The sequence below is a fragment of the Gymnoscopelus braueri genome (assembly GCF_963280865.1).
Source record: "Gymnoscopelus braueri genome assembly, chromosome: 20".
In the NCBI taxonomy this organism is placed as follows: Eukaryota; Metazoa; Chordata; class Actinopteri; order Myctophiformes; family Myctophidae; genus Gymnoscopelus; species Gymnoscopelus braueri.
Window position 1 is genome coordinate 28,307,283 of NC_137622.1, and position 144,179 is coordinate 28,451,461.

At 41.8% G+C, this 144,179-nt stretch overlaps 4 protein-coding genes across 7 annotated transcripts; 1 reads left to right on the top strand and 3 right to left on the bottom strand.

Annotated features, from left to right (window-relative positions):
• Positions 1–44,760: 44,760 nt before the first annotated feature.
• On the bottom strand, positions 44,761–77,317 carry arhgef37 (Rho guanine nucleotide exchange factor (GEF) 37). Of its 3 annotated transcripts, XM_080416914.1 has the most exons (17): positions 76,868–77,317; positions 75,793–75,846; positions 73,637–73,748; positions 73,075–73,222; positions 72,329–72,838; positions 69,647–69,776; positions 66,863–67,010; positions 66,105–66,304; positions 65,522–65,652; positions 63,623–63,727; positions 61,380–61,493; positions 59,873–60,042; positions 59,476–59,623; positions 56,740–56,868; positions 54,589–54,784; positions 52,919–53,085; positions 44,761–47,967 (listed from the first exon to the last, which is right to left on the bottom strand). In XM_080416914.1, the coding sequence occupies exons 5-17, from the start codon at positions 72,824–72,826 to the stop codon at positions 47,725–47,727; spliced, it is 2,379 nt and encodes a 792-aa protein (XP_080273040.1). In that variant the 5' UTR covers positions 72,827–72,838; positions 73,075–73,222; positions 73,637–73,748; positions 75,793–75,846; positions 76,868–77,317; the 3' UTR covers positions 44,761–47,724. The 3 variants fall into 3 exon arrangements, with proteins under 3 accessions (XP_080273040.1, XP_080273039.1, XP_080273041.1); XM_080416913.1 differs by lacking the exon at positions 73,075–73,222 and having other exon boundaries at positions 72,329–72,840; positions 76,868–77,316; XM_080416915.1 differs by lacking the exons at positions 73,075–73,222; positions 75,793–75,846; positions 76,868–77,317 and having other exon boundaries at positions 73,637–73,924.
• Positions 77,318–80,681: 3,364 nt separating this feature from the next.
• Positions 80,682–82,691, top strand: LOC308075640 (E3 ubiquitin-protein ligase ZNF598-like; the record flags this gene model as incomplete). Its single annotated transcript, XM_080415588.1, has 1 exon — positions 80,682–82,691. One exon carries the CDS (start codon positions 80,682–80,684, stop codon positions 82,689–82,691), a length of 2,010 nt encoding a protein of 669 aa, XP_080271714.1.
• A 3,252-nt stretch (positions 82,692–85,943) lies between these two features.
• Positions 85,944–104,860, bottom strand: LOC308075474 (putative carboxypeptidase X1). Of its 2 annotated transcripts, XM_080415380.1 has the most exons (15): positions 104,472–104,860; positions 102,899–103,072; positions 99,577–99,686; positions 99,133–99,272; positions 98,807–98,891; positions 98,526–98,691; positions 98,160–98,251; positions 97,157–97,280; positions 92,934–93,130; positions 92,064–92,243; positions 91,414–91,611; positions 90,533–90,629; positions 88,589–88,728; positions 88,014–88,116; positions 85,944–87,181 (listed from the first exon to the last, which is right to left on the bottom strand). In XM_080415380.1, exons 1-15 carry the CDS (start codon positions 104,854–104,856, stop codon positions 86,880–86,882), a joined length of 2,493 nt encoding a protein of 830 aa, XP_080271506.1. In that variant the 5' UTR covers positions 104,857–104,860; the 3' UTR covers positions 85,944–86,879. The 2 variants fall into 2 exon arrangements, with proteins under 2 accessions (XP_080271506.1, XP_080271507.1); XM_080415381.1 differs by lacking the exon at positions 102,899–103,072.
• Positions 104,861–105,711: 851 nt separating this feature from the next.
• smu1a (SMU1 DNA replication regulator and spliceosomal factor a) lies at positions 105,712–120,047 on the bottom strand. The gene is made up of 12 exons (XM_080415401.1): positions 119,939–120,047; positions 118,371–118,581; positions 117,225–117,377; positions 116,357–116,467; positions 114,000–114,128; positions 113,637–113,756; positions 113,036–113,152; positions 108,955–109,082; positions 108,231–108,357; positions 107,576–107,743; positions 107,165–107,317; positions 105,712–106,306 (listed from the first exon to the last, which is right to left on the bottom strand). Exons 1-12 carry the CDS (start codon positions 119,962–119,964, stop codon positions 106,208–106,210), a joined length of 1,542 nt encoding a protein of 513 aa, XP_080271527.1. The 5' UTR covers positions 119,965–120,047; the 3' UTR covers positions 105,712–106,207.
• Positions 120,048–144,179: the final 24,132 nt, after the last annotated feature.

Genomic DNA, 144,179 nt, shown 5'->3' on the forward strand with positions numbered 1-144,179 from the left:
CCCCTCTCTCTCTCTCTCTCTCTCTGTCAGTATTATGTTGACAGCTTTGTTGTGCTAGCTGGGGATTAAACCAGTGGAGTCACGTGTGCAGTATGTATACAGTATATTTCTGCAACGGATCCACAGCTATGGATCACAAGGTGAATTACACTCCAGATGTGCTGCGTCCTGTCTCACACATGCACACACGCATGCACACACTCATACACACACACACACACACAAGATGATTAAGATTCAAATCCAGTCAGTCATTTACGCAAACATTCAGTCAGTTAAAAATGTAATCTGTCAGTTAAACATTCTGTGTGTGTGTGTGTGTGTGTGTGTGTGTGTGTGTGTGTGTGTGTGTGTGTGTGTGTGTGTGTGTACACATTTGAGTGGTTTTATTGATGCATTGATTGATTTGTACTTGTTTGATTTGTTAATTGACCTATTTGTTTGTTTATTTTTATAAATATCTCAGGCAACACTGTTTATGAAACAGTCAGGGAGGGTAATGAGAGGGGGAAAAGAGAGATGAGAGGAAAGGAGGGAGGGGAGAGGAGAGAGAGAAATGGTAGCAATAGCAAGAGTGAGAGAGATGGAGAGAGAGGAGGGAGGGAGAGGGAGAGAGAGGAGCGTAAAAGAGTGAAAAGAGCACAAGAGTGTGTGTGTGTGCGCGCACATGCATGCGTGCGTGTGTGTGCATAAATGTGTGTGTGAGTGCATGTGTGTGTATGTATGTACGTACGTGCATGTGTGAGCGTGTGTGTGTGTTTGGGGGGGGGGGGGCGATCATGCAGGATGAGAGAGAGAAAAGAGAACAGAGGAAGGATAGCATGCAGATGAGAGGAGAGAAAGAGAGTGTGAGAGAGAGATAAGGAGGAAAACACTGAGGGGGTGTGTGTGACCGTGGATTCACCCAGTGTGTGTGTGTGTGTGTGTGTGTGTGTGTGTGTGTGTGTGTGTGTGTGTGTGTGTGTTGGCGTGCGCAAGTGTGTGCGTCTGTGAGTGTGTGTAGCAGGCCATTGGGATCCCATTACTAGGCAATGCTAATGTAGGTACATGATCTTATGACCTTGCTTTCAGCACGGAAATGAGAAAAATGAACGAGGGAGGCAGAGATTGAGATAGAGGAGGAGAGGTAGAAAGGGATGGATGCGGAGAGAGAAAGAGAGAGTTGCCACTCTGGTGAGGGAGAGATATAACTTGTCTGTCAAAGTTCGCGGGGAAGCCCGTTTTGCAAAAAATGCCGCAAATCATGAAAGCAGCATCCGATTGCCATTAAACGCACACTCCCAGTAGGCAAAGGAAGATCCGCCACCCCAACATTTTCAAATCAGCGTCATGGTGGTGCCACACCAGCCCCACTGCACCTTTTGGCCTATAACACTTGAACTATATTGTACAATCAAAAAGACATTTCACATATAGAGGCCCCGCCCATTTGTGCCTGACCACATTTTCCACCCTTTTGCATTTTCTTCAAAATACACTTTTTGCTGCTATACTCCCACAGATATTTCATTCCAATTGGCTACGATTGGTTTCCAAAGTTGCATGGCGGGCTCTGGGTAGGCAACCTGGCGGAAACCTTTTCTAGTTCTGAGATTACGACTATTAGCTATAGAATAAAAGCAATACACACCAAATGTGAAGTTGGTTCTTGAGATTATGTGAAGGACAGTCTCTCACACACACACACACACACACACACACATTTATACATTTTTTGTAACTTGTAAATCCTGTGAGCATTTGAGCCATTCTATAACTGATAGGAGCAGTTGGCATTGTGTAGTCATCTACTGGGATTGTAAACCATCCCGGTCGTGTGAATTCACATTATCATGCGTCTTCTGCAGACCAGTCTGGCCCCAAACACTGGGTGGGTGGAAGTGCCAATATAGCGTCTGCGCTCAGGGCCCTGTGATTGACAGACTCTGATTGGCTCTTCCACTTTTTGGTTTCTGCAAAATGCCCACCCAGTGCCATGGGGCCAGACCAGTCTGCAGAAGACGCATGATAATGTGAATTCACGCGACCGGGATGGTTTAGCAGGCTACTGTATGTGCCCTCAGGAGGCAATTAGGGGTTCAGCATCTTGCTCAAGGATACTTTATGACACAAAGCCAGGAGGAGCTGGGGATTAAACCGAGACCTTGCGGTTCCCAGATGGCCCCTCTACCTACTGCCTTCTACCTACTGTACTGTTGGCCATTATTTCAGTACGATCAATGTGGTGGTGACACACATATCCATATAATTCTTGACATTTCTGGACTGTTGGGAGGAGGGCATAAGCCAAAGTTCATTGTATCAGTCGGTGAACATGTTGTATTTTTTTATCGAGGTCATCAGCTGTGATTGCATCAGTTGAAGTGCTGTGGTTTATGAGGTGAGGAAGTAATAAATCACTTAGACTTTGTCTTTGCCCACCACGGATATCGTTTGATGTTGAAATGACAATCAATTTACAATAACAATATGTCCTAAAGGATCATTATCAAAGCATGCACGTAACAACATGCACAACACAAGTGAACAGGTATGATTAAGGACCGACTAATGGGCACAGTACAGGCTGTGTGTGTGTGTGTGTGTGTGTGTGTGTGTGTGTGTGAGAGAGAGAAAGACAACTGGCTACAGACATTTAAGCACTGCTGTTGAGGGGATTGTGGAATGTGCAAATGAGCAGAATCTGTTTTCAACAGGTAGGCAGCCTGGGTCCTCACTCACCAATACCGGTGCCCCCATTCATACACCTATTCATACCTCTCCCTGGATCACAGATCCAGCATGTTGAAGGTTCAAGGTTGTGTACAGGTACATAAGAGTAAAACTTATTTTTGTCCGGCTTCCTTCAGACAAAGCAGCAGCATAGGTAATAATAATAACAATAATAATAATAATAATACAAATATTAAAAAAATAAAAAAAGAGCCAAAAACAAAGATCAGCGTATGTACACGTGCATATAATTTGGTATATTATATACACATCTCCTGCACCTGGGGACGGCCCAATACCTCTGATCTTTACAACCAGCTAGATGAGGTGGTGGCAACTCTCCAAGATCAGGGTGAACAACTACAGAGGACCAGACACCACCCCAGGGTGCTCAAGGCACGGGCAGGCAGCTGGCAGCAGCATTCCTCTCCCTGAGGCTGAAGAAGGTGCACCATCTCTGAAAGACCTCCTGCATCGTCCCGGTGGCCAAGAAACACCGGCCCACGGGCCTTACTTGCTACACATGCACGCTCGCACGCACTGAATACTAAAAGATCACAGGTCGACCACAATTTGAAATATGTAGTATGTGTATTTTGTGTCACAACCCATAGCCTAATAAACTATATTACAGTATGTGCTCACGTGGACACGTAATGGTCCTAAAATAGTTATTTAACCTGCCTCACCCTCATCATTCACATAATCTTCCCTCAAGGAATAAAGAGTCAACAGTTGAAAGTTAATATGTGAATCATAGCTTTCACCTGGGCTGACCTGGACATGATTGTTTCAGGGAAAGAGCAGGTATGTAATACACTGTCTATTTAGTCCAAGATGTTTCAGTTTATTTTTTAAATCTAACATCTTGTTAGTCTTGTGTAAGTGGACATACATGCAAAAGGTTTAAGGTTTTTCCATCGAGGAAGCGGAACACAACAAAGTGAAACAAACAAACAACTTGTGTGAGACTCTTTTCAAAGAATGTGGCAGCCATACAATACATCCGTCTCGTCCTTCAGAATGAGTGTGTTCAAAATGACATTTTAGAACCCACAACTTCAACCCCAAGGTCAGGTTGTCTTCTTACAAAAGCCAAAGTTACTTTCTGCCACTACGCCCTGATTACACTATTAGCAGTTCTAGATTACCTTGAACTTGGCTTCTGATAAGCTATCCGCCTCTCTAATAAAGAGGTTATTGAGGTTAAAGGTAGGGTAAGTGATATGTTTTGGTTAAAACAAAAAGTATTTTGTTAAAAGGTTAAAATACTATATTCTGATAGTAATCATTGCTATAGAGTGTTTGTTCAGTAACAGATGTCTCCCTGTCTCTCCAGCTCTTTAATAAACAGAAAATACATTTTTCGGTAGGTGTCAAAATCTCAGCCAATCAGGAGAAAGTACCCATTTTTAAGCTTAATTTGTATAGTGTTCCAGTTAAAATTTTGTCTGCTCATTTCTTAGTGTCATCACTTCCAATTTCACTTGTTTAATCTATATCCTGATTGAGTTCTCTGTCCTGGTTGGATAAAATTGGAAATGAAACTACAAAAAAAAAAAAAAAAACTACAAAATACATTTTCTGTTTTATAAAGAGCTGGAGAGACATGGAGACTCTTTATATGGACAGGACACTCTATAGTAACGAGCTCTATCAGAACATAGACCCATTTTGCAATTATTTGAATAATTGCAAATCACTTACCCTACCTTTAAATAATGTTGCAAGTTCACCCTACAAGCAATAGCATTCCTAGTGGCAGGAGTCCAAACTCTGTTTTTGATTGATTGAATATTTTATTAGGCTTTTTTTTTTAAAACAGCACAGTTACATTTAAAATACTTTGTCTAACAGGTCCGTTCATAAAAGTCCTTGCAGACTTGTTTCCAATGAGGGCCTTGGTATTCAATTCATAGGCATGAGAGTGTGAGAGTGAGGGCGTGTGTATGAGTGTCTCTCTCAGTGTGCACTGCACAAAACTAGGTTTTGACTTAGGATTCTTATTGTTCACCCTGTTTACGTTTGGGCAGACACATGTCTGCACTTATCTTTATTGTTTATGAGATGGATCCCCATTAGCTAGCCGACACATTGGCAACTGCTAATCTTCCTGGGGTTTATAAAATACAACATAAAACGGAGTCTTCCTTACTCTCGTTACTCAATTCAATCTAACCTATAGAATACACGTCTGTATCACTAAGTGTCTACTATTGTACGTTAGAGCTGAGCCTGGTTAAACATGTTCGCATTTGTTTTGTTGCAGTTTATTGTTTATTAGATGGATCCCCATAAGCTGGCACCTTGGCGACCAGCCGCTAATCTTCCTGGGGTCCATAGAACACAACATAAAACAAAGTTGAAACAAAAGAAAACAAGACAAAACAAAAAAACAGTAAGATGCCTTCGCATGTATCAGTCCAAACAATATACAGTAGCAAAGTAGTAGCCTACTTTGTCACTGCAGAGAAATTATGATTAGTATCAGTCAAATGTTGTATCATTCCAAATAAAACACCACACACTTAGGTCATTGCATTAAATACTCAAAGCATTTTAGAGTCCAAACAATTACTACTAGCATACATTGCATTTGAAACTTCCATTGAAAGGAAAATCGGAAGACTATAAATGCAACAAAAACAAACAATTAAATAATCAGTTCATCTGCTCAGTGTCATTAAGTGTGCATTCATTTTTTTTAATGACAGTTGTATGTTGTATCTCGCAGTTGTGTATAATTGTTCTCTTTATATACTGTAATCACATAGAGTGTGTAAAACAGCTTGGTGCTTGTTCTAGGATAATTATCTTATCAGATCTTGGGACAGAATCAACCAGAGAATGAACGAACAAACGCACACTCACACACACACACACACACACACACACACACACATACAAACAACTACCGCAGTACGCTGCACTTCAAAGAGCTCGTAAAGCTATAAAAGCAGGCAGTTATTTATTTTGGAGCATTACAGGTAGTACAAGTCAACAGACTAAACAAACTAAATTGCCGCAAGAACAGAGGATATCCTATGCTGTTCATAGAAAGAGAGAGAGACAGACACAAAGACAGAGAAAGGGGAGGGGAGAGAGAGAGAGAGATCATGTACTGTATTGATTTATTAGCGCTTAGGGGATTTTAAGGCAGGCCAATTAAGAGGCATAGAAGCGTCATTAACTCAAAGTGAAAGTACACAGGGTGCATGGCTCATAAATCAACACCACGCCACAGCCTGAGTAAATAGCAACACAAACAAACACCACTCAGAGGCAATTCTCGCTCGTTTGATTTAATCTGATTGAATTTATTCCAACACAATTGGGTTTTCTTCGTCATTATTGAATTGTATTCCGTTTATTCTATTCATAAAAATAAAGCAAATGGGGAAAGTCTTCAGGACAGCGACACAGAAAGAGACCAGTTCCCAGGTGTTAGACTCTGTTCTGAGGATGACAGCACAATACATGACAGTTATTAATCCATTAACACCGGGAAAGCATCCGTGTCATAGTAAGATTTATTTGGCTATTAAAAAATAGCAGATATACAAGCTCATCGTGCCGCTCTATGAGCTTGTAGATCTGCCATTTTTGAAAAATCTTGACAATTTGAGCAAATCTTTGAATATATGTTTTAAAGCGAACATTTTTAACTCCAATATTTGCTTCTGGGGGTCCCTGGAAGTGAATATTTTGAGATGGGGGTCCGCGGCCAAATACATATAATTTTCGGGGTCCTTGACATGAAAAAGTTGGAGCACCACTGATATAGCAACCAAACAACAAAAATGATATATATTTGGCCGCCGACCCAATCAAAATATGTTGTTCCAGGCCAGGGACCCCTCAGAAGAAAAGATTTGAGTTAAAAATGTTGTTTAAAAAAATATATGTATTCAAAGATTTGCACACATTTTCAAGATTTTTCAAAAATAGCAGATCTACAAGCTCGTAGCTATGAGCTTGTATATCTGCTATTTTTGAATAGCCAAAGTATAAAATATGACTAAAATCTAAAATGACACAGATGCATTCCCGGATTGAATGGGTTAATCCCCCTCCCCAGGGGTCTGGCTATCACCTGCGGGGTGACCCGCTTTTTATCACCATCACACAACCGGAGCAGCAGTGTGGCAAATACGACAGTAAATCAGCAACATCATACAGCTGGTTAACCCTGAATGGAGACGGGGGGGAGAGGAGGGTGGAAGAGGAGAGATGGAAACACAGAGAAGGGCAAGAGAAAGCAGGGGAGGGCGAAGAGGAGTGACAGGAAGAGAGAAAAGAGAAAGCACGGAGAGGAGGATGAGGAGGGAGCAGAGAGAACAGAAGGAGGAAGATACTGGGACGTGTGGAATGAAAAAGAGCAGAGAACGGAAGCTAGACTTGAGCAGTGTCTATAATGTAGTGTTGGGGTTTAACGTCCCGCCTGGGTATGACGTAAAAGCAAAATAGCCACCATGTGAATATGGTCAATGAGACAGAAAGCCAGCAGGTGATTTCCCCAGGACTGATGTTGCTCCCTGCACTGTGAAACCCACGTAAAGTGAAAATGATTTCCCCCTCCTCTTTCTCTCTCTCTACTTTCATCTCTCCATGCACAGTAATCCCTCTAGGAGAGGAAAGGTCAAGAGGTCGGCCAGGGGGCTAGGAGTGGACAGTGAGAAAAGCACCTGTCAGCACCCGTCAGCGCACGCATGCACGCACGCACACACACACACACACACACACACACCTCTGTCGTTCAAGGACTAATGTCAGACGAAGGTCAGTTCCACATAAAGAACCTGTCATTCCAGCACTGTCCTAGTCAGCTACCCAGCATATATGTGTGTGTGCATGTGCGTGTACAATGTATGTACAGCATGAGCCAAATATGCCTCTAACCGAATATGCATTTATTTGCTTGCGTGCGTGCGTGCGTGCGTGCGTGCGTGCGTGCGTGCGTGCGTGCGTGCGTGCGTGCGTGCGTGCGTGCGTGCGTGCGTGCGTGCGTGCGTGCGTGCGTGAAGGTGGAAAGCGCATTTGTCCCTCTCTCCTCCAATCCCTATCAGTTCTGCTATGGATCAATGAGTGCTGTTACACGTGACTCTGCATGTGTGCGTGCGTGTGTGTGTGTTTATGCAATGCATGACTGTGTGTGTTGTGCATGCATGGAGTGTGTATGTGTGCTTGCTTGTAGCCTATCTGAACAGATGTGTGTGTGACGCCATGTACCTTTACTGTGTGTGTGTGTGTGTGTGTGTGTGTGTGTGTGTGTGTGTGTGTGTGTGTGTGTGTGTGTGTGTGTGTGTGTGTGTGTGTGTGTGTGTGTGTGTGTGTGTCTGCGCGCGTGTGCGAGCGAAAGAGGGCTACGGTGATAAGCCTCCATCTAATTATGTCTCTAACCAAGATCATCTCAAGGGCTTTTCCTGTGTTCCTTCCACCGCAGTCTCTCCCCTCTCGATCAATATGCGCTCCCATCAACCAGGAGGCGCTGTGGACCGGCCACTTTGGGGTGACACCTCAATGCTGTGAGTCCCCTACTGGTTAGAGGGACCACCCAGTAATGAAAATGTCCAAGGTTCCATTTGCACATCTGTCAAAGTGAGCAAGACATTAAACTTCCTACCGGCTCTGGGATTGTAAATCATGCTGAATGAGAGCGTTATTCAAATGGTATGGCCTTTACAAAGCATTTAATCCCCACTTTTGTATTTTTCAGTTTATTTAGACAGACAGTGAACTGGAGGCACAGGAGGAAGGCACTGGCGGGTTACCGAGTGCACAACACAACTTTCAAAATCCCCCTGTACCGCTGACATTACACACCGTTCTTCTTTGCAATTTGTCTCATCAAAGGAGCAGTACTGTGCACACTAAAAATCAAGTGCAGACGAGGTTCACAATGACAAGATACTTCACCAGAGGGACCCCGACAAAGTTCCAGAAACGATGAAGAGTGTAAAGCCAGCCTAACATTACTGTCAGCGAGGAAACAAAGCGAACAAAAAGGGAGGATCGTCTCGCTGGGGTTTCCTGACAGTGTGCGGAGGGAGTTGGCTAAGAAAATGGCAGATCATATTTTTGAGAGCATATATCATCTTGTTGAAGTAATATTGTTTACCGTCAATGGTGTGCACAGCGTCAGTTAATGAATTAACGAATTCAAACTGGAGTTTTCAACTAGAAACTTCCAAGTAGGCGGTGGGGAAGCCCGAGGTCCAATTCATAACAACACCAGAGACTAAAAATAATGAACGTAGTGAGTCACTGTAACTACCTCCATTGGTTCGTGGATTCACGTTTGAAACCTTGAGATCGACAAATTAACTTCTGGCGCCCATCTTGAAGACAAGGACGTTGTCATTAGTGACCATAATTGGATGAGATGGTGTAGCAGGTGAGGTACGCAAGGCTATATGCAGACATTCTTGAAGGATGCCGTTTTCTGCTCTGTGTTTTGGTTGCTTTGCAGCCGGATAAACTCCACTGTGACGTCGGCTGACGATTCTACCATACTATCTGAAGCAACGACGTTTGCGCGTATGAGTTTCATGAGGTTTGGCAAGGCGAGTTCTTGAAGTCACTCACAATGCCAGTTCTGTGAGATATGGCACTTACCTGTGCCGATTGGTTAGCTGCCGTATAAACCATAGAGAGGGCACTTCAGCTGACCGATTGGCTGTGGTGATTAGGGCCATGTGGAGGCCATAGTCTACCTCCCAGGGTTCTATGTTGACTGAGTATGCAAATGAGCAATATGGAGATATTAAACGAAGTGAAAATGTCACGATGAGGATGTAATGTAATGAGGAGACGAGATGTTTCAGGGATAGATCGTAAAGACAGGTCAGTAAATAAATTAATAAATTAAACTCCGTTATGGGCCAAAGACCATTTTTTTAAGATGATTGCCATAATGTCATTTGTGAAATCAAATATGAGGCAGAGGCAGCAAGTGGGATGCAAGGACACTTTAGGATCAAATTGGCTACCTTCTGTTACAAGACCAACCGTCCAAAACAAGCCACCCTGCTTCCAACAATGGAAAAGTTCTTGTGTCATCTCAGTAGTTTTCCTCTACCCTGAATCATTGTTCTCTCTCTTCTCATGCCCTCCCCCCCCCCCCCCCCCCCCCCCCCACACACACACACACACACACACTTTCTCTCCCACTCTCCACCCGACTACACTTCTCTCTCCTGCTCTTTCTCCCTCCGTCGAATGTTCTCCCATCTATCCCCCTCATTACGCTCCCCTTCCTCCCCGTCCTGGTCCTCTCCTCCCATTCTCCCTTTCTCATGTTCTGCCCTCCTCACTGTCTCTCCTCTACTCTCCTGCTAAAATGGTTGGTGAATGGAATGGGTCCAGTGCAGCTCTATTATGACAGTTGGTTTGGAGGAATTCAAAACAAGAAGGCCTCAGGACTTCACAGGAGGACACTCCTGCAGCACGCACATAGCAGACACACACTCATACAAACATACTGTGTAGACGCATACGCTCTCACACACACACACACACACACACACAGACACACACAGAGGACGGCCCCAAAGGCCTGTGTGTTTTCATAATTTGGCGTAAAGGTTAAGACCGGCTGTGTTTGTTTAACGTGCACACACGCTCCGGCGACATGCAGAAAAACAAAAGGCCCTCCTGCCTCTTTTAACCCCTTTGCAGGTGTGTGTGTGTGTGTGTGTGTGTGTGTGTGTGTGTGTGTGTGTGTGTGTGTGTGTGTGTGTGTGTGTGTGTGTGTGTGTGTGTGTGTGTGTGTGTGTTGGGGGAGTCTATAGGGGAAGGGCCTTGGGCCATGAGACATGCATGTAATTGGACAAAGTAAGATGTGTGGATGTACCCAAACCCCCCCCCCCCCTCTCTCTCTAATGTGTTTGATTGAATAAGATATCTATATTTCTCTCACAGTTCTTTTCCTAGAACGTATCTATTACATAATAGGCAATTGCACAATCCCAGGAATATTGCCTGGGTATTACATTATGGCTTTGACTCTTGCGCTAAATTGCATTTGCTCAGAATTTTGCTGATCTGAGAAAGAAATGTTATGAAACCGTGGCACTATGAAACAGAATCAGTAGGTGTGGGCCAGTAGAAAGAAATGTTATGGTACCATGGCACTACGAAATAGAATCAGTAGGTGTGGACCAGTAGAAAGACATGTTATGGTACCGTGGCACTACGAAACAGAATCAGTAGGTGACCACCCAGGGACCACATTTGAAAAGTTGACTTTTAAGCCCATAGCATAGATAGAGTAATGGTTAGTCACTCTTTTAGACTATAAATTAACTCAGACAGCAGCACCTGATAGCTCCCCTATCTGTCAGTCATTGTCTAGTTGAGCTACTTTTCAAAAAGAATATTATCGTCATAGAAAAACAAAAACAAAACTATTGTTTATTTTGTCGCTTGTTATTTTTTGCTTTATGGTAAAGAGACAGGAAACAGAGCAGAGAGCTGCTCTCCACCCGGAGACCATGGTCAACTATTAGTTGAAAGATAATTGTCACTATCCTTGTCATTGTCAACTGTCATTTAAGAGCTGCCAGATTAAATGTTTGTTGTATTTTAAAAGATCACAGTAAATCACCATGATGGCTTATGGTATTTGATGGTGATAAAAAGTCAAGGTCAGGTATTGACCATAATCACACTAACTTCATAGGTTTCCCACCCCCAAGTATGAACTAAGAGCAAAATGGCCAGCATGTGAATATGGTCCATACCGCTATTCTGCTCATTCCATGGCCTCATGCTGTAAAGTTGTCATTCTGATGAGTGCAATGGTATTACTGAAGCAGGCTCTTGTATTGCATCAGTGAAGTGGGTGCACAGTAGTATAGTTCATGGGGACACCAATTAAGGCTGAAAAGTAAGGACAATTCCAAGCGCCTGGGCTGAAAGGAGCCCTAAAAAATGCCATGTTTCAGTGTCATACTGTTGCGATGGGTCGTGAGCAGTGCTGGGTAACATTACTTTTAAAAGTAACTTGTTACGTTACAGGATTACCTTCTGAGAAAAGTAACTTATTTTTGCGTTACCGACGATTAAAACCCAAGTTTGGTAAACATAAAATCAAGAGTGCAGCCTACCGGAGTGACCACCAGTGTTGTGGAGCTGTGCTGGCTGGGCTTCATCATGGCTAATTTGCATTGACGTTCTCCTCTTTTCACCAATAAATGTAAAAATTGTGTGAATACTTCCACGACCGTACTTAAGCAATATTACACGAGAGGGTGTGCTTTACCATCATTATTGGCACGCCAGTGATGCGGTCAGGAACGAGGCGAAGCCGAGTTCCGCAAGCATCACTGAAGTGCCAATAATGTAAGGTAAAGCACACCCTCTCGTGTAATATTGCGATTATACAACAGTTACCAACAAAACACATCCAAATGTATTCATATTGTGGGGCAATTAATAATAAAAATGTTTCGCTATTATCAGTTTCCCTGTAAAGAGAAGAGACTGAGAGACATTAAATAGTCCCTGTAGCAGCGCTTAGAGTGTGAGGCACCGTCTCATCAACACAGCTGAGCTATCAATGCTTGCGCAGTGGAATGAATTCCAGTAGGCTATATGCTCCATCGTACGACCGTGTCACGTGGCCAAAATAACTGATCTACAAGCTGACAACGCGTCGCGATGGCGACGCGTTGTGAACTTGTAGATCGGCTATTTCCGCCGTGCGATACCTTCGTACGATAAAGTATAATATACACTGGACTGTTAACGAAATGGGAGTAATTTTACTTTAACACAGGAGGATATTTATAACCTTCTAACCATTGATCAACCGTAAGTCCACCAAATAAGTCAAAATTAACAACATAGTCCATGTTTGTTCTCCGGTGGCGGCGGTGGGTCAGGCTACTGTCTGTTTGTTTTCCTACCGTGGGACAGCGTGACTTCACAGCACAGCTGTGCCATATATGGTCTAATCAGGTGCGGACTGCAGTGCGGAGTGATTTATTAATGTGATTAGGCCCGTGCTATGATGCTGGTTTGAAGCACGGCTAGATAGCTATTTCAGCCAATCAGATTGCTTGGTCGGAACTACCTGTTGTATAATAAAGGATAACCTCTCCGTCTTCTCTCAATCTCTTCCATGTCGCACACATGCAAAAAAATTATGTAAACAAGACCAGTAATACCGTGAGCCGTGTGTCACCATTGAATACGGTAGAATGATAACGCAATCATCACAGACTGCAAGGCATTGGTTCACCAATTTCCGTGTAACACCTGGGACCGTGCGTGCACGTCTCCGTTGACAGAGACGAGCTCAGGAAAGAGTGCAAATGCGTCGGATGGATTTTCCTTTTCGGCAACAGAAAGAACAGGGAAAGATAGGTCTTAAATGTAACGAAGTAACGCCATTATTTTGGAAAAGGTAACTAAGTAACCGAGTACTCCAATTGTAAAACTAATGCGTTAGGTTATTCCGTTAACCAAAAAAGTATTCCATTACAGTAACGTTGTTATCCCCAACACTGGTCGTGAGTGTTCATGGGGATGTGAATTTCAGATTTGACTGTTCCCAGATTCCATTTCTTGTTTTTTACTCAAGATAACGGCCAGTATCTGTTCCCAGGAAGGGGTTGTTGTCCATTCTTTGGGTTATTTTTACATAGAATTTCAGTGACTTCATATAAAGTTCAAGGACCTTTTGACAGGAGATATAGTTGTAGCAATAAATCATCCTCCCTCTTTTTTGCCTTCTTCCTTGCCTTCCTTCCTCCATTCAGTCATTTTCTCCACCTGTCATAATTATTGTCCTCCTGGGTGTGTGTGTGTGTGTGTGTGTGTGTGCGTGTGCGTGTCCAACAGCAGGTGTTGGAGACAGCTGTCATGCCCCAGTTGCCTGCCACCAGGTAACACAAGCAATGTACACACACACACACACACACACACACACGTGTGTGTGACTGTAACCAAGGAGAACCAATTGAGAAAGAGAGAGGCAACACTGGCTCTTTCTCTCTCTGTGTCTCTCTCTCACACACACACACACACACACACACACACACACACACACACACACACACACACACACACACACACACACACACACACACACACACACACACACACACACACACACACACACACACACACACACACACACACACACACACACACACACACACACACACACACACACGTGTGTGTGTGTGTGTGCGCACAACCACACACACACACACACACACACCCCGTGTGGTCAATCAATTTATCCCCAGCCAGAATGGAGCCACTTGACCAGCCATTTCACACACAGACTTATAATCCCCCCCAACCCCACCCACACACACACACACACAATGTGGGCATAATGAAAAAAGAAACGTTCCTTTGAAACACACACCAAGCCCACAACAGAGCAGAAGAGAACAGCGTCACGCGCCCTCAATCATTTATGTAGAGTCACACAGGAATAGACGGCACTAAGTGTTCCGTTGATGGCACGCAGAAAACTCCACTGCATGCATGCTGAGGATATTTGTTTAAAGTTCAAACAGTGACCAGTGTGTGTGTGTGTGTGTGTGTGTGTGTGTGTGTGTGTGTGTGTGTGTAAGATCACAGTCATTTCTGCAGTTAGATGCGTGTGGCCTAAATGTGTTTGTGTGAACATCAGTGCGTGTGCATGTGTGAAGGTCAGTATGTGCGCGTGTCTATATGGCTTGTGTGTTTGTGTCTGTGTGTGTGTGTGTGGGGGGGGGGGGGGGGGGGGTATGCTATTGTGCTCATGTGATGCATTCTACAAATAGCAGCAGGTCACTAAAGCACTAAGGGCAATGAATATTGCTGCCCAGTCCCCACGGTATGATAGAAATTCAAGACACATACACTGAGCTGACTTTTAATCGGCACAGTTATTCCATGGCTGAGAACGATAACGCTACAGCTATAGAGAGAGAGAATAAGAGAGAGGTAGAGATGGTGTAGGACAAGTTGACAGGTGAGGGGGGAGGGAGAGAGGGAGAGAGAGAGAGAGAGAGAGAGAGAGAGAGAGGGAGGGACTGAAAGATGAAATGAGAGTGTGTAGCGCGTGAAAGCGAAACCTGTACAGTGGGACAGCCAGGTTAGAGACCACAATAGATTTGACCCCTGAATCATTTATCAGACGTTCTTTATACAATGCCTCTGCCATGCGCAGGGGTCCCAGGGATACCCCACTGGCTGTCACCTGACACATAAAACATAGATGAACACCATGGGGCATGTCACCACTCTGTAGTGTGGACATTTTTAAAGCACGTTATCAATAAAAAGCTGGTTTTCCTTAAGATAACCTGATGAAGGCCGAAACGTTATTCCCATTGCATTTTGAAGACGTGTGGGAGTGTGGGAGTTTTTTCTTAAAGCACATTATCACAATAGTCTTTGAATTAATAAAAATGTCATCATCAAAAAGTCACGCCACATATTGTTGGAAGAAACTGACTTAGAGTAATGTGTGTGTGTGTGTATCAAATTCTCTTCAGATGCCAGGGAATGTCAGCTGTTGCTGGTTAGGAAAGAAAATAAATGTGCAAAAGGTGAACATGAAAGCGCCTTTGACAACATAACACACACATAGACAGACACGTAAAACATGCATGACTGCTGCTCAGCTGTCGTGTTTAGTGGTGTCATGCAACATGCATGAATGACCAGAACCATGTCTGCCATTGACAAAGAGTTCCTAAGAACAGCAGTTAGCTCCACTGCGGACACAGCTGCTTCTCATTGAAGCTGTGACAGCCGTCTAATGGGGGACTAGAGATTTTGTTTAAAATAATATAAGATAAACCTTTACTGATCCCCGCAGGGACATTCAGGTGTCATTGCAGCAACAGCAACAGGGTGGAAACACAGGAGAGGTGCCGGCCAGAGTAGAAGTAAAAAAAACAACATAAAAAAGTTCACTGGTAGTAGTTAACTACCCTCTATACTTAATAAACCAATACTTAGTTGACCATACAGAACGTACTCTGCTCTTTTTCCCCCCTCTACACCAAATCTCTTTGCAGTATCTCATTGTGAGCTTGTAGATCTGCTATTCCCCTAGGAATTCTAGGGTTCAAGTGGTTATGCCAGGGGACATATAAATGGTCCCCCCATCTTTTCAATGACTATGGTAATTTGAATATTATTACACCCGAGGCCGGCTGGCCGTGTCTATTAGCGTCATTACAATAACAAACGTGAATACTTGCAGCGCACAATGCGATCTGAAGTCTGTGTCCAATCAATACGTTTATCAAATAGGCTGAGCGTATTTATACATTTATAATATAATAATAATATCCTGAAAAGACTTTAAGTGAGTGCTGGGGAGGTTTTTAAATACTAAAGACGACATGCTCCACATTTGATTAATTCATATCGTACAAAAACATATATATATAACTTCCTGTATCTCTTCAATGAATCACGTTTATCCAAGGACTTAGTTGAACTGCTGTAGTGTTTTAATTTTAAATTTTGGTAGTGTTTTAATTTTGTATCACTGGTGTCACTGCTTTCAAATGGTAGATCTCGCATATTGGAATCAAACCTGTGCATGCTGATGTTGTGAGTTTGAACCACACGTCCCTACCCTGTGTTTCTCTCTGCTGTACCGTCCAATAAATACAAACACTTAAACAACATTCCTGTCAAGAACTTAGACTGGATGCTTCTGGATGCTTGTGTCATGTCATGTGTACCTAAAACTTCCTTCAACTCCTGTCCTGTTACACACAGACACGTAAAATATACACGCAGGCACACATACACACAGTTCTGGTGTTCATTTCAAGGCCTATTAGTTACTCAGGGGATAAATCATTGTCACCTAGGACTGTGGGATGTTACACAGAGACCACATGGGGGTAACGAGAGCAAGGTCTCTGTGTGTGTGTGTGTGTGTGTGTGTGTGTGTGTGTGTGTGTGTGTGTGTGTGTGTGTGTGTGTGTGTGTGGGCAGGTGGCCAGAGAAGATCAGTATGTGTGCAGAGAGATGGGGCACAGAGAAAGGTTTACACAATAACCACGGGGGGTAGAGAGAGACAGAGAGAGGGAGAGAGACAGAGAGAGAGAGAGAGATAGAGACAGAGACAGAGAGAGAGATATAGACAGAGAGAGAGAGAGAGAGAGACAGAGAGACAGAGAGAGAGAGAGGGAGGGGAGAGTGTGTGGGGGGACAGAGGTTAAGCACCATGCTAGAGCGGCGTCTAGAGAAGGAAGAAAAGAAAAATGTCGAGAGCTGAACAAGGAGAAGGTCAGTCCTTTGGGAAGACTGGACAGTCCAGTCCAGGGCGGTTAAGCTGACTCTCAGACACTTAGCGCTTCTCACACTGTTGGAGTGTGATCGTGCTGTTCTTAGCACATCAACGTGCACAGGAGATGCACGCACACACACACACACACACACACACACACACACACACTCCAAGTCACATGAGATTTCTTGGCAGGACACTCAGAGACACCATTGAACCCATCTAGGGACCATATGACAAATCCTAGTTCACCCATCAACCCCCTTTGCCATCTGACCTTGACTCTGATTGGCTGCTTCCCAGGCATCTGTCAATCTAAAGAAAGACCACTTCCTTCTCCTTTCCTGATGACAGTGACAGCCAATAAGAACGCTCCATTGCTAAAACACCTACTGCACATCCTTTTTTTGCGAACGTGTGTGTGTGTGTGTGTGTGTGTGTGTGTGTGTGTGTGTGTGTGTGTGTGTGTTCACACACATACAGTATGCATATGTTTGCACATTTACAGTACAGTAAAGTAAAGTGTGTGTACTGCATGTGTGTTTCTGGGCCCGTATGTGTGTGCATAGACTGTATGGCTCTGTTGCTGCTTGCTTGTGTGCTTTGTGTTTACCCTTTTCTTTCTACCAATTTAGTTTTTGCCAATCCCCCAATCCCCCCCACCCCCATCTATGTAATATAGTCCTTGTCAATACCAAGCCCTTGACAACCAAGTTCCACTAATACAGTGATTCCCAAACTGGGATTCCCAAAACCGGGTCTAAAGTTACAATTTAATGACTTTTAAGACCTTTGTAATACCAAATTGGCCAAATTGTCAAATATATTACGCAAGAAAGAGGCAAACATTGTGAAAATAGCCGTTCTACAAGCTCACAACACCTCGCAGTGCCGTCCCCCACCACCACCTGCCCGCGAACACGGTCCACTGTGTTTGCTGGAGCACCCGCGGCCAAGCTGGAGGCACCATGGAGGATTCTAACCCCAGTCTCCACGGTGGTGGGCAGGACCTTGACCCCTGCTACCACCCGGGCTCCCCAACTGGACATGTGCTTCTACAGTCACAGACAAATGCTGCACATGTGCATGTGCTCTCCTGTGTGTTCTGAAACAGATACAGACACATAACTGCTATAACCACTCCACACTGTATAAGGAACTGTATCGCTACTGTCGGGCAGAAACCTTGTATCTCGGAGATACAAGGTTTCTCCATACTTCAACTTTTTATGTTTTTGTACATTAATGCCCTACTTCGTCATACTACACAGTGTCACACTACAGTAGTAAAAAAAATAGCCTATCTGCAAGCTTGTGGATCTGCAGTTTTTGAATATTTTTTTTAAAAAGTGAAAGTCTGTCTGTGGGTTTTATAAATATTGAACCAATGAAAAGTGTTAACAAGAGCTTGCGATTAAATTAAATAATAACTACATTGGATCCATCGGAACAAGTATTTTTTTCCCCCACGTCCTGGAACGTCACGGTTTTGGACATTTAAGCTTTGACTGGAGAATAAATGCAGGAAGAGAGCTTCTGCAGGAGTTACCACTGCATGTAGTCCAGATGCAGGTTTGCATGCATGGCTTCTCAGTTCAAAGCAACGAGTGAGTTCATTTCTTAGCCATTTAAGGCATGTGAGACATCCCTTGTGGTTTCAAGAAATGAGTCACACACACACACTCTCTCTTCTCCATTTCTCTTCCGTCTCTCACCTACCTTCCTCCATTCCTGTCTGTACGTCCTGTCGTAATCTAATGTATGTCTGCATCTCTCTCTCTGTCTCTCTTTGAGTTCCACTACAACTATACTGTCATTAAACAGAATTCCATTTCTCTTTTTTGTATCCTTTATGCCATCCCTGCTTCCACTCCTCTGCTGCTGCCCTCTCTCTTCCTCCCTCCCTCCCTCCCTCCGTCAATCTTTTTCCATCTTCACTCACCCTCTGCATTTCACTCCCTCTCTCCTCCACTCCCTGATTTCAATCAATCAATGCAATTGAATTCAATGTTATTATAGAGCCAAAAAAACAAGTTGTCTTAAGACACGTCATATATAGAGCAGAGACTCGACACCCCCCACGACCCTGAACACTTGAACCCCGGCATGCATATTCTGGGGGAAAGGTTAGCCAGAAATAGCCGATCTCCAAGCTCACAACGCGTATACTGAGAATGGATAAACCTCAGACAGAACCAGGCTCTAGGGTGGGTGGACAGTATCGGGGGGGGGGGGGGGGGGGGATTATTTCTCCTCCTCTGCCTTATTCTCACTCTCACTGACTAGTGTGTGTGTGTGTGTGTGTGTGTGTGTGTGTGTGTGTGTGTGTGTGTGTGTGTGTGTGTGTGTGTGTGTGTGTGTGTGTGTGTGGTGATACAGTGGTGATTCACGCTGGCCTGAACGCTGGGTGACTAATACAATGTACTGCACCTCCCTCCGCGTCCTTCCTAGCGGTTACTGCCTCACCTCTTGCTACAAAAAATAGACAGCGTCTCCCGATGGTCCCTGAATTCCCTTCATGATTCACACTGCAGACATTGTAAAAGAACACACACACACACACACACACACACACACACACACACACACACACACGTAAGTATTGTGTAAAAAAAAACAGTTCAAATTGTGCTAAATAGCACTAAAGTGGTTCTTTGGCTCATGATACCAGAACTTAAAAGGTGCTATACTAGCATCTTTGTCAAATGGTGTTATACACAGTAGCACAATTAGATGTGCCAACATTAAGAACCAGTAGAGAACCTCTAAAAGGGCCATACAGTGGATTAACAGGTTCTTTGTATATGGCAACGGTGCTATATACTATATAGCACCTCCACCACCCCAAAAGAACCCCTGAAAAACCACCTTTTTAGAGCGTCCGTTTACTTTTATCTTGTTGTCAATAACCCCCACAACACGCACATGTGCAAAGATGCATGTGCGTGCACCCCCCACACACACACACACAGCTTCTTCCCATAAGAGTGATCTGATCTATTATTGAGTCGAAAGCATGAAGGTCAGTGTGCATCAGTGACTACTAACAGCTGCATACATCCATCACACGATGACTACTCACTACTACTAAATCTCACTGTTTATTTCATATACGGTACATTTTGCTGACATCACAGCGAAATCTGTTTAAATCACACAAGTAGAATCAGAATTTATTGCCATTATACCGAGGTACAATGAAATTAAAAAGCTTTTCAAGCTAAATGTGTTTAAATTCATAGTTCACCAAAACACAAGGTAAGATATTTCTAAAAACACTGGGTCAGGAATGTATTGAGTGATGTGATGAATACCAGACAATGGACAACTTTAATAGAGGATCAACGCAACATTTACCTCTCTGCAAAACCAGTGGTGATGAATACCACGGCTTCACAGACCTCCATGAAATCACAAGACAGTAGGATTCATATGCTTGCTGAATCGATGTGGAAGTTGGAGGTAATTAATTTGGTTTATGTTCCTTTTATAGCCGCGAGATCCTGAGGTTTTTGCCGTTAATTCTCTGGACACAAAATGTACAAGCTCTTTCCATTTCATTCCTAATCTACCCTCCTTCGTTTTCCGGTTGGGTGGCGTGTGCTGGCGACTGGATCGTGCGCAGTGGTTGGATAGAGGCCAGCTGGTAATCAAAAGGTCACCGGTTCGCCCTCCAGGCCCTGGCCTACGTGTCCAAATGTCCCTGAGCAAGACACTTAACCCCTAACTGTACCCCCCACCCTCCCCCAAGCGCTCATCATGACCATCTGAGCAGCCCTCTGCTCTGTGAAGCTGAAAACTTAATTTCTCCCGCAGGATTAATAAGGCAATAAAAAAACAAAAGCTAAATCTTGGTCAGGAATTGTGTGGCCCTCCCATGCTCAAACTCCCATTTGAAGAGTTTGTTCAGCTCCACTAGGTAGCTAATAGTCAACTCTCCTTGGCTCTTTGCTTTGACTTTGATCCTTATTAAGAGAACCGAGGAGCACGGCGTGTCTTATCTCGAGGATACTTAATCTTTGACAAACTCGGTGGGAAGGGTTACAAGTGTGCGTATGTATGGCTGGTTATCTTCCACGGGGGTTCTAGCGAGCGCCGCGTGGCTGTTAATGGTGTGCCTTTGAGGAAAGTGCCGTAGTAAGCATTATCACACTGACGGCATGGGGAATGACAAGCAGCCAAAGGCGTGAAGGGCATACACAAGTACCGTGTAGAGTCACAGAGGTGAGCTCAAGACGTGTGTGTGTGTGTGTGTGTGTGTGTGTGTGTGTGTGTGTGTGTGTGTGTGTGTGTGTGTGTGTGTGTGTGTGTGTGTGTGTGTGTGTGTGTGTGTGTGTGTGTGTGTGTGTGTGTGTGTGTGTGTGTGTGTGTGTGTGTGTGTAAGAAAGATTATTCATTACACATTACACATAATTCCATGTAAAAGATTAGTATTTCGAGGAAAACTGTTATGTTTAGCTCAACTCTAGTCAAAACAGCACACACACACATGCACACGCACACACACACACACACACAGCATTAACATAATCGTGCATGTTTTATGCTAGTGTAACTGAAAGTGATTGTTTTAAATACGGTTTTGTTTTTTAATTATAGACTTAAGAGTAAGTGCTCTGCTAGTGGCCTCTAGAGGCCATGCTGCTCCTTACACATACGCACTCTCACTAGTGTGGATAAAAATGAGAGGCAAGGTCATGTGTCACTCAAGTGTTCATTCCATAGACTGTATGGGTTAATTCTCTGGAGAGCATGAATGCACCCAGCAAGTGTCATGGTAATCTTTAGATTATTTTAGACATTTTGGCCTCTAAGAGTGGTGCTATAGGAAAGACCATGGGGTCACCAAACCAGTAGGGTTAATCCTCCAGAGAGCATGAGAATGCACAGCAGATTCCATGTCAGTCCATACAATAGTTTTTTAAATATCTTGTTTGGTTGAGAAGGGGACAGTAAAGGGGAGGCACAGGAGAGAAGGCTGGTGAAGGCGGGTGGGATTTGATCTTACAGTATGGCCTGCTGAGATATACAATGTGTGGGGTTTGATCTTACATAGGCCTGCTGAGGTATACAGTATGTGGGATTTGATCTTACAGCAGGCCTGCTGAGGTATACAGTGTGTGGGGTTTGATCTTACAGCAGGCCTGCTGAGGTATACAGTATGTGGAGGTCTGGAGGTGTTTTAGACACTAGTGTATTCCCATCAACGGAAACAGTCTCTTCAATACATAACTGTTCAGTGAATCAAAAACAATTTGTATCTAAAAGAAGTATGTTTGTCAAGAATAATGGAAATATTGATTTAACAAATCCCCCTTTTTTTTGTGTACGGGTAGCTCAGTCGGTAGAGCACACGCCTATGGCACCGCCATCTCAGTGTATTAGCGTAGCGTCACGGCCTGGGTGCGGCAAGTACTGGGAGCTGAAGGAAGGTGTTGCGCTCCACCTCAACAATCCATCTCCCAGGGGTCTAGCGCATTGAAACAACTTACTGACTTAATATCCTTTTATACTGTAATTAGATCCCTTTAATATCTCGGGTAGGAGATCATGCATTTAACCCTATATAATGTGTCTGTCCACAGCTAATCTCGCATAATAGTTGGCGATCGATCAGCATCATTTTTCTTGTGCAGGTTGACTGCAGGTCAAGGACCTCAATTCTCAAATATGTTTCGAATCGGTTAATGACAACCAGCATAATAGTTTGATGTTAACTGAGCCTTTGCTATTAAATATAATCCGGTCTGTCACGATGTATTCTGTCATAAGCGTTTGACTTCCTTCTCTCCATCTGTGACAGGAAATAAACCATGCTATATGAGGGATGAGGAATGGGGCAGCTGCTGGTCTATACAATACACTGACGTTAGAGGCTATCAGGAATGTGTGTGTGTGTGTGTGTGTGTGTGTGTGTGTGTGTGTGTGTGTGTGTGTGTGTGTGTGTGTGTGTGTGTGTGTGTGTGTGTGTGTGTGTGTGTGTGTGTGTGTGTGTGTGTAGATGTGCATGCATGCACGCTTGCGTGTGTGTGTGTGTGTGTCCTGTGTGTGCGTGTCCTGTGTGCTCCACTGTGGGATTATAGCATCATCATCTGGCTTCACGCAGAAGGTTCAACTGACCACTGATGTACCCAGATTAACTGACTGGCTGACTGAATAGCGGACTGACTGGCAAACTGACTGGATGACAGACTGAAGAGCAGGCTGACTGACTGTCTGTCTGACTGAATGGTTGGGACGGCAGTGGCTCAGGAGGCAGAGCAGCTGCTTAATGGGAATAGTGAAGGTTTCCCGTTCAATCCCCGGCTCCCCCCTGGCTTTGTGTCGAAGTGCCCTTGTGCAAGACCCTGAACCCTAACTGCTCCCATTGAGCAGACTGGTGCCTTGCATGGTTGCCTTCGCCATCGGTGTGTGAGTGAACGGGTGAATGTATTGCACATTGTGAAGCTCTTTGGATAAAAGCGCTATATACATACTGTAGTGATTGGTTGACTGACGGGCTCAATGAATGCCTTGCCGAGCACCTGCAGTTCCGAGAGGCCACATGTAAATGTAAGCACAAATAAAGAGGGATTGACATCTGCATTGTAAAATCCTTGCTACATAAGCGTGGGTATTGTCTGTATTATTCCAACACCGGTGTTATATAAACACGTACAGGCTGCTTGAATTAACATGCTCATAGGCTGCGTCCTTTGTGCACGGGACTATGAAAAGAACAATTGTGTATGTCATACAGTATAGAGAAGTTTAATTTCATGCAAGATTGGAAATACTCCAATGTATTCCACCTCTGGGGGAAGGCCCCCACCAGCACGCACGCACACACGCACACTATCGCTTAAACACAGACGCATATTCATTCATATTGATGCGTGTGAGTGCATTGCATTGATAACAGCCTGCCATGAGGCAGAGGTGACCAGTCGTGTTCAGGTATTAGAGAGTGGATGAGGGGGACCAACATAGGATGTACAGCCCCGTGATGTGGTTGTAATTCACTATTGATCTTCCATTAGTAAGTAGGGCAACCTATAGTACTATAACAACCACGACCCCTGGCCTATATGCACCCATTCATCATCTGTCTGCTTACTACCAATGGGGTCAGACTGGGCGTGTGTATGCGAGTGTGTGTGTGCACGCATGTGGGTATGTGTTTGTCAGTAAAAAGGCAATGGGTTCCTCTTATAGTTTCACTATTGGCCATGAGAAGAATTTCTCAAATGCTGCTGGGAAACTCCACATCAACAACAATCTGAGAAAGCTTCCAAGAGACGAGAATAACTTTCCATTTGAGAAGTTGACCCGTGGGTTCTACTGTTTGGACAGAAGCACAAACAATGGCTTCAATATGTATTTTTATCCCATACGCTGCAATGGCTTTCTTAGATTCTTCACCAAAATATCTACTGATACTTGCACATTTTTACATTTCTTTTTAACATGAAAATGTACACCAAGTAATTGTTATAGAGTTGACAACCTGGGAGATGGTGAATACAACGGCAATCCTCCAAGTGCTGATATTTGACCACTTTCACCCTGGTGTCCCTATTTTAGGGATGCCATATTATATAGGTGGAAAAAAAAACGTTTCAAAAATAGCTAAAATATCACATCTATAAGCTATTAATAGTGCAATGCTTTCTGAGCTTGTAGATGGGCTATTTTCACTATTTGGCATATGACAAAGTATATAAGACTTGGTGTAAGTGGTTAAGTAGATCCAACAGGTGCTACACAGTTGAAGAGGGTCCCATCAAAGGGTCAGACTTCAAGCACACTAGAGCAAGGACTTAGTTAAAAGCCTTAAATTAGACGACAGGGCTACATATTAAAAACAATAAAATGCCAAAGACGCCGACCGGTTTCGACAACATGTCTTCCTCAGGGCATGGCTACAGAGGACTGTCACAGCGAGTTCATGTCCTCTTATACTCCCTGTGACCAAGGGGACCAATCATAATATGTTCAGTACATCACAATTCAAGGTTCAGTGCAATGCAATACAATATAATAAATGGCCATATTTTTTGTGAACTTTTACAATGCACGCATATACAGCCTACAAATACCATCTATGACATACAAAACAAACACAAATCTAGGTCACAATATGTTGAACCAAATAGGTGACTACAAATCACCTAATTACAAAAAGGGTTTAAAGCCAATCTCCTCATTGAGACCAGGGTACACCATATAGCATCAAATGAAAATATCCAAAATCTCTCTCACTGAAGCAACCTATTAAGTCTATTGCCACCTCCAACCTCCAATTGCTCTACTTGTTCTATTCGCTCCACTCTCAGGAGGCTGTCATTGCCATTATGACAGCTTTGGAAATGAGTGCCAATGCCATGGGATAATCCTCATTATTGGTTCTAATGGCATATTTATGCTCTGCCACTCTAGGTGCTACAGAGTGCTACAGGGATGTGTTTTTGCAGGTCAACACGGAAGTTACCAATGATGATTTCCAATGGATTTTTTACATTGGGCTTTAGATGCATTAGAAGATATACGCTCTGTTGTTAACAAAGGCTCATGATATTAACACTTTTTGTCGAAGAGATCATCTCTACAAATCAAAGACTTTAAAAAAAAGTTATATTAAGTTGTATTAAGTTAGTGTTAAAAAGCACATAACAGAGCACATCATGAGCTCAAATTAACCACAGAGCATAACTTTGGCAACATTTTAAAACTCTATGGTAATCATGAAAATAATATTTAATTGACACAAATCCTGCATTCTGCTCTTGCTCAGCAGCATCAGTTTCATTCAAATTGACAGACATTTTGGCCCCTCTGGACCTTCATCAAGAGTCTTGAGTGTCTTCTTTGCATAAACTCTATATGGTAAAAAAAAGAGAAAACTAAATGCAGGTTTTAGGTCTATGACTGTAGCACTCTATTCAGAGATGGTTCAAGTATTTCTCATTCACATTCCCTAGTCATATTCTCTCTAACCTCCCGGCTACAGCCTCAGGGCTACTGCTACGCCCATTGCAGTTTTCTGTTCTCTGAGCTAAACCCTGCAAGAACGCTGTGAACGTCTGTGAATGAGGATTCACCTTATCAGCAAAAAATACACCCTGACTGCATGCATGAATCTCACGTCCAGAAAGACCATATGCTCTTACCATTACTATCCATACAGAGCGGACCCTTTTTGGGTACATTTCTATACTTTCAGTTAAATTAAAACTCAAGATCTTACTGTGCAGTCAGACACATTTAATCTACTCATGGCCGTCTGAGCAGGGGGAAAAAACAACAACAATAAACAAAAAAAACTGTTCAGTTATGCTGGAGAAAGACATTTTGGCAGCAACATTGCCTTGTGCAGCCAGATCATTTGCAATTTCACCTTTGTGTTTTGTTTTAGTGCACAAATAAAATAACACGTAGCAGGTCAAGTGTTAACTTAGACCGTCACACTAAATCAGTGTTTCCCAAACACCGGGTCGGGACCCATTTGTGGGTCACGGACCCATTTGTATGGGTTGCGAGTAAATATCATTTTTTTAATTATTATTATTTCATTTTTTTTTACAAGCATTCCCCCCCCCCCCCAAAGAATCACCATCTATCATCGGGCTAAAATGTTTGGGAACCACTGTACTAAATTGTAAACAAACATACGTCAGAACTGCTATCAGTCTCTAAAACATAGAAAAAGTCAAGGTCATTTCTGATTACTGTCTCAACGGGGACAAATCTTTACAGTTTCCTCCTTGATAAAAGAAATACCCTGCAGTAATGACGTTACGTTAGGATTGAGAAGAAAGGAGAGAAAGGAGACATACACAGTAAAGGAGATGATGGAACAAGGAGTAGTTGAGGACACAAAGAAGTAAAAGAAGAAGATGGAGTCTACATAGATTTGGAAACACTGTGGAGGGACACTGAGCTAAGAAAATAAGGGGCACACACACACACACACACACACACGCGTGCACGCACGCACGCACGCACACACACGAGATGTTCTTTGGACTCAAGCATAGCCTATTGATTTTGGCAAAATCTCCATACATTACAGGCTGTGCAAACCTGCATACAATTGGTGGTAGGGGGTGAATACACGTGCACACACGGACGCGTGCATGTATTGCCTTGCACCCACATCACACACCACCAAACACACTCACACATAGCCCTGTGGCATTATAAGATGAATGGGCACAGGGCGTTTATCAGGGACAAACTCTCTACTCACAGTGAATACTTAAACCCCATTTATACTTTGTCGCAGGATGGTGTCGCACGCTGAAAACAGCCAATCTACAAGCTCACAAAACGTCATGTCCACGACGCATTGTGATCTTGTAGATTGGCTATTTTCAGCGTGCGACACTGTTGTACGATGGAGCATAAATTAGGCAGCAAACGACATGGACACACATACTGATCAGTCTGCTAAACCAACAGAGAGGAGGAGAGAACAGAATTTGAAACTCTGTTAGAGAAATAAACGCTATCTGCTGTAGTCATGGCGTAGATTAGACGGTAGACAATATCAGTATTGTTAGTCATATTAATCTCCATCAAATACTGATAACAGTTCAGCGCAATATCCGTCAGAGAGACCAAGAAAGACACACAGCCAGCTCACTTCCAGAGTAAGCAGTGGACCAATTAATCTGGTTTTAAGATCCTATTTAAAGAATTATCTTGAGGACTGAACATGCTGTGTGCATACTGTATAACGTGTGTGTGTGTGTGTAGATGAGCATGCATGCTTGCGTGTGTGTGCGTGTGCGTATGTGCGTGTGTACTTGCATTACTATAATTGTGAGGGTCAAATGTCCCCAAAAGCATAGTAGAATTTGAGAAAAATACATAAGCTCAGGGCTTGTAGATCGCTGCTATTTTCGCCTTTTGGGTTGGGGCAAAAAATGGCAAAAACATGTAAAAATGTCATAAATCGTGGCTTAAACTTTGATGTCCTAACAAGTATAGTAATACAAATGTGTGTGCTGTAGGTGCGTGCGTGTGCACAGAGACTGGCACATTAATGGACAGAGATACACTGCAGATTGGTATAAAGACAAACACAGAGATTCCAGAGTGCCAGTCCAAGACAGAGTCCAGATGAGACTGACACAGAGGAAGCATGGTGTGCTGCAAACAGTGCAGAGACAGAAGACCCTGCAAGTGTACCTCAACCAGTGGTGGAAGGTAACTACATTTACTATAGGCCTACTGTACTTAAGTACAATTTTGAGGTACTTTTACTTGAGTAGGCCTATATTTCCATTTTTTGATACTTTATACTTCTACTTCAATACATCTCAGAGGCAAATATTGTACCTTTTACTGCACTACAATTATTTTACATCTTTAGTTACTAGTTTATTTGCAGATTTAGATTAATACAAAACATACATTAACCAGTTGTGGAGGGTCATTTATTTTGGCAAGCTAGAAGACTTGTCTATAGGTCCAATTGTAAATTGCAGACAGGTGCTCTTTTATGGCGGTTTCTCACCCGCCATAAAACTGACCTCAACACCACCATGTTGACTGCCGTCTTATCCAACCACCTCCATACGACCCCCTAGTGGTGGCATGGGTGGTGGAAAGCAGCACATTCTCAGGGAATTGGGTGGCAACTCTCCACCTGGCAGTAACACTAAGCTTTACTCATACACACGCACACACCAAACCCCCATGGCACATGCACAAATTGGCAGGGATGAAAGTGCAAAGGCGAGCAGAAGGTCAGTCATGGAGACCAAAAGTCAGACAAACACTGAAACACACACACAGACACAGATGACTCGTAGATTGACAGATAGATACTGACAGACACAGAAAGATCTACAGGGAGATATGTTGGAGGGAAGGCTAGAATGAAGACAGAAAAACAGACTCACAGACAAACAGAACAGTGGTCTGACTAGAAAAGGAACTGGTCTCCGAACCATCAGCATTTGTCAGCTGATGCTGGACTGTTCTACTCCCTGGAAACGCCACACACAACAATGTACAGTATAGTGCATGTATGGTATGTACACACACAGAAAAAGAGAAAGGTAAGGGAGAAAGAGGGGGAGGGTACGGAGAGAGAGAGAGAGAGAGAATTGTCTACAGCATCTCTAATCCTACCAAGCAAGGAAATGTTTGTCTTTGTCTGGTTTCTAACAACGGCTGGAAGAACATGGGACCAAGCACACAGCAGCCAAATATTACCAGTATGCTGTTTCCTAAGCAACTGTTTTCCAGATGAATAACAAGACTGCATAGTTAATTTGTGCTTTCACGGTGTGTGAACAGCACACTGTATTGATATACAAATATCATACAGGACAAAGCCTCTACTACATTATTATACAATGAGACATAATATAATGTAAACACTATAGGTCATCGTAACAAGGCAATTATGAAGATAAATATAGCCGGTTCCCATCGTTTCACTTAGCTCCTGACTGTTTACATTGCTTAACTCAGTTGTGGTTTGTCAGACCTGTAATTAAGGAAATGGGGAACTAGGGAATTTGTCTTAATCCATTCACAGTTATGGCAAATCAGACTTGGGTGGTTTAAGGTATTAAACGACTATACTGGTGGTCTGGCATGTTGAGCCCCTTGGCTACAACTCACAGTGCACTACTGCACTTGACATTATAGCTGAGATTATGGTAAAGAGACCCAATGGCTTTCCACTAACCCTTTCCACTAACCCTATCACTGTGTCATACAAGGAAGGAAAGACAATCACATGATACAAAAGACAAAGACATAAAGATGAGACAACCAAAATCCCAAAGTTAATATATTATCTCTCGCCACACACTTCTTGTGTGATGATTGATATAGGGATTAGTTTTATATGGAGTCTATACACTGGTTTTCAGGAAAATCCTACTTGTTATACCTTCAAGCCAGTTTTATTCAAAACCCACTTTTTGCTACTGCTCCTACAGATTTTGTCCAAAACTCACACAAACCGTTACACATTATCTCTGGGGTCATGTGATCAAGATGTATAAGTTTGATTTTTCAGATCCCATTCCAAGTTTGCGGGTCCTGGGTAGACAATCCTGCGTGGCGGAGACCTAAGCTCCAAGGAGCACTTTTCTAGTATTTCAAATATTATAGCCTAATCAGACCAATACACCAGTGAGCATAATTCTAAAAGGCCATACGCATAGGCCATATTCTGGCATTCATCCTGCCAGAAAATAATTGCAGCTCTTACCAGGTAACCGAAAGCTTGTTTCTGCCACAAAATGACTCGATTTCATTATTGAGGGTTATATTTCAAACATTACAGCCAAATCACCAATATACCATTATTTATACCAGTAAAAGGCCATATTTGCCATAAAAAAAACAGTTTTCCTCCTGCCAGAAAGTGATTACAGCTCCTACCTGTTGACTGGAAGGTATTTTCAGAATGGCTTGGTTTCATTCTCGGGGGTTATTATTTAAAATATCATATAGTTTATCATAACCATAGCATAAACATAGCATCCCTATTCTGGGCAGGTCATAATAGGTGAAAATGGATAAACATTCAGCGAAAACAGGCAAATATCTAGCAAACATAAAACAAACATAACTTGTTATCTTATTGACTACCTAATCACTATTATGTCTAACAAAACAATGAAAAACTGACTTGCAAAATCTAGCATCATTGGTTCCCAAACCAATGCTTAGAAATCATGGGGAACAGGCTTCCTTGAAGGCATGTCATCACTAAAATAATAATGACCTCCATGCTATAATACTCTCAGCAGAAGCAGTCCGCCATGGCCTCTAGCAGTAGCTGGCTAGTTTCCAAGGAATACAACAAACCAAATGATGCAAGCTAAAATGCTAATTCACTCAACCACAAAGTAGCCTCAGGCGATGATTTTAATTATTTTTTCCCCCTCAAATTTTTTAAAAAGCTTATCAAGGCAGTAGTGCTCTGCTAGTCATGTCTATGTGATACTTCCTGTTAGTCTTGGATTTGGTTAACCCATTCAATCCGGGGGAACGCATCTCTGTCATTTTTAGATTTCTTTGGGCTATTCAAAAAATAGCAGATACACAAGCTCATAGCACGGCACCTAGTGCCGTGCTATGAGTTTGTAGATATGCTATTTTTGAAAAATCCTAAACATTTGTGCAAATCTTTGAATATATATATTTTTAAAGCGAACATTTTTAACTCAAATCTTTGCTTCTGGGGGATTCTACAACATGTCTTCTAAATCCTACAGTTTTTTGAAAAACGTATGTTTCTACATCAGTGGTTCTCAAAGTTTTTCATATCAAGGACCCCCAAAATTATATGTATTTTGCCACGGACCCCCATGTCAAAATATTTTCTGCCAGGGACCCCCCAGAAGCAAAGATTTGAGTCAAAAATGTTCCCTTAATATATTCAAATATTTTCACAAATTTTCACGACAAAAAAAAATTGCAGATCTACAAGCTCATAGCGCGGCACTCGTGCCGCGCTATGAGCTTGTAGATCTGCTATTTTTGAACAGCCCAAAGAAATCTTAAAATGACACACATGCCGTGTTCCCGCCCGGTCTAAATGGGTTAAAACAAAATGAACAGAACTAGTGTAAATTCTTAGGTCAATACATTCAGAGCTAGATTCCCATGGTTCCTAATTAGAGCTCCCTCACTGCCATCAGAAATGGGATGTTGTTTTTGGTTGGACTGATGATCCCGTATCTCTGTGGTTGGTTTGCACTGTAAACAGTTCTGTTTGGGGCCAACAGTTGGCCCTCGCTGACGGCACTGTTTACGTGTAAAAACTAATAACAGTAATAACTCACAACTTGGTGCGTGTACTCTCACATGCGTGTGAGATTATATCCTAGACAAAAATACATGAAGAAAATAAGATGGATATTATTGTGTGGACATTTTATTTATTTATTGGGGGGGCAAGGAGCCAGTCTGCAAGGAGCCAGTCACTCAGCCAAAGGAAGGAGCCTTGTCCCATAAAGCCCAGCATGAGAAGTAGGCTTATGTGTAAAAGCTGTTTCCTCTAGTCCAGGGATTAAAGTCGTACACCAACAGGTGCTTATGGCTCATAATCACAGACGAGGCACTTACACACTGGAATCCGACACATTTGAATAGAGGCAAACAGAGAGAGAGAGAGAGAAGGAAGACGAGGAAAAACAAGAGCAAATCGTGGACTCAAGAAGAATCATTAAATGTTTACATTTGAAGAAAAAACTATATTCAGCCTCCATACGGTTTTGTATTGTGTACAACTGAGCATTTATGAGGAGGCTAAAGATCAGGGTGCACTCTTGTGTACTGTATTCCAATCATTTAATGAATTAACACTGTAACACTCTACTGTGTAGAGCAGGGGTCTTCAACAGGGGGCCTGTGACCCCTAGGGGGTCCTCAGAGATACTGCAGGGGGCCAACACATCTTTGTGTGAAAGGGACATTATTTGTATTTATTTTTAACATGAATCCAAAATGTAGTACATATTTATACATGCACTGTATGTACATACAAAATCAACAAAATGTATACTTGTACTCTGTCCGCTGGTGTTGCGCATTGAATATAGCACTTCTACAGGCTCAAGCTGTGAGCTTGTAGATCTGCTCATTTCTGGTGCAAAAAAGCATAAACTTGAAAAAGCACAGGTCTCCGCCAGGTCAGGTAGGTTATTGTGGCCCAACAATGTTCGGAATTCGCCAATCAGGATGTAATATGAAAAATCTGACAGATGCGTCGTGATCACATGAACATGGAGATAATGTGTTCCAGTTTGGACAAAATCTGTAGGAGTAATATAAAAAATGTGTTTTGCAAAAATCGGCCTCCGGTAGCGCTATAACAGCACAATATGGAAGGAGTGGCATTTCTTCCTCGTGGGAATATGCGTGCAAAGTTTCACGGCAATCGCACGCTGTATTCATGATTTTTGAGGCATTTTGTTCAAAACGGACCACTCCTGCAAACTTTGGAAGCCAATTTTTGCCAATCAGGATGGAATATGAAAAATCTGAAAGAAACATTTGGTTTAATGACTATAGAGATACTGTGTACCGATTTGTGTGATGTTTGAACAAAATCTGTAGGAGTAATATTTGATTTTAGCAAAAATCTGCCTCCTGGTGGCGCTATAACATGCCAATGCGAAACATTTGGGGCTCTGCTCTGGCATCCAGGGAGTGTGTGTGCACAGTTTCACGTCGATCGGACCAACAGTGCCGGAGATTAGCTGTCCACAGACGGACGGACATGTGGACGGACGGACGGACGGACGGACAGACAGACAGCAAAACATAGTCTCTGCCACGCCTTCGGCCTGGTGGAGACAATGAAGCACAAGAGAGTTGACTGAGTGACAGATGCTCAGTAGGTAGTGAAGGAAACAGGCAGGGCCCGAGCCAAAAACAGCACACAGGGCATGAGGGACGGGGTCCGCCGAGGGGGCGGCGAGTCCACCCAGCCTGGTGTGAATGTGACTTCTATAGGCCACACACACACACACAGCTATCCTCTCCAGATCACTGTGTCCCCCCTGTGTACTTGACACATGACGTTTTTATCAGCCACAGCATTCTCTGTGTGTCAGCGCTATTATGGACATGACCTTGGTCTCAGCACGGACCTTGAATGGCTACCTGACTGGCTGCTGTTGTGGCTGGCTGCTTCCTTGGGTGTTTACATGAATAGCTAGCTGGTGAACATGCCGGTTGGTTAACTTACTGCTTATTAAAGGAGTGCGTGCCAGCGTATCTGGCAGCCTGATTTACTGATTATCTCTTACACCGACCGGTTGGTTAATGGGATTGATGGCTGGCTATTTAGCTGGCTAGCTGCCAGCCTGGCTGCATGGCTGCCACACATTGTTCCCCTGGCTGGCTGGCTGGCTGGCTGGCTGACTGGTGATAACAGCAGGTTGACAGTCTGTCAAGCCGTTAGGTCTTAATGGAACACAGGCCGACTGGCTGGTGGGCTGACTAACTAAGCTATTGGTTCTAGCAAGAGAGGCAATCACAGAAGAGGAGGGGGGTAGAACTGATAGTGAAGAAAGAAAGAGAGAAAGAGATAGTGACAGGAACAGACAGATTTATGGAAGTGAGAGACAGGGTGAGAGATCTGAGAGATGGTTCCTGGGTAGACAGTGACAGCAGAATAGGAAATGCACTCAGTGATAACATGCATGCAGCTTGACATGTAGTATTACACCACCATAATGATGCATGCAGCACACATCATATTTATGTCCCCAGTGACAGCATGCATATTTTCCCCCCTAACTGTAATATGTACCACATTATTAAATACATGATGTGAAATATCTACGCTCAGCGATGACAAAAAACAACAAAACAAACAGTTTGGCAGTGACCTTCAACCATTTATATGGTATACCTGTATTTGCTCCACTTACAGTCAAAGAATTAGAGCAAGAAAGTAGAAGAGAAGAAAGGAGAAGAGAAGGGTGTCCGCCAGGGCAGGTAGCTTATAGTGGGCAAGCAATGTTTCATGGCAATCGGACGCTGCGTTCATGATTTGAGGCATTTAGTTGAAAACAGGCCACTCCTGCATACTTTGGAAGCCAATCTTAGCCAATCAGGATGGAATATGAAAAATCGGACAGATCCGTCTTGATCACTTGACTATAGAGATAATGTGTACCGATTGGCGTAATGTTTGGACAAAATCTGTAGGAGTAATATAAAAACAAATGTTTTACAAAAATCGGCCTCCTGGTGGCGCTATAACAGGCTGAAGTGAAACATTTGCGGCAGAGGTTCTTCCTGGGCCTCCAGGGAGTGTGCGTGCAAACGTGCGTCCAACAGTGCCGGAGTTTAGCTGCTCACAGACAGAATGATAAATGGACACACGGACAGATGGACAGGGGTGAAAACATAGTCGGAGAAGGAAAAGGAGAAATTCTTTCCACTAAGATGTATTAAGCCATTCAAAGGTAGGAAGATGCCAAGCACTCTAGACTGACAGGAGTCCACAAAGATGGTTTATCTTTATGTATTAAACAATAAATATTGTTTAATACATATCTAGCATGATCTGTTGGCATGGGTCTCCTTTTCCCACAGCAAGGTTGATATACTGTATAATATATTCATTCAATGCCTGCAATATAAAAATGTAATCACTGAAATGTGCTGAAAAAGACAGCATTTTCCTTTGGTTGTCCATGACAAAAGGAAATAAATAAAATGTACCTTTGTTATTGAAAAAAAATTACATAATATTTCATAAGTCCAGTAAGAAAATGTTTGAATAATAGGCATGATGTGGGGGGAAAGCTTGAAATTAATTAATGACTGTGAAAAGCTTGATATATTTCTCTGCTCGTAGTATCACACACCGAAAACAGCTGATTTAAAAGTTCACAACGCATTGTACTGCAACGTGTTGTGAGCTTATAGATGTGCTACTTTCAGTGTAAGTATAAATTCGACTTTTAAGATCATTAATGTCAAATATTTATAAAAACAAATAAAAGATCAGGTGTGGTGGCCTTTGAGGATTGTTTGAATTATGCTAGTGGTCCACAGATCAAAAAGGTTGAGAAACACCTATTCCTATCCAACGGTTACCCATACTCTGTTCTCTTACTTTATCCAACCTTCCATATTAAACTCATGGTAACTGACATAGCCTACTGATTTGTAACGTATATGAGTAAGCAGACATATAAATGTACACATTTCCTGATGACACAATCTGTTACCTGGCAATCCGATACACTTCCCTTCTTCAGATTCTAACTCCCCTTTCTGTAGAATTTCTTGACCGCCGACTTCCCAGTAAAGTTCTGACAACATTGACTTGTCATCTTAGGTTACCAGGTCATTTGGTGCACTGTTTCTCAACTACACAATGGCATGATTACAGGAGGTCCATGAGTTTCTCTTCTTGGCTCTAGTGGTGACAGGGACAGAGTCTCATGTCATTTTATGTCTCCAACCTTGCCCTGTACATATTCTTCGGGTTATGCCAGTGTTGAAATATGTAGTAAAGGTAAAGTACATTTTGCTTTTACTGTAAGCTCTTGGAATTCTGCCTGACAACTCTTCCCAGAAATTCACATACATGTGTTTCATAAATGTGCCTCTTAAAAGAGTCTTTTGTCACTGTATATTTGCACATACTTGAAATGATCTGATCCTCTTTTGCAGTTCTTAAAGCTTTCATGACATTCACTTTTACACCACATTCAAAGTCTTTGTCCTGGTCCTTCAAAAGTGTACAAAAAGTTTTAAGTGAAAATTCCATTCCAGTGATCAATGGCAGGTGTTTTTCTCTCACATTTCTAAAGCCTTTTCAACTGCAATGAAAAAAGAAATCTTTGCCTGCGGGTGTCGCTGGTGAGGGATTTTGCCTGTCAATCATCGCCTTTGCTCCGCCGCCCCCAAAGGAAAGGATAGGGGAGGGGAGGGGCGAGGAGGAGAGTGGGCGGGATTAATCGACTGTGACCTCACTGTCGAAGGGCCAAGCTCAGATTACTTTTCAGCCTAATTATTCAGAAAACCCCAGACCACAGAAAATCCACTGAATGTTCTAAGTTCAGGTTTTTGGGGTGTAATTGAGGTCATAAAACCCCAAATAAAACATTGAAAATAAAAAAAATGAATGTCATGATACCTTTAAGCTTGAAGTAGTGATAATGATATTATCCCACAAATGCCAATTTTACAGTTTCTACAAAAAAAACACCACACACACAAAAACGTCACTCTCTACATTACTGAATGCATGGTCAGGGATTCCTTTTTTTTTTTTTTTATCCCGCGATTTTTGTAACCCATTTTTTTTTCACCCGGTGCCAATTTCCTAAGTGATCCTGGGCGCTACACCCGCCCTACACCAGCACTACACCAGTCCCCCACAGTAGGGAGGCCAGGGCCGAGCTCATGCTTCCTTCAGGCATGAGAGCCAACTGACCTTCTTGTCACCTGACAGGAGGGAGTTTCCCTGATTGGACGTAGCGCGTGGAAGGAACACGTTATTCCAAACAGTTCCCTTCCCCTCCATCAGGCGCCCCGGCTGTCATGGGGGAGGCGGTATAGCGACCAGGATTACTACATGTTTTTGTGAGGGTATTAACTACCCTAGGAGACACGGGGAGAACATGCAAACTCCACACAGAGTAGGCCCTTTTGCCAACCCCACCTAGGGTATGGGCGCTGATGACGCGGAGGAGAAGACACGCCCCCAGCGCCCACAGCGTCCCCCGGCGGGAATCGAACCCAGGACCCTCTAGCTGTGAGGCGACAGCGCTACCGACTGCGCCACCGTGCTGTGGTCAGGGATTCCATGCAATACCTTCACGGAGCCCCAGTGGTCCACGGACCACCAGTTGAGAACCCCTGGACAAGAGGGTAAAAAGAGCGGACCAAGTACAGAGCCGAACCCGGTCAACTAACTATTCGTTAAGTATAAAGGGTTTAAGTGGTTAAATGAAATGACACACCGTGTATGATACTGGGACATACATGTAATACACATCCCTTCATTTTCAGATTAAAAAATTAATGAATGCCCATGGTGGATTACCCAGCCTAGGATTAAAATTTAAATCCTGCCAAAACACCACCACCATACAGTATATACAGTACTTTCATCATATGCCCCCATTCCATTAACAGCCACATACTGTAGGATTTGGCAGTGGAAAGCCAAAGTTTAACATGAATTCTGTACATCCCACTGTGGTTTAGCTAGGTTATCACAATAGAGTACCGAAGTCCTGACCTCACTCCCATTCCCCCTGGGTTTTTGTATTGGAATCCCCATAGGCAAATCTTAGATTGCGTCATATAAGAACTGTGTTCCAAAAATAAACAAACCACCCCGGCGATTTTGTAAGGTATGCGACTCTGTGTCGTTTATTATAAAAAAATCTCCAAAATGTAACTCAATATCATAAATGAGTACTTTACTACTTTTCCAACGTCAGTTGATGCTTCATATCCATACGAGTAAAATCGCCGATGTGTGGTTTGTTTATTTCTGGAACACAGTTCTTATGTGGCGCGATCTAAGATTTGCCCATGGGATTTCCAATACAAAAAATAACACTGTGACCCAGGGGGATAGCGCCCTCTGGTGGCAGTCATGTCAGACTTCGGTGCTCTATAGCAAGAGTTTCTCTCTAAATGTACAATGTGCGCTAGGCATTTAGCAGACGCTCTTATCCAGAGCAACTTACAAAGTACAAGATCGGTGTAAGTGACGTGAACACTGGTCAACAAACTGGGTAAATGGTCACGCAAAAACAGTGCAAAGAAAACAATCAACTGCTACAAAGTAACGAGGATACCAGGTAAACATCAAAGCATCCATCTAAACAATAGCTATTTAATAACACACTTAGCATTTGTGGGTAGTACGCATCTGGACAAGTAGCTGACATACTGTACTTCTGCACAGTATCTATGAAAAATAGTAATCAATAAATGATAGGATGAGAGAGAATTGCTAGTGAAGCGAGTGTGCAGTCCTGACTGTGGGGGGGGGGGGGGTTTACTTTACTTTGGGTGTCTAGCATTGTGTGGAGTGTTGATGGGACAGACATCTTGTATAAGTTAGCTCATCTGTGTGTGGGAAGGGGTGTACAGGTGTTCTCTCTCTCCTGTTGCTTTTCCCCTCTTTCCATTTCTCTGTCAAGCTGACCCTTGACATCATATATGTCATCTCTCTCTGCCATTCTTCTACCCCTGAGCCATTGATTATCCCTCCCTCTCATTCTCTCCCTCCCGTTCTATATTGGGCAGGGTCTTTATAGGTTTGACCATGAGACCTCTGCCCACCTGCCTATTCCTCTCCCTTCTTCTCTCCCACACTCCCCCCCCCCCCCCTCCTCATCCTCCTTTTCCACCCCATCCTTTCTCCTCACCCACCTCTTTCTCTCACACTACCTCGTTCTGTCCGCTCTCTTCCTCCACCCTTCCTCTTCCTTCCTCCCAGTCTCTCCTCTTCCTCGCTCAAAGATGGATGGTCAGTGGTCCTGTTGTTTTTACTGGCCATCAAATCCCTGGGTGTAAAAAGACAACGCCCAGGGAGAGATGGAAGGATAGAGTGGGATGGAGGCATATGGTGCATGATCAGAGCAGAACAAGGTCATGGTATAATTTACCTCTTTTGAAGAAAATTAGAGAGAGCTAGAGTGAGGGAGAGAAAGATGGGGCAGAGAAAGAAAGAGCAGAAAGAGGTGAGAAACTGAGAGTGGGAGATTGAAGGGGGGAATGCAGAGAGGATTGAATGAGAGAGGGAGACATACAGTATACAAGGGGTGTTATTATCATGGTAGCCCATGTCTCACGTGGCACCGATTCCAGGTGCCAAATCATTAACATGTATCACGTGTGGGTGAGTGTGTGTCTGTGTATGCATGCGTGTAACTAGCTTGCCATGCTATTTTCACAACAGCATGTGTGGACATGCTAATAATATTATGTAGGATCAGCTACTAGAAGGACATTTGCAAGAAACACAGAATACACACGAGAGCACACACACACCCCCACACACACACAGCAAGGTTTAGGCTATATTTGTATAAAACGTTTCAAAAAGGCAATTAAAACTGCTTTACACTAAACATTAAGAGCAAAGTACAAATGAAACGGATTATAAAAGGACATTTGAATTTAATTAAAGTATGTATTAAGAGATTAAGAAAATAGAATATAAGAAAAACTAGACTAAAACATGACTAACATGGCTCTGCTACACACACACAGAGCAATCTGAGAGCTACACAACCAACACTCGCTTTTCACTTGTCTCCTGGCCTAGTGACCCCCTGTACTTCTATATTTAGGCCCACAGCCCCCCGATCTCACGCATATCATGTTTGTTGTGATTCAATTTTCAAATAGCGACACACACACACACACACACACACAAATGTATACTATACTCATCAAAACACATTTGTTGTTGTCCAACTTTATCCAGTTGAGGGCTAAGACGAAAGCCCAAGCGATAAGTTGTTTATCCTTCCACAGCAAGGTCACTCACGTTGACAGTTCAGCATGCAGTGGCACTTTAGCTTGCTCTGATTGGTCGGCTAATGCTACAGTATGTTAGATATGCTATGTTTGCCCTAGGGTTGATAGCAGTTATCAGCCTTTTATCTATCCCCTCGCCCAGGGAAAGCAAAGACTGGGTACGGTACAGTATGTGATAGATAAATATATATATATATATATATATATATATATATATATATATATATATATATATATATATATATATATATATATATATATATATATATAATTAATATTATCATTCAATTAATTGTCGCCCGAGGTTGGATACAGAGAGCAGCAATAATTTCTTCCTCACATACACCTTTTTACAATGTGGCTCTGCAGGAGTCTAGCTGTCTGTGTGTCCGGAGCTAATTTAGCAAACTGCTGGACCGAATCCGATCAGCGCCAAATTCTTTGTGCGTCCTGTCTGCCAGTGTGCCACACAAGAAGAAAGTAGACATTTTCAGAAATGTTTTATACTTTTTGAAATATCTATACTACGATTTACAGTTCGGTCTCAAACTTGGAGTGTGTGTCTCATATGACCCCGGAATGTGTGGTGCCAAATGGCAAGTCGGACAGACCAACGATTTCCGAGAACCGAAAACTCACGAATATCACGAACATCCGTATGTGTCAGCCAGCGGGTCTGAGGAAGACACGGAAATTCCCTGTGTGTTCAGGTCAGGAGTTTGTATGCATCGGCTTTCCTGATTGGTCAACCCAAACCATCGTCTTCACGGATTGGTGGAGTGTCACATCATATTTGTGCCACTAAGGCCCCGTCTAAATCCCTGATTGGTTCAAAACACCACATTTTTATTTCATCTATCCATCTATAAGGCTGAACTGTAGCTAAGCTTGTTTAAGCAATAATTTACTTTCATCCAAGGTTGGTGTGACATCAGAGTGAATGTAGGTCAATCAAATCCACTACTATGCACTGTATCAGTGTTTGTCTGTTTGCGGGTTTATATGCATGCAAATGTGTTTGTGTGTGTGTGTGGGGGGTGGGGGGGTAAGGGCCAGAGCGATATTAGTTTTGTTTGCTATATATCATTTTCTAAGGCTCAATGGATTGGCTTCTGGCACTGGATTCACGCACAAACATCCCTCACATACTGATTTTTTGTTAGTTTGTTTACCACTGGGAGGCAGGGAGAGAGAGCGAGAGAGAGCGAGAGATAGCAATAGTGAGAAACAGGGCGGAGGCTTTAACGTATGCTCTTCTCTTTCAAAACAGCTGCATATACTTAATGGCACTGGCACCTATGGGGTGTGTGTGCGTGTGTTTGTGCATGCGTGGCTGTGCGTGCACATGCATTCAACTCTACACCAACACAAAGCATGCTAAAGACTTTGCTGATGATAACTGTCAGCAGAGAGACACACACTACTCACACAGACATGTTAAAAAAAAATTGCTCGGTGCCAGAGAAGGTGTGTGTGTGAGTGAGAGAGAGTGAGTCTGTAAGTCATAGAGTCAAATGAAGTGTGTGCTTACATCTGTCAATTCTTGTTTGTGTGAGCTTGTATTCATTTTCCATCATGAGTTGGTGCAGGCGCCTGCATGCTGGTGAGTGGTGACTACAGTATGTTCCAGCTCAGGGTGTGCATGCATACTTGCAGATCTTATATAACTCTTATATAAATGTTTGTCATGTCAGGTAGGCACGCACACTCTATGTATATCCGCATGTACAGTATATAGCTCTGTGGTTTTACAGTATGTATACGTCTCTCAACAGAAATAGACTCATGTACGGCTGATATGTTATTCATACTTTCGGCAAACCTTCAAGGGACGGCTGATCTCGTGCAGGAGGACTAAACATAGTCACACACACCAGTGGAACTGACTGGAATGTGTCACTACCACTCTCCACAGTATATGCTGTGGACGAGAGACGGGGAAAGAGATGAAGACACATAGAGAGTGTGAGTGTGTGTGTGTGTGTGTTGGAGAGAGAAGCTGCTGTCCCTCTGCCCCCGAGGCAGACATCAACACAAGCTCCTTCACCACCACATCCCCAGTGGCGACCTAAGACATGTCGGTGGGATGAAGACTTGACTTTTTAAAAGGACTCAGCTTAATTTCTCTTCCTCTTTGTCCGTCTCTTCTTTAAACAGCACCAGCTGCCTTTTGTGTGGGTTTCTGTGATTGCATCAGTGTCAGCCAGAGCGCATCTGAAGCCACAATCCGGACCACGTCTTTCTTAACCCCAATATAAGAACGAATGAATAGATGATACATAAACACAAGCAAGCACGATCTCAGTGGTGTTCCTCCTCTCCTTCCCGGAAATGAAATCTACTGCAGTTCTGTTCAGTTCCGGTGTTGACCACCATGCGGCAGTGTGTATTGAGGGGATCCTGCACGCTGGAGGCTGTGTTCTATTTTTAGCTGAGCCCCAGTTGGAGGCTGAGATATTTATAGCATCAGCTCTGTTTGCTGTCATACTGCTGGAGCGATCACTCACTCACTCTCTTTCAGCCACACACAAGCGTGTGCGTACACACGGATGAAGCCATGTATATTACACAAACGAGTGCATCTTATTGCACTGACACACAGATTACAGTTTGTGCATGAAAGACAGACAAGGATGCACATTCATAGAAGCCTGCAATTAATGGAATATGTACTACGTCAAAGGCATTTGCGCGTTCGCACACGCACACGCGCACACACAGCGTCATTCTGAGGGCATGATAGGCCTAAGGGTATCACTGCATTAAAATTCTGCTTCCAGAAAAAGAATGTTAGCTGATGCAAGTACTTTATGTTGATGGATTGAGGAAAGATAAATGTTTAGAAGCATGTACGCGTTCACTCTCTCACACACACACACAAAATAACAATCTTGTGTACTGTTCTGACAGGGATGTACACCCTGTCAACATCCTAGAGATGTTGCCTTTAGCAAAGACCTCCACACTCGTGTTCCATATACAGATATATATACACAAATTGGATGAGGAGATCATCCCTTTTTTACTTTTACGCGACACTGTGATACGATAGTATATAATAGGGCATTGGTTTATGAAAAAATAACATGGAGATACAAGGTTTCTGGCCGACGGCGATATGGACAGAAAGCACTATCTGTGCAACTGCAGAGTATATCCAACTGGCTAACACAGTTGTCAGCTTCTCTTTAGACCTACTAGCCAAAACATCTTTGTATTTTACCAGACTCCTGGGCACAAAGACACCACATCACAGTATAAACGTAGTCATCGTAGAGGGCCGCCATTAAACTACAGTAGCAACCTTGCTACCAATGTTGAACATAGGGCACCAGAAATGGATGCAGCTGCCTGTATAAACTTGAAAGGGGTACCTAGGCCAATTTTGTCAGTTTGCTGCAATGGAAAGGTTAAAACTCATCTAAAGGGCTCGCTACCACGAGTTTCCAGTGTCCCATAAGGCCTTGCAGGAATTATCATTGTTACAATTGTCATTCAATTAGATTGAGTGATACGCGTCAGTCAATAACAACGTGGGAACAACCCGACAGAGATCAGAAAGGGTCATATTAGTCTGCCTACTTCCCTACAAGATCTCCCTCCACACAGCGGATTCAAATTAATGATCAATGGCTCTCTTGACACTTGTTCTTAGCAGCAGCCTAACTCTTGTCCTGTGTTTCATTCTTACTGGCTGCTGTGACACCGGAATCTCTGCAATGGGGATTAAATGGTGCTTGCTTGTTAACTCATTGACTGCCAGTTGGCCCGAGGTCCACACCGCCAAATGACAAGTGTACTCGTCAGTGGAAGTGTGGCGTTTTCAATGGTTAATGCCGGAGAGCGCTGTTCGCCAACCTATGAGTGACCCTATGACTTCTGGAGAACGGTAGACCCGGAAATAATGTGATCACAACAAACCCAGCCCTGTCCGCTCTAATGTTAAAGGATTTAGAAAAATCAAATTTTCTCTGCTTTGTTACTTTTTGGCGAAAACAACCCACATTCAACTGCCCACAACTGTGGACTATCGCGGCGGCACAAATTTTTTTCTCCGATTCTACGTCTTTTAAAGGGATTGGCGGGTGGATCTTTGTGAAGAAAAACATTCTATGATTTTTCAAAGGTTAGTAGAAATGCTCGGAATCGCTGGCAAGGGCAGCTATAGATGATGTTTTACCTCTGTCAGTGAATGAGTTGAGTGACTTCAGTGCTTCATAATGAGCATTGATCATTAATTTTAATCAGTTGTGTGGAAGGAGATCTTGTAGGGCAAGTAGGCAGACTAATATGACCCTTTTGACCCCATGACAGACAACAGGAAGTGATGCCCAAAATGTACACACCCTTTTCCCCAGTAAGCTCCTTGAGAAATGTGTGGGGATATATACAGTACACACGCACACACATGCACATGTATACAGGTATTTATACACACAGACAAACATACAAGCACCCTGCATTGGCCAAGTTATTACGTGGGTGAAATAGGCTCTCCCGCTCTCTCAACTCTAGTCCGACATCACAACAGCAGCCTAACAGCAGCGATTTGCGCTGAGTCTCATCTGTCACCTGTGTTTTGGCATTTGGTGTGTATGTGTTGATGTGTGTTCAAAAAGAGTGGAGAGAATGTGAGAACACTTTTTATTATTACTATTGTTTTCACTGTTTGTATTGTATTCTGTAGCATATATTGGGTGTGAGTAAAGTGTTGCGTCATGTGTGTAGGTTCTAAATATCTTTGTCAACGGTCACAAATGAGCAGGCTACAAAATAAATAAAAAATAACTACATAATTAAAAAGCAATAAATTACATTTCACAAATGGTATACAGCTTATTAAGAACAAATTAGACAGCAAGTTACATGACTGTGCTAAATGTAGCACAAGCTGAGATGGGACCAACATCTGCTGGTCAAAATCACATCATTTTGAACATCAATTAGAATGTACATACAGTGTTATTTCAAGGCTCACTATGTTTTGTTAGGTAAGCACCAATACTGACAAAAGTAAAGAAAGTTCTCTCTTGCACATGCACACACTCTCTCTCTCTCTCTCTCTCTCTCTCTCTCTCTCACACACACACACACTGTAACACACACACTGTAACACACACACACACACAACATAAGGTCTTTTACTCCCTCTAGTGGTGAAACAGCTAAATGCAGCTTGGCTTCCCTGCTCAAATTCAGCACACGCACGTGCACGCAGACACACTTAATATGCCTATATACATTCATACACTCTGAAACTCTCATGCGCACACCGCCTTCCACCTGCTCTGCGCTGACGTCCAGATGGACGTGGGAGCTAAGCTGTCTCGGCTGTGGGTGTGTGGGTGGGGGTGGGGGGGGGGGGCAGCTATGTAACACTGTCGTCACTGGTTTGGTAACATGGCTTATGCAGCACTCAGCTTCACCTCCCCTCTAGCTGAAACAGCTAAAGTCCACAGAATTGGCAAACTCAGTGACTCAGAATGGAGAACAACATCGTGGTTGAGAATGTGACCTCGTTCTTCATGCTCAATTTGAATTATGTCCCCACCTTTGTTTCAAACACATTAATGAACTACCCTGCCCCACAAAGTCAGTAACAGTGAGGAGCGATTGGTGGTAAAGATGTACCTTCTGCCCGACCAAAAATATTGCTAGCAGCCTGGCACACAAGTAGATAGTACATGGTTATGTAGCACTTATATAGATATACATGTCTATTGATTGATATGCAAGCCTGGTCATGGCTATTTAAAGCTGCACTATGCAAACTTTTTAAGCAAAAAATCGCATAAAGGATTGAAAACGCATTAGATCAGCCCATCGCCCATGATTAAAATACTATATATCTACCGCAATAAGCTTCAGTGGTCTGGTATGACCAGTGGCTCAAGTATCAAAACAGTTACTTCGTGCTGCCACTTGGGGCCGCCAAAATTCGCCATGCATGAAAATTCTCCAGTGCAGCATTAAAACACCAAAAGTAGTTATTGCCTTTGCCTTTTGCCAAGTAACTAAGCTTCAATATGAGGACTGCTGGGACTCTATAATCTTTCCCAGGCCAGGAACTGAATAGGAGACTTCAGTCAATGTTTGTAGGTCTCTGAGGATATCAGGAGACGTATTGCTACATGTTGGCTCTTGGGGAATCATCTGTGAATAACTTCCAAGAACTAGTTTGAGTCAGATAGAGCCAGATAGAGACTCACAATGGTTTTCTGTTCACATCAGTAACAAGGAGGTTCAGGAGAGATTAATTCTCTTTCTGTTAAACCACTTAAATCCTATATACTTGATCGGGTTCCCCCAGGGGTCCATCCTTGGCCCAATCCTTTTTTCCCCCTCTACACCCAATCTCTTCATCGAAAATAGCTGATATACAGGCTCACAACGGGTTGGAGATCTGCTATCTTCGTATGAAGTTTGCTTACAATAACATGCACAGAATAGGGACACTAGGGTAGTTAAAAACAGAGTCAACAAAAGAGAAACAGAGCAGACAGTAGGGAGAGAGGCAGAGGCGGAAAGCAAGAGCAAGATTGACAGAGTCTGCAATTTCTTGCCTTCCTCTCTCTCCATCTTCATTTCTTTTGCCTCGCTATTTTTGTTGCCACCTCGTTCCCCCTGTCTCCTCTCCCTCCTCTGCCACAATCAGTCCTTCCGAAGACTAATTTATGCTCAGTCGCACGATTGTCGCGCGCCGGAAATAGCAGACCTATAAGCTATGAGCTTGTAGGTCGTCTATTTTCGTTGTGCACCGAAGTATGAATCGGGCTCGACATCTTAACGATCTCTCTCCATCCTTCCTGTCATTTCACCTGTCCACCTCTGTCTCGCATTCTGACATTGTACGGTGAGATGACGACGCCAGTGGGCACCAGGAGTCAGTCTCCTCGGGACATCTTGCTTGGCTTTGTTAGAAAGATCTTTGTAAACACACACACACTTCTCAACAGTGCTGAAGAAAGGTTGGTGCACAATATATTACAGACAGAACCGGCACTTCAGACACACACACGCACACATTTCATATTGGTGCAGCTCTTAGAATAATACTTGGCTCAGCGCACATGCATGCATGCACGCCCCCCCCCCCCCCCCACACACACACTGTACACACACTATTCCTTCCCTCCTGCGAAGAATCACGACAAAGTTATTGTCTTTTAAAATGTCTCTTCCATCGGCTCTTCTTGGATTACGTTGCCGAAGCGGTCAGTCGGTTATTTGGTGTTCAATCTCCTTCAGGTTAAAACCTTATACTTCAGTCTTAGCTCGAGGGTGGTTTTCAGCCACCACAATATCACGTTTGTATTAACAGTCATGTTGATATGTGATGTATCAACATGTCTACCATCATCCTGTAGACTGTACTGGAGGAGAATGTAAAAATGCACTGATAGGGGTCAAATTAACAGCCTTTTGCAGTGTACTTTCAGTCCAGCTTCTGTGTCTGGTTAGTGTGTTAAAATCCCATGATCATTATTTTTATGTCCGACATTATATTCTCTTCTTCCTGGTTGGCAGTAAGGTGCTTTCAGCCTCGTTTTGTGTTGCACTGAAACCCTGCCAACCCATTGGTCATTTTTACCAACCCCATTGGTCATTTTTTGATCTATGCTCCTTTATAAATACAGGAAATACAATTTCCCACTCTGTACATCATAGCTTTATAGAGATTTTAGCCTCCATCTCTCTCGGAACACTTTCGTGTGTTGAAACCAATTAACTGCATCGACCCGCCTTGCCACCTGTGCATCCTAGCGGTAGGGTGCGAAGGCGCTGGTGGGCGACGCTCCACATGCTGTGGCTAGGGTGGGCGTGATAGACATGACACTCAGGTAGTTGGAGGGGACGTAGCCCCTTTGGCCGCCCCGTGTTTCCACCAGGTTCCACTCGGGGTTCCCCCGCTTGTCGTGGCGCTCCAGGACCCTGACAGGCTCGCCCGCCCTCAGCGACACCTCGTGATTCCCCCGTGCGGAGAAGTCGTAGCCTGCCACCACCTGGGACGGAGGGAGAGAGGGAGGTGGGGGAGGGGGGTGAAGGAGCACCAGGTGTAGGGGGTGGTGGTGGTGGGCAGATGTGGGATAGGTATGGTGGGGAGGGGTGAGGGTGACAAGACGGGTGATGGGGCAAGGGTGGATGGAATTGGTAGGATGGGGTGAGTGATGTTAATTTAAAATTAAATCAACATAATATACAAGAGCAGGTCAACACACTAAGATATCCAAAATGTTATATCATACTGTAATATGCGATATCATCAGCAGCTAACCTTATTTTTGTATTACAAGCAGATCACATGTAAAAGTTGTAATGCACTGTAGAAGGATTTGCATTTTGTTTTTGAGGATTAAACATTTTCACAATAGGCTAGGCCTATACACTTATTTCCATTTCTATATTTCAATTTTCTTTGTATTGTATTTTGCATTTATTGTATTTAATTTGAAGACATTTGAAGTTCATAATATGCATTTGTTTACTTGTATTCAATGTTGAAAATTTTGCCATGTGTAGTAATAATATAGAACATTCCGATGCATCGTAGAATCGAATCACTGCGGTATCTTGATAATCCAAAATTGGCCCAAGCCTACCTACCACATTTGTGCAAAACACTAAAGACTCATGAGATTGTCAGACATAGTTTACACAGCAGTACACAACGCCACATAGGCACAAGTACACAAAGACAAATGCAGACCTCACCGACACATTATGCAAGGGTTAACTGGACAATGTAGATGTAGACATAGACACACACACACACACACACACACACACACACACACACTCACAGGATGTATTAATGAGCTGAGCTACTGTATGTATTAATACAGTATATGACGGAGTGGTCCATCAGGGCTAACAGCAGTGTTTAGCCTGCTGGTCAGTGTCATTAACAATCTACTCACCTCCTAAGGGTGGCCTCGGGAGCAATGACATTAGCTCTGCCCTCACACTATTCCCAATTAGCGCTTCATTAGCCTTTTGCTGACAAGAAATCTAGCAAGCACGGTTATTGGCCAATAAATGATTTGTGCATTCGGGGAAACATTATCGGTTGAGCAGTGTGGATGGCTGCAGAGAAGGGACCTGCCAGTGTGGGAGTTCTGTGTACTGTATATGCGTGTGATTGGATGCCATGTGAGCTCATGATTAGTGACTAACAGGAGCTGTGTATTCGAGGAGAGCCGGGGCCATGGTTGATGGAGGTGACAGCCTCCAAGGCCACTGGAACAATCATAGAGTTCTACAGGCTGGACAGATGTACTGTATATCATCCCCCCCACACACACACGCAAAGCCTGGTATTTCTTAGTGAGAATCCTATTTCGTTTGGAATATAAATTCCATATCGCTCTGCTGGTGTGTATAAAACCAACTCAGATTTAGAAAGTATAGCCCGTGGCTGTTTGTATGATAGCAGGATAGAAAGTATTTCATTTTCTATTTAAAACATTAAGGCAACAATAATTAAACAACTGGGGTCATAGGTCTTTCACTGTATTATATACTTTGATAATTATCTACCATCTTTGGTAGAAATGATATGACAAATAACATTATCAACTCATTATGACTTGCACTAAAAGTGTGCAACACTAACAGACAACTTGAATCAATGTTATTCAATATTGTGCGTGCGTGTGTGTATTGGATTCAACAAAGAGTCAATGTTGAATTGTCCTATTTTGTCCTAATGCACATCCTTCTCAAAATCTCCTTTTGAGAAGGATGAAAAGGAGATTCAACAATGACACTGGGTACAATTTGCCATACTTTTCAAATGTCCCTAAAAATGTGCCACGGGTGCCCCCCCCCACCCCCCTCAACATTAATACCAATGTTGGCAGATAGCCATAACATGTGCCACCCTTGCCAACACTGAATGACCAGGTATGTAACAAAATTGGTACAGCATGTCACTATCGGGACTTGATGAGGTGGGTAGCATGGAAAAAAGCAAAATAAAATCTCACAACCAGGGGGTGGCGATCTGGGATTTGTGAAACAGCATGAAAGGAGCCCGTTTCCTAAACAATTGACACAGTATGTAAAATGCTGTTTAAGTATTATTATTCTAAACCTATGTTGCTGCTGTTCTACATACAGTACAGCCAACTAGTACAGTACAGCCAACTACAGCCAACAATCTTAATATAACTAATAACCGGAAATAGACGATCTACAAGTTCACAACACGTTGCGACGTGTTGTGAACTTGTAGATCGTCTATTGACATGATTCTATTGACATGATTCCAAGACATGCTGGCCTCTTATGGAATCCAAATGACTGAGAACTTTAATCCATGGGGTAGCCAGCACACACCATGCCCATGCATGCATGTCGACGCCTCCAATCTCCTATTTCTTATCTTACAACAGTTTAATCGAACTAATCAATCTAATATATCATAAAATATAATTGAATTTAATAAAATGATAGATTTTGCGTGAAGATTTGAAATGTATTATTATTGTTTTTTTAAATGTCTTCACCTACAAGTCACAAGTGTGCCATCTCTCTCCACACACACACACGTTATTTACAAGCACCGAGACGGTCTTTCTCACACACACGTGTGTTTCTAATGTAATTGATGCTCAAGCATGAAGAGCTGAGTATGGAATAATTTAATGACAAGGCTTGACCGTTGGGCACAGTAATCTACTCGACAAGGTTAAAGACATAATTATTACACATCCCATTAAAACACACACACACACACACACACACACACACACACAGAATCTCTCTCTCTCACTCACCCCCCCCCCCCCCCCACACACACACACAAACACGCACATGCATGCAACAGAGCATGGGACTGATTGATGTGTGTGAGAGCCAACACTGTCATGTCAATGAATCATTTCCTTGCAACCTGTATTCCACCCACCAGACCTGAGCACTTCTGAGGGCCATGCACCCCTCATTCTACCACAGATTAAACAATGTTGCCCTCCTTCTACCACAGGTTAAACCATGTTTCCCTCATTCTACCACTGATTAAACCATGTTTGTACCCCTCAATCTACCACAGATGAAACTATGTTCCCCTCAGTCTACCACAGATGAAACCATGTACCCCTCAGTCTACCACAGATGAAACCATGTTCCCCTCAGTCTACCACAGATGAAACCATGTTCCCCTCAGTCTACCACAGATTAATCCCCTCATTCTACTACAAATTAAACCATGTAGCTTTCAATCTACCACAGATAAAACCACATGTAAGGTGGCTTGACATAACTTGTTATCATTTGGCACTATATAATTATAAAACCATATACCCCTCAATCCATCACAGATTAAAATACGTAACCCTCAAGCTACCATTATATTAAACCATGTACCCCTCAATCTACCACAGATTGAACCATATGTACCCCTTAATATACCCCAGATTAAGCCATGTACCCCTTAATCTACCCCAGATTAAACCATGTGTACCCCTAAATCTACCACAGATTAAACCATGTGTACCCCTAAATCTACCACAGATTAAACCATGTGTACCCCTCAATCTACCACAGATTAAACCATATGTACCCCTCAATCTAGCACAGATTAAACCATATGTACCCCTTAATCTACCACAGATTAAACCATGTACCCCTTAATATACCACAGATTAAACCATGTACCGCTCAATCTACCACAAATCAAACCATATACCCCTTAATCTACCATATGAATGGAATCGAAATGTTTTATGGTCATGACTCATCATGTTCGCGGTTTCCAGGCGTAAAATTTTTGATATACAGATTTTTCTTAAATATTGAATAAAATAATGTGAAAATCTCTTCTGGCATCTGTGCCTCTAAAAACACTGAGCGGTCACAATATCTTACTGGCATGGTGGCAGTGCGTTATATATAATATATAATCTACATTCAGGTATGTTATATATTTGAGTTTGGGTTTGTGGCTTGCTTACTATTGCTGTTTTGTCTACAATTTGGTTACTAAAATAACAACTTCCCTTTGGCCATCATTAATGTTTTATTCAAGCAATAAGCCCCAAGAGGCCATGGTTTACAATGATTTCAGAAAGCTACGGGCATTGTTAGGCACAACATGGAGCGTTGTGCCTAACAATGCCCCTTAGCTGTTCTAAAATCAATGTAAAACCATGGCCTTGTGTGGCTTATTGCCTTCATAAAACGATTACCAAAAATGGCAACATGCAAATCATATCCCAATTAAAACTAAATGTAGTCCCCGTGACTGCCTGCACAAACAAGGAAGTTGCTATGCCAATACGGAACATTCTGAACGGTACAGGATATCTGCCTTGTTTTAAAGTAATTTAAAAAGTCATGCATCTTTTTGTAAAAACTGCACACATATGGAGGAAGAAAACTAGCGCACTTATTCCGCTGCCATATGAAAAAACTAAATTGCGAATGGTAATTCATCCACGGAACTCTACAGTGAATATTGTAAACAAGATACTGATACATTGGGTGCTTGTAAAGTATTTTACAACGGGACTCTGCAAATCTGAATCAAGCAACACAACTATCCATTTTATAAGACCTTATTTAACTCATTGAGTGCCGTTAACGTGTTTCACGTGTTTTAACGCTATGGTGCAACGTGCCATTAACGTGTTTCACGTGTTTTTGTTTTTTTTTAGAACCCAAGATATCATTGTCTGAAGATTTGCAGCTCCATCCACTCCTTGTTTAACTTATAACTGAAAAAGGCTGTATCTCGCTTCCTAAGCACTTTTATTTTACTTTGAAAAAAAAACAAAAAACAATATCGTACTGGCCAGAAATAGACAGAAATAATTTGGGCAATCAATGAGTTAATATGGCAGTTAACTCTTTATTAAGGGCTAAACCTCATCTCACTTAAATTAAATTCCATTCAATTCAATTTGCGGTATTAGCAAGAAGAATCATGTAGCCCACCACTCAAATGTCAATTACCTGGAAGCAGGGCAGGGTCATGGTTGTCATCGACTGGCTCTCCGGGGTAGAATGTCTCCTCATGCTGGCCCCGCCCACTGGCAGGTTTAGGTGAGGCGATGGGGGCGGGTCTTCTGTTGCCTGGTGATAGCGAACCAGCTTGGAGGCGGGAACGTAACCCCTTGGGCCTGGACAAAGACAAACAATAGGAAACAAGACCCCTTTAGGAGACCGGTCATCTCTCAAGACAGATTCTGCAGAATCTGTCAGCAGCACCACTGCCCCTAAACATGTAGTGTTGTCGCCCGGGAGGAAGTGGACTAAGAAAGGGGAGGAGCCAAACGAGTTCCTGTTCCTACCAATTAATTAAAAGTATGTGTACTGGTGCTAGATCCCACGAGAGTGTGTTGCTGGGACAGAGAAAGGTCGATAATAAAAGTTGATTTTCTCCTGATTTGTCTCTCTGAAAAAAGCCATTTTAGTATGAAAATCTTGGGAATATTGTGTCGCTTGTGGCGATTGGGTCCAATATTTAGTTCAGTGACCAAGGGGCTAAAAAATCTAAGAAATACAGGACGTGTGGTGAACGTTGGCTGGAGGTACTCGCCCCTTAAGCCTGACTCATAGTTACACTACAGTGTCATACAAGAAAATAGCCGGTCTATGAACTTGTAAGTCGGCTATTTTCAGTGTGTGACATGATGTGCAAGTATAAATCAGACATTGACCTAACCTGAGTCTGTACCCACACGTATATTTTATGAAGGGTAAATAGACTATTATTATTATTATTATTATTATTTATTATTTTAGTTTGCATCATTCTGTTAGTACATTTAAATATAGACATTTAAATACATGTGTGTCCAATTTATGTACTGTATATATATGCATGTATTAGAAATATGTCTTGGTATTTAGATACATAAAAACACAGTATCAGTATTTACGTCTGGAGACTCCCGTCCAGGACAGGCTTCAGACGTGCCTCCTCAGGAGACTTGGCTCAGATCTGAGCCCATTTGATTTGTCGTTAGGAACCCGTTGCACAGTACTGTATATGCGCATCAAATAGCATGTAATTAGTTACAGCTATGCAATTTAATGGCAATGACAGCACTCTACCAACAGGTGGCTCTACTGACCTACTCTTTGGAAAAGTGGAATCAGTAGCATCCTGTCATTAGCTGTTTCCACCATCTCCAGTGACAGGAGGTGGGTGTCAAATCCTCATGTCATAGGTTTAGCACTAACTGTCTGCCTGCTTACACCCTCATCTCAACATGTAAATCCAACAACCACATTGGTGTTGATGGATGTGAATATGTAAGTTCTGGTATGTAAATACCCCATGGGAACAGAACAAGGAGATCATTATAGTTTTTTTACTTATGTCATCCTTTCAGCTGTCTGTATGAAATTGACGACTAAAGCAGTGGTTCCCAAATGGTATGCTGAGTCACATTGGTGTGTGTCACCTTTTAAGTGTGCAATGAGACAAGTCCAGGTGAGCCTTGGGATTTTGTATTATTATTGCAATATAGACAACTATACAAAAAGTTATGAATGTGCTATTTTATGAATAAAGTGTGCCCTCGGTGTGACTTGGCCACTTAAAAGTTTGAAAACCACTGCTCTACAAAGCCCTTGTGCTAACTCTGTTCGCCAACCAATAGGTTATGGTCTCTCACCCCCTGCGTCCACCAGCCATCTCCTTCTGTCCCCTCGGCTGTCAGCCTCACTGACGATGGCTACCAGCTCCCCGCGGGCCAGGCTGAGGTCTAGGTCGCGGCTGCCCACCACGGCACTGGTCACCTGGTAGATCTTTCCAGAACCGTGTTTCTGGGTCAGCTGCTTCAGGCGACGCTGGGATGACGGGCTCAGAGGCTGGGAGCAGAGGCATGAAGGAAGTAAGTCAGAACAGCATTTAATTGGCGGGATTGATATACCTTATATATAAAAATATAAAACATTCGTTGTACAATGGTGGAGACAACTTTTTGAAAATAGCCGATCTACAAGCTCACAACGCGTGGCATAGTGACGGATCGTGAGCTTGCTGTTCTACTTTAAAAAAAAATGTATAATCGTTACCGCAGGTTGTACCGCACCTTATGTCTCACCACAGCTACTTTCTGTGAAAATATGTAGATCATTTGTTTGTTTCTTATTGATTGATCGATCTTCCCCCCGCCCCCCCCCTCTTCTTCCCTTTCCTTTTTTATGGAAATAACAAAAAAGATGGAGCTTGCTCAAAAACTAATTTCACCCACAGTTTTAAACCTGTAAACCTGTGATGTGACAATAATGTTGATTCTGATTCTGTTCGTTAATCAAGGCAAAAGTTTGATATTGATTTGAAGTCATACTGCCCAGCCCGAGCTTAGTAACACTTTATTATCCAGCTACATGCTATATTAGAAACAGGATTCTTTCATGTTTATGAGAATTATTCAGAGATAGCTCAAACCTTCCTGCAGTTACTGTATGACTAACAACAGAACCACAATCCTCTCACACCCAATTTTACACACACTTGTCACTGGATGGAAAGATGTGGCTCATGAATCATGCTCATGACTTAGCACATTATTCAGCCTGTGAAATCAGCTGACCGCAGTTGTTATGACTTGGCTAAACGCAAACCATCACAATAAGCGGGCTGACGAGTTGAAGGATTGTGACCCACTTGAAAAGACTGACATGCGGCCAAGCAAGAAATACAAGCTACGGTGACGTGTTGCCTTAAATAAATAACTTGCACATTACCGGCAGGCCATCACCTTAAGGCTAGGTACTAGAAGCAGGTTAAATACACTGCCGAATTCCTGAGCGTTAATTTAACTCAGAGATAGTAACAAGTGGACCATTCAACAGTATATTTTATGAAGGGCAAATATAATATTTAGATGATTATTTTAGTTTTGTGTCATCTGGTTAATATCATTCATTACAATATCAAAGTCTGAGTTTATGGCTGCAGGGTCCAGTGAATATGGTCAATGACCCAAGAGCACTGCTGGTTATCTCTCTTGTTTAATCATCAACCTAACCCTATGCATATGAGCGTCACTGAACACACAAGCTGCTATAAACATCAAATATGGGTAAAAAATTCAAAGCAAACAACTCTTGGTGTTTGTTTTAAACTACTTGCAGAACCAAATAGGTGGAGTTTGGGACCACATAACACAATTCAGGCTTTTATAGGGCACAGTATATGCACACACAATATTTTGACTTAATTTTGGTTCTTTAGTCCTAAACGGTCCCATCCATATATACTGTACTGTATATATCTGCATGTTGAGATGCGGGTTGTGTGTGAAGTATCAAAAGTATCAAGAGTTTTATTTGTCACTCACTCATACAAGTGTACAGGCAGCGAAATGTTGTTGCGGCATGTCCTGGTGTAAGTACTGTAAGTAAGTAATGGTGAAAATGAGCACAGGGACTCAATCACTAGCACCAAGGAAAGAATGCACTGCCTAGACTGTCTGAGATTGTGTGTGATTTAAGATCTGGTGGTTTTATAGCCATGAAGAATAGTCTAAAAGAGAAGTGGATACATCCAGAGTGAAAGACTTTACTGTCAGATATGTGCTCACTATCTGACAGCAGACATGTGGGCTGTGTGGACAAGAATGTGAAGAGAGGGAGGCACACATGTTCAATATGCAAGCATATCCATATGTGAGCCCATGTGTGTGCGTACACAGTACACACACACACCCACCTCTGCATGCGTGTTCCAGAGCAACAGCATGCAGACATCAGTAACAAACAACAGCTCTGACACCATACAGCTATAATATAACTGAGTTATGTCTGTGTGAGCCAACCTGCACAATGGGGCCATTTAGTGTTTCCTGAACAGTCCGACACACTGTATCCAGCCGGCTCGCCCCCTCCAGCACCGCACACTCCGCCCACTCCCAGAATGCACCGCTTTCCAGAGAGCTGTGAGGCAGCTGCATGGGGAAAGAGAGAGAGAAGCACATCGGGGTTCAGAGAGAATGAGGGAGGGGTAAGAGAGATCCAAAGATGGAGGGGAAGAACAGATTGATAGAAAGTATAAAAACATGTGTCACACTTTTGTACGCATCGCAAGAGATTTTGTGTAGCTGGAAAAAGGCGGTCCAAGCACAGAGCCAACTCGGGTCCAGTTTACTAAGTCTAGAGGGTTTAAGTAGTTAATATTTATACTACCCCACCCATGACAGTCATTTCCCGTCAGTCTATGTCAGCCTTTGTGTGTCTTATAATTTCCATGATGCATTTCACGGGTCAGCACCGGCCTGGGCTGGGCTGGTAAACTCATAGAGTCTTTACTTAGTTGGAGTATTATATACTATACTTAACTCATTCCCTGCCAGACTTATTTCTGGCTGTGTTTGCCCACTGCCAGCGTTTTGTGTTTTTATAACTTTAAAAAATTCAAAATTTCTGCGAGAGATGAAGGACGTGAGATCTTTTCAAATCAAAGTTTTTTCAAAATTAAGTTTTTTACGTCCTGGGCAGAATTGGTAATTGGAAATAATTAAGTTTTTTACGTCCTAGGCAGGGAATGCGTTAATTGGACACCGGTGTCGCGCACCAAAAATAGCAGACCTACAAGCTCACAATGTATTGCAAGCTTGTAGATCTGCCATTTCGGCAACCTGATTCATACATTGTGTAGTCAGGATCGCTGTTTTGCCGTAAACACAGTGAACAAGGACAAAACTGAGATTAGCTGCTAAAATGACTAAGTAAAGATTTACCCCAGCGACATCACTGGGGTTACATTTTTCCATTTTAAACTTAATTTTTTTTTATAGCTGCTGGAACATTGGCCCCGATTCATAAAGGGATTTACGACCATATTTTGTACGTACCGGCATTTAGGACAAATCCTACACCTGCAGTCGGATTCATAAAAGTTTTTTGGTCTGTGTTTTGTGCGTCAGGTGTGCACCTTCTCAGGTCAGCCCCGAGGCTGTCTTACCAGGGCTGAAATGTGCGTATGTCTTTAGAATGCTTTATTCTTCATGCCAAAATCAATTACAACAGTGGCAAACCTCAAATAAAATATATATGTGCCCAACATTTGTCAACACATATATATAAAAAACAAAAATTAAAATGTCAAACGATGTATGCTTGTAGCCTATGCATAATATAGACATGATGTAGATTCCACCGCTTTTTATTTATTTTCTAGGCTATCAGTTGCATTTTGAGCTGAATTATTAGTGTGTTTGCCAGCGGGCCATCTCAGCCAAAGTGTCACGTAATAATGAAAATAGGCTATCATGCCTTAATGAAACTGCGGAGGGACTGACGCACCAGTGTCCGTGCCGCGGTATTAATTTGTAGGCTAATAGCCTACTGTAGGCTACTCTACTGTATATTGATCACATGAACGCCACACACAACAGCCTAATAAATGTTACCATCTGATGAGGAAACTATAGTGATGAAAGCTGTGTCCAGAAGATCCATTCCCCATTCAGACGTAGGACAGTGATATATTAATCAAAAATTAACACATTTAATCAATAAGTAATCAATAAGCTCTGGTCCATAATCGGATAGCAGCGTTCCACTTGTATGCCCTGGATTTATTTTCAACATCATCTTTTTACCTGGTAAACGTGAGCAATGTTATATCCTTCCCAGGTTATTAGTCTATTATTTGCTGGCGGGGCTAAACCTTGTAAACATTACACATTACGTTCAGCTGATCCATCGTGCAATAGTGGGACTCGCTTCCAGACAGATCAGAATGATGTGTTCAAGTTCTCTGTCAGTGTCAAGGCAATGCGGCCGACAGCGGTAAGTTTGGACGAGAGTCTGCAACTCCGGTGTTGCCAGATTTTGTGAGAGAAATAAGCAACCAGGTCTATGAAAATAAGCCCAAAAGAAGCAACTGGCACTTAGGCCATTATAAGCACTTTAATTAAACCGTTGTGAGCTTGTAGATCTGCTATATTAAAAAAAAAATCTTGTAATAAAATGTGGAATATTTGGAAGATTTTTTAAACATTCTAACACAAATATTCCTCCAGCTGGCACAAAACATTTTCAGATGGGGCTTATAGGGATAAATTAGCCTACATATTAACTTGGGGGTCCATGACATAAAAATATTTGAGAACCACCGGTTAAAACAATTGAACAATTGTGAAGCAAGCCCAAATAACCAACTACACTTTAGAAACAAGCCCAAAAAACCGCACCCCACTGTTACCAATATTTACAAGCAACTTTACAGAAAAATAAGCGCAAATTCGCTTATAATAAGCGGACATGGCAACACTGTGCCGTAAAGTGACGTTAAAGTTGGATGCTGTTGGATGCAGATTTAGAGATTAATCAGCTCCTACACCTGGTCATACGCACGTCTCTGGGATATACGAACCCCTTTGGGAATTGCACGTCCGTTTGTGACTACCAAAATACGACCGGCCTTTACGAACTTTATTTACCCCATATTTACGACCCTCGTTATGAATCGGGGCCATTAACCCTACCACAAATATTACATACATGTGTAAGTATATATGTACAGTAATATTTTACAAAGCATTGTGTACCTGCTGTGCAAAGCTCTGAAACAGTTGCTCCATGTCTGTGGCCAGGTCTCTGTGTAGACAGCTGAACGTTCCCAGCGTGCTCCACATCATCTGAAGGGCCAGGCCATTGAACTGAGGCAACTCATTGAGAAGCAATGTGTTGATTGTCCTGTAGTGCCAGGAAAGGAGAGGAGAGGAAAAAAAAAAAAAAAAAAAGTGTAATTTTTTTCACATCTTATCCACAAAACCAAAAGTACAGCATTAGGATTTTGTGTTCATGTTTTTTTCAGAAACCTGTTTCTTTCTTTTTTTTAATCGGCCTCAGGTCTTAAAGGGTTAATAAATCATTGAAAAGACTATGTTTGTGAGTGCTGACTATTGTTTGCATTTGTAATAAGTATTCGCCTGTCAGTAGTACCTGTATGTGTTGGCCACAGCCTGTTCATCATAGGTCAGAGAAGACCTGGCCTCTATCAGCTCGTAGTCCAATACCTTGTCCAGCCTTTTCCTGATCAGGTTTCTTGGGCCCGCGAGGAGGTCACGGAGTGCACACAGTGGCTTGTGAATCAGCGTACGCATCCTCTTCTCCTGGATGGAGAGAAAGAGCAATGGAGGCAGGGAGACAGAGAGGAATAGTGGAAGGGGGGGGGAGAAGGGAGAGAGTGTGGGAGGTAAGGAGGGAGTAAGGAGAGAGAGAAATAGTGAGTGGGGAATTGATCAAGAACAAAGGGCAATAAGGAGGGGTGGAAAGAGAGGAATCAATGATCCATTAACACCTTTACCGCCGGGCCCGTAGTTCTACGGGCCGTTAAATCCAACGGTTAAGCGCCGAGCCCGTAGTCCTACGGGCTGCGGTCTTTTCGCGCATGCGCGGTCCGGGTGCACTTTCGGATTTTTTTTGATCCACTTCCGTTTCCGGTTTGATGACAGGAAATAGAATTATTTGGGATCCGGTTTCGACGATCACGCCCGCTCCCATTCTACAGACGAAACTGAAACTCAATTCTCTTCCTGTAGTTTTTTCTCCTCGCATTTCACTGTTTAACGTAATCCGCTCTAACTACAGTCATGGAAGTCCGTTTGACACGCGGTCTTCACTGGGAGATACAGGGAGATCTCGCGGATGTAAACAGACCGTTCACGGCTCAATCTTAAGGATTTTAACAAGATCTATGGCGACATGAAAAAAACAAAAAAACAACAAAAACACCTTGGCACTGGTGAGTACATTATGAGATTAACCTCTGGCGGTGGATGTGTTAAGGACTTGAACTTGACTTTGGCCATTTGACAATGATTCTTCTCATTGATTATTTGAGAATGTAATGACGTCATCAGTTTGAGATTATTCCGATCATTATGTTATAGCAATACAGTGACTGAATATGCAGAACATACAGTTTGAAAATGAAAGAAAACAAATAACATTTAGACAAAAAAAAAAAAACATGATTAGAAAACAGTCCTTATGGGCGTCTGTGTGGTGCAGGAAGTGTGATACGGAACTTCACACATTCACACAAAAAATAACATGTCATCACATTCTAGCACAGTGAAATGCTTACACAAGCATTCAATTCTAACATCCTTTCACGGCTCATCCTCTGTGTTCTATAAGAAAAGTAAACAGATACTGTACACATACAGTATCTGTTAGTTGTATCTGGAGGATACAACTAACTTGGTATCAGTTCCAACAGTTTATAATTGAGTCATAATTAACAGTCTATTTATTGACACCAGCAACAGGCAAATAATGTGAAAGTACACACGGATAATATTGTGACACAGTAACAGAAATACAATCAGGTTTACACCAACTCCAGAAATGCAGAGACAGCTTAGAGACAGTCATGTCATGTATTCTGCTAGCGTGTTAATTCCTGTAGCACTGCAATCCAATAGAAAAAGTCAGCTTCACTCACAAATGCAGGGAGAATCCATTGTCTCAATGCAGTAGTAATCTCCTTATAACAGATTGCTGCCTTCTCTCCATCCATGTCCAAATCAAAATCCTCTGGTTTGCATGCTAGAAACCTCTGGAGACAAAATAAAAAGTAAAGTAGTATTGTTTGGTCACCAACAATTGTTTACAATGAGGTCACGGGTAATTAAGGAAACAATTTGGGGCTTTTGGAGTTGACTAAACAGGACTTATTGTATGCTTAACATTTAAACGTAATTGTCATATCCTCAGGGACAATTCTTGGTACTATTACTACAGTTATCATACAAGAATAAACAAAACTAAGTCATAAAGAAAAAAAAATCAATAAAAAGGGGAAATGTGGAAAAGAAAGGGGAAATAATGCTAACCCAAGATTGCTGAGAGCAGGCGCCTCTGGTTAGGAAAACAGGAAAAACTGAGAAACCATCTTTCCATATGGGGCTAATTTTAGAGTGGAAAGGTACATTGCAGTGGTTTGAGCTTACCCCAAGTGACTCATAGACATACAGCAACTCGTGGCTCATGAGGAACTCATGGAATATTGCATGTGCATTTGATGTGTAATGTTAACAATAACTACAGCACAGACCTGAAGAGTATGTATTATGTTAGTTGACAGGCAGAGCTTATGTAAAGTAGGATATAATGTACTTTCTCTACCTTTAACTTTGCCCCTGACACGCGCACCAAAATGACATAGGCACCAGAAGTGTACCGAAAATGTATTTATGTATTAACAAATAAACACAGTTTCTGACAACTTGTTCCAAAACAGCCTCAGGCGCTGGTACCCTGCAGCATTCCATTTCACACAGTACTGCCATATAGAGAAAGGATAAGCAACAGCCCCCTGATACCTCTTTTTGAGTGTCTCAATGACATTAAGGCTTGGGTGACCAAACCAAACCGAGTTTCTACACGAAAAAGGAGGCAACACCTCCTTTTTTTCCCTAAAATTTGTATCCCACGATTTTGTAACCCCATTTTTTCACCCAGTGCCAATTGTCTAAGTAATCCTGGGCACTACACTCCCTCTGCCAACCTAGGGAGACCTCAGAGCCGAGCTCATGCCTCCTTCAATGCATGAGAGCTAACAAGCCTTCTTATCACCCGACAGGGGGGAGTTTCCCCGGTAGGACGTAGCGTGTGGAAGGAACCAGTTCCTTTCCCCTCCATCAGGCAGTATAGTGACCAGGATTACTGCATGTTTTTGTGAGGGTATCTACCCTAGGGGACACAGGGAGAACATGCAAACTCCACACAGAAAGGCCCTTTCGCTAACCCCACCTAGGGTATGGGCACCGAATGAGTTCCAAGATTGCCTGCAACCTTACGTTAAACCCATGGTCTCCAATCTTGGTGTCAAATTGGACAATGCGCTTAAACTTGACAAACAGATAAATTCTGTGATCAGATCCAGCTTTTATCATCTGAGGCTGCTTGCTCAAATGAAATCCGTGCCATCTTTAAATGATTTTAAGTGAGTGATTCATGCTTTTTTCTCCACACGTTTGGACTACTGTAACACACTTCATGCTGGCTTAAACCAGGCCATTGCACGTTTACAGTTAGTCCAAAATGCTGCCTCTAAACTGGAACCCGCAAGCATGACAATATTAAAACCGATTCTGGCTACTCTTCACTGGCTCCCTGTTCGCTTCAGAATTGATTTTAAGATTCTATTGTTTGTTTTTAAATCACTGAATGCTTTGGCGCCTCAGTATCTCTCTGAACTTCTACAAGTCTAATACTCCTTCAAGGTCATTGCGGTGTGCTGACCAGTTGAAACGTATTGTCCCAAAGACAGGTTTAAAGACCAGAAGTGGCCGAGCCTTTTCAGTAGTAGCCCCCAAATTATGGAATGAACAACCCTCCCATATCAAACTGGCCCCTGCCATTGAGACATTTAAATCTCACCTTGAGTCTCACTTTATTACCGTGGCTTTTGATCCCGTTTGAGAGTTCTGTGGTCTCTGCTTTGATTCACTGTCTGTGACACTGCTGCGTCTTATATTCTATAGTGATGCGTTTCTCTTTTTTGTTGTTTATTTTGTTTCTTACCTTACTGTGTTTTTCGTTGTCGTTTTATGTGTTTTAGTTTATGAAGTGTATTTAGATTTGTTTTCTTTTTTTCTGTGCAGCACTTTGGTAACCTTGCGTTGTAAAATGTGCTATATAAATAAAGTGGAGTGGATTGGATTAAACTTTTGGCTAGCTCACCTGTAGGTGTTCCAGATATGTCTCCACGTTCTCGTGTAGTTGTAGGATCCCACTCTCCAAGACATAGAAGAACCCTTCTAACGCATCAAACTCCTCGTCTACCAGCTGAGGAACAAATCACAACAGCACAAGGCTTTTCTTAGTGTCATCACAGAAAGTAATATGAGGGAAAGGATGTGGCCAGGCCTGTCACAATTATTACATAACTGCCCGATCACAATTATTTGAGATAATCGCTATTACAGTATATTGTATAACCGTCGTTTCTATTCATCAGTTTCAATGCATCTGTTGAAAAATGAAAATGAAAAATGTATGTACTTAGGACTCATTCCACAAGTGGAAATAACCAACAACCGCAGAATGGGGAAAAAGTACAACAACACAGCTACTGGATGCAGCTTCTCCTGTCATTCTTCACAAGACTTGTAGATCGGCTATTTTCTCAACATTTGCGCGACACAGTCATACAATGAAGTATAAAATAGGGCATGCATTTATGGAAAAAAAACATACGATAAATAGGGAGATTTTCAATGCATTATCAGCATTTTGTCAACCCAAAGCTGTGTAAAACCTTACATTTTTACACCAGGTACCCTGATAGGAGTGAAAAGTAATAATGATGCATGTGTGTATGGCTCAGTGACAGGTTTATGGCTCTGTGGCCATAAAGTATATGACTATATTACATGAGGGATGTGTGTACAGTAGCTAGGCATGGTGGCACAGATGGTGTTGATATAGCCTGGCTCCACCCCCTGAATCGTTTGCCTCGCATTCAGGACGCTGTCGAAGGCGGGTGTTTCTCGGTTGAAAATCTGTACGACGAATCGGGATCGGGATAATCCAGTATGAACCAATTGCCAAAGAGTCCCACTTGGGACTACGCCCCCATCTCAGAAATGGGCTGCAATGAGAGGGCTTTCAGACTGAATAATGGAGTGAAACTAAATGAAAATTCAGGCTGAGTGTCAGGCTAGTGTTGATATGCTGCATAGAAAACATTTGAATGTATACTTAAATGTTTGCAATGTCCTGTTTATAGTGGATGTTTTGAAAGTACTGGATCAAAGGGCTAGCGGCGAAACTTACAATAGCTATTATTTATGCCTGTCAAATGACGCAGCGGTCAAGTCTCTGGCCTAAGAGACTTGACTGCAATGTCATTTAACAGGACCATTACAGGTCCATTTGGTTCCATTTGTACACTCATATACACAGATCCATAAGGGTCCATTTGGTTCCTAGCTGGGGACCTCCTGGAATCCCCTTTAGGACTCCTGGCGGTCTCCAGACCCCACATTGACACTGCACTACAGTCTTCCACATTTTGGGCCCCATCTTGCCTTACACCCTTGTGCCTAAACCTTTTTGGCATTTTTTACTATTTTGATTTTTTATAGTTGAAATAGCCGATCTATCCGAGCTCATAACATGTCGATGTGGATCAGCTATTTTCCCTATTGATAATTTTTTCTTCAAAATAGTAAACAATGCTTAAAAAGATTAGGTATAAGGGATAAGGCGGGATAAGCCTGGAGGTACTAAAAGTTAGCCTACTAGCGTGCACAAGACATCTGACACTGATTGGTCCAGTGGTTTGAGAGATTAGCTCTGAATGTACATACTGACACACACACACACACACACACACACACACACCCACTTATAGACGACTAGCCTCCTACAAAGACATAAAAAGGCACTGTCCAACATAAAGAGAGGTCATTACCAAATGGGCACAGTCATTCGTTTTTAAAGCACAATGGCTTTTATGAGACCTGTAGTTATATAACCTAATTGAAACACTTAAAATTATGTAAAAAACAATAAATAAAGGAGGTTTGACAACAATCACTTGAGAGTTATCAAGTGATGTTGGGTTACTTTTCTGACCTTAGGTGCTATTCCAGTCTCGTGTTTGATATATTGGCTGAGCCTCGCTGTCTTCTTCGCAATGCTGTGGCTGTTGATACGGTTGATTTTATCTTTGATGGTCAGAGTCTCGGTCTTCTTGTATTTGTCAGCTAGAATAAAAAAGACTTGCGTCAGTTAATCTGAAGATAAAAGTGCACTTCACCAATGTTTGACTTCAAGTGGTAAATCACGAAGGATCCTCTCACTAGCAGGAAAAAGAGAATATATTTTCAATGTGGTGTGTTCACATTTTTAAGTTAGTTTTGCTACTATAGACTGTCCCAAAACTCCATCACTATAAGTACGTATATACTGTGCATTTTAGTTTGTTAACCTGTACATATACCATATTCACATCTATTATTCACTATATGCGCAATCTGCACATGAAAATAGCATCTGTTAAGTACATGACATATTACATCCTTCATATATCCATTAAATAAATGTATTGCAAGTATAGTTTAGCATATACTGCATTTGTAAAATCTGACACACTGCACACTAGCCACATCTCTACCAGTGCGTTAAATTATTTGGGGTTTGTAAGCCTCCTCCTCACCGACTTCTCTGAAGCGTTTGTACTCGTTGATTCGACAGTTGAGGGCTACGGAGGTGTTAGCGGTCTGTTCCAGCAGCGAGTAGGCAGGGTGACTGGGGTCTGTGTGTTTCTTGATGGTCTGCAGGAGGAGGGGGTAGCGGGCAATCCTCTGCACCGGCATCACCAGGAAGAAGGTCAGAGACGTGGCGTTGACCTCAGGCCTGCGGACCACAATGGGAATGCCTTTATAGTCTTCGGTTGTCCTCCACATGCCTCACTGATCTCAATACATGTCTATCACATCTTCCTACATATATCGTACATACAGTAAACATAAACCATGTTGCCATTCATTTCTGCATTGCTTAGTTAATTGCTTACTACATTTTGTCCAAATTAATTAAAACACCACCAGATTAACCTAATAATTGAGCCAATGTCAGCTAATAATACTGTACTATACTGGTTATGCAATCTTTGGTGTGAAGGAAAAAAGGAGGGGGTCTTGTACAGAACCCTGATGGTCCATATAAAACAAAGTATATAGAGTATAGGGTTTAAGTGGTTATGGTACATAACACAGTTACGATCTCCAGGCAAATAATTGTTATACGAGAGAGGAGGATAAAATCGATACATTGGTGATTTATGTCAGAATAGGCCAGGCCTCTTGTAACCACATGAACCGTAGCGTCCCTATTTTGGGCATGCCATAATAATAGGTGAACATTCGGGGAAAATAGCTGATCTTGGATGAGCATGAGGGGAGATAAACCTACGCCGAGTTCTTGATGACTTTGACAATCTCAGACCACTGCGCCTCCTTCTGTTTGTAGATGTTCTCCATGGACGTGACGTTGTTGTAGTTGGACAAGTACTCCTTATAGGCAGCTTCAATGTCTGAGGACAGGCTAAGGAACGAATCACCTGCAGGGAAAGGAGGAGAACACATTTACTTCAGCCTCTGGGAAAAGTCGTTCTTATTCCCCTCACAGAGTGAAACGTACCGTTAGACCAGTGGTGGCATTACCATTTTGTTGAACCACATGAACCCTAGCGTCCCGGTTTCCCTATTCTTGGCTTGTCATAATAGGCAGACAATCGTTGAAAATAGGCAAACTTTCAGCAAAAATGGCCGATCTAAAAGCTCACAACGCGCCACCATGCGACACGTTGTGAGCTTGTACATCTGCGCACATCAAGCATTAGCTGTGTTTTGAGAAGTGAGCAGATTAGTGATGCACACAATGCATGATCTCTGTTTATGTCTGAGATAGAGCAGAGAGACTAAAACCACACCCTCTTAACCACTTAAACCCTGTATACTTCATTGACTGGGGTCCCCCAAGGGCGTATACATGGGTCCCTCCTTTTTTACCCAATACAAGTCTGTGATCTACAAGTTCACAACATGTTGCGTTGTGAGCTTGTAGACTCTGCTACCTTCACAAATGCTTTCCCATTTCCACCAAATGTTCGCTTATTAAGATATGCCCAGAATAGGGATACCTATTGGTGGTTAAAGACGTTAACTCTGGGGATTCCTGGTCAGTGTTTAACAGCAATGAATTGGGACTTCCCCCATCACCATATTCTGGTGTGAAATGGGTCAAACGTGGGAACGAACCCACGTCTATCCCAGGTTTTCTATGTGAAGAGGGAAAGAGCAGTGGCCAGACAGTATTCCTGTGTTCTGAGAAGGAACACGTAAGAAGGAGGGGGGAATGCCAGCCCACTACCAGACTGGTGCAGACAGAGCAGAGCAAATACACTGCTGCTTCTTCTATGTCTTCAGCGCTGTCACCATAGCAACAGTTGATAGGGATGAACACAAGCTAGCTGCCAGGTAGGGCAGTGGGACTCCTACGCGAGATATTGCAAAACCATTGTCTGCATGTGGAAGGGTTGTTTTCATTTGTATTTAAACTCTATGGTTACAAATTGCATGCTTAACCCATTGAAATCAGGAGAGCATCTGTGTCATTTTATACTTTGGCTATTCAAAAATAGCTGATATACAAGTTCAATCTACAAGCTTGTTTATCTGCATTTTCTTTTAATCTTGATTTTTTTTTTGCAAATCTTTCAATATATATATAGATTTTTAAAGCAAACATTTTTAACTAAAATCCTTGCTTCTGGGGTTCCTGGAGCAAATATATTTTGAGAAGGGGTTCGGCGGCCAAATACATATCATTTTGGGGGTCCTTGACATGAAAAACTTGAGCACCACTGATATAGCAGCATGCGTTTTTCAGAAAACCATTTAGAAGACATTTGTAGAATCGGCCTCAGGTCTTAATGGGTTAAGAGGAAATGGAAAACAGACACAATGGCTGAAGCAGTGACTATAACCACTATAACAAAAGCAAACTATTTCACCTGCAGTATTTTAGAGTAGGTCGGGGAGGATGTATAAGAGAAGAAATGAAGAAGTATTCCATTCCGTGTACACATTTTCAAGTTATGAAAGAACTAGAAATACTGGTCGTGCTGATTATAGCTGTGATTAATATAATGGTTTCTTAAAATGGCATGCACTGTATTCCCATTAAAAGGCAGTAACACTCCTTACAAATACATTATTCCCTTTGTGAGGACCTTAGAAATGTCTGGCATTCGAGTTTGATAATTACTGATAAGCTTAGTTCAAAAGGTAACCTGCATGCGTGTGTATTTATAAAGGGACGGTGAGTGTGTGTTTATGTTCACTCATCATTACCAACTACATGGATGCATGCAAATTGACAGCAGTGAAGGTATAGGGGTCAAGACCTGTGAAACCAATTAACATGCATGCTATTGAGGTGTGGAGGTCTTTAACCCTCCACTCAGTCAGATTCAACACCCATAACACAAGGGCTGCACAATGAATCAAAAGATAAATAATTGCAATATTGACAGCAACTGGAAGATTACAAGAAGCTACAATTTTCAGAAGATTTTTTTTTTATGTTCAAGCAAACTGAAGTGTAGACAATAGCTGATATTGTCTACGTTTCATTTCAATAAAATGACGTTATTAACAATCGATTTCAGGCCTAAGGATGCCAATAGTAGATTTTTCTCTGGAATAACCGACTTCCTCAGTTTTTTTCTTGGAATGTTCAGGAAGCTTGTGTTGCCGGGCAACAATCAGAATTCATGTGGGACTTTTTCCCCCCCCTTTCTGGTTAATGTTGAAACAAAATTCAGTACTAGCTGGTAAAAATAGATTGTCAGCCAGCTTCCAATGATTTTACTAAAAATTAATTTTGGATTAAAAAACATATATAGTGATTTTAAGCGTGAGGTGTTGCACTGTGTTGCAAGCATTTTGTATGATGTGTTGAGTAGTATACTGTATATACACTGCCTTAAAGCTAGAACAGTAACTGTTTAAATACCAAACCCATCTCCTGATCCACCAAAACTAGGTTGTACAATAGCCATGGTCTTTAGCATTATTAATGACTTCTGGTTGCATGGGTAAAACGTTTGATCACCACTATAGTGAGTAGGATGTTGTACAGTATAATGTGAACAGAATAGGAGGGTGTTACAGAGAAGGTTGTGTCCCTTACAGAGTGTCTCCAGGAAGAGAGGGTCTCCAGGCTGAACATGTTTCTGGTCCAACAGGCTGAGGAGGCGACCCGATACATCAATCACCTCTTCTATGTAGAGAAACATGCTGCTGAGATTGGGCAGGGGAGGCTAGGAGACAACACACAAACAAATAAGAGTTAATAATTTTCATCATTTATGGTGTGCCATTATCTACCATAGTGTACTGTGCACTACACTAAGGACTGCGTGTATGCAGGGTTTCACTCCAACCAAATAAGAAGCTACACATTTAGCAGATCTCTCCTGGTAGCAACCGGGTGAGATGTTCATTAGCACCCAATCAACCAAACAATCTGAGGTGGACTAGTGTTTACTACTGTTAAGTTTACATGAAACCTGCACATACACTCAGTCCTCCAAGCTACATGATTGGACATCACTGATATTGATTAGGGCGGCCATAGCTGAATGGGTAGAAAGGCCGCCTGGGAAACAGACGGTCCCAGGTTCAATTCCCGGTGTGATCAAATAGGTCCAAATGAATTAATTAATTACAATTATGTGAACAGCACTGCATACTTGCATCTTAAAGTTTTAAACTCATTGCATTGCATCTTAAACTCTGAGATGCTTCTTAACATGAATGTTTTTGTGTTGCAGCAACCATATACGATACCACAGTTATTTTAGGCATTCCTCTATCCCGAGTGAATTACAAATGCGGAGCAGGTACCATAGGGGTTCAATTGTCTTGTTCAAGGACACTTTGATAGAAAAAATGGCTGCAGCAGGGACACAGTGTTGGAGCTGTTCCAAAATCTGGAGCATTATACTCTCAGAATATTTTTTTTAGTGTAATGGTGGAGAATCTGCACTTACACGCAACAGAACAGAACAGTGAGTTTACTGCCTGACAATGGCTCCATTCAGTGAGTCACATCTATTCCATCTCTCCGTCTGTGCCCTGTCCCAGCACTGGCACCCACCCCTATTAAATCATGTCTCTACTCGCCCTGTTTGTCTACATCCAAAGACGTTGACCAGCAACTAACGTGTGCCATTACTGGACTGTTTAGGTTACATAAGGAACAAGGCAATTTAAGGCTAAGATCTTTTTGGTTCTTCCTCAAGTGAGATTAGATATAGTCTGGGATTTTGAGATTATTATATTGTTATAATATAAGTAAAGTGATGTAATTTTCTTACCCAACTGTTTTCTCTTATTTGCCTTTACTCACTATATTATATAGGTATAACTGATGATAATGTATCAAAAATCTCATTGTGTAATGTGTATATTTTTACGAAACAACAATAGCCATCTATCTCCACAATATCAATACTGAGCTGAGGTATATCTGTTCTGCATCTATTTTGTCCATATCACCCAGGCCAGCCCTAGACATGTACCCTTTTTTGTTGATTTTCACTCCAAAGCGTAAACTTCCCTGGTGAACCAGAACACCAGAGAGTGAGGAAGAAAAGAAAATCATCCCATAACTGACCACCAAATTGCTTGTTAAAATCTGAGACATCGCTCAAACCCACTGCTTCCTAATCCTTCCTAATTCCCCGTTTGGAACCTCACAATAGCTCCCACGATAGCTCTGAGATGAGGTCCCGCTGTATAGGGTCCCAGCAGAGGTAGAGTCTGTCCAAATGCAGTGAAGATCACCTTTTCCCCAAAACATCATATCCAAAAAGTAAAGGTAGTCCGTCTCGGACTACAGATGTTTGCAATTTCGCCAGAAAGTAAAAATTAACAGACGGGGTTTGACTCTTAATTTTAATTTTAACAGACGCTTAATTTGTCAGCCTGTGCCATGTTTGTGCCATCTGTAAAATGTTACTTTCCGGCTAAATGTCTATCATCTGTAAGTGTCTCGGACTACCTTTACTTTTTGGATATGAAAAAGGTGATCTTCACTGCATTTGGAGGGGCTCTACCTCTGCTGGAGCCTGGGACCCGAGACAGCGGGACCTCATCTCGGAGCCATCGTGGAGAGAGTGAGGTTCCAAACGGGGCTAGTCCTTCCTGTGTACAGAATACTGTGGTAGAAGCACCATCCACAGTTCAGGCCTTCCACTTCATAAAGCCAGACTCCATGACATCTTCCATCAGAACTCATTTTATTAGCGGCCCCATAATGAAAGATTATTGGATAGCTAATGGGAAATATCTGGGAGGTGATTGAAGATGAGAACACAGCGTTTCAGCATATCCATTTCATATAGATGCCCTCCGGCCAGTTCAATTGTGGATTGCTCAAAATGTAACATGTGATCCAATATATTACATACAATAACATCATAGAATAGCCTGCATCCGATGAATACGTTATTATGCGTCCAAACAGGCTTGGAATACCTAACCCTTCTCTATACATTTATACATTGCTATATTAGAATGGTAATTTAACAGAGCGTTTATACAGCGTCCTTATCCAAACAAATAATTAAATATACAAAGAAATTATTGACTTATTTAATAATTTTATACATGTAAAAATAACAGAAATTGCTGATCTACTAGCTTACAACGCGTCATTTCGTGACACGTCGTAAGCTTGTAGATCTGCCATTTCTGCTTTTTTAATATTTGAAAATGCATGAACATTTTTCAACATGGAAACGATTATGACGATTATGCAATAATTATTGCGATTAGACGCTTATGTAATAATTGTGACAGGCCTAACCTGTAGTTTCCCGAGGTTGTTCCTGATGGTGACTGTACTGAGTTGCAGCATCCGAAGGTAGTTCCTTTCAGTGTTAACTAGTTCCTCTGTTGCCATCAGCTGTCTCTGGGCAGCCCTCTCCTTAGCTAGGGCTTCCTCTTCTTCAGACCTCTTTTTGGCTGCCGCCACCTCTTCTGGAGACTTCTCCTGGGCTGTGGAGCTCCCTTCCGAACGTCCATCTTGGCCTTCTGAAGTGTCTGCTTCTAAATGTTGCTCCGCTGTCCCGGGGTCGACAGGCGGTGCCTCTACGAACACAGACGATTCTGTGGCTTCGTCCTCCGAGCATGACGCCCGTTCTCCAGTGTCCTTCTCTGCGTCGTTGGTTCCATCTGTCCCTGCTCCGCCTTCCTTTGCAGGTTGGTGGTCCTCTGAGATGCCAGCGGGGGGTGGTCGGCGGGAGGTCTGTGTCGGATGAGGCAGCTGAGGACAGGCAGTCTGAGGCCTCCTGGACACCTCCATGTTGGAAGAGACCTCTGCAAGAGCGGAGAAACAAGTCAAACAGTGGTCTCACTGGCCATATTCACCAGGCAGCCAAAATACCTCTGTGCAGTGAAATCAACCTCCCTCCCTAAAGCTTTATATTGTTCGAGGTGACAAGATCAGAAAGTCAACTTTGCCTGATGATCAAATTTGTCTTTGTTGGCAGAACAGCTTCAAACTTGAAGCCAGTGTGTGAATAATGGGTGCTTTCCTTTTTTTTTTACCACCTTTTAGTACACAGTGCACACTTCTAGTTCTCTTGTATTGTATGTTTCACATGGACACATGCAGGGTCATCGACATCTAGGCTCTGTCCATTGGGCTGGCAGGCTTGTAGGTTGTTTAGAGGGCTGCCATCTACTACTGATGCTGTTGCTAGACAGTTGATATCCAGTTTAATTTAAAAGAAATGTACAATGGTTAAATTGAATACTGCAATGATTGTTATGCAACTTCCACAGTTCCACTTTAAAACTGGCTGTGTCTTTCATTCACAAATTTGATTTGTCTGTCCAACCTTAATCTTAATTAGTTTTAGCAACATTCTAGAGTCTAAAATGTTGCTATGTCTAGAATCTAGACATTCAACATTCTAGACTAAAATGGTATGACTAAGGAATATTGAGCAGAATGCCCGCTATTTGGATGATTCTTCACCCGAAGGTACAGAGAGAAACCAAAGCAAACGAGCCAAAGTTAAAACCATCCCAATTCTTCCTGAAATCAACCGTGTGCATGAAACTGACAGCATATCATTTTACAGCCTCCATGAGATCACATAATAAGTACCTCGTGCAGAATCCCTGAATCAGCTGCAGTAAGTCTGCGATCCCCTTTCCTCTCTCTCGATGTTCCCTGTGTCCTAACCCTGTGGAGGAATCTGCTGCAATGGTGAGGCACGCTGTTTGGGAAAGAAGACAAACACACACACAACACTCATTGATGTAACTTTCTCCAATGACTCACACACACACACTGCAGTTTGCTGCTCAGCCCCATGTGGCAGGGGTGTGTGAGGGAGGGAGGAACGGGGGATGGGATAGGAGGGTCAACAAGCTGTTTTGCAAGGCATGTGTGTGTGTGTGTGTGTGTATGTATGTGGGGGTAGCTGTGAGTTAAAACCTCTCTCTCTCTTTCTCACACACACACACACACAGCTGAATAAACTGATTGACTGCAGCAGCCGGTGGTGAAGAGGGGGGAAGTGACGCCTCCTCTGGCAGGCATTCGACAGGCTGACTAGTGGGCACTCTGAAACTCTGGAGCCAATCAGCGAGAAAAACACTACGCTGGGCGACCAATGAAAACACAGACAGAAAAAGAGAGAGGGAGACAGACCCCTTTCACACCAAACAAAAGCACCGAGGGGCACTGCTTCCTCACTCACACCAAGTCATTGTCAGGATTTCCTGACTAAAGACAAAAAAAATTTACATCTCTGTTTCCTCCACTCTGACCCTTTCATCAGAACTTTAGATAGATGCTAGAAATGCATTTCCTGAAGTCACTGTCTGTAGTTTTTCCATGCAAAACATATTTAGTGCACAGACAAATACATGAGTGAGTCAGATAACATGAAAAGAACTGTAACAAACAAAAATATATTATAGAGGGAAATTGCATTGCTACATGAACACGTGCATACAGCAAACACACATGCAAGAGTCCTTACTAAACCAGAAAAATAAAGTGAAAGTAAAGCCACCTCAGACAATGAACTACTTCAGTGCAGGAAGATTGAATAATTCTGGAATGTGGATGTCAGACAGACAGGGAGGAAATCCAATTGGCCTGTCAGTTGTGGAATGCTGCCAGGTGGGATTATGAGCTGGTTCACCACAGTGATGATGATGTTGACTAGAGGCTTTATGAAGCCGCGCTGTTGTTGTTGTTACTGCTCAGATAGTGGCTATCACATGCATGAGATCACGTTCACACAAATAGCTTCACTGTGGTGTTGGGCTGCTGGGAGATCATTACATGGACATGGTTGTTTCTTAAAATATTAGATCAGAACAGCAAACAGACAGTCTTGGCCTATTTTGCCATGAGCAAAACACCTTTAAAAAAACATGCAAGGCACCAACCTGCTCATCAGGAGCTAGGCCGGGCCGGGGTTAAGTGTCTTGCTCAAGGGAACTTATGACATGCTGATGCTGCTAGGAGGAGACAGAGATCCAACCGGGAATCTTCCGATTCCAAGGCGGATGCTCTACTCCCTGAGTCACTGTTGTGACAGTCCTGAAGTGAGTTTTCAGGGTAGTTCCACACTTATTATCAAAATGTCTAGTCACTTTATTAATTTAATCACATTCACAATCATCATAACTCATAATCTAATGTAGGGGTCTTCAACAGGGGGTCCGGGACCCCTAGGGGATCCTCAGAGTTACTATAGGGGGGCCACCAAATCTTTGTGTGATAGGATATTTTTTTTGAACCATAACATCCCTATTCTGAGGAGAACTGTAGACAAAAATAGCAGATCCACAAGCTCACTTGTAAATCAGCTATTTTCGGCAAAGAGGTGTGGTGTAAAGGGGAGGGGGGGGGAGTAGACGGTTTAAGTGGATAAATATCCAAAATACACTGATGAATGCTGTCAAAAAATTAAACTGTATGGAATCTATGAAAAAGTTTAATCTGCAACATCATTTTATACAATATGTAGTGGGGGTCCTTGCTTCATCTCTCTCAGCTAGGGGGGTTCTTGACCTGAAAAACGTTGAAGACCCCTGATCTAATGGATTATGTTGGCTGATATATGTCCGTTTAGATAACCATGTTAAATTGTCTTTACTAAACAGCAGAGGTTTATTGAGAAATGGTAATATGGCAGAGACAGGTTAGGCTGTGTCATGTTCATTGAATAAAATGCATTCTTTGAACACCCACTTTTGCTGCTTAGGCATCAAATGCATGATCACAGTTTGTGAGTCTCTTACCCAGGTTTCTTTAATGAACAGCTCCATTCAGGCAGGTAGCAGCTATGACAGCATCTGCATCAACCAGAAACGTTTTGAAATCCATGTCAACACAAGTTATCTGCTAGTCCTTTAGTTTCAATGTCTGACTGTACCTCCTGCTGTTTACATTTCTGATTAATAAAGTATTCAATCAAATCAACCAATCAATAAGCAATCTGTATCCCGTTTATCCAAACCAACTATGTATCACACACACACACACACACACACACACACACACACACACACACACACACACACACACACACACACACACGTGTTACATTTTCGGGTGATCGCAGTGACAACAGTGGTCTACACTGACTGGCCTTGGATCAAGACTATCATAGATGTATTTTATCGAGTCTGACTTTTACTTTCGTCTTAGGTAGCACCCCTCAGTGCGCCCTGCGTTTCCACCAGTGAAGCCCGTACTTCCCGTATGTACAAAATATATATATAATATAAAGGTGCTTCCCCGGCTGCCCCAAATATTAACTCGCGCTTCGGAGTCTTTATGCAATGTATTAGTCCGTACTTTTCAATAGATGTGTGTTATAATCCCGTCTGTGTCCGAACATAATGTTTTCCCCTCGCTTACTTCCTGTTTACATTGAGTGTAATTCCGGCTTTCACCGGATGCGCCCCATCGAGGAATACAGGGAACTTCCGACAGAATCCGACACAGACGGGATTAAAACAATTCTTTATTGGAAAGTATGGACAAATACATTGCACAAAGACTCCGCGAGTTGACATTTGCGGCGACCGGGTATATATTTGTATATGTACGGAGAAGTACGGGCTTTACTGGTGAAAGTGCAGGACGCACTGGGGGTGCAAGCCAAGACTATCGTAGATATAAAAATTGCAGGACGCACTGGGGGTGCAAGCCAAGACTATCGTAGATATAAAAATGTAAAAATCGGTAAAATACATGATATGATAGTCTTGATCCAAGGCTAAGTCTACACGTGGTCTGTGGAAATTAAATTTCAAAAGCTTGAAGTAGGATCGAATAAATGTAGGCTACAAAACAATGCCATTTACTTACGAGCGGCGTGTTTAGTTTAAATCCTCCTGCTCCAGCCAGACAGCCGAGTTGACTCGCAGGCTCAGCTCAGCTCAGGAAGGAAGCAATGGATTTGACCATTCAGTAACCGAGGAGGAGGAATTAATTCTGTCATCACAGAATGCCTTCTCTAGTGTAAAACCGGGGATTTTGTCGGTCCATTGTGTTGCTGTTATTCTACCTTCATATGATCCACCTGTTGTGTTTGAGCGGTTGCCGCCTTGACTGCCGCCTCTCCTACTCTGCATATAAATACACAGTTTGTGTATGCGTGGTGGACCGTGGGTGTGTCTTTTTTGGTTGCTGAGAGGAGTACAGAACGGTGACCTATATTTTTGTCATCATTCAATAGACACGCGGTACGACGGTAGCACATCCATCCAGACACAACCACTGTGGTTATGTCTGGTTTTAAGCCAAACAACGCTCAAGGTCGGAGTGTTCATGTTATTCACGGTTCCTCTTATTTTCTCTTCTCTCCCTCTAAGACTATTACATAACATCGTGTCACCCAAGTGACAATTACTGATCTAGAAGGAATATTTTCTCGAGACGCAGGTGATCATCGATCTCCACATGTCTAGTAGTCCATTCCATTCCTCTCGGCTCCGCTCTTGATTGTGGGATCGCGACACCTAGTGGTCGCAGTTAATACTGCAATGTAGAAATACTGCAATGTAGAAATACTCTGTTACAGTACAGACTTTGATTTACCGGACTTTTACCATAGACTGTACTGTACAGTCTATGGTAAAAGTCCGGTAAATCAAAATTTACTTGAGTTAAAGTACAAAAGTATTGTCATCAAAAATATACTTAAAGTACCAAAAGCAAAAGTACTTAAGTACTCATTGTGCGGAATGTCCCATTTCACAAGTTCAAAATGTATACACATCTTTTGAAAATAGCAGATCTACAAGCTCGAGCTTGTAGATCGGCTATTTTCAAATGGCTGAAGTATAGGCCTACTGTATAGGGCATAGCAGTGGCGGCCATTTCCTGGTTCCACTTCAAAATACTCAATGCATTTTTCCCATTGACATTTCCAAAAATATTTATATCAATTATGTTAAGCCTAGAATCAAGCCATCCAGGGTCCTGGTGAATCATGACTATAAAATGTTTGATTCTGTGAAAACACTTTTTTGAAAACAGTAAAACAAAGGGTATTTATTAAATATAGTATATCATATAATTAAATATAAAATAAAATAAAATCACAGAATTTTTTTTTTAATGGTCATGATTCACCAGGACACTGGATGGCTTGATTCTAGGCTTAAATTAATTGATATAGATATTTTTGGAAATGTCAATGGGAAAAATGTATTGAGTATTTTGAAGTGGAACCAGGAAATGGCTGCCACTGCTATGCCCTATAGGGCTGAAGTGGTTAATTATATTTTGTAATAATCAACACTGTCAAAGTAACTATAGCCTAACTAAAGTTTTCAAATAATTGTAGTGGAGTAAAAGTGCAATATTTGCCTCTGATGTGTAATGGAGTAGAAGTAAAAGTACTGACATTTGGAAATACTCCAGTAAAGTAAAAAATACCTCAAAATTGTACTTATGTACAAATAATACTTGAGTAAATGTAATGTTACTTTACACCAGTGCCAATGAATGACCATGCAGACGATTTAGCAATTCAATCTGCAGTGTTTTGCACAGGTAGACTCAAAAGTGAGGCGGAAAGGAGTGTGGACAATTTACAAAATATATAACGCCTAGTCTATAACTCTAAAGATTAACATTATGGTTGTAATTTATTATAAAGCAAACCTTTACTTAGAATAAAAATAAATGCAGCCTAGATACAAGCTTTTTGACATGGAATTTTTGAAATTATACAAAAGACATACAGTCATGTACTGTCATCTGCAAAAACATTGACTGATTGATGTTTTTTATTTGACAATATGCGTAATATGATACATACATTTGTACATATCTTTCAAAAGGACAAAACACAAAAAAGCTTGATAGCTTATTTCCATTGTGGTCCTTTGAGTGCACATGTGTGGGTAAACTGAGTGCCATGTGTTTGTTGGGGGGGGGGCATAGGGTAACAGAAAAATATAAATAATAAACACATTCATATGATTTCAATGTACTAGACAAGTGAAAAAGCAAAGAACAACATTACACTATGTCTCAGTGTTTTCTCTCATATGTGTTTTTGTACAGTAACAGGTGATTAGGGTAATTTTGGCTGTGGTTCAATGCTCAGCACCTTGTTTTGGTGTCTGGTAAGAGCGCCAGCAAGAAGGAGATTAGTCTTGCATGGCCAGCCCTCCAATCTCGTTGCACTCCGAATGAGTCAACAAGCCTGGGATCCGGGGTTAGAGGGAAATCAACTTCCAGAGGCCTACAAGCCAGTTGACAGCAGTCACAGCAAAAGTCAAGAGGTTCAGTAGCAGTGCTAGAGGCATGTACCAGACCAGTAGATCAGGCTAGCCGCAAGCAACTTAGACGCTATAATGCTATGCCAAATAGCATTATAGCATCTAAGTTGCTTGTGGCTAAGTTCAGGCTTTGTTTCAAAGTGAGAGTCAAGATGAAATTCGGACTAAATAACGATTAAGATCATTACTTCCAGGCTTAGATGTAAGTTCACTCTCAAGTAAAGTCAACTCAACATCACTTTGACTCTTACAACACTTTACATACAAAACCCTGTATTACCCTGTACAACCCTGTATTAAGTTTTGTGTATTATACTGCTGTTATTGCAGTCCTGCGGAACATTGGGAGCATTATGCTGAAGATGGAAGAGGCAAGAGAAGAGGACAGGACAGCCAAAGAGGAGGATGGAAACAGATGATCCGCTGCATGTGGCAAGCCCTGATGGGAATTAGCCGAAAGAAGATTCTTCTTAAAAGGATCCCTGGCTAATAAGCCAAATAGGCCTTAATACATCATAATTGCCCTCTATAACTAAAATTAAAAAAATAATACACCTTAAATATTTTAGAAACGGTTCATCTTTCACTCAATAGGGGCAGTGCCCGTGGCAAGTTGATGTCATTTACTCATGTGTGGTGTAGCCCTATGGAATGTATGGAATGCATGTGCAAAAAAAACATTAAAAAAAATGTTTTGATGCTCATATTAACCTTAGGATACAGAACAGGTATCACAGGACTTCTTCTGATAAGGGGATGAATGACCTATTCAGTCCCAACCCTTAGTGACCTATTCGATCCCAACCTTCCCATATGATCCCCATAGATGAGACAGATAGAGACAATCAACCTCCCCAAGTCTGACATCATAGAATCTCTCCTAGACAGCTATACATGGAGATACCTAACATACCTAGCTCTGACATCGGAGAACCCCTCCTGGAGCTCCATATATGGAGATAACCGAAATGTCCAGGACTGATATCATTTTCCCAGGTTTGGTTATAACTGACATAGCCCGCTCCATATATGGATATGACTGACACTAACTGACATCACAAACAATCAGCCGATTATCAGTTTCACATGGTATGATTATGTCATGATGACGTCACGGTATAATCACAACAAAAGGATCTATAAATAGAGTTTGTGTCTGCTTGTATTTTTTGTTGCAAGCACTTCAACGTGTCTGTTGGTTGGGCCCAATTTGAAAACCATTGAAGAATGAATGATTACGATGATAACAAATAACTCCCCCTTGTTTTTGGGGTATTTGCCAAGTACGTTTTCGCATAATTTAGTATTCCATCTCTGCATTTACCCATCGTAATTATTAAGAGCAGTGGGCCATCTATTTAAAAGTGCCCGGGGAGAAGTTGGGGAGCATGTATTCATCTACCAAGGAAACCGAGAATTGTATTCTGTGCTGCCAGGACGTCGATATATTCGCAGTGGGAAAATGTGACCATCCAGTCTGCTACCGCTGCTCCACTAAAATGAGAGTGTTGTATGAGCAGAAGTACTGCAGCGTCTGCCGGGAGGAACTCCACAAGGTGGTGTTTGTGAAGGAACTGGATGTCTTCTCTGCACTGCCTTACCAGCAGTTCCAGCTTGAGAAGAAACACAACATCTACTTTGGTGATGGACAAATCTATGCCCAGTTCAGGAGCTTGCTGTTGCCAGAGTGCCCCCACTGCCCAGAGCCCAAGGTGTTCTCCAAGTTCAAGGAGCTTGAACAGCACATGTGGAGGCAGCATGAACTCTCCTGCTGTGAAGTCTGCTCCAAGCACCTGAAGAGCTTCCCTCATGAACGCAAGTGGTACAACCGGAAGGACCTCGCACGTCACAGCACACAGGGTGACCGCAATGACACCAGTCATCGTGGACACCCGCTCTGCAAGTTCTGCAACGACCGCTACCTCGACAAAGATGAGCTGTTGAAGCATCTTCGCCGGGACCACTACTTCTGTCATTTCTGTGATGCAGATGGTGTACAGGATTACTACCGTGACTACCGGTACCTGAGCAATCATTTCAGACAGAACCACTACCTGTGTGAGGAGGGCCTCTGTGCCACAGAAGAGTTCACTCATGCCTTCCGCACGGAGATAGAATACAAGGCCCACAAGGTCGCAGCGCACAGCAAGACCCGGGCAGAGGCCAAACAGAACCGACACCTCGACCTGCAGTTCGCCGTCACTCCAAGACTGCAGAGGAACAACAGAGGTATGGTGACGGGCGAGGACTATGACGGGGTGTGCCAGCCTGGAGATGGAGGAAGATCACAAGCTCAGGGTGGTGGACAGCAGAAGAGCTCGAGTTACAAACCAATACCAGAACCACCTACAGTGAGGACGATGAAGGATAGCAATCCATTAGACAAAGATGATGACTTCCCGGCTTTGGGAAACTCAGTCTCCACACCCATGCCTAGTCTGAAGCCACGAGGTCTGATGAGGTATTGCAATACATTTAACAAAGATGATGACTTCCCGGCCTTGGTAGCCTCAGCTGCCACACCCATGCCTAGTTTCAGGCCAGCTTTGATGAAGAATAGAAATCGATTAGTCAAAGAGAATGATTTCCCGGCTTTGGGAGCCTCAGCCACCACACCCATGCCTAGTTTCAGGCCAGCTTTGATGAAGAATAGAAATCGATTAGTCAAAGAGAATGATTTCCCGGCTTTGGGAGCCTCAGCCACCACATCCATGCCTAGTTTGAAGTCAGGACCGACAGCAGACCAGGCTGTCAAGGGAGCCCTGAAGGCGGACAACTTCCCCAGGCTGTCGGCTGCATCCATGGTGGCGACCCCCATGACCCTGGCGTGCTCCACCCCCTGGAGTAAGAATAAAGCATCCAACAGTCCACCCCAGATGGCTAGTGTGTACCTGGTACCAGAGAACTTACAGCAGAGAAACAGGGAGTTGATCCAGTCCATCAAGAACTATCTCCATAACGACGAGTCCCAGTTCAAGCAGTTCAAAAACGTGTCCGGACAATTCAGACAGGGTCTGATGTCGGCAGCCCAGTACCATCATATCTGTGAGGATTTGCTGGGAGAGAACTTCAACTGTATCTTTAATGAACTGCTGGCGCTCTTACCAGACACCAACAAACAGCAGGAACTCCTAACAGTCCACGGAAACTACAAGGCTCTGAAGAAACAGTCAGGAGCCTGGGGAGGCAGACATAAAAGTAAAAAGAGCGCCTGGCAGATGGCCTCACCTGTGGTCAAAGGAGACGCCAAGTTGGGCGGCCAGGTGTGCCCCACCAGCAGACAGGTGCGCCCCACCAGCAGACAGGTACTACAAGACTTCAACTCTTATAAGACCTTGCACATCAGGAATAACGAGGAGTGCCCTTCCCTGCAGTCAATCAGTCGCATCATCAGCTAGCCCCTCCTGCGTCCTCGTTGTCATCACTCGACATTGGCACTTGGCATTTGGCAGGAGGTTTGACCCTGTTGACTTATTCAGTTGGAATGAGATTGGGTTGACACTACTTGCCCCCTATTTTAGCTCAGATCCAATGTGGACCTCAAATAGCAACCCCAAACAAGAACTGATGATTTATTGTAAAAACAAAGAGGAAAAGTGCACTCCTTGGAGCCAGACCGGGTTTGCATTTGGGGCGGAGGTTCTTCCTTGACCTACTGGGAGTGTGCACTGTGCATGCAAAATGAATGAAAGACCAATGCTTTACTTGAAGAGTACAACAATCCTGACCTTAATGCAAGAATAATTATGTATTATTAATTCTGCATACTGATTTGTACTTTTAGTTTTTCTCTTGTTCCTTTCTTTTGTGCTTACACTTTTCAGCAGTTTTTTCTGGCAGAAAGTAGTTTGGAATAGGGACAGAATTTGGGCTTCTCATAATAGATACTACTTAGTAGTCCTAAATCTGGGAAGTGAGTTTCCTATGTGTTTTTGCCATGTTTCTTTTTTAAATTTGTGCTGAAAATAAGGTCTGTGGTGTGGTTTTTGTTTTATGACCTCAATTATCAACTATTCAACTATTAATGTTTTCACAGCTGAATTGTGATGCCGTTCTATTCTTCTTATCTTTGTTTAGTTTTTGTGAGTATAGATTTGTGGTGCTCATCTGCACGGTTTAGTATATATATTGGGCTTATTATATTCGGAGCCCAGTGCAGAAATTCTGGGGTCTGACATATGAACACAAAACATGGCTGAAGTTTTTTTATTTATTTGTTTATTTCAGTCAATTTTGTGGTAACATAGTTGAAATGTCATAGGTAATACAAAACAAAAAATTTATACAAAAAAATTACCAGATTTCAGACCAAAAAGGTATAGGCTGAAGCCATAGCTTATTTTGCCTACCCTTTTACAAAACAAAGAAAAGATGAAAAACTGTCAAAATGGAGAGGGAAAAAAAATGTACGCGTTTGCTGTACTGTACAAGTATATGTATATGCTATAATGAATAAGATCATACAGAAGGCACATTCCTTTTATGTTTTTTTATAATTATCTATCATCTTATTTTTAAGTAATTTTCTGAATATGTTTTATGAGCTGCACAACTTCACATCTTTATCGAGGCTGGTCCACAACGTTACTCCTGCGAATACATCTTTGTTTGGCATTTGCTCTGGTTTTTACTTTTGAGTAGTAGATGCATGTACCTCTAAGATTATATTTTGTTTGTCTTTTCTGAAACATCTTCTGGATACTGTCCGGGAGCATGCTGTTATTGATTTTGTACATGAGTTGAGTGATTTTAAAGTCCACTAGTAGACTTCAATACAGTATGTAATGTGTGGTATTATTAATGATTGATACAAAATATATAGTGAATTTGTGGAGAGAATGTCTTTTGTTTTATGCAATATTCCGATGGCCCTTGATATCTTAGTTTTTAATTGATTTAAATGGGCATTCCAACTCAACTTATTGTCAATAACCACTCCAAGAAATGTGTTGTCATAGACTAATTCAGATTTATTCTTATTATTTTGTACATATTGAAATGTATTTTCTAGGTAATTTTTTATCCATACATTAGCTACCCCTCTAATACCATATCTATTTAGTTTTTTCAATAATAATCTATGATCTATAGTATCAAATGCCTTTTTCAAATGTTATAAATAGTCCCACAGTGTATTCATTATTTTCAGTGTTAGTAGATATTTTATCTATAAGTTCCATAACTGCCATGGTTGTGGATCGGATAGATCTAAATCCATATTGTTGGTTACTCAATAGATTTAGTTTTTCTATGTAGTGCTCCAACCTACAGTATGTGCAAAAAGTTCTAATATTTTTTGAAAATTGAGGGAGGAGAGAAATTGGACTATAATTAGAAAACTAGAACCAGGAGACCTGGTACTGCCAGACCCCTAGTGGTTGAAATCTGAATGGCCGGGCTTCGCATGACGTGTGTCCCTTCTATGTCCCTTCTATGACGAAAGAGGGACAGACTTTTTTGGCTGGGGCCGGGGGACAAAGTGACATACCATGTATGGAGAAAACAGATACAAAGCCTCATGTAAGCCCGACCCCTTGGGTCTGGCAACAAAAATATGCTTATTTTCATTTTTGAAAATTGGAATGACCTTTGCTGCCTTCATTTTGTTGGGAAATATTCCTGTTTTGACTGATTGCAGATACGAGTTAGTGGTTTTTCAAAATATATTATCATATTTTTAACTAGGCTCATATCTATATCATCACAATTAGTAGATAGTTTATTTTTACATTTATTTACCACATTAATTAAAGGTAGGGTAAGTGATATTTTTTGGTTAAAACAAAAAGTATTTTTTTTAAAGGTTAAAATACTATATTCTGATAGTAATCATTGCTATAGAGTGTTTTTTCAGTAACAGATGTCTCCCTGTCTCTCCAGCTCTCTTAATAAACAGAAAATACATTTTTCGGTAGGTGTCAAAATCTCAGCCAATCAGGAGAAAGTACCCATTTTTAAGCTTAATTTGTATAGTTTTCAGTTCAAATTTTGCATGCTCATTTCTTAGTGTCATCACTTCCAATTTCACTTGTTTAATCTGTGTCCTGATTGAGTTCTCTGTCCTGGTTGGATAAAATTGGAAATGAAACTACAAAAAAAAAAAAAAAAACTACAAAATAAATTTTCTGTTTTATAAAGAGCTGGAGAGACATGGAGACTCTTTATATGGACAGGACACCCTATAGTAACGAGTACTATCAGAACATATACCCATTTTGCAATTATTTGAAACTTTGCAAATCACTTACACTACCTTTAATTCATTCTCCTCAATATACTCCATCCTTAATTATTGGGCCAACAATTTGCCAAATTTGTACCTACATTTACAAAATAATCATAAAATTAATTTACAATCTCCTTGGGTGGAGATTATGTTTGGTTTATTTTCTGTGATAAAACGATTGGGACAATCAATTTTTTTCCCATGTACCTTGTGTATTACTTGTATTTTGTTGCAGCAGTTTATTGTAGTATTCCTTTTTATTAAATCTCATTATGCTAGTTAATTTATTTATTTTCTGCTTCCTTGGATCTATTTTTTTTTTAAAACTGCTTATAAGTTCGGGTTAGCCTAAAAGAATACTTTATCACTTGAACATGTTTTCTTTTTTAATCAGCCCCTTATTTCAGATGGTATTACATTTTTTACCATCTATCCTCAACACCCACCCCAGCTGCAATAGATTCAGATTGTTGATTGGTTAATCAATGGAAGGATTGATTAACCAGTTGCCCAGGTTGTGTCAAACAATTACAAATCTTGTAAATTTCGATCATCTTCACAAGATTCCTCTCCACTCCACTTCATCCATGAATGACCATCCAGATCATTTAACAATTTACTTTGCTGCCAGTGTAAAAAAAAAAAAATCTCTACAAACTTTGTGTAGCACAATGAGAAACAAAATAATTCAATAACAAGTGAGGCAGAAAGGAATGTGGGTGATTTCAATGTAAAGGCTAGTCTATAACCGTAGAGATAACCATTATGGTTTCGACATTCTAATTAATTATAAGAAAAGCTTTATTTGGAAATCATTTATTAATTGTCTATTGAGTTGCAATGATATTTACATGTAAATGCCAGCATTTAGACATGGAACTGACTGTAGAAATTATACAAAAGACATACACGGTCATGTACTGTCATCTACAAAAACATTACTCTATGTCTCAGTGTTTCTTCTCATAGCATGTTTTTCTTAACAGAGGTGATTAAGGGTAGTCAATGCACATTCGTGGCACCTTGTTTCGTTCTCATCAACAGTAGTGGTCACAGAGTTCAGATTGAGTTCACACTTTAAATCGTATGGGGTCATATTGGATTAGAAAGTGAAACTGTTCTCATGTACATTGAGCTCTGTGCTGGCGTACATGTCTGCTTTGTTTATGAGTTCTGTTCTTTCTCTATAAAGCACTTCATGATGTCCCTAAAGTTCATTAAAAAACATTATAAAACAATTCAACTTGCGCTAGTTTAAAATTCACCCTCCTAAAAAACAAAGAATGAAGAATGAATTGTAAAAGCACCTCCATACCAGCAGTGATTCCTCTTCTCTGCTTCACTATCGCCCTCGTCATCATCATCGTGTCCTCCGAGCCCTCCTAGCGGCGGCGGCACGTCTCTGGTTGATGGCCTTGGTGCTGACACGCAGCTTGCGCAGTCGGCGCAGCCGCAGCTGCAGGTCTTTGGGGATCTTCCCACCCTTGGCCAGGATCTCCCTCAATCTCTGCTTGGGGGTCTTGGTGAGGCGGAAGTCACAGATGGTGGGGTAGAGGTCGTACATCACATCGCAAGTGCGGGTGGAGGGATAATAGCCTTCGGCGATGGCGGTCACCTGGTACTCTCCGGGGTTCAGCAGGCGCCAGTAGTCGCCGTCGGCCACTGGGGACGAAAGGAAAACGTTGGGGAGGAAGAAGAAAAGACAGGATGGTATAGGACAGGAGAGGGGGAGCCAAAGGTTTAGAAATGGGGAGAAATTAAGCGAAAGATAAGCGGTAGAGCAGGGCTTTCAAATCTGGGCTTATTTTGACATATAAAGGTACTTTGTAACCAACTTGACTTAATACAAAACAGTCTATTCCATTATGTTCTATTCCACTGACTATACAATAAGTACTGTACTACCGTGCTTAATTTGACAATGAAAAACTTATGTATGGAAGCAACACAAATAGACATATCTTATAAAAATAGGAATAATAATAAATACATATACTAATATACAGCATACTGTATGTATACATATACACACAGTATATACAGTACACATAATGTGTACTGGGTTCAAATCCGGGGTTACATAGGAAAGTTACATAGTGCAGCATTAAGCTTGAGGCCTTAAACATTACCTATTAACTATTCTTCTAGCATCTCAAACCTTTAAGCTAGCCAACTATGTGGCATGAAGAAACCAAAGACAAATATTGTATATCAAATACAATGAAATTCTACACAAAATAAATGAACTTACATGTCCTCATTCAAGGCACAGGATATTTGAAGGAACTTTGAAACAACATTCAAGAAACTAACTAATTTGATTAAATTGTCTTAGAAGTGTGTGGCTGTCTTGCTGGACTCTTCATTTGATAAGGCTTAGTCCAATAGTCAGACCTCTGATTGGCTCTGCCTTCCTTCCTAACAGTATACTTCAATTCAATCAATTACATTTTCCATTATCCATAATGGTTTTTAGGCTTCAAGTGGACTGTACCTGATCTGATGTGATGATCTATGTCATCTACTTTGATGATGACGTCTGCTATACCAGCCTCTGTGTCTTTGTCCCGAACAACACCTTTAATCCCACGGTGAACCTACGAACACAAAGGACCCCATTTCACATGTCTGTCTACCCTGCTTAAGTCTTCTTGAGCAAAGTGACTGGATTTCAACTGAAAGACATATCAATAACAAAGCATGAATTAGGCGTAAACCAGCTTCATGTGGCGGGTTAACAGTGAGAAGAAAATGTCCCTGTAGGAAATAATACAGATTACAAAACAACAGACTCTTGTTTTCGAACAGTGCTCGAGTACTTCATACACATGCAGTACTCGGGCGAAAGTTGTGTTTTCTATACAGTGAGGAGAGCCACCACAGTTTGCAGTGTTCAGTGAATAATACCTGTAACTCAATTTTAAAATGCAACAAATACTAAATAACAATGATTATAATAACAAGGAAAATGTTGAACTGCATGCAAATTTCAACTAAGACAAGCAAGTCCGTCTGGAACAAGAATTAAAAACAGATAAGGAGTCAACAAACTGTCCAAGGAAAAAGTACCTGCTCCATGTAGACTAGCAGCGACTCTCTGTTGTACTCCCATTCAACAGGTAGTTCACTAGCGTGAGGGAACTTATCACACGACAACTCCACTGTCACCTCAAAACAGTTGGTGTGTAGGTAGCTGAAATCATTCATACCTGGAAGAAAAGAAACACAAATCATATGTTAAAACTGGCTAATGGGAGGGCGGGCCGGCCCAATGCAGCTACGCCCAAATATGGAGTGTGTTGTCTAACCTCAATGTGTCTTCATGGTATCAGCCGCAAACAAATCAGTCAGCTCCATATATGGGCATATACTGATGACATCAGTGATCTCCAAATATGGGCATAAAAGGCACAAGGACTGACAGATACAGAGATCAGATTGTCCAGAGCCACAGATCCGACCCCTATGCCCATATATGGCCATATGCATACTGTACATGGGACCGAGCGACTTCAAACGTGCAGTGGCAAGGACTCGAGGGAGTGCGGTGCCCGCCATCGTGTAGTTCGGATATTCAGATGTCCAGAACCGCCGATCCAACCAATATGCCCATATTGGGGCATATTGGTTGAGCATATTGGTCGAGTCCTTGCCACTTACGTGTGACGTAAGTGTGAGGGCCACGTAGCGGCCCGAACCTCTAGCATATAATAATGGGCTTCGGTACCCAGCATTGGATACAATGCTCACACCATGCCACACCACGCTGCTGTTGTTTCCAAAAACGAGGCTCTCCCGTTGTAAACAATTCAAAACAGGCGCAGCGCTCAGGATACAACATCTTGGTGGACACTGCACCTCACTCCCCCTCTCTCGCTGATCAAGCTCTGGTCTGATGTTACACATGACAAAAAACATTGCCTCACAACAGCATTTTGTGGCATGTCAGGCATGTCCATATATAGGAATAAAATTATGTCCAGACTCTCTCTCGCTGATTGAGCTCTCGTCTAATGCCACACACACAGTTGCATTTCAATGCCGATTTGTACTGAGAGACAGACAGACTCACAGACTGACAACTTGAACTTTACAAGCAGAATACTTGTATTCTATTGAGATCTTTCTCCCTCTCTCATTCTCCCCATCCCTTCCCTCCTCTCTCGCTGATCTAATATCAAACAACATAAACCGTTGCTTAACAACAGTGATTTGCACTGACGTCAGGGATCTCCATATTGGCTGTGCGTCATGTTACTTAGTACTACACGTTACTTAGTACTACACGTTACTTAGTACTAAGACGTCAGGCATCTCCATACGGTATGGACAGAGCCTTCTATTGGAGAGTTACGTCAACTAGGGGGAAGAAACAGCGCCGGTCACGTGGTTTATGTAAACTCGAAATAGTGACAAACGCTCATAGACTCCAGTGCATTCTGTAACTTCCGGTTCAGTACTTTGTCACTATTCGCCAATAGAAGGCTCTGTAGAAGACTGACCCGATGAAGTGAACAGAGGTGATGCAACTCTCCTTATATGACTCTGGGTATTAGTGATGTGCGGGTCGGGTTTTTTCATGACCCGCCCCGCCCCAACCCGCGACGGTACGCGACCCGCCTCAACCCGCCCCGCGAGCCCATATATAAATCTATGGCTCAACCCGCCCCGCGACCCGCGGTGGGAATATATATATATATTATATAGCGCTCTTTTAAGTACCCAAAGTCCCTTTAAATGTCTACAGTAGCACAACATTGTCATGGGCTGAATAAACAAGCATGTTGGTCAAAATAGGTTTTTTTTTTTATTTTTTTCGTCGAGAGCGGCTGACCCGCTCACCCTCAGCCCGCATAATTTTCTCTGAAATCCTGACTCGACCTACCCGCGCCGCGGGTTGACCCGCGGGTCCCGCGGGTTACGGGTCGACCCGCTCATCACTACTGGGTATGGGTATAATCTGTCCAGACAGACAGACAGCGAGACAGACAGACAACTTGAAGTCTCTCTTACTTCCAGGAACATTGTGCCAGTGAGCTCCATTTATGATGTTATTGAATCGCAGGAAGTCCTTGTTGTGACAGGGTCGGCGATCAGGGTTGGACATCACCTATACACATACGAAAATGAAATAATTAGTTTTAACTGAACAGTAGCCTCGATCTCCAGGCTTTTATTGTTTAGTTTACCTAAAAAATAAAAGCCTGGCCCAACCATAGCCTGTACTGGGTATGAGGAAGTGTTTCATTTCCCAACCAACCAGAGTGCAGTGGGCGTCGCTCGTAATGTTGTGTTAACGGGGCGGGGGTTGACGGACAGATCGGTGAACCAATGGGATCAGGCGCAGTCTCTCGCCGGCTCTATACACCCGCCCCTCTATACACGAAATCAGGAGCGTTGGGGCAGACTAACTGAACAGTGAATGTCAACTGTCTAAATGATCAAATTGATTAATAATAAAGGAGCCATTTCCTTTAAAGGAAAGTTGCCATTTCTTTCTCTTTACCTGTTAGATTTGTCATAGAGCTGCTCGTAAATCACTGTAAGCTGCATTCTATATTTGACATCAACTATAAATATAAACAGGGTGGCTGCAGGTATCAGGAAGTTTTACAATTGAATTAAGATCTAAACTTAACTTAACAAAAACAAACATGCTGCATCAGCATCAGGCTTTGGAAAAATTAACCACATTGAGTATTAACTTTTCTCAAACTACTTTTATACCACCAGAGATTTGGTGTAGAGGCAAAAAAGGAGGGGACCTACTAGAAAAGGCCCCTGGGGGGCCCCAGTCAACAAAGTAATTATATAGGGTGTAAGTGGTTAAGGACCCACAGACACCTTGATAAAATATGACTATGGTTATGATCATTAATAACATTAGGAATAACCTGATTGGTGCTGGCGTAGACAGTGGCAAGCCAGCGGAAAAAGCTCTCGTCGGCAGTAGGGGTGTGTTCTTGTGGAGCCCAGTCCCGCGTCATGTCAAAGGGGTAGGTGACAACTAGCTCCCCCCCATGGAGGTTGGCACTCAGCACAAACGGGATGTTCTGCATCCAGTTGATGACGGCGCGCGTCTCTGGTGCCACCTGGTGGTGGAGATTGTCAATCAAGAACACAGGAAAAGGTTTGTGAAGAAGAACATAAATAAGGTTCAATCTCAAGATAGTCTTAATAGAGTAAAGCCCACCTAACTTGGTAAGGTCTTTACACAACAGGGGCGTGACAAATAAACGATACACAAAACATCGAAACTATTCATATAGTTCATGCCTCATTCATACAGGTTGGTCTCTTTATTTAACTGACCTTCTTACAAGTAAAAATTATGGTTTATCACTGTGTAATATTCTGTGTAAATGTATTAACAACAGTTTGTGTCCAGTGTATTTCAGGGTGAATTAATCACATGGAAAAAAGAAAAAAAATGCTATGTAAGGACCTGTAGCATACTCCAAGCAGATTAAACCTAAGTTTGTGACACAGGTGTGATTTTGAACCAGTCAAAAAAACTGTTTAGAAGACGTGTCTTGAAACTTACAAAGGCCTCCTCTGAGGCGTACTGCTCAGGGATGGGGAAGTAGTGGTTAATGAGTTTTGACTTGTCCGTCTCCAGCTCAATGGCCATCCACATGATGGAGTTGATGTCAGCAAAGTTGTGGTTCATGTCGTAGCCCTCATAGCTGTAGCGTCCCTCGGCCCACCCTGCCAGCTCTGAACCCTGGGAGATTACATCTGTATCAGAAACACTTCATTGCCAAGTATAAGGCTCATACACTGAAACTGCTTGGAGGCACAGTGCAGTGACAACCCAATATTAACAATCACAAATCAACACAAGACAATTGAAGAAATACAAACAGTAGGGCTCACAATAACGTGAACTGACATGACACGGACAAATACTTGCTTTTGAATTAACAGGTGATAGGGCACCTTTTTAGCCTGGCCTTTAACTAGGGAGTTTTGGTCTCTGTTAGGCCTGAATTTGACCATTCCTTTATTTATTCATCTTTGTTTATTCACTCTATTTTATTCCAGTCTCCATCTCTTAGTTATTAACTGCAATCTTTTTCATTCAAACATATTCAGTATTATTGTCTTTTTGTTTGACTGTTTTTTAAATTTTGTATTATTATTATTTTATATGTTCTGTTATGTGAAGCACTTTGTGCTGCATTAGATTGTATGAAAAGTGCAATTTAAATAACATTTGATTGATTTATGTGAGGTCAAAGTTGTCCTTGCCTCTGTGTTAATAATACCACCAAACAAATTCCGGTTTTACTAAGTTACTGCACTTAGTAATGTCATAAAATCAATAGATTATAAGTCAGCAAAGTGCATGATCATAGAAGCACAAATAAAATGAAATGAAATGAAATAACTATTGTAAATTATATAACAGGACCTTTTTGAAGGCCCTCTCATATCCATCAGGGTTCATGGAGGGCAGTAGGTGGATGCGTGTCTCCTTGACCAGACGAACTACACGCTGGTCACCTCGTTTGTACTCTTGACACATGTATTCCATCAGGTTGAGGAGGATTTCTCTGCCCAGCACCTCGTTCCCATGCATCCCGGCCACGTAGCGAAACTCCGGCTCGCCTGTAGGGGGCATGAAAACCCAGGTAGAAATTCAATACAGTGAGTGCTCTGTCAAGTGTTTAACATGTGCCAGCCAGTGGTGGAAGAAGTATTCCGAATTAAGAAGTAAAAGTATCTACATACCGATGTAGCAATACTCTGTTAGAAGTACCTGTATTCAACATTGGTGAAGCTGTCATTAAGTTATATGTGTTTAGCTTGGAGATCACTAAATGGTTTGGAGGCCAAAGCAAGTACAAGAGACGTCTGTACCAACACTAAAGGGTCTTGTATATTCAGAGACCGGCGATTTGGGAACGTTTTTTTGTCTCTTTAATATATTTGGAGTGATATGCCTTTTTTAAGCAATATTAGTTTTTCCATTTAACAGTCACATCAGGCAATTCAAGGATGCAGTCCAATAATTCCATAATACAAAAAACGAAATTCTAACCTAAATACATATATTTTATATATATGTCTTTTATAGGTATTGTATAGCTCCTAATAGAGAAGGGAAAACAGGTCACTTTGCAGGAATGTCTGAAACTCTCTGATTAAGCAACGGTGTTGTCAGTTTCACAAACTGTCTTATTTGAGCTATTTTGCCATACCATGTTCAGACTACTTATTTGCCTTTCATGTACTTGTCTTTCGCTGTGCCTTATATATCTCTTTTTAAATGTAAATTGCTCAATTGCTAAACTGTTGCTAAGAGGCCCATATCATATAGGTCTATAATGGCCAAACTCAACTTTTAACAACATACATTTTAAGAATGCCCAACAGTTAGATAAAAAACATGCTCTAAGTGCTTTGGGTGATTCATTAGAGAAAATATGTTATAACGCCACCATGAGGCTGTTTTAAAAACATTTGGGGTGGAAGTTGTTACTGGGCCTACTGGTAGTGTGCGTGCAAAGTTTCACACTGATCGGTCCAGCTGTGCCCAAGATTAGCTGACAGACAGACAGAATCACAGGAGAGAAAACATACTCCCTGCACTCCCTGGAGATAACAACAACGTTGAAATTATTCAACAATGAAATCATTGCAACATCTTTCTGATGTGCCAAGCCAAAAAGCTGTCCAGATAACTTACACACCATTACATTTTTAATTTTGTTGTCAGGACGTCTACTTTTCTAGACATAAGATTATTAATATTACAGGGTCATTTTCATAGGTCAAAACAGTGCAACTCAAGGACTAATGAATCATGAGAGGAGAAGAGGGGAGGGGTTAACCACTTGAACCCTCAAAAATAACTGATCTACATAGTGAGCTTGTAGATCGGCTATTTTTGGTGAAGAGATCAGTCCAAGTACAGTTGTAACTCAGGTCTGTTTTACCAAGAATACAGTAAGTGGTTCAGGGTGATTCATACTTCATGCGTGACACAGCACGTAACCAAGTATAAATCAAGGGTTAGAATGAACCCACATAACTGGGTTTTATCATGCCTTTCTTACATGGTCATAACACTGAAAATCACAGATTTTCCCCTCCTGTTTCTTCTGTTCTGTAAAACACATTAGAAAGACATTCATTTGTATAAACAGGGGGAAGGGAACATGGGTTGATTTCTAGGACTCTGGCCCTACTGTATGTGTTCCCATTGAAACCACTGTCAGATGCAAGGTCAGGAAAAAGCGTAACAACTCGGAGACCTCAGTCACTGACTGGAACGTTAGAATACACAAGTCCCTGGAAAAAGAAGACTTTCAGGGTGAAAAAAAAGGAATTAGGTCAAGTTGACTGGGAGGAGGGAAGAAAGCAAGCAATGCATTTCCCTTGTAGAGAGGCCAAGTATCTCCAGTGGTGCCATGCAAAGACTAGCCAGTCATGTGTGATTGGATTTGTCTTTGTAGTGTTTCCCGGTGGCACTGTGACTGAAGACTGCATGAGGGGGGCATTTTTAACTCCATGTTTTGGTGTCATGTTTTTACTGACACTGAAGGATTGTATAGTCCTATAGTTTCTAAATTATTAACAAGAATAAATAATAACATTTTTGTAATGATGTAATTTGTTCCAATTTAACCACTTAAACCCTATAGACTTCATTAAAAGGGGTCGGTGAGGGTCTATACCTTTTTTTCCCTCTACATCAATTCTTTTTTTTGGGCTTTTATGCCTTTATTGATAGGACAGTAGGCTGACAGGAAATGGGGAGAGAGATGGGGAGTGACATGCAGCAAAGGATCAGGACTCGAACCCGCAACACGCTGTCAGGCTACACTGAGCCTAGGTGCCTGGACCGCTACGCCAGCGGCCCCAGGCCACCTCTACATCAGTTCTCTTCACAGAAAAAAAGCCAATCTAAAAGCTCACAATGCGTCACATTTGCAACTGTTGTGAATGTTCAACCTTTTTTTTGCCAAATTATTATCGCCTATTTATGACATGCCCGCAAAAGTTAGTTAGTGTTAGTGTTTATGTGTTTAAGAATATTTGACTCATGAGCGTTGCGCATGAAATGCATAGAGCAAGTTCAGTAAGGAAACACTGCAGCCGTTGGCAGCCGTACATTGGTCAGCCGTACATTGGTCAGCCTCAGCTCCACACTTTTATTCTCAACCAATGACATACACTTCACCATTTAAACAGGGACATTTACATGGCTCATTTCCTCATTTTCTGCGTTCTATGCTACTGGTACTGCCCTTTTAGGAGTAGCTGCTCACCCTCCACCACCCCAGCTACCACTTGTGGTTTTGGATCTTCTAGTATGTACTATCGGGGAATTCAGAGGGCCTCTTAATTTGGTAGGGTAGTAGTACTACTAGTGTGCTCCCTCAGAGCAATTAAAAGCAGATCCATTCATCACCAAACAAAATAAACGTATTTCTAATTTTATATTCATTAAAACAATGTGTTATTATTACATTCTTAAGTTGTGACTGAAGTTACTTGAGTAAAGAAATTATTGAAAAACAAAATTTTCCAGTTCCACTTCAGATAGGCAGATAAGACATCAAATAACTTGGTAAAATCAACAATATTTTTGCAGTGCACCCCTTCATTGCCTCTGGTATTCCTGTCTGGCAGTGCCTCTACTACTGTGGGTTTTGGCGGGGAGGTCTCTACTCAGCAGTTGCCAGAGTTGGCAGGATGTCATGTGGGCTTTGAAGGGGCCAAAGCAAACACATCTACTGCTGAGTGCAAGTGAGGAGGGTCATCGGGCTGTGTGGCTCTGCAGTGATATACTGTATGCTCTACACAGTGCCTAACTGTCTGTCTGTCTGTCTGTCTGTCTGTCTGTCTGTCTGTCTGTCTGTCTGTGCAGCTTTCTACACTGAGGGTTGGGGCTGCAGCTCTTACCCTGCATCTGTTGTGCATTAGAAGCGATTTCTTTGCATGGGAGGAGAATCCCTGGGGAAGCAGTGTAGCAAGAAGTGGGACTTGCATAGCAGTAAGTAAGGACAGTAAATCATACCAAACTGATCTGATCAAATTGAACAGGTTGATGATGGTTGCTTTAACTGTTCTAAAGTTGACAAGGAGGAAACAAAAATGAACTTCATCAGTGCAATGGAACCCAGCTGACAAAGTAATTTAAATGGTTACAATTTGTTGTTTTTCTAAATGGATGTTTGGGCAGCTTGAAGTAACGGCAATTTTTTTTTTACATAGTTTTAAAAGGCAATGCATCTTTTTATATGATATATGAATACAATGTGTGCTGGATGGACAAAAACCTAAACTTAATTAAAATTAGTTAAACGAAGACTTAAACGAATGCTGTCGTTGTATTTAGCAACAACTTTGTTTCAGTCTTGCATGTTAACATTAAGCACATTTAAGTGCTCTGTTAAATCCACCAAAAATGCGAGATCATGAAGCCAGTCTGGGTCATCCAAATCTGCCACAGGCATCCATTTACTAATTGAAAACAAGAAAATAAAACAACAACAATTAGAGCACAGCTCCTCTTCAGTGTGGTGTGGTAGACCGTGTCCAATTTTACTTTCAGACTGTGCAATGGGAGTTTGCCGTCAAGAATATCTGTGTAATTTCTATCAACTTGAAAGCTGTCTAACTTACCAAGTTCGTGTTTTCCTGGGTTGTCAGAGATCTCCATGACGTACAGTTTGAGGCCCTTGTGGCTCTTCCCAATGCTGTAGATACGAGTAATGTCTGGACACGCCTCGTTTACTGACTTCATCAACTGGGAAAACAAGGAGGATAACATGATACATTTGATTTTTCTAAAGCTGGTTCATATGGATTCTCTCTCCCTCACTGACTTATGTTGGGTTAAGATTGTTGCTGTTGTTTATTTCATACTCACATGGCTTATTTACAAAACTGAAATAAGTAAATATAATAAAGGTAAGAAAAATGGACAGCCTTAACAGTTAAAATTATAATTGCATTATATTTGGATTTTAAAAGACTTGTGAGGAATGGGATGTGTGATTTTTCATATATTTTAGTATTCATTTTGGAGATTTGTAGTTGAGTGCTACTTCTGGTTTGCCATTTGGATATTTGGGCTCTGGTGGGTGCCCAAATATCCATTCATAAAGCCAGAATGGATATTTGGGCCCCCACCAGAGCCCAAATGGATATTGGACACCCACCAGAGCCAAAATATCGGTAAGCCCTAAAAAGGTAACGGTATAAATCAAAAGCTGACATTCTATTGAAATAAATGACAGCAGAATGACTCCCATCAGTGGTAGGAGAAGCCCTGCTGTAGTCTAGTGGTCAAATTCACTACAGTCTCTCCAAACAGCCCTGTGGTAGTAATATTTGTTCTCTGGTGAGTCTGAGACCACAGAAAGTGGGCGCACTGACCACATGGTGTACACATTCTAGACTCACTGCAAACACACAGTCACGGATGGTCAGACATATTATTTCTACACTATTTGATGAAAGCTGAGAGTTTAGAGAGTAAATTAACTGGAAACATACGGTTGTGATGTGTGCAGTCCACTGTCTATAATCTGTGTATTATTTGCCATGTTATGGTACTGTCTGTGAAATTAAACTGTCATCATGATTATTGCATCGTTATCACTGTGATAATGTGTCCCTTTGCCTTTCTCATCTCCTTGTAGTTGTGGTGTCTGAAGTCCAGTTTGTCTCTGGATCCAGTAGGTTCAGTCTGCCAGGGATAGATATTGTTGGGATCTGAAGGTGCAGAAAGAATGAAAACAGTTGACACAATACCATTATGTCCCAGCTGTCAAACCTAAACATCTATGGATATGAAGTGGTACGTGGTTATTAAGTTTGCCTAGGAAAGGCACTATGGGTGAATTATGGAGCTCCCACAATGTAAATGCTGTCATGAATTTGTCAATAATGTTGCCTATGGATGACAAATATAGCTTGATCAGTAAAGTAGCTCACAAATAAATCAAGAAATCAAAAGAAAAACAATATGATGGCTACTATGCAGTACCTGGGAGGGCACAGCCCAGCACCTCAGCCCTGAGACAAATGCTCCCATCAGTTCCATTCTCGTACCAGGTCTGAGGGTTGATACGGATGAAGCGTGCCACCATTGATGATGCGTTAAAAAGAGCCAGCACGGGAGTCTCTGAAGAGTCCTGACTCGCCTCAAACACCTAAAACATCGTCACAACAGGGTAACATTTGACAAAGTACTAGCAGGGTATAATAAAAAGGTTAATTTATTATGTTCACAATTGTAGGTCACAATAACATATAAAGATAACTCACTGCCTCTTTAGTCCCGTTCATACAAGGCTTCCAGACCAAGGAATCATTGCTGAATTGTACTTTGTAAGAATGCACTACGTCCCAGCTGAGTTTTGAAAACATTTACAAACAGACACAAGTAAATATATTTGATAGATAGATAGGAAAATGTATAAAAGGTAACATTTTACATGTTACCTTTTACATAAAAAAAAAAGTTAACACATTAAATATATATATTATGATATTATTTATAAGTGAAACAGTGCAATCACTTTAGAAGACTACCGGTAGGTCCATAATTTGACATATGTTTCTATTATTACTATAATATTATGCATTATGACCTCCAGATGGAGCTGCGCCCCTGCAGGATGACTCCAGTGAAGCGCGTGGGTCTCAGGGCATCCACTTCAAACCACTGCTTCTTATCTCTGTACTGAGCACACCAGGCTCCATCGTAGATATCCCCGTCATGTACCCCAGACTACACAAAGACACATGCATGCACACATATAGAACATTAAGGCACAAGCCCAGGCACTATACAGAGTTCCTGGCCAACAAATGAAGGTGCGTGTCATGTAGCTTTCATAGCTGTCTTTTTTATTCAAACTGACCATATTATTTTTTTTTTCTAAATGTCATAAGCAACATCTTTTATTATTATCATTATTATCACTAGAAAAGGATCTGTCTTTGTTTAAATAATTTCTTATTTCAGTTGCAATATTCATGAACAACAAAAACAACAGTAATCACGTTCCTTTGGATACTTCCTGGCTAGTCACCTGGATGTTAAGTCGACCTCTGTGGGGGCCCAGGCCCCTGCGTTTGTAGGAAGAAGCCTTCAGCTGCGTGTCTTTCACCTTCAAAGACTCCAGGCCCAGAGGAGGACATTCTGGCAGGGATGCCAGGAAGCCGTTATCACACACGATTTAGGCATTTTCACAGAGCAACTTATGCCCGATTTATGCTTAGTTGCGCGTTGGTGTCTGTGACTGCAAATAATTGAGACCTTTTTCATCCCGCAGGGGACAATCAGTTTCAGCTTTACAGCTGAGTGCTGCCCACAGAGGAGCACGGAGGGGAGAGCAGTTAGGGGTTAAGTGTCTTGCTCAGGGACACTTCGACACATTGCTGGCCTGGAATCGAACCGGGGCCTCCGGTTCCCAAGGCAGGCTGTCTAACCATTCAGCTATGGCCGCAAAACAATATATAAAGAAAGTACAAAATAAACGAAACTAAACTACAAGCTCACAATGCGCTGTGAGCTGTGTGCTTGTAGATCTGCAATTTTGGTGTGAGACATGATGCGCAACCAAGTATAAATCAAGCTTTAAAATGTGCAATATCAGAGTAAGTGGCATGAAGCATAACAAACAACAGGGTAAATGGTCAAGTAAACTTGGAAAAATAGCAAACCTAACGTCTGTCTAACAATATGCTATCTAAAAAAAACATTCTTAGCATTTTGGACAAGAACAGTGTATCTTAGTACCATACACACTATATGTGAACAAGTAACCAACATACTGTACATCTGCATAGTTTAACTAGCATCTATCAAAATAGGCAAGAAGAAGTGACACGACACACAAACACAAATGTGCAGTGAATACACAATCACAGATGCGCACAGTTGCAGATATGTGTGCGTTTGAAAACATACATACAAAAAGTATGTACATAGGCATACACATAACATGTGCAGCCATACAGTAGGTGCAGGCAAGCACAGACTCACACATCCACACGCACACAAAAAGAATCCTCCATACTAGTAAATAGCGGAGAGATTAATGTATCGATTCTACAAAGCATGTAAGCCAAAAGTTAGAGAAAGCAGCGTAGCGAGAACAGGTTTTGGTAAATACAGGGGAGGGGCACAGAGAAAGGAGACATTGAAGAATAAAATGGCATGTGTTAAGGGGGGAGAGAGAGAGAGAGAGAGAGAGAGAGAGAGAGAGAGAGAGATTGTATACTAAGAAATACTGCAATATTTCCTCCAACTTGCCTTAGTTTTCACTACACCCAGTGTGAGTAGACAGATAAAACTGTCACTGTCGGCAGAGCTCAGCTTGATTTGCTCTCTCATGTCTCTCCAAGCACTGGCTCATCCTGCCAGCTGCTTTTATTGCTACCCCCTGAAGACTCCCAAATTTAAATTAATTGTGTGTTCAATGAAGAAATGAAAGAGTGCAATGTTTATATAATTTGTGTTTATCTATTATGACTTCAATCAAAATGTGGCCATATTTCAGGAGCAATTAATGTAGAATTGAAAATGCTTTCAAAGGTTCACAGAATGTTTTCCGTAACTGTATACAAATTCTATGAAAGCTGACCACAATAAATGTTTTGCCTTGTAAGCCTTTAGGATCCCAGCTGAGCTGGCTGTGATTCAGAACATAGTTCCACTCCAGAGTAATGGTTCTAACTAAGGCTTTGCTGATACTGACCTACTTTATGTTTTTAGCCAAACCACTAATGTTTTCCAAAGCCTGTCCAAAGGGACTTGGCATCATGATGATGCTTGTAACCTTTAATAAGTTACTGTGCATGTATGGGTGTCTGTCTGTTCGTTCGTGCGTGAGAGTAATATCTTTGTCCAACCTCATTGACTGAAGCTTACAATCACTGGGACTTTGCCTTTCCTCTCTCTCACACACCAAATACAACAATGAATTGGTTTGTAAGTCTCTCTCTTTAGGATATCCTACTCATTAGTCCATCGCTGACGGATACAAAGAAATACACATACAACATCAAGTCTGTAGTCAGCCTCAACTATAGGTATACTGTAAAAGGCAGCTATCATGTGTGCGTTACAGTTTAAGTACTTCTGATTGGCAGAGGTGACGACAAGCTTGTGAAACTCTTACTCACTTACGAGAACACTATGTCGTTAACATAGAATTTAATGCAAAGTGGTTTATGTCCAACAAATGCTGCCTATTGGCACTTATTTTGGAGGAAATGTTATCCAGTGTGAGGTCACTAGAGAGAGACCTCTCTCTCCATCCTAGTAGTACTCCCACTGGGCCGATGTACTCGTTACACTGACCTTTTCATACACTACATTTCTGCCTTTGGTACAGCTTCTACTCTAGTGCACGACTGCCCGAGCGCGTGCATACACACAAACACACACAAACACACACCGCATCTGGAGTCTTCATTCCAGCTTTGCTTTGAGAATCTGAGAGATAAGTGTGGGCTTCTGGATTCCAGGGGATATAAGGTTCAAGGGTCAGGAGGGAAACAAACAGGGAAGAAACTAACACCGTCCCTAAACCACACGACCTCTGTCAGCATCTGTGTGTGGGAGAATGTGTGTGTTTGTACACTTGTGTGATAGCTATTATGTAGTGTCTCTGAGAAAGGAAAAATGAACAGAGGGAAAAAGAGAGCAGGATAAGGACCAATAGGGAGAGAAAGAGGGATGGTGTTGGGAGATGAGCAGGGAATTCTGAATATTGGTTAGACTACAAGCCCCCATGGAACAGCAGGGCATGTATTATGTAATCTGTTCCCAACATTGATTGAAGTGGAGTTATGATTCAACAATGGTTAAAGTTTTACCACAACGTTTTGAAATAGGCTTTCTGGCAAACTTACCATTTTGCAAAAGGAATCAAGGCATTAAGCAGGTTACCTGCATTTTGACATTAACACATTAGCACATCGCTTGTTTAAGGTATTAGTCTAATGTCTACAGTACAATACTTTTGCTCTATATACAGAGTATGTCTTTTTGCATAAGCAAGGGAACAGCCACATCACTTGGTGAATCCCATCGACAGACCTTGGTCCATAAATAGCTTCTTGAAAAACTTTTATGGTTTGATTTACCTTTCTTGGGTGCCAGATGGGCTGAGTTTGACACATAAGATAATCAGAGTATTTGAAAGTCGATGTTGCACAGGTTTTTGTGACAGACGACTTACAGAACTATCTGACTTGTGGCAAAATAGCACCCCCCAAGCTGGTGGTTAACACCATGAGTTATACATAAATAACTCTAAGGTAAAACCAAACACTACACCATAGGGAACCATGGTCTGATCAGCATACTGTATATAGGCTTCCAGGGCTAGTCCCCATACATACGTGTCACTGTGTCCGTGGATATTGACTGGCGCACACTTTGTTTGACTTTAGGTTTGGTTTTCTTAACAACCTTGGGTTTAACCTCGGTGGGTGGCTTCTTGGGGAGGACTTTGGGCTTCTTCGGAACAGGTTTGTCCTTCTTTGCTACCAGAATGCTTCTGATGGATCTCCTTGCTATAAAAATGCACAGTATTTTAGGCTCTCCCGGCAATACCTTTCACAGTATAGCATTAAGACTTTAAAATATCTGATTTGCAGGGGTTTAACTGCATAATTCTGATTTACGTAGCTGACAAGAGTCCATAGAAGAAACTCAATTCTAGAATAAATGAATTCAAGCCTAATATTAAACATAGGGAATATTAGCTCCCACAAATGTTCCCATCTCTCTTTGTTTCCAGTGGTGGGGCTAACAGGTTTTTCATCAGATAACTCAGGGGTAAAGTAAAGCACTTCACCATACCACCAGATACAATTATGTGGAGAACACACTGACAGCCAGCTACCACACACACACACACACACACACACACACACACACACACACACACACACACTTATTTAAACCAGTGGTTCTCAAATATTTTCATGAAAATGTTGTGCCCAGAGGAGCATTTGTGTTAGAATGTTTTTTAAAAAATCCAATTATTCCACATTCTATATTGCAAGAGCTTTTGGAAAAAAAAGCAGATCTACAAGCTCACAACAAGTCGCGATGCTATTTTCAAATAGTCCATTCATATAGGTTTAAAGTGCTCATGTGGCTTAAGTTGCTTCTTTTTGGCTTGTTTTGCAAGACCTGGTTGCTTATTTGTCTCACACGATCTGGCAACACTGACACACACACGCACACATACATACGATGGACCGAGTATGGTACAGACAGACACCCAGAACATTCGTCTCACAGTTTATTCATAATTAATCCCGTTCGGAACCTCACTCTCCTACTAGCTCAGCGGAGTGAGGTTCCAAACGGGGATAGCCTACTCATAATCATGTAATTCTCATATTTTAATTAAGGTGCACTATAAATAGCTACCCATCAGTTTGATAGGTCAGCGGTAGCTGTAGAATACAACTCTCGTAGATGTATTTATGATTCTGATGTTTTCAATTGAAAACGTCAGAATCATAATAATACGTATTCTACAGCTAGGTCAGAGGAAAGGATCCATCACTCTTTACGAGTAATGACTTTTACTGTGCCAGTGGTGCAAAGTAACGAAGTACATTTGACTTTACTGGAGTATTTCAAAATTTCTGTATTTTTACTTCCACTAGCATTGTGAGCTTGTAGATCCGCTATTTTCAAAAGATTTCGAGACATTTTACACATTTGAAAACTTGTGAAATGGGACATTCTGCATGAGTAATTTCTACTTTTGGTAAAGTACATTTTGATACCAATACCTTTTACTCAAGCACATTTTTAATTCCGGACTTTAACTTGTAACAGAGTACTTCTATTGCAGTATTTATACTTTTACTTAAGTAAAAAAAATAAGAAGTATTTTTTCCACTACTGCTATTCACCGCGAAATGATGTAAATGTAGGTAAAACCCGCCTTACCTAATTCTATGGGCCCTTCCTCTTTAGCTACACGTTTCTTATCATCAGGTCCTTCATTCAGATCTTCGGTGTGAAATGGAGCGCTACCAGCTGTGGGTCTGGGTCGTCTGGATGTTGTTTTGGGCTTAGAAGTGGTCGTAGATGCAAGTCGTGTTGTGGTAGGTGGTGCGTGGGCAGTAGTGGATTCACCCGTCTCCCGTGTAGAATTAAGACTGATCGTGGGAATCACTGTAGTAGAAGAACTAAGGCTTCGTGGAGTCACTGTTGAATTTAAATCCAATGCAGATGCTGTTGTGTTCTCGTCAGTTGACCTTAATGCTGAAATAAGTACTAATGATGATGCACATAAAGTTAAGAACACAGACAGGCGCAGAACTCCTGCCATGCTGACTGTTCCCTGCAGAAATGTCTCTTGAATCCAAACCAACTGTTGAACCAGTCATCCTGTCGCTGTAGTTCTGCCCCTACAAAGCAAGAGGGGAACGGTCATCAAACTCAAAAGTGACCTCTACATCCCATAGTCATCACCAGACATACTGTAGTACAACTTGTTTTACAAAAGTTACAAAATGGTTAATGACATAATTGGAGATTAGAGAGTTGACTTGTATGTAAACCCTGTTACCCTGGGAAGCAAATTGATCATTATGAATAAGCGATATAGTTAATTGCGACCTCTTGTGGTTGCTACAAGACAGTTCTATTGGGGGCAAGGCAGACAGTGCCAAGTGCAAACGGCCCAACAGGAGCCAAGTAACAGTCCTACATTGCTGTAAGCCAGCCCAGCAGCTCTGGAGAACTCTCATCTTCTCGAGGTGTTCAACTATTATCTCACCACCAAACATCAGTGAGCACCCAGAATCCACTGAATCACCCAATCGCATTTCACAGCATCAGTTACAACAGAGTATTTTACATGTATCTGAATATTGAATGTCCAGAGCAGTTTTGAGAAATAATATATATATGCATGTGTTATTTCATGTTTATATTTCTGCATGTCCAGAAACCAGAATGTAATCTGGCCAAACTCTTCCTATCATACAGTCTGCCTTTGCCTGGAAACACCCCTGCAAACCCCTCAGCTCCATCCATTATTTAACCTACAGTACCTCTGCTCCAGTTCAGTTTACTATACTAACACTTGGTTCCTAATACTCACTCGATCCAACCACGTTTTCACACTGGCGCTTACATTAATACATGCCAACCTCCATGACTATAAGGACACCTTTCACTGTTAAAAGCATCTGGTTACATAGTTTAATGACACAGACAAGAAATATTACAAGAGGAACATTCAGGGTTTTCACGTGTATTACCAGTACTTTACAGTTCTTTACATCTGGAAAGGTAAAAGGGGAACAGGGAATACTTTCACACTATGAAGACAAAATTACAGCCCTTGTTACTTCTTTTCATGACAGTAAAAAAAAGCTGGCATCAAACAAAAATCTATCCAACCAGATGTTATTGAAAAAACAAACCCTAATACAAAAACAAAATAAAACGTTTTTACAAAAAAGGTAGGATTAAAAAAAGAAAAAAAAACATTTGTGAATTAAACTTTCTGTGGGAGTCATCAAAGCTTCAGTCCATTTTATCTTAAAAGAGAATAGTTTATGTGAAAAGAACAAAACAAACATCATGCTGTGATGTATGCTGTGAGCATAGTAGCACAGTTCGTAAGGAGGGAGGTGGGTGGAACGTCTTGGCTGGTCCAGGGTCATTAAGGCTCAGGGTTTCCAGAGCTTCAGCAGGCCATCCTCACTGTAGGTGCCAATAAGGTTCTGGTGAGGGTGGTGGGCGATGCCAATCACATCCTTCTCATGGATCTGGTGGGGATAGGTGGGGATAGGAGGCAGAGGATGTGATGAATAAGCCGGGCTTATTGAAAAGTTATATACATCAAACAGAAGTGCCTCAGAAGGAAACCACACATGTAGCATTTTTATTTAAGCATGGGTGAGCCCTGAGTGTGGAATCAAACCTATAACCCTGGCACTGTTTATGCCATACTCCAACCATTTAATTATCCAGGGCAGACTGCAGTCTACAAGCAAGTAAGTAGAGCTGGGAAATGAGTCTGAATAATTTGAATGACTATACATTTACTGTAGTGTGCTGCCAAATATTCAAACATGCAGCAAGCAATGCAGACAAGAGAGACAAAGTTGGAGTCTAATACATCAACTAGTCTAAACACCTTTGATGTAATACTTAAAAATTCCAAGCATGGAATACTTAACAAGTTGAAATGAGTAGTCTCATTCCACAATGAGTCAATTTGTTGGAACTTTCAAATGCGTAGAATATAAAATAAATCTTCAGGGAAATCTTATCTGAATTTGAAAAGTTTTGTAATCCATTTTGTAATTGCTCTGTTCCAAGCCGTGCGCTACGTTCCAGTGAACACAATGATAGCAGACGGTGCACGGCATCTGTGCTGTCAACATCTCTAAAACTCTCCTGGATGCATTCATTAACATACAAATTACATTTAATGGACAAAATAACAAACACTCAGGGAGCTACAAACCATTCTCTTGAAAACCTGCAATTCTATGCAACAGCCAAGTAGCATAGCAAGGTTATAATTCTGAAACAACCCTCTTGTCTCGACCTTCAGGTGCACATCAAGATTAAAAGGGCTGCACTTTTTTCATGTCTCCATTCATCTGTGTGGTACGTACCGTCAGAGTTCTCTCCAGTTTGCCGGTGACTGTGCTGAAGCAGTAGAGCACAAAGTCTTCTCCTACGCAGTAGATCCACTCACCACGGGGTGACAGGGTACAGCACACAAAGTCACCACCTTCTCTCTTACCCGAGCTGAAACTCCTCACAATCTGCACAACACATGTAGAGTTAGAGTCAGAGGTGACATAGTACGACAACTTAAAACATTATTCAAGCAGTGACCAGGAAATGTATAGGTTTCAAATGACTATGTTCCTTTTAAGTACAGGAAATGTGTACCTTTCAAATGACTATGTTCCTTTTATATACAGTGACTTGGAAGACTTACAATAAAAGAAAAATGCTTAATCGAAAAGAAAGAATGGGACCAACGAAGAGTCCAACAGAGTAATCCCACTTGTACTGACCTGTCCCTGCATGTTCATGATGACCACGGTGTTGGAACGGTTACACACCACAAAGTGCTCAGGGTTTTTGGGCAGCAGCATGACGTTGTTGACAGTGATGTCTGTACCGGCTGATGTGCCCAGAGACTTAAAGGTGTTGGTGCATTCTGTGGTCTTCATATTCCAGACCTAACACATACACACAGGGTTTAACACAGGAGAGAGAATACATGAAGTGTAATGAGGAGGTACGGTCACTTTACCTTCACCTTATCCACTCTGTATGAGCCTACATAGAAGTTTGTAAATACACAGTAATACTCTGTCAGGTAGTTTACAAAGAAACTTCTTGAAGCAAAAATTCTGAACTATTTTTAAACACATCACATTTGACGTGGTCTTAAAAGTTAAAAAGTAATAAGTCCTGAATAAACCAACTTGGAAGTTTTCAATAATGCCTGCGTGTAAGAATGATTCCCATTTCATATTGCGGTACAAAGGTAACCTTATTATGAACACTTACAATTGAATTGTGAAGGCAAATACACAAACAGGTATTCCAAGGTTTATTGGCAGTAGCCTTGATCAGAATACTATCTTCAATACACCTGATAAACACACTGGTGTGTGATTGATGGTACATCTAACAATCTCACAAAGTAGTTTGCTTCCATACCTTGACCGTTCCATCAGAGGAGGCACTGACGACGTGGTGTCCATCAGGTGTGAAGGTGGCCTCATTAACGAAAGAGGAATGACCGCGGAACTCTTTCAGACATTTGCCCGACTTCAGCCCATGGACCCTGACAGGAAACGCAAGAAAATGTTGAAGGTTGTCGGCATCGTCATTAACTTGATTAGTTGGGTACCAGATTGTCTTTATTCAACCGAATTAGATTCCAATGTAGAAAAATGGGTTGGCATGTTGGAAGAGTGATACCCGTTTTATACTTGGCGCAACAAAATAGCATTTCTACAAGGTCACAATGCGATGAGTTGTGAGCTTATAGATCAGCTTTTTCAGTGGGTGACAATGCGCAACCCAAGTTTAACCAATTACAACCGGGAAAGCATCTGTGTCACTTTAGATATAACCACTTTAACCACTATTTTATAATTTGGCTATTCAAAAATGAGCTTGTAGATATGGCATTTTTGAAAATTTTTGCAGAACTTTGAATATATAATTTTTTTAAAGCGAGCATTTTCAACTCAAATCTTTGCTTCTGGGACAAAATATTTTGAGATGGGGGTCTGTGGCCAAATACATATCATTTTGGGGGTACCTTGACATGAAAAAGTTTGAGCACTACTGATTTTTCAGAAAACTGAGTACATTTGTAGAATCAGCCTCAGGTCTAAATGGGTTAAGTTCTGGTGAGACGAGGTAAAAGTGTTACCTGATGGTCTGATCAAAGGAGGCACTGAGCAGCTGGCTGCTGTCTTTGCAGAAATTCAGACACGTCACTCCTTTACTATGAGCTCGCTCATAGCGCCTCAGACACTGACCACTCTGGATCTTCCATACCTACAGAAACAGAGAAAGTATGCAATGTTTCAAACATTTTTACATTGCAAAATGGTTAGTTGTAGGGATGTGCTTTTTTTCTTTTTAGTAGAGGAGTAGTAATGAGACTTTTCAAGTTGGGTTGGCTCGTTGCATGTCATCTTCCCGTTTTTCTTTTTTTTATAGAATCGCCGGCTGGCTATTCGAGTAGTGGACTTTTCATGGGCACCCCTCATAAGTAATAACAGAAAAGAGAGTAAGAGAAGGATATCGCATGCAACAAAGATAATGACCCAGCCAGGCTTGACCCTGTGGCATTACAAGTCGGTCTGTGGCACAGACTCTGTGCCAAAGTAATACATATAGGTAAATATAGTCCAGGATACCTCAACATCAGGCAAATACTTGACAAACCATTGTCAAGATCTTGCCGGTCTGTGGCACAGACTCTGTGCCAAAGTAATACATATAGGTAAATCGAGTCCAGGATACCTCATCAGGCAAATACTTGACAAACCATTGTAATAAGTGGCCTTATTACAATTAATTAACACTAGACCATACCCGGTGAAGTGCGCAGGCAAAAGTAGTTGCAAACGTGGGGTTATTGCACGTCCTGTCGTGCGTCCTCCCCGCACGTCCCGTCCCGTCCCTCCCCTCCCCTCCGCGTGTCCCGTTGCGGCCCCCCCCGCCAGAGCCGTTTCCCCGCCACACACACACACACACACCCTCATGCGGCCAGAGCTGTCCCCCGTCGCGAACACACGTGCGTGCGTGTCCGCGCATACACGGCCGCGGAGCCGAGTGTTCTGTGTGTGCAACAGTGTAACGCAGTGGGGCTGTAGATGCGACGCATGCGCAGTTTGAGCAGCCAGCATAAGCATGGCGACATTCTTTGACATAAAAATGCGAATAAACAGCTGAGATTTAGTGATATCGAAAAACGGGCTTCGCAGTCACATGCACATGGTAATGGTCAATGGCTGTGCGCAATTTGAGATCAATAGCTCCAGGCACTGAGGAGAACCGGGCAGTAATATGTTTGGGCTCAGAGGTTTGGGCTCAGAGGGAGGTTTGTGGAATTATACACACACACACACACACACACACACACACACACACACACACAATATATATATATTATATATACACACATATATATATATATATATATATATATACACATACATACATACATATATATATACATATATATATATATATTCTGTCATTCATTGTACTTATATTATAATGAATTGATTACTACAGCAAAATAATTATACAACACTGTTATTACAACTTGTACAACTATTATTGCAACTTAACAACAACAATATAATTATGTGCATGCAGATATGCACGTTCAACAGTGGAGAATGCATGGGCGTCCTTAACAAATAAACGCTCTCCACCTGTTTAGAAGCAGATCGCCCACCCTAGACCATTCGTTGCGATCCGGGGTGACCGTGTTTAGGGGCGACACAATGGACCCTTCGCTAAGCCCCACCCACTCCACTCTGTGACTGGTGGTGCGAAGTTAGTCACACCCAGGCCTGGCAGCGCCTGGCAATCTCGGCTTCTCACCCATTGACTTCTCTTCTAAATCTAGTCAACAAGGCCTGCAGTAGGCTATGCACTGGACAAATGTGCATGACATTATTTCAATAAACTAAAAACATGGGAAATGTTAGAGGGAGTAATAGCCATGGATACACGACGGTCGACTGTCACGACCGTCATGGATGAACTTCAACCTGGTGTTTGCACTTTCTCCATTTATGGCCCGTACATCTACATAAACGTTCGTATTTCAAATATATATGCTTATCCCATGGCCACGGATGTTACATGTATATACGGGCTCTCAGAAGTACCTGTATCATCCGTATTGTTCAATAAAAAGCATTTTAATCTGATCGGTGGCCATTTTCTCCATATGAGTGACCCTATCGGTTGGTAGGTGTATTGCACTCGAATACATTATAAGAAAATGGCCACTGATCGGATTAAAATGCTTTTCATTGAACAACACAGAATATACGGGTACTTTTGAGAGTCCCGTGCATAATTGTAACATCCGTGGCCATGGGCTAAGCACTTTATATTTAAAATCTGAACGTTAATATAGATGTACAGACCGTAAATGGAGAAAGTGCAAACACCAGGTTGAAGGTGATCCTTGACTGTAACAGGAGTTTTCATGTACCGCAGGGACTGCAGTAGCAGTTAATACATAGACGAAGAAATGAATTAATATACTTTAACGTGCGGAATCCGAAACAGGCAGCACTGCGATTCTGAATTGTGTTACGATTACGGTGATTAGTAGCCTATTATTGACACCACCTGGGCGAGTGAGTCGTGTAACTTTCCCGACGTTAAGCTGTGTATGTGTTCAACAACACAGCAGATTTAAGACAAGTGCAGATTTCAGTTTGGGAAAAGCAGCCTCCAACGGGTTTGGGTACGTGGTTCATGGTCACCATTACGTTATCGTGGTATTCCTATTCTTGCCATTATGTTGCAAATGATTGTGTGTGTGCGGGCGATATAACATTGACAGCTATGGCAGGTGACGAAAGCTTGCCAGACCTATGCCAGGCTAACAACGGTTGCTAAGCTGGCATTGGACAATCGCTTTTGGGGTGGGGTTTAGCGAAGGGTCCATTAGGCACCGATTGCTCACCCCAGACCGTTCGGTGTGATCCGGGGCGACCGTGTTTAGGGGCGAGATAGTGAAACGGCCGCATCGTTAGCTTGTACAGATTTTCGGAGACTCGACATGGTGCCATGGCTAGATGAGATCAACTTTTGTGTCTCTGGTGGAGAGATTTACTTAAACGCGACGTGCTACCACCTTTGCACGAAAGGATTGCAGTGCATTTCATGCACACACTCTCTCTCACACACACACAGCACGGAGAAGTTGTGGGCTCTTTCCCTCCCCCCCTCTCTCTCTCTCTCTCTCTCTCTCCCCCCTCTCTCTCTCCAGCCAGCATAAGCAACACACGCTCGCGACCCAGCGCGAGCACAAACACACACGGTACATCCTCGCGGCCAGAGCCTTCCCCCCCGCCACACACACACGTAACTTGGGCGAAGCACGTTCAACACGCGCGCGACCCGTTGCGAGCGCTCTCACACACACACATGCGGTACATTCTCATGCGGCCAGACACAGACAACGGTACATCTAACACACATACGCGCACGACCCGTTGCGAGCGCTCACACACACACGGTACATGCACAGACACAGACACACACACACACACACACCTCGGCCAGAGCTGTCCCCCATCGCGAACACACACAAGCGGCCGTCGCGCGAAGTTCCGCGAACACAAATAATGTACATTTTGACACGTGCCTCCCGAACGTGCATGCGCACGTGTGTGTCCGCGCATACACGGCCGTGGAGGCGAGTGTTCGCTCAACAGTGTAAAGCAGTGGGGCTGTAGATAGGAGCATGGCGACATTCTTTGACATAAAAAAGCGAATTTAGTGATATCGAAAAACGGGTTCCATGCACATGGTAATGGTGAATGGCTGTGCGCAATTTTAGAGCAATAGCTCCAGGCACTGAAGAGAACCGGGCAGAACAATTTTTGACATAAAAATGCGAATAAACAGCTGAGATTTAGTGATATCAAAAAACGGGCTTCGCAGTCCGACGCGCATCATAATGGTGAATGGCTGTGCGCAATTTGAGATCAATAGCTCCAGGCACTGAGGAGAACCGGGCAGGAAAATGTTTGGGCTCAGAGGTTTGGCTTCACAGGTTTGGTCTCAGAGGTTACTAGAATTATAGGAGGATATGGGAAGGAATTGCAAGTAAATTAAAATAATAGACAGAGTTTAATGAAAATAATAATGACTAAAGACCATTTTTAAATAAAGACCAACACCATCAGCAACCAGTTCTGAATATTGTCAAAACAGCAAAGATAATAAACTGTAAACTGTCTACAGACCTTGATCTTGCCGTCCTGGGCTCCGGTGGCCAACATCTCTGTGTCTCGACTGAAGCACATACACAGTACGGCATCCTCCATCATCATAAAGTTATCCTGAGCTTGGTATTTCAGATCCTATTGAAAACAGATCAAATACCATCAACACCATGCTGAAATCATATGCATGACCATTTGGAAATTTATTTTGAGGGGGAAAAGAAGCATTACCACAAATGTATAGAATAAGGGAGTATTATATTATCAATCTTCATTACCACATCTAGTAGAAATTGATTTTGGTATGACATGATGAAAAGAAATAGGTCTACTACAGACAAGGACAAATAAGGAGAAAAGGAATCAAATACAAGAGCTAGTAAGCTATAGGATGACTATAAGTAACCGTGTCCCTATGAATGCTGTATGAGCCCCTATAAATACACGCTAGGGCTCAACTCAAGCAGTCATCTTAAAATCTCTATATACATTTACCCAGCAGTCAATAAGATAACTTCTAATAAATCACTAAACCGTTCATTTGATGACTCAAACTGTATATGATACATTTCCTGTAGATCAATTAATGGGACGATTCACCCCTATTACACGCATTCATCACCTTTCTTATCTTGCCAGTGGTGAAGTTCCAGACCTCAATGAAGCCGTCTACGGAGCCAGTCACAAGGTACTGACCATCAGGGGAGAAACGGGAGCACTCCACATGGGACTTCTGTCCAAACTGCGGAGGAAGGCAAGACAGTAGAACAAGTCAGTCACTCATACTCGAATGTGGGAAAGCTAACCCTGTCAGGATGGGTCTTTTAGTAAGTAAAGTAAACAAGTAAAGAAGGCATATTTTTTTTGACCCAGACCCAAATAAATCTAATTTATATGCACACCAACGTCTTGAAAAGATTGAATAAAAATCAGCCATGAGCTGACATTCCCTTCTGGCGGTCACATTACAATACAGGGCAGGTACCTTGATGTGTCTGCTAAGCTGTGTAGGGAAGCGTTCCTCTTCCACGTCCTTGACGGCAGCCTTACCCCTGAACAAGTCGATGGTCATACCAGGTGGCAGGAGACCCTGGTGCTGCTGCCACTTGAGAGACTGTAGGAGAGGAGAGCAAGAAAATCAAGCAGGTATATTCCGTCATGCCCAGGCAACTGCAGTTGTGGTCATACTGAATGGAGTTCTCCTTTGGTTCACGTGCCTTAAAGTCCCAATCAAATATTTAGGGCCAATCCGGGATTGAGCCTTTACGACTTTATTCACATTCTGAAAGAGATTTATTCGTGGATGAAAAATATGCTACACACATACTTCAATCTTTATACATGTACATTTCTGATGTGAAAATATAGTTGATTTTGCGTGTGTTGTGCACAACAGCATCTAAGTTATTTACTCCTGATCACAGTCAAAGTATTTCCATATCAACTGAAACTGTGCTGACTGATGGCTGAGGGGGAAGCCTCATTTCTATTCCAAATGTTAACCAGTGACATCCCGTCAAGATGCCACCTACTCTATATCCGGTAATTTCCTCATACATAATATGCACGCACAAGGACCGTTTCCATATGCTCTCTAGACCGGATAATCTAGCCATCAATTAGAATTAGCTTGGCAACAAGACAACACACTTAACAATTTATTGGGCCATCAAATGTAATGCTTCAGTGTTGTTCAAAGGGGAGCAGTCACCAAGCTTTCAAAATTCTTTATAGAAGTTGACGTGTCAGTCCTTCGTGAAGAGCACTCAAGTGCTGTTATCTTTGACAACCAAACTGCTCACAGAGACTTGTCCATTTTAATGAGCTTCTAAGCTAACCAGTAAATGAAATAATGAAGACAATTAGAGCGCATCCAGCACTGACGAGCAACGATAAACTTAGCCAGCGTTGAGAGAGTGAGAGGAGGCAGCCAGGCTTCTGTTCGTGCACACACTGACTGCAGCGGTGCATGCGTCTCTCAGCTCACTGTGGGAGAGACGGGGGGCGCACCGATAGTGCCGATAGTGGAAAATGAATAGTGGAAAATGAATAATGAAACTGTTCCAAATATTCCGAATGAATATGTATTGAAACAAGGATGACAGCGTGAGGCAGGTCAGTCCCTGTACGTCTGTGGGAGTTTTTTTTTTGTTGCGAGGTCAGGCATGTAGTGGGATGTGTGATGCTTGTGTTTTCTGCCATGTAGTTGATTGATTTGGCCAGCATTGGTAATGCAAGACATGAGTTACAAGAATATGTAGTTGTTACCTGATAAGAAGTTGTTTAGAATTTGTTATTACATTTGTAATGTTTACATTACAATTGATTGGGATTCTATTTCAATATTTAACTATTAAGAATTGGTACAGTAAAACATCTTGGTAATAAGCACAGATGGACTTGAGGAGGTGTGGTACAAGAATCAATATATCAACCAATAACTCATACTAAATATCAACAACGTTTTAGAAACAGGAACTCCAACTCTGTGAACCCCTCTTTTGCATTGAATGTGTACAGAACAAATGCATTTTGCAGTGCAAATCTACATAGGAGCAATGTTTCATCAACTCTAAAACAAATCTCCATTGAAGCACACAAAAACAAAGTCAACTCCAAATGTTGAGAGGTGAGGGATGGGATACAGATGAATGAAGATATTATGAAAAGCTGGCCAAGGACTTCTCTCACATGTGGACACGATTGACAACTCAATCTGGACAGTTTAACCTTTTAACAAAAGTTAAAAGGTTAAACTTAGTAAAAGTGCATGCTTTGCATATCCTCTTTGCACTCTATGTTAGCTACTGTTATCATTGTACCTTGTGTTTGTATACACTGTGGAACTCTGTAAGCTGTTTTGTGGATTTCTTTTGTGGCCTTTTTTTTCTTCACCCAGCTGATTGCTTCCACACAGAGTGTGGAGGGGGGAGCAGTTAGCAGTGAGTGTCATGCTTGGGGACACTTGCTGAGGCCTTGAATCAAACCTGGGACCTCCAGGACCTTCGGCTTCCCAGGCAGGCTCTCTTAACTCTTTAACTGCCAGAGTTATACACAATCTACCCCCTTCCCTGCCAGAGACAATACATTGCAAAAATAGGTAAAATGTGAATTTTGTCTCCGTTTATTTTTTAACATTGAAGTGAATGGAGCAGAAAATCTTTGCATCGCGTTATCTCCTGCTTCCTTTGTGATAAACGAAAAATTTAAATGACAAAAAAAAAAAGGCAAAAGGCAGGTAAAGAGTTAACCATTCAGCTATGGCCGTGGATCTGCATCATTACAAACTTTCAGTGTATAATGAGCCCGAGTGCTATTATTAGCCACCTCCATGTCACCTACCTGTCCGAGTAAGGCCATGAGACGAGAGGGGGGCACGACGCTGACCTCCCCAGCCAGGGCCTGGGCAATGGCCGCACGACGCTTCTCCTTACTGCTGCCATCTGGGTAGGCCTGGAGACATACCACATGACAACACAGAGCTGTCAACCATCATTTTATTCATTTAACCTTTTAACCCCCTGAGAAAATATCAAGACAGACAAAACAAAACATATACAAGGTCCAACAGCAAAAATTGCTTGTGGTTTTTAAGTAACTTCATGTTATTTGATAAACATACTAACACCACAACATAAAAGATGAGAAATACCAACACAGACTTTACAATAAGTAAAATTCATGTTCTTCTGTAGGCTGCTCAAAGCTGAGGGAGAGAAAATATAAAGGCCTTTTCCCCAAACTCAGTTTGAAATTTAGGAACAATCATGTTCAATCATCTTCTGAGACTAACACATAAATGTCACATTTAACATGAATATAACATGAACAAATCACAAGGTAGTGTGTAGTAGTCGTTAGTATAGATGGATAGATTCTTACAAAGGTCCTGTTTTGTCATGACAGTCTAACTGCATGGAAAGAAACCTACTGTAAATCTTCACACTGTACACAGACACCAATGCAGAAGTAACCCATGACCACCCTTTTCAACAAACCCCTTATCCTCCATCTCCCCTAAACACATGATCAAAATACAGCACATTGAGGTTCCACAACACCTGACATGTGCAAATCAAAAGGTCCATGCATCCTGTCAAAGTGACATTGAGCAGACCTCTGAAACAATTACCTGCTCACTCAACTGAACCTAATACCCATCACCTTCAAGTTCACATATTGATTCTTTGCCATCTTGTTTCACACTCACCTCCCTGGGATCAAAATATGAGCGTGCCAGCAGGTTCTCCAGGTGAATGTATCTCTCTGGTTGGGTTTGTTTCAGCATGATCATGGGGTCTGTCTGTCTGAGTAGTGAACGGGCTGCACCCAGCTCTCTCAGCTCAATCAGCTCCAACACCACCTGGGGATTAAAACAGCACAGCCTCAGCTTAGAGAGCAGTAATTCCAGTGAGTGATGGCAGTTAACTGTGGTCTCGACAGGTATGAAATCCACTGGGGTTGTGGGAATGTATTGTAATATATTTATATATTTAGGGGTGTAACGGTACAAACAGTTGGGTACATACCTTCACCTTGGTTTCTAAGTCACAATTCGGTTCAATTTCAGTACAGTACAGCAAAAACAGATAAAATAAAATGTCTGTTGTTTATTATGAACTTTTACCAATATAAAGAAGCAGCAACAGCTTGGAACACCCCGTTATCATGATTTTATAATCAGTCCGCCATAAGACGGTATAGCTTGTTAATAATGGCAGATCTACAAGCTCACAATACGTTGCATCGCAACGTGTTGTGTGCTTATAGTTGTTTGACGCAGGACACTGTCGTACAAATAAGAATTCATTGGGAATACTTCAGTTTCTCTGTGAAATAGGCTTACAACAACAGAGAAAGACAAGTGGATAAGATGAAAGCAGTGTGCTGCCATTGTTCAGTAGAGAGGTATGTTGCTGGTGTTGTGCCAACACGTCACACTTAATAACTCATTTGAAACAGCATCATGTGAATGTCACTGCTGCTAGGAAATATACAATAAAACAAACAGTGTGGTGGAACAGCTCCCTTTGGCATTTAAACAGCCTTATAAATATAATAATTTTATAACATAATTAATTTAGCCTTTCGCTGGCAAGCAATAATTTCAAACTGGTTTGGCAAACCATGGACTATTGTACATAAAAAAAAAACAAGCACAATTTCAACTTTTTGGTAACTTTTTGTTTGCTACCTACATTTGGGACTTGTTTGTGAGAAGGACTAATCTTTATACCTTTATAACTTTCCTTTAGACTCTAAAGGAAAGTTATGTCCATTTGATATGTCAGTGGAATGGTTGTGGCGATGTAATATTTTAAAATAGTTTGGAATAATATTAAGAATAGGTACAGACCTGTTCATAGAGGTCTATGAGGGTCTTGTCTGGGAGCTTGAGTGACTGGATGGCCTGTAGGACAGTGTCCCAGTGGCCGCTGTTGATGTCTGCCACAAAGCTCTCTATACTGTCCACTGTATTCAAAGACACAGTGGTCTCCTCCTGGAGGGTTGCTAATGTCCGATGCAAGTTGTTCTCTTTCAGGTACTGCATGATTAGACGGATTACGCTGCAAAAAACAAAAACAGAGTTAACAAATGGTTTTCAAGATAATGGCATCTTGTTTCCACATACAAATAGGCCTAAAAATATCACATAGTGGTTCTAAGGGTGGGGTCCAGGGACCCATACTGACTGTACTAACAATCTTGTTAATAACACAGTATTCAATCAATCAATCAAACAAACAGGTGTGTAACCCTGAGTGTGATCAAATTTAACCAAATTGACATTTCGTTATTTCTACACTGTCAAGAGTTATGGGGTCTTTGAAATAAAATAAAACAAAAGAGAACCACTGTCTTTCCAATAATCGATCTGTTTCACTTCGACTTTATGTACTTGTAATACCTGCCTTCTTCAATGCATGATCCAGCACTAGTAAATAGTGCTGGATCTAAAGCTTGTTTGATTTAATGCTTTATTAACAGTTTGCAAAAAAAGCTGTTTAATACAAAAGCAATGCTAAACGGATTGAACCCAAGAAAGCTCTATGACTCGTTTCCATTGGGGTCCTTCCTGTGTACTCAATTCATTGAATACACAACAATTGAAATTGTAGTTGCTAATGTATTACTATGCGCTCTCGTCTTTACCATCTCACACATCAGGCTAATGATTTGTAATGTAACTTTTCCATTCACTCTACTACAGGGGTCCCAAACTTTGTAGGCCTTGACCCCCCAAATAATCACATTTTAACTGGGGACCCCCCACCCTGACAAGCACTTGGAATTGTAGGAGTTGAGGCATTAAATGATTAGATTACCGGTAGATAAATTTGATTAATATTGTGAAAATAGCCGAACTACAAGCTCGTTGTGAGCTTGTAGATAAGATATTTTCACAATGTCTGCCTCTTTCTTAGGTAATATTTGACAATTTGGCCAATGTTTGACCATTTGTTATAGTATAGTACTTTTGACGTAGTAATGCATGGTCTTATTATTAGTAAAAAGGTCTTAAAAGTCCTTCAGTTGTCGCTTTAGAAATGTGCAGATACCCTGTGTATACACGTATACTGTATGTTGGTTTGTTTACTGTTGAGTGAGAAAACTATGTTGAACGTTAAGCCAATCATCTGAGGACCCCCCAAATCATTTGGGGACCCCCCCCCCCTTGGGGTCCTGACCCCCAGACAGCTTGAGAACCATTGCACTACATTACACACCACAGAAATAAAACGGCATTGAGTGAGGTCCCATTATCATGCTTGAAACCTAGGTTAGCCACATTAGCTCTGACAGTGCTAGCTGGCAGGATGAGGTAGGCCTCGGTGGCAGAAACCATGATAAACCGCGCACCAGTTACATAGAAAACACCACTGCAATTGAGAGATGTTACAAAACATTAGAAACGCAACTTACTCCGCTGATTCCACTTCCAGAGACATGATGGTTGTTTATCTAAAAGGACCGCAAAGGAGTTGAGTTGAGCAGCAACAACCGAGCATACGCAGCACGGACGCAATTATGGTTGCCAGGGTTTGCGAGAGAAATAAGGAACCAGGTCTATGAAAACAAGCCCAAAAGAGGTGACTAGGCTTACGGCTATTTGAAAAAAGCCGGTAGCTTGTGAGCTTGTAGATCTGCTATTAAAAAAAAAATAATAACATTTTGGGGAAAAACATATTTTTTATCAACATAAATCCCTGGCAGCTGGCACAAAATATTTTCAGATGGGGGGGGGGTGAGTCTGTGAACAAATATTACATATTATATGGGGGTACTTGACATGGGGGGTGCTTGCCATGAAAATGTTTGAGAACCACTAAATGGCTTAACGAGCCCAAATAAGCAACTTTACAGAAAAACAAGCCCTACAGTCGCTTATAATAAGCAGACATGGCAACCCTGGATGCAAACAAGGAACCAGTAGGCGGAGTCAGTGTGAAGGGGCATAGACATTTTTCAGAATAAAAGTCTAGAAAATCATTTGACCATAATATAGCTCAATGTCCCTGACAACTTAGCCTTTAAGTTTAGTCATATAATATGTGACAGTCTTGTATCAAAGCTACTGACCACTGTGATTGAACTGGTGGTGGGGTAGTAAGCCCAGGGTTTATCTTTTGTTCAGCTCTCACCATGCGAGGAAACCCACAGTCTTCTCTTAATATTTAAAATTGCTCTTCTGAACATATTTGATTGAATAGGCCTACTTTATTAACAGTTTGCAAATAGTACAGATGTACGATTTTACAATGATTGCTAAAAGGATGACACAAAAAGCCCTAAAGGAGCTTATTTTCACTGTGGTCTGTGTATTTAATTCATAAGGACTTTTAAGACCTTAGGGGGAAAAAAGACTGCATCAAAAGTAATCAACAAACTATACTATAAAATAATAGTCCAAAATTGGCCAAATTGTCAAAAAATATAAGAAAGAGGCTATTTTGACAATATTTATCTGCGGAATTAAGTCAAACTAAATGTAATGCCTCAACTACTACAATTCCAAGTGCTTGTCAGGGTGGGGGGGTCCCCAGTTAAAATATGATTATTTTGGGTACACCAAAGACTTCCAAATCAAATCAATAGCAATCATACATAGGCTACTAGACTAGAATGGAACCACATTATCATGCTATGACATTGTTACTTTAAGACTTGAAATTAAATTTCTATTAATTTGTATAAGTAACTTACTTATACAAATTAATAGCAATTTCATTTCAGTCAAATTTTAGTATTGCCCTCTTTACTTACTTAGGCTACTATTCCATCTGTTGCTATTAAGAGAACAGTCAGCAGGGGGAGATATCAGCATGGTTATGACTTGGGGGCATCCTGTATAACTGAAGGTCTTTCAAGGTTAGGATGATGATGCAGAGTGCAGCACCGATTCAATCTGCAGTCACATGCCTGCCATGTTTGTTTGTTTTGGTGCCATAATGACATTAGCCCACTCTGTGCCACCCATTGGAGATGAACTTACTTGGCACAAGTTGCACAACAGCCTGTATTTGGGAAAATGTTTTCTATGAGTGCCAAAGGAAGGAATGTAGGAGAATCGGGGGTTTGCGGAACAATACCACAATGCTGCAGTCATTCATTTATATCAGAAAGTTGCAGGTGTGAACTAGAATTCCAAGATGTATTTGAATAGGGGGCTGTTTTTGAGTGAGTGGTTGCTATGGGGTAGACGGGACAAGCATAAGCAACCATGTTGGAAGTGACAACAGAATTCTTGTTACCTATTAGTCTAATGAAAAATAAAGTAATAGGCTGCTAAATCTGTGAATGTGACAGATACAAAGCTAGAAACCATAGCACCAATACAAATTAGTCATGTCACACTTAATAAGAACTATCCATTCAAAATGTGTGGACAATTCTTGCAAACATTTAGTCCATAAGGGTCCATTTGACTACATTTGTACACTTAAAATAACATTATGGATTTTGTTGTGTAAATAAGTGTTACCTTATTACTGAGCCATCAGTTCCAAAGGAGAAACACTGAAACAGTATCCAAATCCCCAGAAAAGAAATTAAATATTTTCTATTCCATTTTCCAAGGAGCCATACAAAGTTTGTATTGCAAATTAAAAGGCAGAAGAAACTTTTGTCTTGTTTCACACGGTGAATGTTCACTAATAAAGGATGTCACAGGGCATGTGAATAAAAAACAAAAATTGAGTGGTATAAGTAGGATACTGAGGAGAACACACAAGTTACTGAAACAAAACATTTATTCATTAGATAAAATATGAATGCCTGCACCATGCAGGGCTCTACCTTAATAGCTCCTTTTAAAAACTCCTACACAGATCTTTTGCTGTCAAAAAACTAACAAGGAAAACGCCCAACCTGCACTCTTCTAAATCAGGAAAAGAACCAAAACAACCAAAACATCTGAGCTCTACCTATTTGTTTTGCTGTGTTTACACCTCTTGAGAGCTTGCACTCAAGTCGAGTGTACCTTGCAAATATGTACAATTGAACAAGAGGACCATTAATTGTCAACAAGAAGCTTCTCGCTAATGGCCACTGCACGCGTGTGTCATTTAGTCCTAGAGTGCCAGGAGAAACAGCAGTGGGTGGGAGTGCGATCATCACCCAGGAGGCAGATCTTGATGGATCTTCCCCTGTGGACCGCTGCTCCTCAGATCAGGGCCATTTCTATTGGCAATTCCATCATTCTCCGTGGCAGCATTAGAAAGGCAAAGGGCCTTCATTGACGACCTTTTATTGATAGTCACAGTCTCCAAGGCTCAAAAACAGGAGGAATAGAGACTGGAGAGGGATAGGGAGTACTGTACAAGCACATTCTGGCTGCATTCAGACGTGCATTCAAATCCCTGGAGTGGTGCACATAAAATGCATACAAAAGGCACACAGTCAGGTCTATTCACAGCACAACAGCTGGGGCCGGGGTGCTATGAATTGTGGGTCATGGAGCTGACAAACACTGACTAGGAGATTGTAATGGGCCTGTATGGTGGTGTACTAGTCAGCACGTGAAAAGACAGATATGCCTGTCCCTAAGCAGTCTGGGTAAGAGTGATACTGTACATCGGTAAGAGTCATCATTCTTCTTTAACAATGTAAATGGGGGTCTATTCGAACACCAGCATAGAAAAGCTCCTGTGGCTAAATGCAGTTGGGTTTGCATGAAACCCCATGCACACTTACTGTTGATAAACAAACACACACACACACACACACACACATGTACAAACAAATACAGTAAGTGTGCACACGCACGCACGCACGCACGCACGCACGCACGCACGCACGCACGCACGCACGCACGCACGCACGCACGCACGCACGCACGCACGCACGCACGCACGCACGTACACAAGTTCACATATGTTTAAGTGGTCTATCTATGCTGTATCTTTTCATAATGCTTGGCTGCTGCTTGCATTTATGTAAATCTCTACAAGCTGAACCCCCTTTCTTGGTGAGGAGTGCTGCTTTTTGTTAGGTTTCTTGATCATTCGCAGGAGGGTGTGTGTGCGTGTGCGTGTGCGTGTGTGTGTGTGTGTGTGTGTGTGTGTGTGTGTGTGTGTGTGTGTGAATATTAAATGCAATGGGAGTGTCCTGTCAGTGGTGAAAGATGTGATCAAAGCAATGGTTTTGGAGTGTGATGCACATGCTGTGCTGAGCTTTGAAACCGCAAGTAAAGACTAATGGGTTGTTGAAGACACTGGAGAGTGCTAGGCAGCAGAAAGCATTAGGGACCAGAAGGAGAATGAACTAGCTCAGCGTTGAATGCTGTCAAAAGTTACTATGTAAGAGCTTGATCGTCTTACATAGTAAGCGACACTATTTAAGAAAATGTAACTTCTAAGTAATTCTGTTTGAGAACAGCATAGTTCCAGAGACTTTCTCAGTTTTTGTTCACCAGTGTATAATTTAGCATCAACTGGCATGATGCGGTGTGGAGTGCCTTAAAACTGTGGTATAATCACAATAAGATCAGATCAGATAAGAAAAGATAAGATGTTTATTAGTGAAAATATAACTGCACTGTACATTTTTTAATGTAACTGATTATTACATCTCAATCTGTTCTTATCTAGAGAATATTTGTTAAATATTCTAGCCAACATTCACTATGCACTTCCAACTGCAATCCAATCAACGGTGTTAACTAATCTGCTGACCGGAACTCCCAGGGGTCTACTTGGCCCCCTCCCACGACTATTTTCGCTGAATGTTGGCCTATTATGACATGCTCACAATAGGGACGCTAGGGTTTATGTGGTTAAATGCCTTGCTCAAAGGCATCATGATAGTTATTGAGGAAGTGTGTTGCTCATTAGCTCTACATTTGCATATCTTTAAGACAATTCTCTAAGGTACAGTGACAAGAAAGTATGTGATTATTATATGGAGGTTGACCAACAAAACTTCATTGGTGTTTGCAATCTCAGAATCCAGACAGTGGGTCACAATGAGCAGCTGCGGCAGGTGAAAATTAGGTTATTATGCACAACATAAAATACAAAGGAAAGGCAATTTGCAGTAAATTAACCAGGTAATTTGCTTACTACTTACTAATATATTTATAGAATGGGAAGAGCTTGTGTGTAAAAAGCTCTGCATATGGTTACCCGAGCTATCAGCAGCTCATTTGTAAACCCACTTCAACTGAGCATCTGTATGGGCCTCACACACCCTTCTCTGGGACTTATTGATTCCCCATGCCTCACTCATTGCATGCTCACCCTAATAAGTACATCCATCTTCCTCTGGTCCCCACAGAAAGGGAATACACTATTTTGGGATGGGGGAGTGAAACCCATTCCATCCCATCTCTCCTGTCTGTGGTAAAGAATTACCTGCAGGGTTCGGTTTGTAAAAAAAAGAAAAAAGAAATAGCAAAAATAGCTGATCTACAAGGTCACAATGCGTCACATTGTGATGCGTGGTGAGCTTGTAGATCTGCTTGTAAAAGAACAAAATACCGACACCAGGGTTAATGTTTACATATCTTTGTCATTTTAAAATGTTGATATTATCAAACTGAAAGGAAATGCATGTGGTCATTCAGTCTGACCAGAAAACATACAGTATCACCACCGGTGACAAAAAATAATGGCCAGAGGGAGGATATCAAAAGCAGATGCGTGGATCCCCCATCAAATCAAACCCTGCCTGTATTGTCTCCCGCTTACAAACCTCCCCTGAACGGCTGAATATTACTGAAAGGAGAGGCAAAGAAGGGCTAATTTTCCTGTGACCGGCCACATCTGGGACAGTTGCACGCTGCGAGGAGTCCATAATGGAGTAAATTCATCCGTGGTGGTTTAATTAATGTGTTCCTTTCGAGTGGAACAAAGCCGGTTAAAGGGAAAGGAACATTCAGGCACAAAGATGTAATTATATACTAAAAGGGAAAGGGGCTGCATAAGGAAGCATTATGCACAAAGTACATATGCATAAACACAGACACATAGAATTTCTACCAAATTTATAAAAGCAATATTGTACAAAAATGTACGATTAGACATCATTCAAGGCTCACATCTCTCCCTGTTAGAGTGTTCTTTTTCAGTGCAGTGTTACCATACATGAAGCCATCAAATCATTAAAAACAGGAGGTCCCAAGGTGCTGTAAACTTAAAAGCAGAGCTCTTCAATGCCGATACAGAATTAGCTGCCAACATTCTCCTTCCAGTGCTTACTGATATCTGGGAGGAAGGGAAGATACAATCAGTCTGGACAAAAGGAGAGATAATTAAAGGGGAAAAAAGGACACTATCAGGCTGCAACAACTGGAGTGGCATTATACTTCTGTCAGTCCCCAGCAAGATATTCTGCAAGATCATCATAAATCTGATGGCATCAGCAGAGACCTTTGTTCTCAGGAACATCACTGAGCAGTATAGGGCAACAACAACAGGGTATATATAAACATCGACTTCCAGAAGGTTTTCGATTAGCATCCACCATAATAGCCTCTGGAAGAACCTCATCCATCAGTTGTACAACAGCTTTTCCTCCACAGAAGGGACAAACAAAACGTGCTTAGCAGTAGAATCTGGAGTCTGCCAGCGTAATGTTAATATTGAACCTCACCATAGGCTGGGTCATGTGGAGAACAACAGAAGATCAGTTGAGAAGAATTCAATGGACTATTCTATCCTTGAAGACCATGACTTTTCAGATGATCTAGCCCTCCTCTCATACCACTTTGACTGGTAATCAACTGCAGCTAAACCAAAATCAAATGAACAGATCAATGAAAACAGGCAGAACTTCACATACATATGGTATAATTTAGACAGCTTGCCCCACTGTATGAGATCCATGAAAAGTTCAGATTCCACGGTAGCATCGCATTCCGCCCGTGACACTGCATTCGGACCTGATTGCAGATTGGCAACCACTAGACCAGTGGTTGCCAAATGGTGTGCTGAGACAAGCCCAGGTGTGACAACAGCACATTCGCATATAATAATAATTATAATAATTATAATTTGGTCCGCACTCCTTTGGGGTAGTTTTGTCACTGTCTTTTTGCACATACGTGAAATGTGTCCTCTGCATTTTACCCATCTATTAGTACAGCGTATTAGTACAACTGTACAAAAGTTATTAATTATGTTTCAAGTACAGTACTTTGTGCACCATTCTGCACTCTCATTTCCCAATACAAGAGGCAAATTATATACTGTAGCTATCCTAAAGAATATATTTTCAATATTTTATTTGGCATTAGTAAATAAAAATGAACATTTACAGAGTGATGAGAGTGATAATACGTGTTACAGAGGCTATTTTGCATGGTGCTTTGAAAGTTTGACTTGCCCTTTGGTGTGTATTACAATGATTGTGATTCCACCAGACACGTTTCAGATGCGGCCCAGAAGCAACGTGTGCTCCACAACAAATATGCGCCTGGTCTATTCGTTTTATTTGAACAGTGAAAGAGACAGTGAAAAGAATTGTCATATTGACATCATCCAACAGTTAATAAATTAAAGCTTAAAATTATTATTATTTTCCTGTGCCGGTCATTAAAGGTATCATGACATTCATTTTCACTTTTTTTATTTTCAATGTTTTATTTGGGGTTTTATGACCTCAATTACACCCAAAAAACCTGAACTTAGAACATTCAGTGGATTTTCTGTGGTCTGGGGTTTTCTGAATAATTAGGCTGAAAAGTAATCTGAGCTTGGCCCTTCGACAGTGAGGTCACAGTCGATTAATCCCGCCCACTCTCCTCCTCGCCCCTCCCCTCCCCTATCCTTTCCTTTGGGGGGGGCGGAGCAGAGGCGATGATTGACAGGCAAAATCCCTCACCAGCGACACCCGCAGGCAAAGATTTCTTTTTTCATTGCAGTTGAAAAGGCTTTAGAAATGTGAGAGAAAAACACCTGCCATGGATCACTGGAATGGAATTTTCACTTACAACTTTTTGTACACTTTTGAAGGACCAGGACAAAGACTTTGAATGTGGTGTAAAAGTGAATGTCATTAAACCTTTAAACACGTTCTGTATCCACCACACAACATTCACAAGACATTCATAAAACAAATCTGGAAATCTAACCAATACAGCCAACAAAAACAAATATACCAAAGCTGTGTATTCTTAACATTTCTCTAAATGGAGCATGCTTTAAAACAACTGAACAGGACAACCATGCAGACTAAATTATCTACCTCCCATATATCATGCCTATGAAAAATCATGCATATCTTCTGATAACATCTCCAACAATAACTATTTCAGATTCAGACTCGCTCAGCAAAACAACATTTCAGAGATGCCGCTATAGAACTGGATTGGACATCTGCTCAGAACGCTGGGGAACCATGGAGTAGAAGGCCAAAGGCAGACGGACGTGGAGGGACGTTGTTGCTGCCCTATGCACCAGCCATGGTGAAGGACTGACTGACAAGTATGCATATCATCCATATAAATAGCACAGGGACGGGAACATCTTTATCACTGGTCATTTCCACCGTTTTACAGTAACATAAAACTGGACCGCCATGAGACCAGTTTCATGCTGAAATAATGGGGCATGCTCTGACACCACCACTGTGGCACTTGTCATATAAAGAGACAAGACGGTCCACTGTGCCGTACCTTTCCAAACATTGGGAGAGGACCGAAAAATGCTCACAGACGGGGATGGTGGGCGGTGAGTGCATAGAACGTTCCAGAATCTGAAATGTCACCTCTTCTCGTTCTGCACTGTTACTTTTATCTGATAATGCTTTCAAAATGCAAGCCCCATTTGGTCCTGGCTGTCACAAATGAATGAAAGCAAGCCCATTTGCAGAGATGCTTTTTTCTCTAAGGGTGGCAATGTCAGTTGGGCGCTTGGTCAGTCAGTTCAATCCATTTGTTTCTGCCCATCAGCCCAACACTTTGGCGACTGCCGGATTTATCATGCATTTTTCTGTGCACGATCAAGCCTCCCAATAGCATTCATTCCCCGCCCCCGCCCCCGCTCTTGATTGACACGCTACCCAACCAATAGCATTCTTTGGGGATTGTTTTCCGGTTCCCTGGTCACATGTCTGGTCTCAAGCAATAGCGTTTGAGTTCCGACGTGCCCAATGGTATATATTAAAGATGGCGGATTGCACGTTCCTGAACAATCGGCTTCATTTACGGTCTGTAGAAACCAATGGATGACGTCACCGTTCCCTTCGTCCATATTCTTTACGGTCTATGCTCTCAACCAGTGCATCATGAACCAAAAGTGATTTGTGAAACCTTCATACCAAGAACAACTTATATCTCACTGAAAGCAGAGGATCGTCAGTTTACGGAGAAGATACAATTTTACATACAAAATATTAAATATGTTACTGTATATGTTATTACTCGCCCCCACAATCACTGCAAATGATTATGGACTTGAAGTAGAAGAGTAGCAAGTTCCTATAGCCTAACCAATTTCCAATGAATGGGCTAGTGAATATACAGTATGTCTGGATTAATGAGGTGCCCATTAATGGCACGTACACACATCTCTTTGCCCCGGTGAAAGCTACCGGTCTCATAAAATGCTGGCATTAATAAAGATTCATATTATATCAGTGTGCACAGCTGCAGACAGTTCCCAGTTGTATAATGTATGTAATTGAATGAATGTGAGGAAGGATGTGGCCAGAATAGAGAAACCGTGCTCAGTGGACCTTTCTTGGATAAAGATGAAAAAGAAAAACTAGGCAGCCCTAGATTGAATCATGTATGGCACACGCTTCGCTATTACTATATGTCTTCATTTGTTGAAAGAGAGGGGAACTGTTTGAAGCAGATGCAAGGCCAAAATGATCCAATGCCCACATACCATAAACTGTAAGGGGACATTTTTCTCTGCCACGTCGCTGAGGGTGAATGCACACAGACACAGGCAGACACACAAGCAGCCCATATACCACACACACACACACACACACACACACACACACACACACACACACACACACACACACACACACACACACACACACACACACACACACACACACACACACACACACACACACGGACACTTGGATAGGAATGTGACGTAGTCTTGCATCAGTCTCTCAGTACACCAGCCTTCCCCACACCAAAACACTTAACACATAACAGGACGGGATAATAAACAGAGGGGGGGAAACTACACCATTCCCTTTTTTATCAAAATCGGTTGAATGAATAAAAAAACCTGAATAAAAAACCTGAATAAAATCTCAGGTTTAGCAGTAAATTGGTGAAATAGACACGTATAATTTACGGAATCAGGGACACATGCATATTGTCTGCACTTTGAGCAAGCAGGTGTCCCTGATTCTTTAAGCAAGCACAACTGTGAAAACAAAGATTGCACAAACACTCTCAGCTGGCAGCAGTGACACTTCTCAAACTGAATCGGTCTATTCTGAACAACATTATTAATCTCTTTTCTTGAGAGAGCGGAAGAACAAAAAAGCGGAAGAGAAAATATTTCTTCAGGCCACCTGTGATGAAAGAAAAGATTATGTAACGCTAGTCAGCTTTTGTGGTGAAGGAGAATGGAGGGGATGCATTTAGTCAGCATGCAACAGTATTTCTAAACATCATTATCTTAATACATCCATGGGTGAAAAGCTGAAAAGAGATGTGGTTTTTCCTGGTCTCTCCTTTACAGAAATCTGTTAGACAAGAATTAAGAAGTAGCCTGGAGAAAATAGGGAGCCTGCACAATTTTCTCTGATACACAATTCAAAACTCCATCTGATAATTATGGCCAATAGCAAGAACATGGAAGTGATGTGATAAAGTAACCTTCTCGTGTCAACAATCACTGTCAACACACCCTTTGAGCAAGACAATTGACCTGCAATTGCTCTAATGCAGCTGCTCAGTGGCCAAGAGCAGAGGTCTGCTGTTGCTCTTGGCTGCTGCTATTGAAATGTGTGTACAGTAAGTAGTGAAGAAGGCTTGGCTCCAAAAAAAAACTTTGTTCATTAAAATAAAAGTAAAACTTAAGGAAAGAACACTGTAATGTTTATTATTTTCACAGGATTCCTGCAGTAGGTAATCCTACAGTTCAGCCTGTCACCAGAATTCTGACTGTCTAGACGGTCCCCATCCCACAGAAAGACATACTGTTCTAGTTGGTGATGTTAACTGAAGCTGGTGCCTAAAGAATAAAAACAATGCTCCTGTAGTGTCAGAAATGCCTGACTCTCCTTGAGGAGAGAGAAATCACAAAGTCAGTGGAGTGGAACAGTCCTGGAGTAGAGCCAGTTCTCTGTCCTTCTAAACAACTCCCAGTCCCCACTCTCCTTCCCTTCTGTTTCTTTGGACGCAATAAATACAATCACTTGTCAAAGATAAAACACACAGGATACAATAAGGTGAATAGTTTATATATTTGACATAGCACATATTATATTAGGAATATTTGACATATCTGACTTGTTTTATTTGTTCCTTTCTTCCTCTGTTGTTTACCTCTTACTTGAAACTGCAAATGTTAACCAGATAACCACACTTTTATACCTGTAAACCTGTGATGTGACAATAAAGATGTTGAATCTAATAGTTATTTTACCATACAATAATAATAATAAATATAGCTGCAAGCAGCGATAAGCGGGGCCAGTGAATGAAGAGAGAGAGAGAGAGAGAGAGATAAACGGAATAGATTGAAGAGAAAGAGATAGAAAGACATGGAAACGGAATAGATTGAAGAGAAAGAGACAGAGAGAGACATGGAAACTGAATAGATTGAAGAGAAAGAGAGAGAGAGACATGGAAACGGAATAGATTGAAGAGAAAGAGAGAGAGAGACATGGAAACGGAATAGATTGAAGAGAAAGAGAGAGAGAGACATGGACACGGAATAGATTGAAGAGAGAGAGAGAGAGAGCGAGAGAGCCATGAAAACGGAATAGATTGAAGAGAGAGAGAGAGAGTGAGAGAGCCATGGAAACGGAATAGATTGAAGAGAGAGAGAGAGAGACATGGAAACGGAATAGATCGAAGAGAGAGACCGACAGATCGAAATGATGAAAAAGCAGCTCACACAGATGATACAGAAAGAAGACCAGGCAATAAACATGAGCATTTTAAACCCTCACTAACCCTAACCTCAGTAAAACTATGCCTACCCATAACGTCAAGAAATACTATGCGTTAGAATGCCAAATCGCGATCACCTCACACATCGTCGGGAACAGGGATCGAACCGGTGACCTCCGGACTCATAGGCTGCCTTTCTTCTCATTGAGCTAGAGATATGATAGTCCTATTGGGGTGTGTTGATATTTATAAGTCTTTCCGTCCCTGACTGACCAGGCCTTTGTTTTGCTAACTACTCTAGATCACTGGTTCCCTAACCATCTACCGATAGAGAAATTGTATGTCTACTCGGAACAGAAACCAGTGAAAGTAGCCGATCTACATGATGATGAGAGAGAGAGAGAGAGAGAGAGAGAGAGAGAGAGAGAGAGAGAGAGAGAGAGAGAGAGAGAGAGAGAGACATGGAAACTGGAGAGAGAGAGGGAGAGAGATGGAAACTAGAGAGAGAGAGAGAGAGAGAGAGAGAGAGTGAGAGAGAGAGAGTGAGAGAGAGAGACAGAGAGATGGAAACTAGAGAGAGAGAGAGAGAGAGAGAGAGAGAGAGAGAGAGAGAAACGGAATAGATTGAAGCGAAAGAGAGAGAAAGACATGGAAACGGAATAGATTGAAGAGAGAGAGAGAGAGAGAGACATGGAAACTTAATAGATTGAAGAGAGAGAGAGATGGAAGCAGAATGGATTGATTGGACGTCTCAACCTATTGCCATTAACAGGACTCGAACTCTCAACCTTTGGATTGATAGGCCGCAACACTACCTATAGTGCTATGGCTTTGTCTAGGCTGAGGTTGTCTGTTGAAGATAAAAGTGAACCAGTGAAAGCAGCCGATCTACAAGCTCAGAAACACGTTGCTATCTGAAAAGTTGTGAGATTGTAGATCGGCTATTTTCACAATGAAGTTTGTCATACATACTTCATACCCTCTCAAATAAGCATTTCAGGTTATCTTTATCAATTGCATATGTATTAATTGACACAATTACTGGTAGTGTCTGTTGATATTTATAAGTATTTCCGTCCATTATGAACCAAGCCTCTGTGTCCCGAACTACTCTAGATCACTGGTTGACAAACCATTTACCAATAAAGGCATTTTTGTGTCTCCTCGGAACGAAAACTAGTGAAAGTAGCCGATCTACAAGCTCACAAAACGTTGCTATCTGAAAGGTTGTGAGATTGTAGATCGGCTATTTTCACAATGAAGTTTGTCATACATTGCAAAAACATACTCTCTCCAAGAAGCATTTCATGTTACCTTTAACAGTTGCACATGCATTAATTGAGAGAGAGAGACATGGAAACATAATAGATTGAAGAGAGAGAGATGGAAGCAGAATGGATTGATTGGACATCTCAACCTATTGCCATTAACAGGAATCGAACTCTCAACCTTCGAATTGACAGGCTGCAACACTACCTATAGTGCTATAGCTTTGACCAGGCTGAGGTTGTCTGTTGAAGATAAAACTGAACCAGTGAAAGCAGCCGATCTACAAGCTCAGAAACACGTTGCTATCTGAAAAGTTTTGAGATTGTAGATCGGCTATTTTCAGAATGAAGTACATTGCAAAAACATACCCTCTCAAATAAGCATTTCATGTTATCTTTACCCTTTGCACATGTATTCATTGATACATTCATGTTTTTTGCAATTCAACTTAAATGAGTCTGCATCAAGTGAGGCTTGAACTGGCAACCTTGCAGTCATGAGGCACTCTCGCCCACTTAAGGGAGAAGCCATTGGACCAACAAACAAGACCTGTGAAAAAAGAGATAACACAGCAGCCGATCTACAAGCTCCGAAACACGTTGCTATCTGAAAAGTCGTGAGATTGTAGATCGGCTATTTTCACAATTTTGTCATATATTGCAAAAAATACTCTCTCCAAGAAGCATTTCATGTTACCTTTAACAGTTGCGCATGCATTAATTGATACAGTCATGTTTTGTGCGATACAATTGAGAAGTAGCCAGCAAGAGTTGAGGCTTGAACTGGCGACCTTGGATCCAGAGGCTGATGCTGAAGCGAGACGCCATTGGACCAACAGACCAGAACCAGTGAAAAAAGAATTCACACTAACACTAACACTAAGATCACTCGTTCACAAACCATTTACCAATAGAGAAATTGTATGTCTCCTCGAAACCGAAACCAGTGAAAGCAGCCGATCTACAAGCTCACAAAACGTTGCTATCTGAAAAGTTGTGAGATTGTAGATCGGCTATTTTCACAATGAAGTACGTCATACATTGAAAAAACATACTCTCTCAAACAAGCATTTCATGTTATCTTTACCGTTTGCACATGTATTCATTGACACAGTCATGTTTTTTGCAATTCAACTTAAATGAGTCTACATGAAGTGAGGCTTGAACCGGCAACCTTGCGGTCGTGAGGCACACGTTTAAGGGAGAAGCCATTGGAGCAACAGACAAGAACCTGTGAAAAAGGAGATCACACAGATGATACAGTTTCACGCAAATAGCTGAAAAATCCTGGGTTTAAGTGTTTTTCAAACTGCTCAAAATTGCGGACAATCTAAGGGCGGAGCTTACTGGTCAACGTGATACATGTGTTCCTCATGAGTCAAGGCACATGTGTAAGCAGGTTTAATGGCTGTCGGCCAAACGAGGCATGACTTTTGCCTGTTTAAAGTTTGCACTTTCAAAAAATCGCTATAGCGCCCCCCTTTGACCAATTGGAGTAAGATTGGTTTCAGTAATATTTGGAATGACCCTCAACACTAACGCAAAGTTTCAAAGAAATGTGAGTCTGCATGTATGTGTTAGGGGCAGATGAATAATTGTCATAAAACTGCAATATTCATTGGCTCATTAAAGCTTCATTTTTTCACTTATGGAAAATCTTTTGTATCAGTTTGTCGGCATAGGTCCAAAGTTCATGTGTAAAACGTTTCGTGCAGATTACTCAAAAATCCCAGGAGGAGATAGGTTTTAACTGTTTTTCATATAATTCAAAATGGTGGGAGATCTAAAGGTCAGAGGTCAAAAGTCAGAGGGTTAAAGTTGTTCATCATGAGTAGACGCATGTGTGTATTGAAGTTTTATGGCTGTAGGTCAAACAGGGCATGAGTTGTACCTGTTCAAAGTTGGCATTTTCAATTGAGTGCTATAGCGCCACCTTTTGACGAAAGATTGTGAGATTTATTTCTTGATAGTTTTTCATGACCATCTACCATATGGCCGAGTTTCGTAAAAAGCGACAGCACGGTTCACCCAGAACTGCGAAAAGTGGCAGAAGAAACAGAATACAGGGAATAATAAAACAGGTCCAGAGCTGAGCTCTGGCCCCGTAATAATAACAACAACATGAAAAAACAACTGCTTCAGTCTCTTCATATAGCCCGGGAATCCAAAGCCCCAAATGTACAACCAAATCAAAAAATAATTAATTCACACACTAGATCACCTCTGCATTGAATTGATTCAAATAAATATTTTGGTCACATAGTGACCTTCCTCAAGATAACCGTACCGTACCGTACAGTACATAACCATACGCAGCCATACTACACTATACATGCCATTGACATACTGTAAAATACCATATAGTCCCTACTCCCTACCCAGATTCTTCTGCCACACTTCATAGCACTGTAGTGCTGGAGTATAGGTCATGGTAGAAGCCATTACACAACCCCATAGCCAGAGGAACAGGCACGGTTGTTCTGTAAAAAAACAAAACAATTGCTAGTGGGAGGTACAGTTTGCTTTCATGTACAGCCACAGCGTCGTGAAATCTGGGCTCAGCCAGGGCAGAAGTTTCTCATGTATGCTTGCCCGGCCCTATACTAAACATTACCCTATCATTATTGTACACCGTTAAAGGAAAGGCCAACATATTAAGCATACTGCACATCACACACAACAGTGAAAATATGCTAACCACTTACGCCCTATACTCCTTCGTACGACGAATTGGTTGTACATTGTGTCACACAATCATCAATCATCTACAAGCTCACAACGCATCATACTGTAGATGCAAGCTTATAAATCAGCTGTTTTCGGTCGTAAGACGGAGCATATAATTAAGCAAATGACAGACTAAATACTATCAACATGTTCTTGATCTGTAGGTTATTAGCCTCGATCTCCAGGCTTTTATTTTCCTTCGCGTTTTGCTCAAAAATAAGAGCCTGAACCAGCCTGTTGACGTTCCTGGCATAGGAAGTGGGAGTCGCCTTTCCATTTCCCCAACCAACCAGAGTGCAGTGGGCGTCGCTCCAAATGTTGTGACGTCAGGGCTCTCAATGCTGCACATTGGGGTAGGAGGAGGGGCGGGGGCGGGCGCACAGATCGGTGAACCAATGGGACATAGATATATATAAAGGCTAGATGGCTCAAGGGGGCGTCGCAAGCGTAGCTCAACCGCGGCCATCTTGAAACAGTCATTCATAACATTATGTCTATGGTGCATATACTTTGAAATAACCATAGCGTGCTCAATTTTCATCCGATTTTCAAACTGTTTGGTGTGTTGTAAACACCAAAGATGTAGTTATGATACTGCATACTTATAATTATAATCATGTTTTTTTTTAAAATATATAATTTTAAGTATGCAGTATCATAACTACATCTTTGGTGTTTACAACACACCAAACCGTTTGAAAATCGGATGAAGATTGAGCACGCTATGGTTATTTTAAAGTATATGCACCATAGACATAATGTTATGAATGACTGTTTCAAGATGGCCGCCATGTGGCAACGTCGTACTCCATTGGCCAGCAGCGCGGGTGAGTCATCTAGCCTTTATATATATCTATGCAATGGGAGCCCACGGATTCTCTCCCCGGAGATTTTGAACCCACCCCTCTAGACCAGATATCAGACGTGCTAGGGCAGCCTAGTAGGTTATTGACTCAGCTCTTGATAGAAGGACAAACACTATAGACGGCAGATGTGTGATCTTTCAACTGAATTTGCTGTAGTTTGGGGCTGTAATACATTTGTTTATGTTGGTAACGTTTATAAACACTGGACAGACAAATAAAAAGTATATTGTAATTAAGAAATAATTGCGTTGCAACAATACATATGGGGTCCTATCACGGGTCATCTCGACTCTCAACTGTGACTGCTCTGTTTCTTACAAGCTCAATTTTGTCCAAATGTTGTATTGTGGTCTGTCGTATTCTGTTTGCCTATGCAGTACCTCATTATGATAGATTAATTACTCATGTTCAACATACATTATAGTCTGGTGTTTGTTTGTCTTGTTATGTCTTGTTGATGTCATGTCTTATAAAAAATCTATAAAAATGTATATACAAAACAGTTTCCATCTACAAATCAAACGGAAGAATATTTATAAAAACAATCTTAATTTCAATGTTCAAACAAATCGCGGATTGGGTCTTTAAGGCAGTGCTTTCCACATACTGTCTCTCTTGACAAGGGGTAGGACTCGGAGTCTACCAAATCATTTTTAGCACAATTGTGTTGATTGTTAAACAGTCTCTCCTCTCCTCTTAGTCTTGCTGAGATAATAGTGCCTGAGTCATAACTCCAGGAAGGAAGGACATATTCTGTAATTGGCACATCTAGAAATTCACAGCCCGGTGGTAATTTGATGCTGCGCTTTTAAAAACGATCCCCACCACAATAAAGCATTACCTGCTATTCTCCATAATAGCCCGCCATAGAAAACTAGAAAACTACACACACACACACACACACACACACACACACACACACAGTTATTTACAGTGTAGTGAAAGGACCTCAAGGGGGGCGTGGTAACACGGGTGTTGCCTGACGAACCCCAAGCTGTATATCAGGGGTCTGCAAGATTTTGACATGGAAGTGCCATGTTTTTGTTATTTTCTTGGTAGTCAGTGTGCCATTAAGTGTACAGTAATTGATGCTCCACAAAAAGATAGAATATTTCCGACAGATTTTTATTGTCCATATACATAATATTTATGCTGTAATAACTGTTTTAGCAACAACCCCAACTAGACCCACCACATCTTATTCACCAATGCATTACAATAACTTATCATGTATAATAATCCCTGTTATAATGCATTATAATCACAAAACACTGTACAATTATATAATTGTAAAGTCTTTTGTGTTGTTATTGCATAAGGTTAATGGTATCTTTTTCACTTTTATTGAAGTGTTCAATCACTAATGTATTGTATGAGTTATTGTTTCACTTGTGTGAAATTTTGTTGCTTGAATTGTCTTTGCACTATGGGGCGATTCATGATTTGTGATAGCAGCATTGAATTGCGAAATGGAGTTTCACAGTGAATTCTGAATTTTGAATTTATTGAAAGGATGAAGCATCTCAGCTTACACATGGACTCAAACAATGACACACCGAAACGGCTCTTCTCCGTGTTGTCAATTATTTAATTTTAACAATAGATTCTGGTAGCCCTGCCGCCATGGTCCTCCTGGACCTCTCCGTGGCTTAAATGGCCACCCAAAAGGGGCACGGTGGCGCAGTTGGTATAGCGCTGTCGCCTCACAGCTAGAAGGTCCTGGGCTCGATTCCCGTCGGGGACGCTGTGGGCGTGTCTCCTCCTCCGCGTCACCAGCGCCCATACCCTAGGTGGGGTTGGCAAAAGGGCCTACTCTGTGTGGAGTTTGCATGTTCTCCCCGTGTCTCCTAGGGTAGTTAATACCCTCACAAAAACATGTAGTAATCCTGGTCACTATACTGCCTCCCCCTGGTCAGCCGGGGCGCCTGATGGAGGGGAAGGGAACTGGTTGGAGTAATGTGTTCCTTCCACACCCTACGTCCAACCAGGGAAACTCCCCCCTGTCACGTGACAAGAAGGTCAGTTGGCTCTCATGCATTGATGGAGGCATGAGGGTGAAAAAAGGGTTACAAAATCGAGGGATAAAAAAATAAAAATAAATGGCCATCCAGGCCTTTATTTTTTCTAGATTGGATTACTGTAATTCTCTCTATACTGGCATTAATCAATCATCTCTCAGGCACCTCCAGCTGGTGCAAAATGCAGCTGCTTGCCTCCTTACTGGCACAAAAAAATATGACCACATTACCACAGTTTTAGCTGCACTTCATTGGCTCCATATCAGTTATAGTATTAATTTCAAGGTTCTGTTATTGTTTATAAATCTCTGCAAGGGCTGGCATCAGTCTACCTGTCTGAATTGCTGCAACCCTACAGTATAGAGCGTGCCAAAGCGTCGTCACCACGGGGGGGGGGGGGGGGGGGGTGGAATAGTAGCGCAGACATGTTTGTTTTGGGCAATGTTAAGTCAACCTGGTTTATACCCCTCAAAGATGTCCGCTGCTACCAAAAGACACTTGTTGACGCCCCCTTCAGGATTTTTGGCACGCTCTATACACCAGCCAGAGTGCTGAGGTCTGCTAACAAGCTATTGCTGGTTGACCCTAAGACGAGCCAACTGTAGGTTGAAGCATTTAAATCCCTAAGACCTATTTCTTTTCACTTGGTTATAATAACATCTGAGTCGATTGTTATCTTATTTGAATCTTATTCTATGCTGTTTATGTTGTGTATGTGTGTATGTGAGTGCTGCCTTTGTTACTGTTGTTCTTTTCTGTGAAGCACTTTGGTCAACATTTGTTGTTTTTAAATGTGCTATATAAATAAAGTTTGATTTGATTTGATCTCATTATTAAGGGAGTCCCATAGAAAATAACATACATTAACATAACAGGTTAATTTTAATTCTTAAATTATTTTTCATAATGTAGGACTCGCTGTAAACAACACCTTTGTTTTGTTTAGTTTAAGTTTTACTATGTATTTGTTATTGCTGTTTGTTATTTTTGGACACCAGAAAGTGAAACAAAACCATTAACGGTATGGCTACAGTTTCTGCATACCATGCAATAAACACCCAATATATAGGAGGCTTATGGTGACATGGTTTGAGTGCAGAGGATTCCACGGCTCCATTCAGTGGTGAGTGAGACTTCAGCAGCAGGACTTCGTAAAATATATGTGTTAACTGTTAATTGCCTGGCACTTTGTTCAGTTGTCTTGGACAAACAAGGGAACCATAATTCATATTATGGAATTAGAATAGAAAATGAGTTGAATGTGAAAGAGGAAATCTTGCATAAATTGCTTCAGTATACAAAAGGGAAAAAAAAGAAAATTAAAAAGAAAAACCTTGTGGTTGTCATAATTGTTAAACTTGAAAAACCAATTGAGCAAATGATATAATTCAATTTCACACTGCATACATAATGAAATGGATCACTTAACTTAAAATTTTTTCCTCTCTCTTCCAAAGTGGTGTGTGGCAAGAATGAACATTTATTAATTTATTGGGATATCTATCGTCTAATTTAGTCTGTGTGTTGTGTATATACATTTAATTATCCAATTTAATTCATGTATATAAATAAGTGTATTAAAATGTATCATTTTTAAGTCATCAACATGATGTGTTTTAAAATGTATTTACACTCATGGGTTGCACTTGCAAGGTTCCACAGTTGCATAACGGGAAAAAGTGAGTGTTCATAATTTTTCTATTAAACCTACGTAATAGCATAATAGCCATACATCTTCTTAACCACTTAAACCCCATATGGTTGCCTGGAGTCCCTCAGGCCTAGTGTCTTTTCTGTTTTCTGTTATTGTGGGTAGAGCTTTTGCTGAAAATAGCCGATCGACAAGCTCTGCAACGCGTTGTGAGCTTGACGATCTGCTATTTTCAGCAAAAGCTTTCCCCACAATACGGATGCTGGGGTTTAAGTGGTTAAGTAAGCAAAGGCACCAACCCCGCATCTATTTGTCTGTCTACAGAAAGCCCCCACCATGAGTACAGACGCGGAGATGGAGATTTATGGCAAGGCTGCCATTTATCTCCGTAAGCCAGAGAAGGAGAGAATTGAGGCTCAAACGGCACCTTTTGATGTAAACTGCAGTGTATGTGGCTGATGCAAAGGAGCTGTATCTCAAGTAAAATTCTAAGGAGAGACGGTGGGAAATCCACTGTGGAAGTGCTTAATACAAAGGAGTATGAATGAACGTGAATAATGTATATTCACACTTTTGTTTCAAGAAACAAAACTATTAAAAGCCAAAGAATAGAAATTTCTTCAATAGCGAAAATACAATGATTAAGATTAACAATTCAAAATAAGAAAGAAAAGGTTTCCAGACACTTAAAAACTTCAGCTTTTCTCCTTGAATATTATATCTTAAACGATACATTTTTAGGTATGTCATCACTTCCTCCACCCATGGGTATGGGTCATTTCTGGTGTCAACTTTTCTAGGACCAGTTGCAAATTGCAGACAGGTGCTCATTTATGGCGGTTTTGAAGGAGGGTCTTTGTCTTGGTTATAGTCATATCATAATGTAATCAGAATGAAATATCAAAAACATATATCATCATAGTTCATATTATTTCATTTCTGAAGGTGCGTGAACTGGAGGGAGAGGTCAAGGCTGCACAGAGAGGTGGTGCAGATTCAATTAAAGGTGTCCGCAAATATGAGAGGAGGGTGAAGGAGCTCGAGTATACCAGGTACTGTATAAAACATGGTCACTTCATGCCACTTCACTGCATGACCATTCATCCAATTTCATTCATGTCGATCTCACTTTAGACTGAAGAGGACAAGAAGAATCTTGGCAGACTTCAGAATCTGGTAGACAAACTGCAGGTGAAGGTGAGGCTTACAAGAGACAGGCTGAGGAAGCGGTAAGAACAATTATAGACAATGATGTGTTTTTTTTTGTGTGTGGTTGCAATTATTCTATTTGTGTGGTTAGGCAACCACACTAAAGGAATCATAGGAATTGTTTCTGTAAATAATGCTGGTATGATATCAAATATGACAAATCAACGGCGCAGATTCTGCAGTGTATTTTGTTCCTTTCGAGAGTATAGCACGCAGAAATAAGGCTTTACGCAGAATCTTTAGATTGCTGCAGTGCGGCATCCACACCGCCCACAGTGCGGCAGCCGCACTGTGGGCGGTGTGGATGCTCTGACCTGTTAACATGCTAAAAGGAAAAGCAAGATAGTCCAAGAAACACACTCGCTGTGTATGTGTGCAGTATGTTCTGAGCCTCATGGCGAAACATTTTCCAGCTGCCATTGACAAATTTCGTCCTCGTTGCTGAGCAACAACACGTTCATGATCGTGCCCAACAACCACACTTTTCAACCGTCTATTTTGGACCTACTGTATACCTGTAAGATGGTCCTTTTAAAGCTTCAGGCTTTGAACCATCTCTGTCATATTCTAGGAGGAGCAAGCCAACTCTCATCTGTCCAAGTTCAGAAGAGTCCAGAATGAGCTGGAGGAGGCTGAAGAGCGTGCCGACATTGCTGAAACCCAGGTCAACAAGATGAGAGCCAAAACCCAAGGTTAATACATATTTAATATGAAGGCACATTGTTTTACAATGAACAAAAATGTAACTAAAGATTCATGTACAATTTTGTCTAAAAGCATATTCATATTTTCACAGGGAAAAGATGCTGCTGAATAAGTTCTTCAATTCAAGTCACCACAAAAAGTCATAAGATATGACACATTGTAGTCAATAAAAGGTCAAAACAAAATTTCGTTTTTTGTTTTGTCATCAATCACTTTGTATTGTCAGGTTTGTCAGAATATTTTTAAACAATACAGCTTACCTGAGTACAGATTACTTGATGAGGGATGCATTATAAACTGTATGCATTTAAATCCCTTCTGGCACCATATCATCTCGTGGGGCTATTACATTTTTTCTAAGCAGTGATGATGCAAATGAAAACATTTAATTAAACAGTGGTTGCATAACCTTAAAGGGGTTCTAGGCAACTTCAGAGATCAAAAAAAGAAAAAACAGAGCTGGGCTGGATTAGTACCGTTGACTGACAACCCCTTCAGCCAATCAGCAGTTCGTTACCCTTCAGCCAATCAGCAGCTCATTTTCCCCACCACCAGCAATATGACGCAAGGGGACTTTTGAAGGGGCTATGCCTAAAATAGGTTGCTTTATTCGGATACATACGTGTTCTCTGAATTTTTATTTTTAAATAGGCTCTGTCATGATAAATTGACCACATATATGAAGTTAAACAACTAAATTCTATCCAAAAGATATCTTAAAAGTAAATTCCGTGCCCCAAAAAAGAAGTTTGAGAGCGCTTTAAAGTTTTTAAACCGAAACCAAAAACAGCGCACAGAAAAAATGGCGGCTCGTTCCATTTTTGTCGGCTGTACTCAGTTCCATTCGGTTTCACTCGAACTCGCCACCTGATTGGCCAACCTTCGCTGTCAATCACAGAACATTGAGCGAGGACGCTGATGGGACAGTTCACACGGACACGGACGCGCACGGACGCGCACGGACGCACATGCACTTCATTTCATTTACGTCCCGGACAGAGATAGGGTTAGTTATAATGGGGCCAGTCAGACCAACAGACCTGGCATCTGTTTAAATAACATGCTATCTAAATTACAGACAGACAGACAGTCTGGGGTGAAATCAAACCTCTCCACCCAGCCTTTGGCCTGGCAGAGATAATAACCTAACAATACAGTACATAAAAAGTGACCTGCATTACAATATTGCACCATCCCATGTGTCCTTTGCCCTTAGGTGACAGATTAAAATGCATGCGCTTAAGTTTTAACTGAGGCACTTAATCACCATCTGGTCAGAAAGAGCTGTTCCGTGACTAATAGTGGAAATTTATGGTCCTACTGGCTGTGAATGCTGGACTCTGAAACCTGTCCTGTAGAATGCTGCATGCCATACTACTACACATCAACCAGAATGAGCAGAGGGGGGGGGGGGGGGGGGGTAAAATAAAATAATAAGGGGGCAGTGGACCACCCTGTGTTGGGGCACAGTGTTGAAAAAAAGAATGTCCCTTCCATAAATAGTCAGTAAAAAGCATGATGAATATATAGAAAAGAAAGCAGTGAATCTTGAAGTTAAATGAGGTAAAAATGTCAAAGGAAATACAGTATCAGAATAAAAGAAACAGAATAAAAGTGTGGCCGTGTCCTCTCCTCCGTGTCATCAGTGCCCATACCCTAGGTGGGGTTGGCGAAAGGGCCTTTCTGTGTGGAGTTTGCATGTTCTCCCCGTGTCCCCTAGCGGGTAGGTACCCTCACAAAAAACATCCTGGCCTGATGTTGAAAGAAGCCAGTCTCCGCAAGAAATGCCTACTCTGTCCCTTGCTGTAAAGACTGTCTGTGTTGTCTGAACAGTCCAGTTTGTAGTCGAGCTGCACCCCCAGGTATTTGTATGACTCAACCCAGGGGCGATTCTAGGTCCCAGAAAGATCCGGGGCTCAGCCCAAGACACTATGGCGGAGAGGTAAATGTTTTTAGGAGTAATTGTAAGTCAAAAACTTGTTTTCTGTATGATTACTAACACAATGTAGACTTATTTTAAAAGGATCCCTGGCTAATAAGCTTTATATGCCTTAATACATTATAATTGCCCTCTATAACTAAAATGTTAAACTAAAATCACCTTAAAGTATTACTAGGTAACGTTTTCAACAAAACTAAAGTTAAATTGTATATCTTTTGCGAGTGGCAAAAGTTTCACAACACCC

Excerpts from the sequence above, each read along its gene's own strand:
- arhgef37 (XM_080416914.1), bottom strand. The coding sequence starts at position 72,826 with ATGGAGGTGTCCAGGAGGCCTCAGACTGCCTGTCCTCAGCTGCCTCAT. Across the intron at positions 63,728-65,521 it reads AGACTGGAATAGCACCTAAG|CTGGTAGACGAGGAGTTTGA; the intron begins GTCAGAAAAGTA and ends TTTGTTCCTCAG. Across the intron at positions 60,043-61,379 it reads AATGGATTCTCCCTGCATTT|GAGAAGAGGATGCGTACGCT; the intron begins GTGAGTGAAGCT and ends CTCTCCATCCAG.
- LOC308075474 (XM_080415380.1), bottom strand. The coding sequence starts at position 104,856 with ATGGCAGGAGTTCTGCGCCTGTCTGTGTTCTTAACTTTATGTGCATCA. Across the intron at positions 99,273-99,576 it reads GAGGTCGACTTAACATCCAG|TCTGGGGTACATGACGGGGA; the intron begins GTGACTAGCCAG and ends GTCTTTGTGTAG. Across the intron at positions 90,630-91,413 it reads TCTACGCCAGCACCAATCAG|GTGATGTCCAACCCTGATCG; the intron begins GTTATTCCTAAT and ends GTATGTGTATAG.
- smu1a (XM_080415401.1), bottom strand. The coding sequence starts at position 119,964 with ATGTCTCTGGAAGTGGAATCAGCGGA. Across the intron at positions 113,153-113,636 it reads CCACTGGCAAGATAAGAAAG|GATCTGAAATACCAAGCTCA; the intron begins GTGATGAATGCG and ends TGTTTTCAATAG. Across the intron at positions 106,307-107,164 it reads AACTGGAGAGAACTCTGACG|ATCCATGAGAAGGATGTGAT; the intron begins GTACGTACCACA and ends TATCCCCACCAG.